The sequence below is a fragment of the Ceratotherium simum genome, chromosome 12 (genome assembly GCF_057802395.1).
Source record: "Ceratotherium simum simum isolate JZ-2026a chromosome 12, ASM5780239v1, whole genome shotgun sequence".
Taxonomy (NCBI): Eukaryota; Metazoa; Chordata; class Mammalia; order Perissodactyla; family Rhinocerotidae; genus Ceratotherium; species Ceratotherium simum.
The window spans coordinates 26,519,624-26,663,802 of record NC_141911.1 but is presented as its reverse complement, the minus strand read 5'-3'; the positions used below and the strand labels follow the sequence as shown (position 1 = coordinate 26,663,802).

At 35.1% G+C, this 144,179-nt stretch overlaps 1 long non-coding RNA gene across 1 annotated transcript; it reads left to right on the top strand.

Annotated features, from left to right (window-relative positions):
- Positions 1 to 48,991: 48,991 nt before the first annotated feature.
- LOC147915801 (uncharacterized) lies at positions 48,992 to 108,535 on the top strand. Its single transcript, XR_015553733.1, has 3 exons — positions 48,992 to 49,076; positions 49,379 to 49,465; positions 107,798 to 108,535. It is a non-coding gene; the product is annotated as an uncharacterized LOC147915801 (long non-coding RNA).
- The last annotated feature ends 35,644 nt before the right edge of the window (positions 108,536 to 144,179 follow it).

Sequence of the window (144,179 nt, the reverse complement as noted above, 5' to 3'; positions counted from 1 at the left end):
TAAGCATTACTTACTTATTTACTTAAGTATCTGTCTTATTCAAAGTGCTCCTTAATGCTCAATAGTTACAACTTTTCTATAGATGAATAAACAGATATCTAGCACTGCTTTTGAGCTAAAGAAATGTCATTTGAATGAAGATATCACTCAGTAAGAGTGTCCATTTTCTTTAATTTTATACTCAGAGAAATGGAAATAGAAATTCAAATGTGTAATCCTGTCTTCTGTAAAATGAAGATGAATTAGTCAAGAGATGATTTTTCAAGGCCCACCCAGTTTTGAAATTTAATGTCTGCAGAGAAACTTAAATTTAATGGTCAAATACTCTGTTAAGGTTTCTACAGCCATCATAAAGGTGGAAATTCTTAGAACAAATCAAGAAAATGCCAATTTTTCACTTTATGCTAGCCATAGGGACGTGGGCTATATCACAATCTCCTTTGCAAAGTCTAAACATGTTTTAGGAGTGTGATCTTACTGATTTCAGAATTCAAACTTACTGATTGATTTGTTGACTCCCCTTGCTCTTTAGTGGCTAAAAATTTGAGAATCAGCAAAATCTCAAACAGGCAGAACAAACCACGAACTATTATAATAAAATAGTGATGTGGTTGGTACAAGAGTAATTTTTCTTGTTACTTTTATTACCATTTCCCAATGCTCCTTAGTCCTATTCTCAGCTGTTTTAGAGTCTAGGCACTGTAACCCAGCACTGATTTATAATGGTCCCTCTTGATTTCCTGGTTTTCTAATATATATTTCTAACATAAATGTAGAACTCTGTACCAAAAAACAAAATTTGGCTGAAGGTGTCAACATTGAATACTGACTTTATCTTAACAAAGACCTGAATTTACCCAATTCTGATGATCAATTATTATTTGACAGGAGAGAAATATCTTTATTTGTTCATTCTGATCACGTATTCTTTTATTCAGAAGGCATAAGAAGAATTCAGGAGATGCATATTTTAAATGAAGAACAAAACCTGAAATAAATGAGGGCTGAAAGAAAGGCAGTAATCATTATATCCTTAACATCCCTTCCCAAAATGGAAGATTAGTTTTGAGCTCTCATTTCATGCTGCATATTGTGCAGGGTCAGGGCAAATTTTGGTGTTCAGTTTTACTACAGAGGGGAGGGGTAGGGTGGGGTTGGAAAGAGGGAAAGCACAGGTTTCTAGAACATCCATGAAATCCTCAAAACAGTGTTTTTGCTTTCACAAAAAATAAAACAACAAACACAGCCCATATAATATATCGGTGACATTTCTGTGTCTTATAATGATACCAACAGATATTGTAAAGTTTATCATTATCCACTCCTTGATAGAAATTTTATAGGACATTTATTTATATTTGTAATTTGTAGTTTTATATTACAGCTTCAATGAGTTCTTTGTAAATGTGTTTTACTTTGTTGCAGATTATCTTAGATGTTTAATAAGAGGCTTTTGGGGGTATGATGACTGTTTCTATGTTCAAATATCCAATGCCTTTCTGATGTTTGACCCTTGTGAACTGGTCTCTGAGTAATATGGGCTTTTTCATTGGAAAAATGCTGAATAAACTCTAATCTACTGGTCATAGCTATGCTGGCATTTCTCCTTCATACGCAATGACAGCCTTCATCTTGCTCATGCTAAGTCATGTAAAAGCACATGTCACAAACTGACTTACATGCCTTCCAATGATCTCTTCTAACTTAAATGGAAAAGTAGGCCTAAGGATATTAATTTATATTTCCTTAGTTTTCTTTATGTCTCTCAAGTTTTCTTGAAAAATCTTTTATTCTTGTTCTTTTCTATTTTATTCTACCTTTATATTCTTAAACCAGTATTTCTGCTTTTTCAAATTATGCTCAACCTGAGTATTTGCAAACTGTATATTGATGAATTAGAAAACAATCATCCATTCATATATATTTGAATTTCAAGTAAAAAAAATCATGCTAGGCAAAAATTACTATATAACTCCTTTTACCAAAGGCAGAGGAATCCAAATGTAACCAGTTTATACTTAGCTTAATGCTGAGACTGAAACTTCATGTTTGGTAAACTTGGCATTGAGAAACAGTAAGTTTTCACACATCATTTCTCATCTTTGGGATTCTGATTTCTCAGATGCAAAAGGTGTATGCAAGACTTGATTTTGATCTATTCCAAATTTAATATTTCATGATTTAATATTCCATTAAGAATGGAAAATAATTAACATGAATTTAAATATAGGCTTAGTAAGTCTAATATAAAAATTTTAAGACAATTTAGAAGATAAAAATTATCCACAAACCCCACCGTAGCATGGACAGAAATGTAGAAGATGAACTAAAGGCATGTAATGATGGTAAGAATCATGTGTGTGTTCCTATGATAGTGCCTGCATCAAATTAGTGCTTAATAAATACTTTACTTCCTTTTGCCTTTTTGATTCCTTATTATCTATCCTGAACTTCTATTCTCCTTATTTATTTTACTACCCAGTCCTTCATATCTTTGTTTTTAAATCTATTGAGCTTAAACAAATTGCTTTTTATTAGTTTTTATTTTCTGAAAAATTTAACAATAAAATTTGAATTAATTTATGTTTAAATAAATGTATTGAGAAAGTATGCCTAGTTTTATTGCCTAGATATGCATGATTTATTCTGTCTAATTTCACTCTACATTTTGACCTTCCTTTACTCTTTACTTTGATTTATTTATCTTTTACAATCTTATTGAAGTGTATATATTTCTCTAAGCCATTAGAAAACCTTTTGGGATATAAGACAGAGTGTAAATAAATAATTGATACATTCCTCCTCCACTCTAATGTTCTACAGATTCTCAAATTTAATTCATATTCTTAGGTTACTATGAATGTCTCTTTCTAAAATAACTTCACCTGACACCATCATTAGACTCATTCCATTGAGTGAAGCATCATTCTCATCCTGAAAAAATGGTGTCTGGAGGACATCTTAACTAGTTCATATGGCATAACACCACAAGGTTACCAATTCCATTTTTTTTTTTTTTTTTGGTGAGGGAGATGGGCCATGGGCTAACATCTGTTGCCAGTCTTCCTCTTTTTGCTGAGGAAGATTGACCCTGAGCTAACATCTATGCCCATCTTCCTCCGTTTTGTATACAGGACGCCACCACAGCATGGCTTGAGGAGTGGTGCATAGCTCCATGCCAGTATCCAAACCTGCGAACCCCGAGCCGCTGCCAAAGTGGAGTGCGCGAACTTAACCACTACGCGACCCAGCTGGCCCCCCAATTCCAATTTAATCAGGCCATTTTCATTCATAAATTCCTTATTACCAGCATAATAAAATTTACGAGCTTTAACACGGCATAAAACTTCCTTAATAATTTGTTTCCTTAGTTCTTAGAGAGTTTATTTCCTTCCATACTCTTCTGTCTACTTTATATTCCACCCATATAGATCAATCTGTAGTTTTCTTAGGAGTTGTGTCCTTGAATGATTCAGGTCATTTTGAAGTATAAAGGCATTCTAGCACCACATTTGAGACAGGGAAAGCAGCCTATGAAATCTTTATCTCTCAAAATTCAACTTATATTACCACATGGATAGCTTTCCTTAATTTCCCTAGGCAGAATTATTTCATTCCTTTGTGTTCACATGGCACCCACTCATACTTTTCTTATGGCATTTATCTCAATGCATTTTATTTATGTGTTACTCTTTGTCACTAAACTATAAACTTGAAGCTAATGCTTCACGTAGGCACTCAATAAATGTCCAAAGAAAGAATGAATGCATACAATGAATGAATTAACAAGGAAAGAAATAGCTCATTTTAGATTTCAAGGTAAATAAGAAAATTTTAATAGGTTGGAAACACAAGATAACATTTTTGGTTTTTTGTCCTCATCGTGAAAAATGGAGGAAACCTCAAACAGAAACAATCACGCTGTGGAAACACAAACCTTTGTTCAGAGAACTTAAAGAAAAATGCTTTCACTGGCACTAACTGTAAACGAAAATATTTTGTTTAATCTCAGCTGACTTTTAATGAAAGAGAATGAGAAAAGATAGAAAAGTATATATTGTTCCTAGTTTACTGCCGTGTTTGGTGAACGTTTGTCAGAATACAGGCTCAAAAATGAATAAGAGGGCTGGTACTGACACATCTTAGTTAAAATAATTAATGTTTATAAAACCTAAAGTATTTAAAATTGATAGCCCATGTGAACACACATTCACACACACACATTCACACACATGTGCATGCACCATACACACACAGAGATATATCTATGTATATGAGAATAGACAAATGCATAACATGCTCATGAGGCTTTCAAGTTTCTTTGCGGGATAAATGAATCTGTTAGTAACTCACTTTGTTCTGTTACAGACAATTTAACACTTTTAACATTCAGCTGGAATGCTGTGTTAGTATAAGTCTAGTCCAATAAACAGTGCAGCCTTCTTCTTTATGGCTTATTTGTTGCAGGTTTTATCGATCCTTCCTTTTTGACCTCAGTGAAAACAACAACAAAAAAATATTAAGAAACAAGTCAAAAAGAAGATATAAAAGTCAAAAAGTAGCATACTTACTAGCTTGGTGAATTATGCTTCTAATAGAAAGCAGAGAGTTGAGTCAGAGTAAAAACAATTAGAGAGAAAGTGAAGGTTTTGTTCCCCTAATTTTGACACTAGAGAAGGCAGAATGGATAGAAAATAATTTGGACTTTCCAGGAAATAAGAGGAAATTACTTTCGAGACCTACGTGTACCTGAGAGCCCCACTTTTCACACTCTGCAGGAAAGAAAGTCAGACAAAGAAGCAACTGATTAGGCTTCCTCTAGCTTCGTTATTTTATATGTGCGATGTTTTCTTAACTGCTGTGACTGGAGGACTGCAGCATTTATACATTATGTACACAAAAAGTGCAAAGAGAACCTCTGCTACCACAGGCCTAATTATAAGACTACAAAGACGCACTTTATAAAAACTTTAACAATGAACTGGTAAATATGGAAGCAATTATTATCTCCAGGTTATTTGACAGCCTTTAAAATAGTTGAATAAATTAATTTAAAGTCCAGGAGCCAGACATCCCTTTTGAGTATACATTTCAAAGATGGTGAGCCATAAAAGGACGGGTGTTTACATCTTATTGTGCTGTTATTTAGCCTTCATTTAGGTAATACATAGTAATGATATCCTGGTCTAAATGCAAAAAAAAAATGACTGATGATGCTTTTAACCCTCAAGAATTAAAAATTAATCATGTCACAATAGTAATTCTGTTTAAAATATGCCACAGCCCTTTGAGGATCACTTGAAATTTTTCTCAGGGAAAATATGCTTGTGTAACATCGTAGTAAATATGACTGGAAATATCATAAGTGGCCGTTTCGTAATTGGTAATAAAATTCTATGAAATACTACACATTCTCTGAATGCATTCTAGAACTCCTATTAATGTCAATAGGAATAACTAAGCTAGCACAAACGAGAACACGATGTTTTAACATCTAACACTTTGGAAACTTAATAATCATGAGCAGGACTTGGGCCATATGTTATATGTGAATCTATCCTTGTAAATGGCTATAATTTGGCATGAAAATAGATTCTTCTCTTGGCCTAGCTATCGGTTTCTTTCTGGCTGTGAGTAACAGTATAGAAGCAATAATATCAAAAACCTTATGCCATTATTCTTTAGGGAAAATACCATATGACTACAAAATGCTATATATTTTTTAAATCTATTTGTCTTATGAAGTAGCATTTAGTGATTTCAAATAGTGTCTAGGAATGTGGAAGCCACAATTTATTTTTATGGCTCAATCATTGACTTGTTTGAGATTCTGGATAAGATATTTAGTCTTTCTGTGTTTCAGCTTATGAAGCTGTAAAATTCGTACAATGCAGGCATCATGCCCTGTATTAACCTGATGATAAAATGAATTTAAATGCAATTAGGTTATCCAAATGTAATTTTCCAAAATGAACATTTTACTTAAAATATTTCTATTATCCAGATATGGGGTGAACTACCAGATGATTTGAGGCTTCCTCTTCTCTACTACTGCTTTGGCATAGTAAAACTCCTTTTCACCCTTTCTTTTCCCTATTACTACTCCTTGTCTCTAGTAATCAGCCTGATAATATTTTATCAGACAAAAATACGCATTATTTATCTATTTAATGACTATTTATTAAACGCCTTCCAAGTATTAGAAATGGATCTTTGCGCTGTAGATTCAACAGTGAATAACAACAACAATCACTGGCCCTCAGTAAGGTGGCATTCTGGTGGATGGTCAGAGAAAATGTATGAGACCAATAAATTATATTGTACATTAGAAGAAAATTATTATGGATAAAACTTCCCAAGGAGAAACTATTGAGATATTTAGGGGAAGAGAATTCTAGGCAGAGGTTGAAGCAAGGGTAATTCCTCGAGTTGGGAGAGTACCTGGTGTGTTTGTGGAACAGCAAGGAGGGCAGTAGGTTTTGCAGAATGAGTGAGGAGCTGGTAGTAGGAGATGTGGCCATATAAGTGGCTGGTGAGAGGCTTTTGGTTTTTACTCTGAGTTAAATGAGGAGCCTTGGGAAGGTTATGAGCTGAGAATGATACAGTCTGAATTAAGTTTTAAGATAATAACTCTGCCTGTTGTTTGAGAACCGATGCCAGAGGGACATAGATGAAAATAGGAAGACAAGTTTGGAGGCTGTTGCAATAGTCCATAGGAGAGATGATGGTGGTTTGACTAGGGTGGTATCAGTAAAAATGCTAAGAAATTGTCAGACTCTGGGTATATTTTGCATATAAAGCCTTAGTATTTGCTTTTGGATTGAAATTTTGTGTAGGAGAGAGGATGTCTCCAAGGTTTTTGGCCTGAGCATCCAGAAGAATGAAATCAACATTAATTGAGATGTAAAAGACTGTAGAGATAGGGGAAATCAGGAGATTAGTTTTATACATTGGGTTTGCAATATGTGTTATCTTCAGAATAAAAATGGTAAATAGACAGTTGTATATTCTAATGTAGGGTTAGGGAGAGGTCCAGTCTGGGGATATAGATATGGCAATCATAAGCAGAGAGATGCTATTTAAAACCAAGAAACTTGATCAGATCACCAGAGGAGTAAGTATAGACAGAAAATAAAATAAGATCAAGCCTTAAGTCCTGAGAGCTTCAACAGGAAGAGACCAGGCAGATGAGGAGGAGTCAGCAAGAGTCTGAGAAGCATTAACCAGTGAGGCAGAGGAAAATCAACAAGACTAGTTCCTCGAAGCCAAGAGAAGCAAGAGTTTCAAGGAGGAGGGAGTGATCTATTGTGTCACTGAAGGCCAAGTTGCTGACAGGCCAAGCAGGATGGGGACTGAGCACTGACCTTTGGGGTTAGTAATGCAGGGTCCATTGCATCTGTGACAATAGCAGTTTTGGAGTAGTGGTGGGGAAGAAAGTCTGGCTCAAGTGGATTCGAGAGAGAAAAGGAGGAGAGGAATTGGTGACAATAAGTACAGACAACTCCTCTGAGAAGATTTTGTTCTGTAATGAGGAGTGAAAAAATGGGGGAACAGCTATAAGGAGATGTGGGGTCAAGAGAAACCTCTTTAAATGCGAGTTAATAGAACATGTCTAGGTGCTTGAGTAGTTGCTAGTCTTCATTTTTCTCAGTGAAATAGGAAGCGAAGTTATCATCTCAAAGCAAATACGGCGAAGACATGTTGGAGGTTTGAGTGGAGAGTAGGAAAGTGAATAAACTAGGAAAATGTGTGGATCAGCTAGAATGATGTTGAATATGCTGGAAACTACTGTGCTACAGCTATGAGAGGATGGAAGTGTGTGACTGTGAGATTTGAGAATCACTTTTAGATCTCCATGTACTTTTCATTCAGTTTCTTTTTTCTTTTCTTCTTCTTTTCCTGCCATTACAGGATACTTATGACATCTTATTAGATCATCTCACGCTAGCTTGATAGATATAAGGGATATTTCAGATTATAAAATAACAGTATTTACATAAGTAATATTCGAAGTGACTGGGAATGATATACTCTGACAGCCTTCTAAGTCTTAAACAAAATTCAATTGCCATTTCTGGGGACTTTTTTCTCCTGTTGTTTCTGTTGCTGCTGTATGACACACACAGGCTTTATTTCTGACTCCTTTTGTCAGAATTCCTTCTGCCTTTGTCTCAGCCCAGGCCCATGACACCTGCTCCAGGTTGTACATTTTATATTCTGTTTTTAGATGATTCTTTTCTCTATATCCTCATCACCTGAACCTTACTTTGTGTTCCATTATCTTTCACATGAACTGTTGTATTTTCCTCCTGACGATGCTCACTACTCATTTTCACATTCTGAAATTCAATCTACATGATATTTTAAACCAGAACTGATCATATTTCTTTCTGGCTTAAAAACATGCAATGGGCTGTAAATTATGATATATCTAAAATTTCATAATGTGGCTAACATTTCTGGTTTCTTTTTACATACTTCCTTCCTGTATGGCACACTCATCACAAACCATTTGCTCTTTTACAAATGTATCATGCTTTTTTAGCCTTCTATCCACGCACATATGGATCTATGTGGCCTTTCCACTTAGAGAAGGACCATCCAGTAGGCCTAACTCAAGCATCTCTTCCAGGGTGAAGTCTCCCTCAATTTTTTTTGTATGCAGTTACCAGTTCCCTCATTTGTGTTTCCTTCTCCTCCCTAGAACATCAAGTCTCATGAGAGCAGAACTTTTGGTTTACTTCTGTATCTCTCATGTCTAGAACTATTCTTGGCTTAATGAAGATGCACAAAAACTACTTGCTGGATGAACAGAGGGTACCTTAACCCATATAGCAGAATCTGGGACATAGCAAATACTTAAAAGTGGCTACTTAATGCTTCTCACTACTTTACATCTAAATATTTTGCTAACTTTAGCTGCCTCATTATAATTGCTCATAAGGATCCTGCACAAAGTCTAGCTGTGTTGAGATAACTCACATAACCTTGAGGATTACAATATCTTGTTCATGGATATCCAATAATTTTTATCTGATACTCTAGATGCAGAGTTGGACCTACTCGTATGTTCTGGTTTGACAGGCCGTCACTTATTTCACAAATTGATGATGATTGAAGATTTATCTGGTGATAAAGTAGCTACAATTTATAAAAGAAGCACAATTTATAAATAAGTAGGTGAGTTACAGATGGCCAAAACAGACTAGAATAATTGAAAATTTCCTATCCCATCCATTCTATTCCATCTGCATCAAGTAGGTGCATGCATCAGGCATGAAAAAGCAAAACACAACAAAAATAACAAAAAGTTAATTATCCCATTTTTTGGATGGCATGCACAAAGAGGTAATGGACACTAACATCCCATCTCTGTAGTCTTACATCCAAGATTCTAGAGAATGACCATCTCACAAGCTCTGCTTTTTCTCTCTTAGGATGGCCATAGGCAGCTACACATGTGTTTGAAAGTTAAGTGCTCTTTGATGGCTGAACAAGGTTTTATTGAAGAAAGATTTTAAGCTTTTCTCAGTTCAGCTCTCTTCTAATGATCTATCTTAATTGATAGGCAATGACATTGTTTACTAATAAAGTGTTATTCTTACAATGTGAGGGGCCATAAAAGTATTTGTAGGAATGTTTTGTTGTATGAACCTTAAAATAATGAGATCAAGCATTCACTGTCTCTATAGGCCATCTTTCCAAGGCTGACAGCTTTGTCAAGATTGAATTTTTCTAGGAATAGAAATGGAATACCACATTCTTAAGTCTAAATCTGTGCAAGAAGTCAATATGGTTAACCTGTCAAAGTTATTCTTCATTTACATTTAGTATTTTTATTTCTTTATATTCTTACTTCAAGTAGTTGGGGCTCACTGTTACCTGACAAAATACAGTTACTATGATGTTAGCAAAAAATGAAAAGATTGTAATGACTTCGATTTGTTTTTAATTAATAGCCTATTTTTTAGAGCAGTTTCAGGTTTACAAAAAAATGAATGGATTATACAGAGTTCCCTTATACTCCCACCTTCTCCTAAGTTTTTATTATTAACATCTTGTATTAGTGTGGAACATTCGTTACAAGTGATGAGCCAATATTGATGCATTATTATTAACTAAAGTCCACAGTTTACATTAGGGTTCACTCTTTGTGTTGTACTTTCTATGGGTTTTCACAAATGTATAATGACATGTATCTACCATTACAGTATCATACAGAATATTTTCAATGCCCTAAAAATCCCCTGTACTCCAACTATTCATCCCTCCTTCTCCTCAAACTTCTGGCAACCACTGATCTTTTTACTGTCTCCATAGTTTTGCCTTTTCCAGAGTGACTTTGGTTTTTACCAGAGTATGTGAGGGAGTTGCCTGGAAATGGACCAAGTTCATTCTTGCTTGATTGCAAGTATCATTTTTATGACAATTAAAATCTGCTTATTCAACATTGATTGTTTAAATGATACATTTCTCATTGGAATAGTCGAAGGTGATCTGTTTGTTACTGCTGTCTACCAAAAATCATCCAATAGTTGCTTGGTATCTTATTGTCAATTATGGTTTATACAATGTCCTTTCAGCAAAAGTATTTAGTCTATCAATGTTGATAGAATACTACATGCATGCCAATCTTAAAGATTTAATTTTGTCAGTAGTGAAAATAAGAGACATCTTAAAATCACATGTAATATCTATAGGTGTACATTTCATAAATATTTAGGGGATTCTGGTCCTGTAAGTTTTAAATTTGATCTGAAATTTAATGCTCCCTATTTCATCAATTTTCTGCCAGATTGCCAAGATGTTTCCTCTCTTTTCCCTCCCTCCATCCAAACTTCCTTCCTTCCATCATTCTTTCCTCCAAATATTTATTAAGAAATTACTATGTCCTAATTTCCCTCTCTGCCTCCTTCCTTTTGTACTTGCCATTGTTTTAACAGGTATTTATTTAGCACCTACTTCTACCAAATAAGTTATATGAGTATGGTGATTGCTATCGACTAAATGTTTGTGTCCCTCTAAAATTCGTACATTGAAATCCTAACTCCCAATGTGATGATATTAGGAGGTAAGGCCCTTGGGAGGTGATTAGGTCATAAGAGTGGAGCTTTCATGAATGGGATTAGTCTCCTTATAGAAGAGACTCCAGAGAGTTCTATCACCTCTCTCTGCCATGTGAGGATATGAGAAAACAGCCATCTATGAACCAGACCTATATTTGTTTATAAGGTTTGAATTTGAGTTCAAAACCAAAGTGGGCCCTTATTAGACATTCATTTTGACCATGCTTTGATCTTGGATTTTCTAACCTCCAGAACTATGAGAAATAAATGTTTATTGTTTAAACGACCCATTCTATGGTATTTTTCTTACGTGCGCCTGAATGGACTAATGAGATTTCAAAAAGAAAAGAGGAGAGCTATAGAGAAGGCTTCCACATTCTTAGAGAATACCTAAGCAATTGTGAACAGAATGTTGGTAGAAATATAGATGGTAAAGGCCATACTAATGAGGTCTCAAATGGAAATGAGGAACATATTATTGGACAATGGAGAAAAAGTGATCCTTGTTATCAAGCAGCAAAGAGCCTGGGTGAATTATGTTTGTGTTCTAGTGCTTTGTGGAAAACAGAACTTGCAAGTGATGAAACTGGATATTTAGCTCAGGAGATTTCTCAGCAAAGTGTTGAAGTTTCTTGGATCCTCCTGACTGCCTCTAGTAGAATGTGAGAAGAGAGAAATGACTTTTAGATGGAATTATTAAGCACAAAGGAACCAGAATTTGAAGATTTGGAAAATGCTCAATCTACCCACACTATAAAAAATGAGAAAGCACATTCAGAAGAGAACATTAAGAGTGTGGCCAATCAAACATTGGATAAGGAGATTAGTATGGACATGAACCAAGGACCTCATCAGCCATCTCAACAGAAGCCAGACACTATTCTTCAAGATAAGGGGTAAATAACTCCCCCAAGGCGATTCAGAGATCATCACAATTGCCACTGCCACCACAAGCCCAGAGTGCAAGGATCCAGGGCAGAGCAATTTCAAAGGTGGAGCCACCTCTCTGGTTCACGCAGGTCAGGATGCCCCTCCCTCGTGTCTTGGGGTGAGGTCCCTGCAGATAGCTGCAGTGTGGGCTGTGCCCAGGGAAGCTGTGGAGGTGGGATCATGCAGAGCCTAGGGGCCACAACGCCATCCTGAGAGATCCTTGGGTGTGCAACTCTAAACCAGGAGAGCCACAGAGGTGAGTCCACTGCCCCAATGAATCCAGAGGGCAGAACCTTGAGCCACAGAGGGTTATTCTCAAGTCTTAAGGTTTGGACTTACTTGGGACCCATTATCCCTTTCTTCTTTTCTATTTTTCCCTTTTATTTATTTATTTATTTACTTATTTATTTAGTGAGGAAGATCAGCCCTGAGCTAACATATGATGCCAATCCTCCTCTTTTTCGCTGAGGAAGGTTGGCCCTGAGCTACAGGGCCTGGGCTACACCTGTGCCCATCTTTCTCCGCTTTATATGGGACGCCGCCACAGCATGGCTTTGACAAGCGGTGTGTTGGTGTGCGCCCAGGATCTGAACCTGCAAACCCCGGGCCACTAAAGCGGAGCGCACGAACTTAACCGCCTGCGCCACCGGGCCAGCCCCTATTTTTCCCTTTAGAAATGGCAATTATGCTATGTCTGTCTGACCATTGTGTTTTGGAAGTACATAACTTGTTTGGTTTCAGGTTCATAGCTGGAATATCAGTCACTATGCTCCTTCAAGGCACCATCATCTTGCGCTTGTTTTACTGAAATAGCCTTTAAACTGGACTCTTTACAAACACGCTTGTCCCCTCTTCAGTCTTTTCCATGTTCTAGTGTCCTTTAGAAATATAAATTGGGCAGTGACACTTCCCATCCCCTAAAACCTTTTAATGGCTCCCCATTAATATTAGGATAAAATCTTAGCCTGATGTTCACTATTCTATCTAACCTGACTCCCACCTGCTCCTCCAGCCTCATCTGGCTCCATTGTTGTGTGCTTCAGCCACACAGCCCTTCTTTCAGTTGGTTAAAGTGTTATGCTTCTTTCTTCTGCAGGATTTTTATGTGTGCTGCTCCCTAAGTGTACAAAGCTCTTCCCCTCTCATATCCTGACTCCCCTCATCCGGATAGCACAATGTAGATTTTTCAAATATTAATTCAAAAGTCATATCTTCAGGAAAAACATATCAGAATCAATGACACTCCCCTGTTATAGAATTTAATAGTATCTTGTTTTTATTTAAATGCACTGTTTTTAAAATTATATATTTATTTGTGTGATTATTTGATTAAGTTTTTTTCTATACTTAAGCATAAATTCCATGCAGGCTGGACCTATATTTGTTCGTAAGGTCTGAACTTGAGTTCAAAATCAAACTTAGCAGGGTACTTAGAAAAAAGTAAGCAATATGTATTTATTGAGTGAATGAATGAATGAATGAATGAATGAATATATCTCCAAGGTATTGGGCTAGATATTTTATATTTTCTCTATCAGTTAATCTATTATTTCAGTTTTCTGCTAGAATTTGGTAGTTTTTATAATTAGTATTATTAAAGGTTAGGAAGTGGATGGTGACTAACATAACTTTTTTTGTTAGTAAATGAATACCAAGGAATGTTTGTAGAAGTGAGTTCCTAGTCCATGGACTATTGTCACCTTAAAAATGCAGTAGTCTTTTACTGATTATGCTGAATTTTTTCCTCTCATTTTAGAGATTCATAAACAGTGTTGGTCTAGTTTCTAAATGTTTTGGCTGTGCAATTAAGAATATACTTTAAGTATTAACACTGTCCAAATGAAATCTTCCAAACCACTGATGGAAATATGCTCACATTTTTAGATCAAACTCTTACAAACACATCTTTTGCAGCTGCATGGGTGTTGTAGTGGGCACTTCATCCACTCCCCCCTGCTTTACAGACTGCTTGAGTCCCGTTGTTTTTCCGGTATTTCATTTCTTTATTTTATGTGTTCCGGTAGTTACACTGAAAACTCTACTTTGGATAAAGGAAATAGAATAAAAACACAGTTTAGTTCACTCATGTCTGTTTCTTTCTCCTACCTCCATACCGCGTTGAAAAGTTCCCCGGAGCTCTTCTCCTTTCCTGTAGATCAATACTTCTTGTCTTAGTTTAATGAACACTCCGGCATTGATCTCTCTCAGGTGCTGCGTTACTTTATGACAAGTTTCTTGGTTACAACTGGCTCTTAGCTGAGTCAATGGAGCACCCTGCCATTCGCTACACAAAGCAGACTGCAACAATAGGAACTTTATTTATTACAGCTTAATGTGTGATATTCTCCCTCCCTTTGGAAAGGAACAAATAGATCTCTTTTTTCATGTAATTCTTTAACTTCATCTTTTGGTTATATGCCTGGAAGAATTGTAAAAATAGTTTAAGCATGGTATGAGAAAACAGCAAACAGAAGCTATGAATCTTTAAAGGCCTCTGAAAGACTTTGCTAAAAACTGAAAGTTACAATAGCCGTGTTGGTTATTTTTATTTGCTTTATATCTTGTTACCATAGTAGCAAGTCACTGAATAATTCTTGTGCCCAGGAAGATAAACCAGAGGTACCTCTCCCTGACAAATAACTCCTGTTTCCAAAGACAGGGCTCCCATTTGAGTTGTCCTGTGCTGATGGCACGAGAGAAATGAAGAGCCTGAGTGGAGGCACAATAAACCCATGGATGGTAGCTCTTGATCTCTATACTGAAAAAGTGTTAATAAGTTCTCATGCTCTCGTGACTTTTCTTTCTCCTGTTCCACTGTACACAGTTGATTGACAAAGCAACTGTCTACTCCTGAGAAATACTAGATCAATCTCATCTTCTGCCTCATTTACATAGTTCTCCTCTCCTTGCCTTGTGTACTTCCAAATTACGGTTGGGATCCCAAGTAAACTTTTTCCCCTTACTGCTTGCTTAAGTTAATTGTTAATTCAGCTGTCTATTTTTTTTTTAAACTGGTTTCTTACAGGTAGATCATTTTTTTGTTGTTAATTTTTTTCAAAAAATGCATGCCAAGTAACCATAATCTGGGATACCACCAAAGTATGACACACTCAGAACAGGGAGAATGTTCACCTCTCTGGATTTGCAGCAAAAATAAGGATCAACTCCAGGGTTTGGATTAAATACTGATCAGTACCAGAGAGGCACAAAACTCGACAATAACATTGATTCCTCATTTTTTTCAGCAAATCCTTTGTATCCACTTTCAAAAAATATTCATCATCCTACCATTTCTCAGAGCTCCCACTACTATCACCATCAGTTCTTCTCTAGAATAGTGCACGCGATTCTAAATCTGATTTCACTCTTGCCCTTGGAAAGAGTAATTTCTGCACAGCAGCCAGATGATCCTTTGAAACTGAAGTTGGATCATATCACTCCTCTCCTCAGAACAATCTATTGAATCCCCATGTCACTGATGGTTAATGTCAATGCTTGTACAAGGGTCAATAAATTCATACATGGTCTAGACTGTTTGTTTTAGTCCATTCGGGCTGCTATAGCAAAATACCACAGACAGGGTAGCTTATAAACAACAGAAATTTATTTCTTACAGTTCTGGAGGCTGGAAATTTGAAATCAGGGTGTCAACATGGTTGGATGAGAGCTCTCTTCTGGGCTGCAGACTGTTGACTTCTCATGCATCCTCACGTGGTGGAAGGGGTGAGAGATCTCAGTGGGTCTCTTTTATAATGACAAGGCTCCACTCTCATGGCCTAATTGCCTCCCAAAGGCCCCACCTTCCAACACTATCATCTTGGGCATTAGGTTTTCAGCATGTGAATTTGGGAGACACAAACATTCAGACTATAGCACTGTTCTGACTGAACAGTCAGAAAAATGCCATGATTAATGGCATTTTTTTTTAATGGGAAAATTCACTTTGTACAGCATACAGACAAATCCTAATTCTGCCATCTGCTGGGCAAAAGAAGCGTTCTTAAGACTTCTAAGAGCACTCCAGAGAGAGGGGTATCCATATGTTGGTGGTTGCAAGTTCAAGGTCATAAACCCTGTGTTGAAGTTTGGGAGAAAGTAAGAGTAAGGATCCAAGGGTACTGGATTGTACTGCTGATATCAACTCTTGAAACATACCTGACTTAGATCAATTCCCTAGTCATATCTTTTTTTTTTGTCAGTCCTAGTAGTTGCCCTCTGTCACTGCATATTTTTTTTGGCAATGGACATCTCTTTTCATTAGCCTCCTGTGAAATGGAATACTATTTCATAGCTGTTTTACTAAATGTTGAAATCAGTTGAATACATAATTTCCACAGAGGATGGGTAGAGGAGATGGAAAGAAATATTCGCAATGAAAATGTCAAGTTATCTCTTCCTTAATTTTACCCTGACCTCCGATTAAAGAAAAGCATTAAACTTCTGATTGTATATTTAGTACTAATTTCCCATTTCCTTTTATCTGATGATATCACCAAAGAAACTGGTCTACTTGGAGATATAGGGAATGCCTGCTCTGAAACATTTTCTTGTATCTCTTGTCAAATTGCAATGAGTTTTACAGTAATTTAATGACAGAGAGAAAGAGAGAATACAATTTGAAGCCACTTAGAAAATAGAGGATATGTTCTTACCAAGTTCTGCCACCTACAAGCTCTGTTGACTTTGGGAAGCTACTATAATCTTCCTCTGCCTCACTTTTCTCTTTTGAAGATGGGCATAATAATACTTACTTTGTAGGGTTGGTATGAAGATTAAAGTAAATGAGAAATATAAATGTAACTGTAAGTGTGAAAATCCTTGGCACACAACTTTGCTTAAAAAGCCTTATATTTTTTAGAATTGTGATTAGTCCTCATTCATTTATTCAAGCACATGTTGAGTATTTACTCTGTGCTCTGCTAGGCGTTCAAAATGCAAAGATGCCTTGGACGTAGTTCTGATATCCAAGTTCTACCCCCGGATATTTCAGAGTTAGTTCTCATTTTGCCTATAACTGAAATTCTCCCCTGTCTTTTTTTATTAGTGAATTGAAAATCTTTTTTCTTGCCATGTTGTAATGCGATCATCAGACTGCATTCATGTATTCAGATCCAACACAAGTCACTTTGGAAAATAGCTAATTTCTGTAAAATAACTGACTATTTAAAAAAAAACGTTTTGTACACTCACAAACGTCTTTGTTTTTTTCTTAGGTGAATTGAAATACATCTTCTTATAATTTAGTTTCCTCCTCCACTTCTCATAAATGATTATACACATACTGGAGGTTTTTTCTCCCTGACAATTCATTACTTTGAATGGCACAGGAAATATCCCATCTGTCTTTCTAAAGGCACATCAATATTGGCCTGCTTTGATTGAACTATCTAGACCAGCAATTCATTAACCTGTAACACACTAGGCCTGTTATTTCATTATTGCTCCCTTAACGCTGCTCTGTTATTCAGAGATAACATGAAGTTTCTCGTTTTCCACTGGAATATTTAGGTTTATAAAATACAATTATTTGCCCACTTATTGAAGTGCTAGACTATGGCTTCTAGGTACAAGGCTATAAGTAACAAAATATGCCAGTCATTATATGATGCTAATAAATGCAAACCTTTGTATCTTACTACATCTTCCACTGTCTTCCTCTACATTTTTAATCATTTTCCTTCTTTTTATCTCTCATATCTAGTTAGGTTGTGGGTTGAAATGGAAACCAAGAGATTACTTTCTTTTTCATGTTCTTGGTAATAAATTGCCTTTTTATTTTTGGTGATTGAAAGTGATGACAGAATAAATCATCAGATGCTTCTCAGTACGGAGGTAGATGTGTAAGTTGTAACATCAGCTGATATTCCCAAATACAATTGGGTATCCTCTACCACTTTATTCTTATTGTATAGCACTCCTCTCTTCCTCTCTGCTATATAAAAATTATTTTTGAAAGAAATATCCGTTGAGAATCATATCATTATTCCTTGAGAATTGATATTCTAATGCGCAGGAGGAAAAAAATAAGCAGACAGCTATTATGTCAAGTGATAAATTTGATTTCTTCATACAAGCCATGGAAACATCCCCAACTCAGCATGACATGTTGAGTTTGAACTATCTGTGAGAAATGCAACATAAGAGGGAAATGTATGAGGGAAGTTCAGGAGACAGATTTAGAATAGAGATGTAGATTTAAATTCAGTAGCATGTTGGTTGTAGGTGAAGCTATGAGGCTGGTCTGTCATTCAAGGAATGTACGTCCAGAAAGAAGAGATAAGGGTTTAAGGCAGACCATGGGAAACAAAAGCATGTTTAAGGGAAAATGTATAAAGCAAATCTACAGAGTCCCCTGAGAAAGAGTAATCAGATAGAGAGAGACACAAGTGATGTCTTAAAAGTCAAAACAAGAGAGAGTTTCAGAAAGCAACAGGTCAATTATAAATATTTTATAAAGGTCGAGTTATGAATCAAAGGAGTTCTGCTTGATTGACTGAGATGATTATTTGCCTTTAGAAAGAGAGATATGATATTAAAAAAAGTGATATGATATTAGCTTCATAAATTCTTTTTCCCTTTATTCAGAAGGAAAGTGAAAAAGTTTCCTGCAACTTAATTATGATTATCTGTGGAGTACTCATTTATATTCTGACATACTAACCAGTATTGATCTAGTGTGAAGTAAAGATACTTATTAAGAAAAAAATAAGGCAATTTATTGCAAATAGAAATAACATAGAGTTTTTTTTTGTTTGTGAGGAAGATCGGCCCTGAGCTGACATTTGCCAATCCTCCTCTTTTTTTTTTTTTATTGTGCTGAGGAAGACTGGCCCTGGGCTAATACCCATGCCCATCTTCCTCCACTTTATACGGGATGCCGCCACAGCATGGCTTGCCAAGCCGTGCGTTGGTGCACGCCCGGGATCCGAACCCAGGCCACCGCAGCGGAGCATGTGCTCTTAACTGCTCGTGCCAGCAGGCTGGCCCCAGAAATAACATAGAGTTGAATCTTAATTGGCAACTCCTTTGAAAATAAGAATTCTTTTAACCAAATCTATTTGGGCAAGAAGTGGGTAGAGGTAAGATCTAGTTATCTTGAGGATGAGTTGTTGCCAATAGAAAATGGAGAAGAGGTTGTTGCAACACATGACTTTGTGGACCATGCTCTTTTCTCACCTAAGAAGTGGAAGACCCTAGTGAGCGCTGGCACTGTGTGACTCCAAATTCTCAGGTCAGGGGTTATCCTTAGAGTGCCATGATCCCTGCTGGCCTGTGTGGAGTTAAGAAGAACTTTGCCTGCTATCATGATATAAATTGGGGAAAATCATTTGCGTTTTAGAATACATCTCTTTACATTTTATATTATATTTCTTGCTTCTAATCTCTATTTCTGAATATACTCTTTAAGCAAGTGCTAACATGGAGATAATAAAATCAAAGTAGAATTGTCTGGTCTCTTAATTTAGAAGAAACCCATGGAGAAAATCTCAAAGTTCATGAACTGATAAAATGCCTATATAACCAGGGCATCTGAGTACAGTTCAGGATATTATTTTTTCCATTTGTCTAAGCAGATGGTTAAGTTAAGAAAAATTATCATTCTTAATCAATCCTGTGAAATCTCTGAGGATATTGGCCATTATGTTAAATACTTTTTTGAGAAAGGTTTTCTAAAGCCTCTATCAGACATGCGGAATTGGAACAGATTTTGTTTTTTGATTTAATGCATTTTTTCCCTAATATCTGTTGCTAGTTTAGGAAAATGAAACATGCTATATGCTGATACGACAGTACACTTGGATAAACTGTCATTTATATCATTACATGATATATCTACTATCTCACACTCACAAAAATCCTTCCTTACCTGCAGGTTACAGTGAAAGGTAGCATGCCATAGCAGAAAGGGCATAGGATGTGTTTAGTTAGAACTTAACTCACATCTGTCACATCTGTTTATTTTGTTCACACTGTGGCTTAGGCATGCTAGGTAATTTCTTTTAATTTTTAAAATTTGTAGTATGGATGAAAGTATCTATGGTGATCATGTGCATTATATGAAAGTACTTATCATAGTGCTTGACACATAACGGGACTATCTCTTGTCTCTTTTCTTCCTCATTATCTCTTCCTTTTGTTGTCTCCTTCCTCCCTCCCTCCCTTCCTTCCTTTGATCCTTTCTTCTTTCCCTCTTTCTCTTTCTTTTTCTTCTGAATAATCATGAAGTTCTTACTTTACAAAGTACTACTAAGTCCAATCTCTTTTTTCCGGTCTTTCCAACCATGTCACTCCCTGTTAATCAACATGAACGTTTCATTCCAAGAAGGATGATTTTTCCACTGCTCCCAAGTATGTTTTTCTCTTTTCTGATCTTACATTTGTGCTCATGTAATTCCCCATAATAGGAAAGTCCTCTTGATTCAAATCTTTTGTAATAAGCTAGGATCTCACCTTTTTTAGTAAGCCTTCTAAGGCTATCTTGACAAAACCAACAAAAAGACCTCTGCTCTTTGTGAATTTCTATGATTATACACCCTAAAATTCTAACAATCTCACTTGCATCATTACTTGATTCATCAAATGTAATTTATGTATAAAGCAATTTTATATCACTTTATTTTTTCAAACCAGTCAGTATAGAAATCAAACATGATAGATATTAATGTGCTCACTTTATAGATGATCAAGCTTAAAGAGAAAAACTGTTTTGATCAAGGTCACATAGCTTATAGGGGCACAGCTGAAACACCAACCAGATTTCCTGACTTCAAGTACAATTCTTTAAACTATGCAATTTCATTTTGTATGTATTATAGGAGTAATATTATAGTATCACAAACCAGTAAGTTATAAAAACCTTGAGGGGAAAATATCTATAATTTAATATATGTATATACATTTTGTGTATTTTAATCCCATCCATTCATTCATGCACATATCATATATAAGGACAGTAGAACAAATAGGGCCACCCCTATACATATCAAAAATAAATGGATTTTTTAGAAGAAATAAAATCATATACATTGTATGATTTGTACATTTTTTTTCTGAGAAATAAAAATCACTGTGGATAAGAGAAAAGGAGAGAACTACTATTGTAATCATTTCTGAAGTTCCAGCTGACATAATAGTTAGGTGTGAAATTGATCACTACAGTTGTGGGGGTACGTCTAGAACATGCCTTCAGATGATAGTAATAGGGCATCTGATTTTAGAGCAGCAGCTGAAATATCTTACGGATATCCTCTTACTAAAATCAATACCTCATTTTTCGCCAAATTCTGAACTTGAAGTGGATTTACCCCTATTCCTCTGAAGTAAATTGTTGCTTATTTCAATAATGCTGAACATTAACTATATATTTCTACTTCCTTCATTAGCAAATTGGTATTTTGAGTTGGTGATAATATTTACCAGTTTATTTGGTTTATCTTTTGCTAAAATAAAGATGCTTTATTTTATAGAAAAGATACTTTTGTAGTGTATTGAGTTTCTCAGGGTTGGATGATAACACCAAATACCACTATTCCCATTGTCATCTTCTATCTTTGTATAGACAAACACACATTTAAAGGTTATGGTGGTGTATCACTCATAGTCAAACAGAGCACTCTTCCTTCATGCAACCAAGGTATCATTAAATGTACACACGAATAAGATCAGAATTTGAGTAAGACTGAATACTTCTTTTTTGTATGTGCATAGTTTGAGTGCAGCTAGAATATAAAAGAATATTATTTTATAAAAAGTCATTTTCAGTTACTCTTTGAAGGATTGTTGCATAGCAACTAATTGCTTATGGAGCACTACCTAATAATACCTGACCCATGTATCATTATATCTTTTTTTTTAATTTAAATTTTATCTTCAAAAGAATCAGGGTAGGTAATTACAGTGACCTGAACATTTTAAAGATAAAAGTGCATCTTTTAAAATTGATTTGATAGAAGTTCTATTCAGGAAACCTATTTTTTCTTAGATATGGATGACAGTTTAAAAATGTTTTAATCTGGAATGAGACTAAAATAAATATGTTTTTCAGCTGAGATACTTAGGTCAATCTAAGAAATAAAGACTTGATTGATAGCTCACCAGTTGACCAACAATTTGTTAATGAAATCATCCTTATAAAATTTAGGCAATGGTTGATTTTTCTAATTTACTCTGCAGGTGTTTTAGTGTTTCGAGAAACATTTTCTTTTCTATTGCATATTCCAAATTAAAAATCCTGGAATTTATTTGGAACAAATAAATCAATTTTATTACTAGAAAAATATGGATATTAATATATTGCAAGTCTTTTTATTCAAAAGACTATGGTAATAATAATAAAACATAAAACATCAAAGGGGTTTGATTCTCATCTCCAACATTTATAGCTAGCTATGTGATTGTTAGGCAAATTGTTGTCTGATCAGAGGTTAGTAATTTCATATATGAAGATAATACCTACTAAATAGAGTGGAGGTTGTGGGGATTAAACATGATAATGCATGGAAAAATGCCTCTTTCAGTGCCTGATATGTGGCATATGATTAATTCATGTTGTACATCAATCCTTATATTTCATTTCAGATATATTAAGTTCTTTTATTTATAGAACATTTCCCTGTTAGCCATCATATTTTGCAGTTGGAATTTCGGTAAATTAGGTGGTGACCTTCTATTTTTGATGTGATTCTGGATTCTGAGATGCCTAATGGAAAACAGTCAACACTTCTTTGTTTCTTCTTATTTTTCCTGATATTGTTAGAATGAGAGGAGCTAGAACTCATCTTCTCTACCCTATGGCAAGAGGCAGGCGAGTGTAGCAGTAGCTCATAACTATATCCTTCCTCAAAGGCAGAGACCAACTAATGCAGCTGGTAGATTACATGAAGTAAACATTCCTTCCAGTATCACAGTTATATAACAAAAGGTATGCTTACCAAGTTTTTTGGAGAAATGAAAATGACAAGTCTAGTAATTGAAGTCAAAATCAGCATTTAAAATGTATTAAAAGAATGGAGAGAGAGACAAATCCAATGATCTAAAATTTAAAAAGGAGGCGGAGTCAAGATGGCGGCGTAGGCAGACTCTGAACTCACCTCCTCCCATGGACACAGCCAATTTACAACTACTCGTGGAAAAATTACCCCTGAGACAGAACTGAAAACTGGATAAGAGGAACTCCTGCAATAACAGACAATCCTAACTGGGGTAGAAGAGGCAGAGACTCCCTTCTGGAGAGAAAAGACGCCGCCTTCACAAGCCTCCAGCTTCACGGCCGCCGGGAGCAGCTCACAGGTACGCAGCCTCCCTGGAGGCGCGGGGCCCTGAGCCGGGGAGCGCCCCCGCTGTGGGCATTTTGTGGACCCAGCACAATCGACATCAGTGGCATAATATCTGACTTTGCCTGCTACTAAAGCATTGGGGAGCACCCCCAGAAAACCCGGTTCACAAAGAAACTAAAACTGGCTCTTAAAGGGCCCGCGCACAAACTCACCCGTTCCAGAAAGCATCCTAAAATCACCAGAAAGAAAGGTGCACACTGCTTTGGTGACAAGAGACTCACCTAATAGGCCCTGAGTGCATCTCGGTGAGGGGTGAGACCTCTCCAGGGACTGGGACCTTGGCGGCGGCCATTGTTGTGGCCTGGTGTGAGCGTGCTGACACAGACGCCATTGGAGTTCTCCCTGAGGCCTGCTAGCCCAGGGTCTGCTCCACCCGCTAGAGCACCAATTTAATCCAGCTCAGCCAGGGCAGGCAGCCCACCCTAGAGACTGGCCCCACCTAACAACAAGCCCTCAGGCAACGTGTGGGCCTGCATAGATTGGTGACTGGATTTTCTGCAGCCTGGCAACTGAGCTGACTTGAGCGGGGCAGGGTGTGCACAAGGAGCGGGTGGAGAGTGTGGGGTGGTGGCGGAGTGTGTGGGGCTCCCGCCGTGGAGAGACTGGGTCCGCTTGGGGAGGTCGGGGCGCTCACACGGGGCAGGACTGTGTTGACTGTGTGTGTGGACCTCTGGGCGGCAGGGCTTGTCAGCTGCAGAAGGCTTGTGCTTCTCAAAGACCCACATAGGAGGTTTGCCCCACCTTCCAAAGCCTGAAACAATTGGGTGCTCCTGTGCCTGAGGCCAGCCCCACCCAGCTGCAATCCTCAGAGAGCTGACAAGAGACCTAATAGGCTAGAGGTTTACAGCAATTCTAAGGCCCTGAGCCTAACAACCTGCCACACTGGGGGCCTACTCACTTAAAAGAAATACTGCAACACAAATGTGGTATTAGAACTTACAGCCAACTGTGCTGGGGCTCCCCACACCTGATAAAGAGACTGAAGGGCCCACAACAACTACAAGCAGCTGAGCATTACAACAGCTGGCCAGGAGCATAACTCAGCCTCCCTGGGCGCCTATAGGGAGAGCTAACAGGCCACAATAGAAGGACACACGTAGCCCACATAGGGGCCACCCCTGGAACATTGAGAACTGAGGGAAGCACACTGGAAGCCTCCTAAGGCATCACTTACATAAGGTCACCTATCCAAGAGCAGGAGATGTAGCTGACCTACCTAATACGTAGACACAAGCACAGGGAAAGAGGCAAAATGAGGAGGCAAAAGAATACATTCCAAGTAAGGGAACAGGACAAAACCCCAGAAAAGGAACTAAGTGAAACAGAAATGAGCAACCTACCTGACAGAGAGTTCAAACTAAGAGTGTTAAGGATGCTCACTGATCTGGGGAGAAGAATAGATGAACTCAGTGAGAATGTCAACAAAGAAATGGAAGATATAAAAAAAAACCAATCAGAAATGAAGAATACAATACTGGAAATGAAAAACTCATTAGAGGGACTCAAAAGCAGAGTAGAGGATACAGAAGAACGGATCTGTGAGCTGGAAGAAAGACTAGAAGAAATTACCCAAGGTGAACAGGTAAAAGAGAAAAGAATTAAAAAGAGTGAGGACAGTCTAAGGGACCTCTGGGACAACATCAAGCGCACTAACATCTGTGTTATAGGTGTCCCGGAAGGAGAAGAGCGAGACAAGGGGGCAGAGAATCTATTTCAAGAAATAATAGATGAAAACTTCCCTAACCTAAGGAAGGAAACAGACCTCCAGGTACAGGATGCACAGAGAGCCCCAAACAAGATAAACCCAAAGAGGCCCACACCAAGACACATCATAATCAAAATGTCCAGAATTAAAGATAAAGAGAGAATCCTAAAAGCCGCAAGAGAATGTCAAGTTACATACAAAGGAAACCCCCTAAGGCTATCAGCTGACTTCTCAGCAGAAACCTTACAGGCTAGAAGAGAATGGCACAATATATTTAAAGTGCTAAAAGGAAAAACTTACAGCCAAGAATACTCTACCCAGCAAGGTTATCGTTCAAAATGGAAGGAGAGATCAAAATTTTCCCAGATAAGCAAAAATTAAAGGAGTTTGTCACCAAGAAACCAGTGCTACAAGAAATGTTAAAGGGACTGATTTAAGGGGAAAAGAGAAGACCACAAATAGGAAAAATTATCTATTTCCATGATAAGAGGGAAATGGATACAAATGCACAAAAAAGAGGTTAGATATGATATCAAAAACATAAAAGGAGGGAGGAGGGGAGTTAAAGAGTACAGCTTTCAGACAGAGGTCAAACTAAAGTGACCATCAATTCTGTATAGAAGAAGTAAGGAACAGAGAAGGACTACTAAAACACTGAGAAAAAAAAAAAAGTTAAAAAATGGCAGTAAGTACACACTTATCAATAGTTACTTTAAACGTCAATGGACTAAATGCCCCAATTAAAAGGCATAGGGTGGCTGACTGGATAAAAAAACAAGACCCATATATATGCTGCATACAAGAGACACACTTCAGACCTAAAGACACTCACAAACTGAAAGTGAAGGGATGGAAAAAGATACTCCACGCAAATGGCAATGAAAAGAAAGCTGGAGTAGCAGTACTCATATCAGACAAAATAGACTTTAAAACAAAAACTGTAAAAAGAGACAAAGAAGGGCATTACATAATGATCAAGGGAACAATCCAACAAGAGGATATAACACTTGTAAATATCTACGCACCCAATGTAGGTGCACCTAAATATATAAAGCAATTATTAACAGACATAAAAAGAGAAATAGACAGTAACACAATAATAGTAGGGGACTTTAACTCTCCACTTACACCAACAGATAGATCATCCAAACAGAAGATCAATAAGGAAACATTGGCCTTAAACGACACCTTAGAACAGATGGACCTAGTAGATATATACAGAGCATTCCATCCAAAAACCGAAGAATACACGTTCTTTTCAAATGCACATGGAACATTCTCCAAGATTGATCACATATTAGGCCACAAAACAAGTCTCCATAAATTTAAGAAGATTGAAATAATACCAAGCATCTTTTCTGACCACAACGGTATGAAACTAGAAATCAACTATAGGAAGAAAATCAGAAAAGCCACAAATATGTGGAGACTAAACAAAATGCTACTGAACAACGACTGGGTTAACGAAGAAATCAAAGAAGAAATCAAAAAATACCTGGAGACAAATGAAAATGAAAATACGACATGCCAGAATTTATGGGATACAGCAAAAGCGGTTCTAAGAGGGAAGTTTATAGTGATACAGGCCTATCTCAACAAACAAGAAAAATCTCAAATAAACAATCTAACAATGCACCTGAAGGAACTGGAAAAAGAAGAACAAACAAAGCCCAAAATCAGTAGAAGAAGGGAAATAATAAAAATCAGAGCAGAAATAAATGAAATAGAGACCAAAAAAACAATAGAAAAAATTAATAAAACCCAGAGCTGGTTCTTTGAAAAGATCAACAAAATTGACAAACCTTTAGCTAGACTCACCAAGAAAAAAAGAGAGAAGGCACAAATAAGTAAAATCAGAAATGAAAGAGGAGAAATTACAACAGACACCTCAGAAATACAAAAGATTAACAGAGAATACTATGAAAAGCTATATGCCAACGAATTCGACAATCTGGAAGAAATGGATAAATTCTTAGAATCATACAACCTTCCAAAACTGGATCAAGAAGAAGTGGAGAATTTGAATAGACCAATCACCAGTAAGGAGATCGAAACAGTAATCAAAAACCTCCCCAAAAATAAAAGTCCAGGACCAGACGGCTTCCCTGGTGAATTCTACCAAACATTCCAAGAAGACTTAATACCTATCCTTCTCAAACTCTTCCAAAAATTGAGGAGGGGAAGCTCCTAACTCATTCTACAAGCTGACATTACCCTGATACCAAAACCAGACAAGGACAACACAAAAAAAGAAAATTACAGGCCAATATCACTGATGAACATCGATGCAAAAATCCTCAATAAAATACTAGCAAATCGCATACAACAATATGTTAAAATGATTATACACCATGATCAAGTGGGATTTATTCCAGGGATGCAGGGATGGTTTAACATTCGCAAATCAATCAACGTAATACACCACATTAATAAAATGAAGAACAAAAATCACATGATCATCCCAATAGATGCAGAGAAAGCATTTGACAAGATCCAGCATCCATTTATGAGAAAAACTCTGAATAAAATGGGTATAGAAGGAAAGTATCTCAACATAATAAAGACCATATATGAGAAACCCACAGCTAATGTCATCCTCAATGGCGAAAAACTGAAAGCTATCCCTCTAAGAACAGGAACCAGACAAGGATGCCCACTGTCACCACTCCTATTTAACATAGTATTGGAAGTCCTAGCCAGAGCAATCAGGCAAGAGAAAGAAATAAAAGGGATCCAAATTGGAAAGGAAGAAGTGAAACTGTCACTATTTGCAGATGACATGATTTTATATATAGAAAACCCTAAAGAATCCACCAGAAAACTTTTAGAAGTAATAAACGAATATGGTAAAGTTGCAGGATACAAAATCAACATACAAAAATCAGTTGCATTTCTGTACACTAACAACGAAGTAGCAGAAAGAGAAATTAAGAATACCATCCCATTTACAATTGCAACAAAAAGAATAAAATACCTAGGAATAAACTTAACCAAAGAGGTGAAAGATCTGTACACCGAAAACTATAAAACATTTCTGAAAGAAATTGAAGAAGACACAAAGAAATGGAAAGATATTCCGTGCTCTTGGATTGGAAGAATTAACATAGTTAAGATGTCCATGCTTCCTAAAGCCATCTATAGATTCAATGCAATCCCTATCAAAGTTCCAACAACATTTTTCACAGAAATAGAACAAAGAATCCTAAAATTCATATGGAACAACAAAAGACCCCAAACAGCTAAGGAATCCTGAGAAAAAAGAACAAAGCTGGAGGTATCACACTCCCTGATATCAAAATATACTACAAAGCTATAGTAACCAAAACAGCATGGTACTGGCACAAAAACAGACACACAGATCAATGGAATAGAATCAAAAGCCCAGAAATAAACCCACACATCTATGGACAGCTAATCTTTGACAAAGGAGCCAAGAACATACAATGGGGAAAAGAAAGTCTCTTCAACAAATGGTGTTGGGAAAACTGGATAGCCATATGCAAAAAAATGAAAGTAGATCCTTACCTTACACCATACACAAAAATTAACTCCAAATGGATTAAAGACTTGAATGTAAGACCTGAAACTGTGAAAGTTCTAGAAGAAAACATAGGCAGTACGCTCTTCGACATCGGTCTTAGCAACATCTTTTCAAACACCACATCTGACCAGGCAAGAGAAACAATAGAAAAAATAAACAAATGGGACTACATCAAACTAAAAAGCTTCTGCACAGCAAAGGAAACCATCAACAAAACGAAAAGACAACTTAACAATTGGGAGAAGATATTTGCAAACCATACATCTGATAAGGGCTTAATCTCCAAAATATATAAAGAACTCATGCATCTCAACAACAAAAAAACTACCAACCCAATTAAAAAATGGGCAAAAGACCTGAACAGACATTTCTCCAAAGAAGATATACAGATGGCCAACAGACACATGAAAAGATGTTCAAAATCACTAACTATCAGGGAAATGCAAATCAGAACTACAATGAGATATCACCTCACGCCCATCAGAATGGCTATAATTAACAAGACAGGAAACAACATGTGTTGGAGAGGATGTGGAGAGAAGGGAACTCTCATACACTGCTGGTGGGAGTGCAAACTGGTGCAGCCACTATGGAAAACAGTATGGAGATTCCTCAAAAAATCAACGATAGAACTACCATATGATCCAGCTATTCCACTGTTGGGTATTTATCCAAAGAACTTGAAAACACCAATTTGCAAAGGTACATGCACCCCTGTGTTCATTGCAGCCTTATTCACAATAGCCAAGACTTGGAAGCAACCTAAGTGCCCATCAAGGGACGAATGGATAAAGAAGCTGTGGTATATATACACAATGGAATACTACTCAGCCATAAGAAACGACGAAATCCAGCCATTTGTGACAACATGGATGGACATTGAGGGTATAATGCAAAGTGAAATAAGTCAGAGGGAGAAGGCCAAATACCGTATGATTTCCTTCATTAAGTAGTAGATAATAACAACAATAAACAAACACATAGGGACAGAGATTGGATTGGTGGTTACCAGAGGGGAAGGGGGGAGGGTGGAGGGTGAAAGGGATAATTCGGAGCATGTGTGTGGTGATGGGTTGTAATTAGTATTTTGGTGGTGAACATGTTGTAGTCCATGCAGAAATAGAAGTACAATGATGTACACCTGAAATTTTTGCAATGTTATAAACCAATGTTACTGCAATAAACAAATAAGCTAAAAAAAAAATAAAAATAAATAAAAAAAATAATAATAAAATAAAATTTAAAAAGAATGACTATAATTTACTTTATGGAGTTCTTAAGAATAAATTACATAAGGACTACATGACTTAGAAGCAATATGGAAGAAGGTGATTCAGGAAATGTATTCATTTCCTATTACTGCTATAACAAATTGCCATAAACTAAGTAGCTTAAAACAACACAGATTTATCTTATAGTTCTGAAGGTTAGAAGTCCAAAAATTGGTCTTACCAAGGATAAAATCAGGCTACCAGCAGAGCCGCATTCCTTCCAGAGAGTCTGGGGGAGAATCCTTTCTTCCCTTTTCCAGCTGCTAGAGACTGCCTATGTTTCTTGTCTGTTGGCTCCTTTCCAGCAACAACATCACTCCGACTTCTGTTTCTGTTGCCACATCTCCTTCTCTGACTCTGATTCTACTGCCTCCTGCTAATGAGAATGAAAATACATTGGGCCCACCCAGATAATCCAAGATAATCTCCCTATCTCAAATTCCTTAGTTTAATCACACTGTGAAGTCTCTGTGCCATGTAAAGTAACAAATTCACAGGTTCCAAGGATTAGGATGTGACATCTTTAGGGAAGGAGCATTATTCTGCTTACCACAAGGGTTTTAGGTGGAAAAAGTGCAATACAAAACAGCAATGTAATTGAGTATGAGTAAAGTTAATATGACATCAGGCTTCAGTGACAGAAAAACAAAAATTCCTAATGGAAGCAATAGTCCAGCTCAGCTCTCCTTGTCACAGAGTTTCCATTACAGAAGACTGGGACTAGAATGATGAATGGACTTAAAAACATGTATGGTTGTCCAAATTTGAAAAGGTTTGTGTAAGAAAGAAGACACCTTCCTCAATACCTTTACTCAAATATTTATTATGGTGTCTGTCATAAGAAGAATGAATTAGTATTGTTCTGTTAGGCTCAAAGAGCTGGAAATAGTGCCGGTAAGCAGATTGTAGTGCAGCAAATCTTTTGAGTCAGCATGAAAGGAAACAACATGTTTCCTTCCCTGGGTATTTTCCTTCTCTAGATATCTTCAATCTTGGAGCTTACCAAACTCTTTATGGGCATGTGGTCATGGACATTAAAGCATCAGATAAGAAGTTGGATTAAACTACATTACTTTCGAAGTTACTTAAAAAACTTTGACTTTATTATTTTTTGGTATACTATCCTCTGGCTTATATTGAAGACAGAATCATTCTAGAGTTTATTATTAAATTTTTTTCCATCTGTCAGGTAAGAAGTTGTTTATAAAAATGAATAGTGATCTTAAGTAAGAGATTGTCAATCAGGTGGTGAGTGAATCAGAAATAGAACCAAAGGATCTGTATAAAAATCTCAGATGCTGTATCATGAATACGGAATTTATATTTAAATGACAATGTAGGGTAAAGATTCACACTTTGAAAAGCTCACACAAATAGAGCAGGAGAGCTTTAATGCAGTTGTAACAGAGAAGAAAATTTGAAGCACTTCATTTCCAAGCACATCAGAGGGCCACACGGTGAATGAGAACTGTATCTGTTCACCTTTGTAAAACTGTTGCAAATACTGTGTAAAAAACATTATTAATCCACTGAGAGAAGGAAGTACAGATGACATCACCTAAATTTATATACAAAGTAATGTATTGAAGCATTATTTTCTTTGATGGAAATAAATAAAATAATTGCGTGCCTTCAATGATATCACTGAATTTTGAGAAACAAGATGGATTCTCTGCCCAAACTACAGAATCTAAAATGCTGAGGAAATATCTCTGTCTCTCAGTCTCTTCCTTATCTTAATTCTTCAAAGCAGAATTTTAAAATCAACTGTAAACCTCAAACCTTGAACATAGTAAAAAAAAAAGAAAGAAAAGAAAAAGGAAAAATAAGTTTTGAAGTTTTTTTATGTAAAATTATCTTGATGGGTAAGTAAGGAGAAAGTCAATAACCAAGAATCATTAAGCAGTTAGGAAAGTAAAGACAACTTCTGAGTACCCTGAAAAAGAAATAGAGTTAAACTAACATGATGAGAAAACTTGCAGAATAAGATAAATTAACTTTTTTCATAAAACATATTTTGTTTGTGATGCAGAATTACCTTATGGTGTTTTAAAGCATGAAGAGTTTGACAGAACTGGGTATACAAATAGAGAAGAGGGAGATTATCCAAAAGACACAATTAAATAAAAAGATAAAAATAGGATAAATTGATAAATCAAATGGGTAAAATAGTCAAATAAAGGACAAGGAGCATAGTTTAAATATTATATTTTATTCATATCTAAAAGTCATATTTATCCAATAGCAAATTAAAATTTCATTTCAAAGTTTGTTTAGAAATAAGTAAAATTCACTGTGCTTCTTAGCAAACAAGAAAGGCCTGATTGACAGACAGTCTAGCAAGGTTAGGGATATAAAAACATCTGCTTTTCAAGAACTTACATAGAGGTTCAACATTGACATGAAAGAAGGATGCATCCTTACAGAGGAAAGGGTCCAAAAGATATTTTTAATGGAAAATGCAAAATTAAACTAGCTTCAAAACTACAAGCCAATCATCATTCTCTCAAAAACATACAAAATCTCTTCTAAAGTTATATACTATTTCATCAAGGAAAACTTCAAACTACAAACCAAGAGAGAAGCCAGATTCCACCCAGGTCATAAATCTATCAATCACATTCATTCTATCCATTAACTAGGAGAAAAAAGACCAAGACTGTTAAGTATTCATCTGATTTGCATTTGTTGAAGTTAAGAAACAATTGACTACTGAATATAATATTTTAACATGTTTTTATATAAAGTCCAAAATTTGATAGGTAAACAACATGGTTTGACCACATGTCCTATGGTTGGAATATACCAAAGTACCCTACAAATGATCCCTTTTGTTTGAAAAGAGGTGTCATAAACTTTCTTCAGAATAATTTATGCAAATTATTTTTAAACTATGAAATAAATCTTGAAAATGCTATAGGGACAAGAATTTAAACTAACCTTTTGGAAGAATAGTATTTTACACCACTTAAAAAAGAAAACCTATGGGGCCAGCCCTGTGGTGCAAGCGGTTAAATGCACGCACTCCGCTGCAGCAGTCTGGGGTTCGCCGGTTCGGAACCCCGGGCGCACACCGACGCACCGCTTGTCAAGCCATGCTGTGGCGGCGTCCCATATAAAGTGGAGGAAGATGGGCATGGATGTTAGCCCAGGGCCAGTCTTTCCCAGCAAAAAGAGGAGGGTTGGCTGATGTTAGCTCAGGGCCGATCTTCCTCACATACACACACGAAAAACATATGGTTGATCATAAACTTCCTTTGCAGACATAAACAATATTTTTCAATTTGATTCTTTGTCATCAGTGATTCAGGAATCAGTTGTGCATGTGTAACCTGTCCAGTATGAGGCTATTTTTAAAAAAAAGCATCAAATACTGGAGTAGGAACAAGGGGGTTGAAGACTTAATATCGCATAAGAAGTAGCATTAAATTCCTGTGCAATGTGCAATCTATTTAGCTTTCAAGTCAGTCGTGGAGTAATACTTTTTGGCAGGAGTAATTTAACACAACCGATACCTCTAACCTCCAAAACACACACACAAAGATAAGGTCCACAACAAAGAAGCTAGAAATGAAACAGAGTACTTTCTCTTAACCACGTGGGTAGAGTTATCGTTCATTCTTTAGTGAGAAGACACGAGGGATTTGTATTAGGTATCATTGTATAACCTTGAGTAGTAACCTGTATAAAGTTCTATTAGAATGTGACTCCAATCATTTTAAGTAAACTATTTTTATGAAGTTTGAGTTTGGAACTCTTTCGTTACACACAGACTTGTGCGTGGAAAGCAAATACAATGTGTTTGGAACTTATCTCGGTAATTATAATCATATCGTTGGATAAATATGATAAAAATGCCCAAGTGGACAAACTAGGAGATAAACCCTTCAGCTGGTTATACTTCAATTTAAGAGTGAATAGGGATGACCTAGAGTGCTTATTAAACCTGCATATTACAGGCTTATGCTCAGAAATTCTGACTATGTATTGTGAAGGAGATGTCAAAAGAATGGAACCTTAACAGGTCTTATTTCTCTCTGGTTGTTGTTATATATCACCTAAACTCAAGAATTGAAGTTATTTCACCATAAGCAAAGGACTGACATGGATGTAAATATGTTGTGAAGATATTTTACAGGAAGGAATTTGGAAACACAGATGTTTTTAACATGTGGTACTAGCAGTTATATATTGCCTCCGAATAGACAGATCGTGGGCATGTTAGGACAACAGATGGTCTTTTCACCTAAAGACATTAATCTTAAGGAAAGGAAATCATCCATCAGTTAGACTGAGCAGGTGGTACTTTCCAGATCTCTCTGCCCCCTAGTCCTCACCTGCAGAGCAAAGACTAATTGAATTTTCCTTAAAATGCTCTCATGAAGGCAAAATGTAAACTGGTCCAGTAAAACCAAATAGTTAAAAAAATGTAAATTCAGTGCATTGCCAACTTAGCAAATTGGGTTGGGCAAACCATCTTGTTTCCTAGGCCTAATTGGGTTCTTTCAGATTTTATTTTGAAAATAAACTCATAGTTCTTATCATTGGCTTTACAGATAAGGATACTAAAACCAGGGGTAATTGTGAGTTAACTAAGGTCATAGAGAAAGTTGATAAGAATCCAAGATTTCCAATATTTGGCCTTAATTTTTAATTTTGTTAGAGGGTTATAATTTTAAAGGTCCTTTCCTATAACAGCTAAACTTTATACTCCTTTGGTGTCCATACCACACTGTCTGCCTAATCACTTTTCTCATCAACTTTGTTGTCAAGATACCGTGGAAAGACCATTGGTCATAAGTAAGAAAATTTCTATGTTGTTCGGATTCTGTTGTGAACTAGCAGTTTCTACAGGTTAGTGTGATGGTTATTTACCTGTTGACCTTGCTGGAGCAGGAGTCTGCATACTAAATTTCACAGACTCTTGGCAGTAAAGCATGAGAGAGAAAAGCCTAAGGGAGGCATTAGAGGAAAATGAGAAGGTGAGAAGATGAGAGAAGAGGCTTCCTATTTTCAGTTTTTAATACTGTTGTTCTAGCAAGAGAAGACGGTTACAGCTTCATGCTCTGCCTCGTTTGGCACTTCCAGCGCCCGCTTTGCTGCGGTCCCTCAGAGAGACAAAGACCGGGCAATTAAATCTCCTTCAATGGCTCCAAGCTCCAGCTTCACATCCCCTCTTCCCCCTACCAAGCTGGCTAAGCCCCAGCTGTGTAAAGGATGAGTCTCCAAGTTCTTACTCTTTCTTCTACCAGCGCTAGAGGTAGGAGTTGCCACCTCCTGTCATCAATATATCTGGGTTACCTCATGTGCAGAAAAGGATTAACTTAGCAGGACTGAGTTGCTCAAACCCTGCACATTTCCAAGAAAAGCCTATGTTTAGGACTAGCCCTTGACTGCTTCCTGGGAGATAAGTTCTGAACTCTTGGAATATTCTGCCTGATAAGAGTATTATTGTATGTCTGAGGCTTTGGGGCATGAGTTTCCTGTTTGATCAGATAGTTTATGCTAATAATGTGATTTATGGTATACATCTATTTTGTATGTTTTCATCTATGGGGCTTGAGGTACCAGTGTGATTAGATAGTCTATGCTAACAATGTGATCTATAAAGAATGCCTATGTTTTCTCTGGGGAGCTGGAGTCTGAGCAGCTGAGGTCAGTCACTGCCTGCATGACTGACTCCCTAAAAATCCTTGTACACCAAGGCTTGTCTGATCTTCCTTGGTTGACAACCTTTTGCACATGTTGTCACACTTCATTACTGGGAGGATGAAATGTGTTTGTGTGATTCCAGTGGGAGAAGACACTTGGAAATCTGTGCCTAGTTTCTCCTGGACTTCACTCAAGGCGTCTCTTCTGTTTGCTGATTTTAATCTGTATTCTTTTACTGTAATAAACTGTAACCATGAGAATAATAGCTTTTCTGAGTCCTATGAATTGTTCTAGTGAATCTTCAGGCCTTAGTGTGGTCTAAGTGACCCCTGACACCCCTCAGCTTTCTCTTGTTTGTGTTTTCAGCCCCATAACATCTATGTTACAAAACCCTGAATTAAATATCCACTGTTTGCGATACTTTGAATGTTTTCTATTTTCCTAATTAGACTTTGACTGATATGCTGTGTTAATTAACATCTTCAGGGCATAATTACTCATAGGTGTATGATTTGTAAGAGATAATTTCTATGATTCTGTGGATCTTCCCCCAGAAATAATTTTCTGTCTCTCTCTCTCACTGTCTGTGGCATGGGCCATTTATGTCTCAAAGAAAGATCACTATTAATATTTTCTTATTCTACCTTTTAAGAGACTAGGATACATTATATCCTAGATTGATATAACAGACCCCAGCTCTTCAGTCCAGAAGTTCAGAATTATTATTTCATACCCTTCCTCTTTTTATTTTTTCCAGCTTTAATGAGGTATAATTGACAAATAAAACTGTATATATTTAAAGTGTATGTGATGATTTGATGTAAGTATACTTTGTGAAATGCTTACCACAATTAGGTTAATCAACACATCCATCACCTCACATAATTACCATTTATTTTTCTTGTGGTAAGGATGCTTAAGATCTACCTTCTTTGCAAATTTCAAGGTAACAATACAGTTTTATTATTAACTATAGTCACCATGCTATATGTTGTAACCTCAACACTTATTCATCTTATAACTGAAGCCTTGTACCCTTTGACCAGCATCTCCTCATTTCCACCACCCTCCATCCCCTGGTCTTCACCATTCTGCTCTTTGTTTCTATGAGTTTAACTTTTCTTTTTCAGATTCCACATGTAAGTGAGGTCATATAGCGTTTGTCTTTCTCTGTCTAGCTTATTTCACTTATAATAATGTCCTCTAGGTTTATCCATGTTGTTGCAAATGGCAGGACTTCCTTCTTTTTCATGGATGAATAATATTCCATTGTATATACATACCACATTTTCTTTACCTATTAATCTGTTGACAGACTCTTACGTTGTTTCCATATTTTGGCTATTGTGGATAATGCTGCAATGGACATGGGAATACAGATACCTCTTCAAGATACTGATTTTGTTTTCTTCAGATACACACCCAGAAGTGGAACTGCTGGATCATATGGTAGTTCTATTTTCAGTTTTTTGAGAAACCTTCACGCTATTTTCCGTAACAGCTATACCAGTTTATATTCCCACCAATAGTGTACAAGGATTTCCTTTTTTCCACATTCTCCCCAGCATTTATCTCTTTTCTTTTTAATGATAGCTATCTTAACATGTGTGAGGTGATATCTCATTGTGGTTTCGATTTGCATTTCCCTAACAATTAGTGATTTTGAGCACCTATTCATGTACCTGTTGGCCATTTGTATGTCTTCTTTGGAAAAATATCTTTTCAGGTCCTTTGCCTACATTTTAATTAGATTGTTTTTTTGCTATTGAGTTATATAAGTTTCTTATACATCTTTCTTATTGTGGATAGTAACTCAGGATAGGGGTCCAATTTCATTCTTTTGCATGTGGATATCCAGTCTTCCCAATATTATTTATTGAAGAGAATTTTCTTTCCCCATTGTGTGTTCTTGGCATCCTTGTCAAACGTTAGTAAACTATATAGGCATGAGTTTATTTCTGGGGTCTCTATTCTATTGGTCTATGTGCCTGTTTTGACATCAAAACTATCCTGCTTCGTTTACTGTAGCTTTGTAATATAGGTCGAAATCAGAAAATGTAATGTCTCTATCTTTCTTCTACTTTCTCAAGATTGCTTTGGCTCTTCGGGGTCTCTTGTGTTTCTATATGAATTTTGGAATTGTTTTTTCTATTTCTGTGAAAAATGCCACTGGAATTTTGATAGGGATTGCACTGAATCTATAGATGGCTTTGGGTGGTATGGACATTTTAACAATAGTAATTTTTCTGATCCATGAACATGAAATGTCTTTCCATTTATTTGTGTCTTCTTCAATTTCTTGTCTCAAAGTTTTGTAATTTTCAGTGTACAGATCTTTCACTTCCTTGGTTTAGTTTAGTCCTAAGGATTTTATTGTTTTTGATGCTATTGTATATATGATTATATTCTTAATTTCTCTTTCAGATAGCTCATTCTTAATGTGTAAAAAAACAATTGATTTTTGTATATTAATTTTATATCCTGCAACTTTACTGAATTTGTTTATTAGTTCTAATGGGTTTCTTTTGGTGGAATCTTTAGGGTTTTCTATACACAAGCACATGTTACCTGCAAACAGAGACAATTTTACTTCTTCCTTTCTGATTTGGATAGATTTTATTTCTTTTTCTCGCCTAATAGCTCTGGCTATGACTTCCAATACTATGTTGAATAGAAGTGGTGAGAGTGGGCATTCTTGTTTTCTTCCTGAAACTGGAAAAAAAGCTTTCAGCTTTTTATGATGGAATATGAAGTTATTTGTGGGCTTGTCATAGGTGGCCTTCATTATGTTGAGGTACATTCCATCTATACCTAATTTATAGAGAGTTTTTATTATGAAAAGATGTTGAATTTAGTCAAGATGCTTTTTTCTGCTTCTGTTGAGATAATTATACAATTTTCATCCTTCATTCTGTTAATGTGGTGTATCACCTTTTTTCCAGCTTTAGTGAGATGCAATTGAAATAAAATATTGTGTATATTTTAAGGTCTAAAATGTGTTGATTTGATACACTTATATATTGCAAAATGATTACCACCATAGAATTAGCTACCACCTCCAATTGCCACATAATTACCATTTCTTTTTTGTGATGAGAACATTTCAGATTTACTCTCTTAGCGACCTTCAAGTACGTGATACAGTATTATTAGCTGTAATCACCATGCTGTACATTAGGTCCCCAGAACTTGTTAATCTTATATCTGGAAATTTGTACCCTGTGATCAATATCTCCCCATTTCCCCCACCTGCCGACCCCTGGTAACCACAACTTTACTCTCTGTTTCCCTGAGTTCGGCTTTTTTAGATCCACATATAAGTGATGTCATACAGTATTTGTCTTACTCTGTCTGACTTATATCACTTAGCATAATGCCCTCAAGTTTCATCTAAGTTGTTGCAAATGGCAGGATTTCCTGGCTGAGTAATATTCCATTGTGTGTGTTGTTTCCATATCTTGACTATTGTGAATAATGCTGCAAAGTACATAGGAGTACAGATATCTCTTTGAGATCCTATTTTCATTTCCTTTGGAATATACTCAGAAGTGGGATAGCTGGATCATATGGTAGTTCTATTATTATTTTTGGAGGAACCTCCATACTGTTTTTCATAGTGGCTGCCCAATTTACAGTCTCGTTAACAGCACAGTAGGGTTCTCTTTTCTCCACATCCTCAGCAACACTTTTTATCTCCTGTCTTTTTGATGATAACCTATCTAACACGTCTGAGGTGATATCTCATTGAGGTATTGATTTGCATTTCACTGATAGTGATATTCAGTACCCTTTCATGTACCTGTTGGCCATTTGTATGTCTTTGAAAAAATGTCTGTTCAGATCCTCTGCCCATATTTTAATTGGATTTTTTTTTTTGCTCTTGAGTTGCATAAGTTCTTTGTATATTTTGGATATTTATCCCTTGGATATATGATTTACAAATATTTGCTTCCATTGTGTAGATTGCCTTTTCATTTTGTTGATGATTTCCTTTGCTATGAAGAAGCTTTTTAATTAGATGTGGTCCTACTTGTTTATTTTTGTTTTTGTGGTCTTTCCTTTTGCTGTCAATCCAAAAAAAAACATTGCAAGATTAATGTCAAGGAACTTATGAACTATACTTTCTTCTAGAAGTTTTATGTTTTCAGATCTTATGTTCATGTCTTTAATCAACATTGTGTTGACTCTTACGGAGTAAGATAGTGGCGCAGTTTCATTCGTTGGCATGTGGCTTTTTCCACCCTTTTACTTTTAGTTTATGTGTGTCTTTAAATCTGAAGTAAGTTTCTTGTAGGCATCATATAGTTGGGGCTTTTTTTAATCTATCCTGACACTCTCTGTCTTTTGATTGGATAATCTCTTCTGTTTACATTTAATGTAATTATTGATAGATAAGAACTTATTAATGCCATCTAATTAATTATTTTCTGGATGTTTTATAGTTCCTCTGTTTCCTTCTTCCTCTGTTGCTATCTTCTCTTGTGAGTTAATGATTTCCATAATGTTATACTTTGATTTCCTTCTCTTTATCTTTCCTGTATCTACTTTTGGTTTTTGCTTTGTGGTTAACAGGAGGCTTACATAAAATATTTTTTAGTTTTGACAATATATTTTAAGCTGATAACTTAACTTCGATCAGATACAAAATTTTACCCTTTTACTCCTCTCACAGGAGTAGGTTTTTGTATTTTTGATGTCACAATTAACATTTTTTCTTATCGTGTATCCATTAACAAAATATCGTAGATATAGTTACTTTAATACTCTTGTCCTTTAACCTTTATACTGCAGTTAAGTGATTAATACACCACCATATTACGGTATTAGAATATTCTGAATTTAACTATACTTACTTTCCTCAGTATGTTTTATAGTTTCATATTACTAATTAGTGTCCTTTCTTTTCAGTTCAAAGAAGTCTTTTCAGCATTTCTTGTCCTTGCAGGACATTTGGTCCTATCCAAAATGTTCACAGAGACCATTAGTCCATGCCAAAAAAGTCCTAGGTCTTTGATATTTAGTCATGTCCAAAATGTCCATTGAGACATTTGGTCCATGATTTGTTAAATAATACAAACATTTAGCTTCATTAAAATTTTATTTACATTATTTTTATTGTAATTCATAATGAATTTTGGATTTCACATTTATTCCTGTTCTTCCTCATCATAAAGTTTCCCAGAGTTTCTCTTAAGTCAATGAGAAATTACTGTCAAATAAATATCAACCTGATTATTGGCTTTTTATTTATTATATCTGTTAACAATTTCGGTTATACAGATTTGATTTTCTTGGTATAGTTATGAAGTTGGTGGCTGTATCTGAGTGTGACCACCAAGAACCTGGATGATAACTTGTTCATTGCTTTGCTGTTCGTCTTTTAACACTTCAATAAATCTCCAAATTGAAGGATGATGCACTACCATCAGCTTTTGAAATTAGCTATGCCAGCCTTCCACTGCATTATTTGTCCTGTGATCTCTGTTTAGTACTGATGTATAAACATTCCAAGTTTCTGGTGGGAATCTTGGAGCTTCTGGTCTTCTGCCTCTGTCACACCTTCCATGAACATACACTCTCTCAACATAATCCATTAGGTCATCTAAATTTTCTTTTCTGTTCTCCACAATGTACTCAAAAGATGCATTTACATCTTTCAAAGGCACAAATGGAAGTCCAAACAACATGAATGCACATTTATGTGTGTTACTTTCCATTGTCATATACTCGCACATTAGACTTAAAGAAGATATTTTTTTGTTACAGTGATTGTGAAAAGTGAAACAAGCATCTTTTTACTTGTGCATTTGCTAGGAGTAATCAATCACATTTATTTCTGCAATCTCAAAATCCATCATGCTCAATGAAGGGTTAACATCAAGATTTCTTTCCCACGCAAATGCAAGTACTTTCTCATATATATATCTGTAAGTGTCTTCTTGCCTTTTCATTGTTAGGGCATAAATCAATGGCATAGTATAAACCAGTACTACACTGTGCACAGTAAAAAACTGAGTAAACTATATTAATGCCGTCTTGAAGGTGCCATCACTAAATAACGTCGTACTGGCACTTAAATATCGAATATTGTTACACGTTGTGTAAATAAGAATTCTTTCATCATTTTGAGCACCAGAATCACACATAATAAATGGTCCTCCGTATCTGGTTACTTTATACTCCTCTGACATTTTAATTCCATGCAATGAAGTTGGGTTTGGAGTCAATGTCTGTTTCGAATTCTATTTACTTTCCTCTTTGATGAGTTTCTTTCTGGTAGCAATAACAGGACCTCATCATCATGAATATGACAGTTTTTTGAAGTACCTGCAATTATGTTACATTTGGTTCTTCTGCATGTCATTTTAACCTATTCAGGGTTTTCCTTACTTCCCCTTTAATATCAATGTTGTGCTGATGTTTTCCTGTTCCATCTTGAATAATTGTGATGTCATCCAAATCCTGACTAGTTGAAATCAGACATTGCAGATTCTCCTCTCTTCACAGTGCCAAGACCTTTTGCTTCTATTTATGTTAAAGGAATGGAAATGGTAACAAAACCATTACAATATAGCATTGACTTTTCTTTTTATGAGTATGCTACTTCTGCCATATTCCATCGAGAATTTTCAAATACAGATGTCATATTGTCAAGCAACAGAAGAGGGTTATTTATTTATTTTTTCTTTTGTGGCCATGTGGCCAATGGTCACTGGTTTACTGGTGGGGGAAACTAATGTCTTATAAATTCAACACCCGGTTCGGCCAGGTCAGTAGGAAGACAACAGCTGAGAACATGGTGGTCCACCCTGATTGGCAGGTAAGTGTGGGAGTCACACCCACTAAAACCTCTGTGGTAGTCCAAGACACTTGCAGTCTACCACAGTTGTGCTTTATAGGACATTGATTCAAGGGAAACATCACCCATTAACTCTGGGCAATAGGATAGTTGTAGGGGGGCTAATTAGATGCCCAATATCCCCCTCATGATGGCTATTACACCTGACTGCTATGTGGTAGGAGAGCCACATCCATTCTTACTCCTCCCTAACACGCGAGATGCTCTGTAAACTGTTTCTGCCAACGTGTTTCCTGCCCATTTTATATAGTAGCTTGATGAAGCTCCTCCTTTCAAACTCTGCCCTTATTGAATGACTCAGCCACATCCAACCAAATGCCCGGTGACATATTAACCTTATCATGCATCACAAAATCCCATCCTCAACTTGTCATCCTCTGTGCATTTCTCTAACTATAGGACTCTTCCTTGGTAGGCATAGTTACTACAAATCCCTCTCTTCTGCAGGATTTGAACCCCGACCCACCTACCTAGCTCCAGGTGCCATTACCAGCTAGGCTACAGAGGCAAGAAGGGTTATTACTGGCAATACAGCCAGAACACAATTATTGAATGAATAAAACATGATAATATTTTTTATGTATTAAGCCTGTAAACCAAAATTATACATAAATGTTATGGCCTATTTGAACCCAGGGATGTTTTCTACACATGGACATTTTTGACAAGGCCAAATATCAAGGACCATTTTTCATGGACCAAATATGTACATGGATGTTTTTAATAAAACCAAATTTAAAGGACCTTCTGGTGTGAACCAAATGCCTAAGGGGTATTTTGGACAGGACCAAATATCAAGGAACTTTTGGCATGGACCAAATTTCTCCATGGACATTTTGAACAGGACAAAATGTCTGCTAATCTTTCTTGCGAGTCAGGTCTAGTGGGATGTACCCCCTTGGCTTTTGTTTGTCTGGGAAAGTCTTTATCTCTCTGAAATTTCTGAAGTACAGCTTTGCCAGGTAAAGTATTCTTGTTTGGCATTTGTTTTAAATTTCAGCACTTTGAGAATATCATTCCATTATTTCCTGGCCTGCAGGGTTTCTGCTGAGAAATTTGCTGATAGCCTTATGGGGATTCCCTTCTATTTGAAGAACATTTTTTCTCTTGGTGCTTTTACAATTCTCTGTCTTTGGTTTTAGAGTTGTATTATATTGTATCTGGGAGAAGATCCTCTTGGGCTAAACCTGTTTGAGGACCTATAAGCATCATGAACTTGAATGTCGCAATCTCTCCCCAAATTTCAGAAGTTCTCAGTCATATTTCTTTAAATAAGATTTCTGCTCCTTTCTCCCTCTCCTCTCCTTTTGGGACTCTAATAATGTGTAAATTGTTTTGTTTGATGGTATCCCATATCTCGTGTAGGCTTTATTCACTCTTTTCATTCTTTTTTTTTAACTCTCTTCTGACAGGATAATTTCAAATGACCTGTCTTTGAGTTCATAGATTGTTTCTTTTGCTTGATCAACTCTGCTTTTTGTGCTGTCTATTGCATTTTTCATTTTGTTATTTGTATTATTCAGCTCCAGAATTTTTGTTTGGTTCTTTTTTGTGATTTCTATCTCTCTGATAAACTTCTCATTTTGTTCATGTATTGTTTTCCTGATTTCATTGAATTGTTTTTCTGTGTTTTATTGTAGCTCACTGACCTTCCTTAAAACAACTATTTTTTTTTTTTTGGTGAGGAAGATTGGCCCTGAGCTAACATCTGTGCCGATCTTCCTCTCTTTTGTATATGGGACGCTGCCAGAGCATGGCCTCATGAATGGTATGTAGGTCCACCCCTGAGATCCAAACCTGCGAACCCCTGGCCGTCAAAGCAGAGCACGTGAACCCAATCACTATGCCACCAGACTGGCCCTAAAACAACTATTTTTAATTTTTACTGGACAAATCACATATCTCCATTTCTTTGGAGTTGGTTACTGGAAAATTATTGTGTTCCCTTGGCTGTGTCGTGTTTTCTTTATTTATCACGTTTTTGGAAGTCTTGTGTTACTGTCTTAGCATTTGAAAAACCAGTCACCTTCTCTAGTTTTTACTGATCAGCTTTGGGAGAGAAAAACCTTCTGTCAGCCCTGTAAGGATTCTGAGGCTTTCTCAGTCCTTTTCTAAGAATACGCCTGCTCCACACTTTTTCTTCCCTCTCAAGGGGATATTCTTAAGCTTGTATGCATTCCTTAAATCCTCCGAAACCATGTCAGATGCTGACAGCCTCCCATTTGCTTTCCCTTGGATGGTGCTGAATGCTTAAGTTTGTGTGCTCTCTCTTAACCCCACAGAGTGGGGCTGACTTTCTGTGCATACTCACTAGCTGTCTGCAAAGGCTTGTACTTGAAGCTCCCGGGGGCATGCACAAGGAGCTGGCCACAGGGTAGGAGTTGGGGGTGGGAGGAGGTGAGTCACATGGCGCATTGGGGGTGCCCATGGGCTAGTTTTGGGGAATCTGCAAGCAAGGCATCCCCAGTGGCTTGTGGGCAGGCTTCCTGATGGACTCCATGAAGTGGTGAGTAGGATACAAGTCCCTTTGATGCCCTCTGAGAACCCTGGTTGCTGTTCTCCCAGCCCCTCCTCACCTCCCAGTCATGTGGCTCACCTCAGGATTCTGGATGGGGCAAGAAAGAAGTGGGACCCCTTAGCTAGGGAAGCCAGGTACTCACTTTACCACATGGGAGAAACTGCAGGCTGAGATGTTCTCTCTTGGCATGGCTATTTTAAGTAAATAGGTTTTATCTTTAAAATAAAAATTTGCATTTCAGATTGTTTAATGTGAACCTTTTAGAACTCAATGGTGTTAATATTGGAGTTAAGAAGGAAATCCTCAATTTGTCTAACGGAGTAGATGATCTTCTATTGGCAGAGATGGGGCCCTGCTGTGGGGGAGGAGTGATGTGGGTAGTGAAACTACCCTCTATTCCTCTTACCCTCTACAATCTCGAATTTTTTTGGTCCAACAGTGTGTTGGAACTTCTCTGTTGGACTCTTGGACTTCCACAAAGGTACTCTCATCCATAAGTGATTGTAAGAATTGGTGTTGTTTGTGGAGAAGTAAGTAGAAAACTTCTATTCTGCCATCTTGCTGATGTCTGATCCTCTTAGATACCTCCTCTTTTTGAAATTTTGGTAAAATGAAATCCAAGCAGGGTCTTTGGAGTTAGAGAGCTCTGTCATTTACATTGTGAAATTGGAATATTTATTTATTCCCTGTAGGTCTCAGTTTTCTTATGTTCAAAATGGTTAAATACTTTGCAGAGTTATTGAGAGAATTAAATAAAATAATAACTGAAAAAAATCTTTTTATGAAAAAGGTGTTCATAAACTAAAAAATTACCATTATTTTTAGCGTAAATATAGCCAAGTTCTTAAGAATACTGGTTATGAAGTTAAATAGAGGTGTGTTCAAATCCTGTTGTAAGAATTGGGTGACATCATCATAATAACTTGTCAAGCATTAAGGCCTGGTATGGAGTTGCTGTTCAATAAATGGTGAATTATCATTGTTATATCCTTTGTCAGTTGCTCTAGGTTTTGCATCTTTCTGTATAGAATTGTTGTTTCCTATGTTCCCTTTACAAATGAAAATTCAGCTGCCTCATTCTGCCACTAGAAGATCATCTATCCCATTAGACTAATTGAGGATTTCCTTCTTTAGCTTCAATATCAACTCTCTTGAGTTCTAAAAAGCTCACATTAAACAATCTGAGATGCAAATTTTTATTTGAAAGATAAAATGTATTGACTTAAAATAATTTCCTCCTTAGATAAAGTTCAAAATTCTTGATAATTTGGGGGAGAGGGATTTTTTTTTTTTCCTGACAGTGAAAGATTTACAATCTATATTTGGGCACATCAGAAATGTCAATTTGCCAAGTTGTCCAGGTAGTTAAAGTGAAAATAATGATTTCTACTGTTAGTTTCGTTGATTTTTCAGGTAGACTTGAAATATTATTTTTATTTTGCAGATGGTTCTATTAATCCACAAAGAGCACAATTTGTTTGTCAATGATTTAGCAGCAGGCTTGTTTATAATCTATGAAAAACACAATCGGGTGTTTTCTAACATTTCCTTTTGTCAGAAAACACGTATGATGTAATCTATAGTGAGGCAGATGTCCAAAACATAATTTTAGCACTGTCAACACACTTCTTTTAGTATTAGTGTGCTGCTATGAAATCAGTGATGTGTAAAACTACCATACGGCCTTGGTTCTAATTAAAAGGATCAGTGGTCTATGAAGATTAAGGTGAGAGAGTCCAAAGAACTAAGGGCCCAAAGGTAAAATAAATGGAGAAAATAGAAATAACAAACAAGAAGCTATAGATAATACGTAGGAAAAGTGTACTTACTATACACCAGGCACGGTGTTGGCTGTGCACATTAGGGGACATTTGCAGTCATTTAGATTAGAATAAGAATATGGATGGCTTAGACTAGGGTAATAGCATTGGTGATCATGAGAACAAGTCAGATTCTGGATCTATTTTGAAAGTTGAAATTGTATTGGATGCAGATTGTCAGGAAAAGAGAAGAATATAGTATGATTCCAAGTTTTGTTTTGCATTTTAAACTGGACAGATTGGGTTGCCATTTACTGAAAAGTAGCAGACAGGGAAGAACAATTTGGGAGCAGAGTGGAAATCAGAATTGCAGTTTTGAACACATTAAATGTGACATGATTTTGGTTATTGAAGTAGTTATCTGGTAAGCCATTAGATATTTGGGTCCAGAATGAAGAGAAGAGGTTGTGGCAGGAGATACAAATTTGAGAGTTATCATATAGATTGCTTTTAAAGCCATGAAACAGGAGAAAATATAGGTTGGAAATGAGTAAATGGAAAAAAAGAAAAGATTCAAGGATTGAGCTTGAGAGTCACTCAAAAGTTTAGAGTTAAGTTATAGGAGAAATCCAAAAGGAGATGTGAAAGGGTAGCTACATGTGAAAGGTGCAGAAAATCCAGGAGAAAGTAACATATACTAAATCTATGAGAAAATAACCTTGCTAAGATAGCATTCTGCAAAGATTGCTGTGCATCTCATTTTCCATCTCTTATTGCCTAAGATTATTTAAGCAATGTTAAGGTGAGGCATCTGTTTATAACAATACCTGATTGAGTTCTTCAAATTTGGATCTGATGAATATGAATACTAACAGACAGGCATTTGTTGAGAAAGACTGAATCTATATTATATATAATTGTATACATTACACTTAGCTGACCTCAGTAGCTCTCACTCTGGCAAACTATACAACAGGGCTCTGCATCAATATTCAGTTCCTTTTTATTGGTAACTGGTGAAAACTAGTCTGCGTTTTTCTATGATGAGGTTGATTATTTTTTTTATTTTGAGGGCCTCTTCCTCTCCCTTAACATATGCGTTAATCTGTAGTTTCTTTAAATTGTCTCTACTAATTGATTATAGAGATTTTTTTTTCCCCTCTAATGTGCTCTACTATATACTAGCTGTCTGATTTATATTCAGTTGGTATTATTTTGCTTTCTTGCTATTGTACCACAACTGGATAGCATTGGTTTTTTGTATCTGTTTCTACATTCTTATGATCAGTGCCAAAGGGAGGAATTTTAACCCTCTTTGAGCTAAAAACTAAATTTCTGATTGGAATGTGAGCTAAATTATGATTTCCTTCATTGGGCAGAAACTTGCTAATATATTTCCTATGTCGCAATGTTAAATTCAGTCCATTTATAAATTCAGTGATTTTATAGTTTTTAAACACATCCATCTCAATATTACATAGGAAATACCAGGTTATCAACCTGGTAAATGGAACACTATAATTCAAATAAAAACTTGCCTTATATCAAACTCCTTGTTATTTCTATTGCCTCAACATGTCTCCAGCATGCATCTACCAGGCCTACACATAGACCAGAAGGAAGTTAGGAGAGAGACAAAAAAATGGCCTAAATATACTCAAGTGGTGGTGATTTCAGTTGAAATTCATCAGGTTACACTTTTGTAAAAGCATAAGTCTTAAAAGATGATTTTTTCCTAATCTTATGATTATGAGTCTATGCTCTACTTATTATGTAATTCATATGGGATGATGCTCAATTAAATAATCTTCTTACCATTGTCTTTGTATTGCTAACCTGAGGTGATGTAATCATTCCTCAAATACTGCTGATCCTGCTCTTATAATATCTGGTGCTAGTCAAGCTTTCTAAAGGCTAACGATTATAGTAAAAGACAAAATGAGAGTTTCTTTCCTAGGAATAGGTCATTATGAAAGTTTAATTGTAAAAAAGCCAAAGATCATTTAGTCCAATATCTTGATTTAGCATGTGGGGAAATTGAAATAGAGTCAAGCTGCTAATGTCACTTAACCCAGACATTCTGACTCTTGTTTTTACTACACTACACTGGCGTTTATAGAAAAGAAGTGCTTGCAGTAGTGTGACAGAGACAATGATGTGTGTTCATCTGATCCTGTTTTGTATTGCTTCTGCTTAGGCACGTGGAAAACCACACTTCCTAGCTTATGAAGCAGATCATACGACTATTTTTGACGTGTGAGTTGTGAGCATAAAGGACATTTGTTACTCTTGGCCTGAAGAAGTGGGAACTCCCTGTGCAATTATTCAACCTTTCTCTTCCTTTGCAACAGGTGCCTTGGAAGAGTCCTGCTGTTGACTTGGCAGAGCCAAAAGCAGTCTGCATTTCTGCTGCTGGAGGACACCTTTTTTGGGCTTTGGTGAGTGAGAAATAAACTTTGGTTGCCTTAAGCCACTGAGGTTTGGGGATGTTGGCTACCCAAGCAAAAGCCTATTCTATCCCTACTAATTCAACTATTAAAGGTGCTAAGGGAGGGTTATATCCTTGCGAACACTAGAATCAAAAACAAACAGGGATTTATAAACTATCAAAGCACTGACTTGAAGCTGGATGCAAACAGACAACCTTGCATACTGGGCAACAGCTATTATAAATTAAAGGCACGCGATGTGGGGCCTGGAACTTCTGATTTGACGTGAAATACTTTTTATTCCCTTTTAGGATTTACTTTATCTTCTACTGCAACTCCAGTGACACATTTGGGAAAGGAGAAATGCATATTAGAGGCATAAAAATAGAATTCTCTCCGTGAGTAGACACCACCTGCTCTGTGCACAGTCTCTCATTCTCTTTTTAATTTTAGCAAAGTGCATTTGACAAGATTTTTCTATCTGTGGGATGCTGTCAATGAGAGAAGTGGATCTGCTTTATTCTGGGGAAATGCTATTAGTAATGATAGTCACAGATCAGCAACACTGTAACAAAGTATTGCAGGATAATCAAATGATGCCTGTGGACTAGCAGAGTGATTAAAGAATCAATCACTGGCTCTCGGAAAATTTTATTGGCCTGTTTAATATAACTTAAATGTACTGAAGTACAGATCCTTATTTTGAAAGCTCTTATATGTATAACAGACTGAGCATTATTTTTAAAAAATGAATTAATATTTAAGTAATAGCTTGATACCACAGAAAACAATTAGCATGTTGTGTACTTGGTCAAAAAAATATTGGCTTTAATTTGCCTTGTCAATAGGAACACAGATTATTAAAGAGCTACTTTTCTTCGTATGGTGACTCTGGCAGAAGATGACTATTTACTGTAAAGTTAGAAAAACTAAATAACTGAGATTTGCATTTAAAAAAATATTTAAGAATTTTGTAAGATTTCTCGCTCAATATAATCAGAATCTATCTGTGGTAATATTTACTAAGCATTCATGCCTCTTGAATCATTTTGGAGTCACTATCATGCCAGGCATCTCAAGTAGCTTTACTTTTAACTGATTGTTTTTCACTGAGGAAAAGAATATAATTAAAAGTGGCACTACGTGTGGTTGAAAAGATAGAGGAGATGACTTGGGAGTATGTAATTTTAATCAGTGAATGTATTTTTGTATGTTCCTACAGTGTTAATACACATGTGTGTTATGGATAGATAGATGAATGAATGGACACTTGGAACACTTTGAATGTACTTATAAAATTGGTGGATATTATCTAAATTGAGACATATCGCTGAAAATAATTGCTATGATCTGAATGTTTGTGTCTTCCCAAAATTCATATGTTGAAATCCTAAACCCCTAAGATAATGGTATTAAGAGATGAGGCCTGTTGGAAGTGCATAGGTGTGAAGGTGGAACACTCTTGAATGAATTAGTGTTCTTATACAAGAGACCCCAGAGCCACCTAGTCCCTTCCACCATGAGAGGACACAGCAAGATGTTGCCAGCTATGAACAAGGAAGAGGATTTTCACCAGAATGCGACCATCATGGCACCTTGATCTTGGACTTCCAGCCACCAGAACTGAGAAATATATTGTTAATAAGCTACTCAGTCCATGGTGTTTTGTTATAGTAGTCCAAATGGAATAGGAAAATAATATTTTTCAAAACTCTGAATGTCTTTCTTCACAAAATAAGATCTGGACACAGGTCTTGTGTAAAGTTCATCTTCTGCCTTTTAATGATGTCCTAGAGGTTACATCTTAATCTTGGAAACACCTTGGCTTGATGATCCAAAAAGAATTTAAAACTAGCCTTACCGTACTCTCCACCAAATAAATGCTCACTTCTAAGATGGAACCACTGTTGTATATTGAATTATTGGCCTCAATTTTTTACTCTTCTCTGTATTCGTTTCCTTTACTATGCCAATTTGCAGTTCACCCCACAAACAGTGGACTATATTTCTCTATACTTTGAATTAGAATTCTGCCATATAACTTGCTTTGGTCAATGGCAAGCTAGTGGATGGGACACAAGTAAGGACTTTAAATGTGTCATCGTGATTGGGTACTTCCTTTTGTGCCTCTGCAGTCACTTGGGGTAGAACATGCCTTTCCTAAGCCACTAGTCTAAGGAGGGAGGGACATGCAGGACAGATGCAGACTTGCAGATCTGCAGTGTTCAGTGTGCAGCCATGACAAGTTGGCACAGAGCCGCCTCAGTATACCCATGAGAATAAGTGTTGCATTGTTTTAAACCACTGAGTGTTAGGGTTGTTTTATCATGCAGAGTTATTACAATGATAGCTGAGCGATAAGGTCAGGAATGGCACAGTGTTCAAGAAATTAGAGCCAGCCCATCTATCTGGAATAAGTTGGCTATTCATAAGATGTCAGAGAATTTGCTATCATTCCCTAGTATTCTATTTCCATGTATGAACTCAGAGGGAAATATTAAAAAGGGCCGTGTTCATTTTATTATTTTTGCTCATGGGTACCAACATCTACTTTTTGTTTTTTTAGACATGAATTGTTTTCTACCTTTATACTTGAGACCTGCAAATTCTCTCCAACTTTTTAAAGTGCCTGATGGGACTTTTAAAAACTCCCAGATTCTTCTGAAATATCTAGTTTTAATTACTTGTCCTTGGACTTAAGATATCTGTCTGATTCCTTTAGTCTTATATGCTAGATCCTAGCTACACTTGAAGCCACCCATTGTCCCGCTATGACATAAAGTCACCAAATAGAAATCTGTATTATATGTAGTACTATCATTTCTTACTTTTCTTGAAATTTAAACACCTCAAATTAGCATGCAGAGACCTGGCAATATCACATGGTGATTTTTAAAGATCTATATTTCCCTTCGTTTTATCCAGATCTCATTATATAAACTGCAGCAGGTAGCGTATTACTTATAAGGCATCTATGGTCCAAGTTGTCTACAATTTAAGATTTTAAATGGTTAAAGTGTTTATAAGTCCTAAGGCTGACTCTAGGAAGATAAAGATAAAAGTGTTAAAAAATCTAATAATTTTAACATTAGAAGAAGTATAGATAAAGCAGTTCCAAGAAGAGAAAAAAAGAGGAAGTAAAGTGATCACGGCAGAAGAGCAATGCATGCCATCTGCCTTCCAGATTTACTATGGGCACACCTTGTGACTAACTGGTGGGTTTATGCGGGAGGTTATTGTGAGAATCACTATAAGATATATAGCATGAGCAAATGGAAAAGCAGAAGGCTATCCAAACACATTTGAGCTATAGTCCTTTAGCGAAATCTGGCTCATTTTAAAATTTTTGATTCTCTTTGGGGGAAGTCTTGGCAGCAAAAGTTCAAAAACAGTATAAATTTCTTTCACTTTACAAAAGCTTTTCTTTAACAAAACATGATTTATGTCTATACGATTTTATTTTGTGGTACAACTTTAAATTATTTCAATAAAATATAAGTACATTTGAGTAACTCCAGTATATAAATTTTGTGTGTTTGCACATTTTTAATCCTCAGAGGTAGTTTCTAAAATAATTATATATCATATTTTAAAAAAGTAAATTGAACATGGGTAGTGACTTTCGGAATGGAGAGAAATATGGATCATCTTAAGGCCAAGCCTGTTACAGAACCACTCATCATTTTAAGCTCTAAGTAAACACAATTATGATTTTGTTTATTTGGGATTTTCTTTTTCTCCAAGAAATTAACAGTTAATTAGTAGTAGTGAATGTTCATAGGAAAGTAAGATATATTTACATGCTCTTTTTTAAAATGTTTTTCCCTCCACTTTTTTTTAAAGACAATTTTTTAGAGCAGTTATAAGTTCACAGTGAAATGAAGTGGAAGGAACAGAAATTTCCCATATACCTCCTGCCTTCACACATGCACAGCCTGCCCCATTGTTAACATCCTCACCAGGGTGCTACATTTGTCACAACTGATAAGCCTACATTGACACATCATAATTATCCCAAGTCCAGAGTTTACCTTAGGGTTCATTCTTGGTGTCGTACATGCTATGGGTTTGGACAAATGTATGACGACATGTATCTACAATTATAGCGTCATACAGAGTGTTTTCACTGTCTTAAAAATGCTCTGTGCTCCCCTATTCATCTTTTTCCCTACCCCTAACCCCTACAAACCACTGATCTGTTTATTGTCTCAATAGTTTTGCCTTTTCCAGAATGCCATATAGTCAGAATCATAAATTATGTAGTCTTTTCAGATTGGCTTCTTTCACTCAGCAATATGCATTTGGGCTCATCCATATCATTTCAAGACTTGAGAGGTCATTTCTTTTTAGCAGTGAATAATATTCCATTGTCTGGATGTACCATAGTTTACTTGTCTATTCACCTACCAAAGGATGTCTTCATTGCCTTCAAGTTTTGGCAATTACAAATAAAGCTGCTATAAACATTTGTGTGCAGGTTTTTGTGTAGACATAAGTTTTCAACTCTTTTGGGTAAATACCAAGGAGCATGACAGTGGGATTACATGGTAAGAGAATGTTTAGTTTTGTAAGAAATTGCCAAACTGTCTTCCAAGGTGGCTGTACCATTTTGCATTCCCACCAGCAATATGAAAGTTCCTGTTGTTCCACATCTTTGCCAGCATTTGGTGTTGTCAGTGTTCCAGATTTTGGCCATTCTGAGAGATGTATATTGATATGGTATCATTTTAATTTGTATTTCCCTAATGACATGCAATGTAGAACATCTTTCCATATGCTCATTCACCATCTGTGTATCTTTTGTTGAAGTGCCTATTAAGGTTTTTGGCCCACTTTAATGAGGTGGTTTGTTTTCTTATCATTCAGTTATAAGAGTTCTTTGTATATTTCGTATAACAGTCTTTTATCATACGTCTTTTGCAAATATCTTCCAATCTGTGGCTTCTCTTTTCATCCTCTTGACATTGTCTTTCACAGGGCAGAAGTTTTTAATTTTAATGAAGCCCAGTTCACCAATAATTTCTTTCATAGATCATGCCATTGGTGTTGTACTAAAAAATCATCACTACGCTCAAAGTCATCTAGGTTTTCTCCTATATTACCTTCTAGGACTTTCATAGTTTTGAGTTTTATATTTAAGTGTGTGATCCATTTTGAGTTATTTTTGTGAAGACTGTAAAATGTTTGTCTAGATTTATTCTTTTGCATGTGGATGTCCAGTTTTTCCAGCAACATTTATTGAAAAGACTATTTTTGCTTCATTGCATTGTCTTTATTCCTTTGTCAAAGATCAGTTAACTAATTTTATGTGGGTCTATTTCTGGGCTCTATGTTCTGCTCTATTGACCTATTTGTCTAGTATTTTGCCAATACCACTCTCTTGATTGCTATGATTTTGTGGTAAGTCTTGAAGTCAGATAATGTCAGTCCTCCAACTCTGTTCTACTTCTTCAATACTGCGTTGGCTACTATAGGTGTTTTTACTTCTCCATATTAACTTGCAAATCAGTTTGAGAATATCCACAGAATAACTTGCTGAGATTTTGTTTGAGATTGTATTGAATATATAGATCAAGGTGGTAAGAACTGAAATCTTAATAATAATGAGTCTGTTAATCCATGAACATGAAATATATTAGCATTTATTTAGATCTTCTGTGATTTCTTTCATCACAGATTTGTACTTTTCCTTATATAGATCTTAAACATTTTTTTTATTTATATCTAGGTATTTTGGGAGGCTACTATGGTAAATGAGATTGTATTTTTAATTTCAAATTCCATTTGTTTATCATTGATATATAGGAAAGTGATTGACTTCTGTATATTAACCTTGTATCCTGCAACCTTACTATAATTGCTTTTTAGTTCCAGGAGGTTTTTGTGGATTCTTTTGGATTTTCCACATAGATGATCATGTAATGTCAACAAAGACAGTTTCATTTCTTCCTTCTCAATCTGTCACCTTTTATTTCCTTTTTTTGTCATCTCTCATGAGCAAGTACAACCAGTATGAAGTTGAAAAGGAGTGCTGAGATGGGACATCCTTGCCTTGTTTCTAATCTGAGTGGGAAAGCTTCAAGCTTCTCATCATTAACTATGATGTTAGCTTGTATCCTTTTGTTAGATAGTCTTTATAAAGTTGAGGAAGTTCCCTTTTAGTGCTAGTTTATTGAGAGATTTTATCATGAATGTGTGGCGGATTTTGTCAAATGCTTTTTCCTCATCTATTGATATGAGAGTGTGATTTTTCTTCTTTAGCCTATTTATGTAACAGATAACATTAATTGATTTTTGAATGTTGAAGCTCTTGGCCATGGTATATAATTCTTTTTATACAACATTGGATTCAATTTGCTAATATTTTGTTGAGAATTTTTGCATCTATGTTCATGAAAGATACTGGTTTGCAGTTTTCCTTTCTTGTAATGTCTTTGTCCTCTTTTGGTATTAGAGTAATACTGGTATCATAAAATGAGTTAGGAAGTATTCCTTCTACATCTATTTTCTGAAAGAGATGGTAGAGAATTGGTACAATCTCTTCTTTAAATGTTTGATGGTATTCACCAGTGAAGCTGTCTGGGTCTGATACTTTCTGTTTTGGGAGAATATTAATTATTGATTAAATTTCTTTAATAGATATATGCCTATTCATATTGTCTATTTCTTCTTGTGTGAGTTTTGGCAAGTTACATCTTTCAAAGAATTAGCCCATTTTATCTAGATTATCAAATTTGTGGGCATAAAATTGTTCATTGTATTCTTTTATTATCTTTTAATGTCCATGGGATCTATAGTGATATTTCCTCTTTCTTTTCTGATATTAGTAATTTGTGTCCTATCTTTTTTTTCTTAGCTTGACTAGAGGTTTATCAATTTTATTGTTTTTTTCAAAGAACCAACTTTTCATTTTATTCATTTTTTCTATTGATTTCCTGTTTTCAATTTCATTGATTTCTGCTCTCTTATTATTTCTTTCCTTCTGCTTCTTTTATATTTAATTTGAGCTTCATTTTCTAAATGACTAATATTAAAACTTAGATTATTGATTTTAGATCTTTTCTCTTTTCTAATATATGCATTCAATGTTATAAATTTCCCTCCAATCTGCTTTCAGTGCATCTCACAAACATTGATAAGTTGTGTTTTCATTTTCATTTAGCTAAAAATATTTTTAAATTTCTCTCGAGTTTTGTATTTGACAATGTGTTATTTAGAAGTCTGCTGGGCCGGCCCCCTGGCTTAGCAGTTAAGTGCACGCACTCTGCTACTGGCGGCCCGGGTTCGGATCCCAGGCGCGCACCGACGCACCGCTGCTCCGGCCATGCTGAGGCCGCGTCCCACATACAGCAACTAGAAGGATGTGCAACTATGACATACAACTATCTACTGGAGCTTTGGGAAAAAAAAAAAAGGAGGAGGATTGGCAATAGATGTTAGCTCAGAGCCGGTCTTCCTCAGCAAAAAGAGGAGGATTGGCATGGATGTTAGCTCAGGGCTGATCTTCCTCACAAAAAAATAAATAAATAAATAAATAGAAGTTAGCTGTTTAATCTCCACATATTTTAGAATTTTCCAGTTATCTTTCTGTTATTGATTTCTAGTTTAATCCCAATGTAGTCTGAGAGTAGATTTTTTATGATTTCTATTCTTTTAAATTTGTTAAGGTGTGTTTTATGACCCAGAATGTGGTCTGTCTTGGTTAACGTTCCAAGTGAGCTTGAGAAGAATGTGCATTCTGCTGCTGTTGGATGAAGCAGTCTATAGATGTCAATTATATTCAGTTGACTGATGGTGGAGTTGAGTTCAACTATGTTCTTACTAATCTGCCTATTGGATCTGTCTATTTCTGATATGGGAGTGTTGAAATCTCCAACTTTGATTGTGGATTCATCTATTTCTCCTTGTGGTTATGTTAGTTTTTGCCTTACATAATTTAACACTCTGTTGTTAGATGCATACACTTTAAAGATTGTTATGTCTTATTGTAGAATTAACCCCTTTTCTTATTATGTAATGCTCTTCTTTATCCTTAATAACTTTCCTTTCTTTGATGTCTGCTTAGTCTGAAATTAATATAACTATGCCTTCTTTCTTTTGATTAGTGTTAGCATAGTATATTTTTCTCCATCCATTCATTTTTAATTTATATGTGTCTTTATATTTAAAGTGGGTCTTTTGTAGACAATGTATAGTTGGGTATTGTTTTTTGATCTAGTCTGATAATATCTGTCCTGTTTTTTCCTTCAGGGAAGGATTCACCCTGAGCTAACATCTGTTGCCCATCTTCCTCCTTTTTTTTTTTTTTTTTTGGTTCCCCAAAGCCCCCCAGTACATGGTTGTATATTCTATTTGTAAGTCCTTCTAGTTCTTCTATGTGAGCCGCCACCACAGCATGGCAACTGACAGACAGGTGGTATGGTTCCACGACAGGGAAATGAACTCAGGCCACGGAAGTGGTGAGAGTGCTGAACTTTAACCACTAGACCATCAGGGCTGGCCTGATCTCTGTCTTTTAATTGGCACATTTAGATCATTGACATTCAAAATAACCATTGAAATAGTTGGATTAATATCTACCATATTTGTTACTGTTTTCTGTTTGTTGCCATTGTTATTTGTTCCTATTTTTACCTTCCACTGTTTTTGTGCCTTTGTGTTTTTAATTGAGCATTTTATATGATTCCATTTTCTTTCTTTTCTTAGCATATCAGTTATACTTATTTTTTACTCTTCTTAGTGGTTGCCCTAGAGTTTGCAATATACATTTACAACTAATCCAAGTCTACTTTCAAATAGCCCTATACCACATCATGGGTAGTGCTAGTACCAAATAATAACAAAATAATCCTAATTTTTCCCTCCCATCCTTTGATTCATTGCTATTATTCATTTCACTCGTATAGAAGGATGTGTAAGCATACGTACATGCATAAGATATGTATATAAGTAGACATCATCAAATGCATTGTAACTTAATATTTTAACAAGTTGTCATCCATTAGATCAACTAAGAATATGAAAAAAGTAATTTATTTTACCTTCACTTATTCCTTCTTTGATGCTCTTCCTTGTTTTATTTAGAGCTGAGTTTCTGATGTATATTATTTTCCTTCTCTCTAAAGAACTTCTTTTAACATTGCAAGACAGGTCTACTGGCAACAAATTTCCTTGATTTTTATTTGTCTGAGAGAGTTTTTATTTCTCCTTCACTTTTGCAGGTTGGTGGTTTTTTTTTCTTTCAACACTTTAAATACTTCATTACACTCTCTTCTTGCTTGCATGGTTTCTGAGTATAGTCAGATGTAATTCTTATCTTTATTTCACCACAGGTGAAATGTTTTCTTCCTCTGGTTTATTTAAGGATTTTTTCTTTATTTTTGATATCCTATAATTTGAAAATGATATGCCTAGGGGTAGTTTTTAGCATTTATCCTGCTTTATGTTTTCTGAGATTTCTGGATCTGTGGTTTGGTATCTGACATTAATTTGGGGAAATTCTCAGTCATTATTGTTTCAAATATTTCTTCTGTTCCTTTCTCTCTTTCTTCTCCTTCTGGTATTCCCACTATAAGTACTTTACAACTAATTTCAGTTGTCTCACAGTACCTGGATATTCTATTCTGTTTTGTTTTGTTTGTTTTCAGTCTTTTTTTCTTTCCTTTTCACTTGTGGAAGTTTCTATTGCTATATCCTCAAGCTCAGATATTCTTTGCTCAGCTATGTCCAGCCGACTCATAAATCTACTCAAAGGCATTCTTTATTTTTGTTACAATCTTTTCAATTTCTAACATTTCTTTTTGGTTTTTTATTTAGGATCTCCATCTCCCTACCTACATTGCCCATATGTTCTTGCATGCTGTCTGCTTTATCCCTTAGAGACCTTAGCATATTAATCATAGTTGTTTTAAATTCCTGATCTGATGATTCCAAAATCTCTACCATGTCTGGTTCCCATGCTTGCTCTGCCTCTTTAAATTATGATTTTGCCTTTTGTATGTTTTATAATTCTATCTTGGTAGCTATACATGGTATACTGGGTAAAACGAACTGTTGTAAATAGGCCTTTGGTAATGTAGTAGTAAGATCTAGCAGGAGGGAGGTGTTTGTTTTATAGTTCTATAGTCTTCATCTTTTATTGAGCCTAGGCTTTGGACTGTGAACCTTACAAGTGCTTCTCAGTCCCTTCCTTCCATCATGTGGGAAGATAAGATGGCTAGAATGACCTGGAGTTGGGTATTTCCCTCCCCCTAGGTCAGTTATGCTCTGATAATACCTCAGCAGGTTCGGGTCTGGTTAGCCAGTTTCTCCTGAAAGGAGACTTATTAAGAAAAACAGAGTGCTCTGGCATATTTCAAAATAGTTTCTTTATACCTCCCCCTGATGGAAGCATGAGGGCCTTTTCTCTTATATTTACTGTGAGAACCTGGTCAAGCTCCTTGAGGTAAGTCTCATAATATTGTGGGGATCTCACTGTAAGTGTGTATCCCTGGAGTTTTTAACTCTCAGACTTGTCTGCACTGTGCTTCCAACAATGGGTTAATTACAAATCAGATTTTCCTACCCCGGCACTGGTTGCCAGGGCAATTTCTGCTTGTGACTCTCTGCTCTGGTAAGCTGTGATTCCCTATCTTGGCTTGTCTGTCTCTCCAATATCGCAGTAAGTGGTTTTCCCTGCATCCTCTTGCCTCTAACAGATCCAAGAAAAGTTGTTGATTTTTCGGTCTGTTCAGATTTTTACTTGTTATTAGGGTGGAGTGGTGACTTCCAAGCTCTTTACTTGGAAAGAGTAAAGTAAACTAATTTACTTTAGTAAATTACTAATTTAGTAAATTTACTAATTTAGTAAATTAGTAAATTTAGTAAATTTACTAATTTAGTAAATTAGTTTACATATTCTTTGAATGCAATATTTTATTGAAATATTATGTCTATATGTACATATGCATAAATCCTAAAGGTAAAGCTTGGTGCATTTTCATAAAGTGAATGTACTTGTTTAACCAACACCCAGATCAAGAAACAAAACATTACTAGCATCCCAGAAACTCTTCTCATGTACCTTTCCAATAACTCAGTAATTATAGCAGTACTAGGCCCTATACAAAAACCTGGCAACGTATGCCTAGCGAGGATTCAGAATTGCTGCACATCAGTGACTGGTCCTTGCATTCCAGCTCCCCCTTTTGGAACAGCAGCCTTTATTTCTATAAAGCCTTAATACTTGTGTATTGGGTTTATGTAGGGCAGATAACTTGTCTTTTTTAATTCATAGACCATCAAGTAGATAGATATCTTATCAGAGAAGTTGTTCCCAATAAACCCAACACCCTCATTTCAACTTGGATTTGACTTAGACGGCAAGATTTTGGACCTCAAGTTCTATCTGATGAGACTTTTAAGAGGTCTTATAAAGGGATTCATAATTAAAATTGATTTTGAGTTTTATGGGATAGTACAGTCTGTGAGTATCAAAGGAATTTAATTGACTAAATGCCTCCCTTTTCTCAGAAGGCCAAAATACTGCCTTTGGAAAGAAGGATCATCAAACATATGAGTTGACTTTGCATTACATAAGATGACAATTAAGTTTTATATCATCTGGCTTCCGAAATTTTTTATATGGGCGGAATGTAAATAATTTGTTGCCAGTATGTAAACTGTGACTTATTTATAACATAGCCCTTAATTCTTTGATATTCCTCCCAGCAAGAGGTGGGGATCTTTGTTCTTTCCCCCAGAATATGGGTAGATTTGTGACTATGACAGGAGGGGTATTATTTAGTTTCTTTCTGGTTCTCTTGGTGCACACACATTGGCCATGCTATAAGGAAGCCAAGCAACCTACATGAAGCGGTTACATGTAGAAGTTCTAGCTGATGACGAAAGAGAAGGTCCCAGCTGACAGCCAGTCTCAACCACTAGACATAAGGGAGGAAGCCTCTGTAGTGACACCAGAGCCACCACCTACTGTAGTTGCATGAGACTCTAAGTCAAAAACCACCTAGCTGAGCCCAGCCAACCATCAGAACTATGAGAAATAATAATGAAATAACTGTTGTTGTTTAAACCACTAAGTTTTTGAGTTGTTATGCAGCGATAGTAACCAGAACATTAGATGACATATAAGACTTGAGCTGAATTTAAGTATATTTTAACAGCAAACATGCTAATCGTTCTTTACCAACAGTTCACTTTTAACAATTTATTTTATTTTCTGATAGAATATTATTCTGCTTTGTATCAGGGAGCCTTTGATGATAGAATATCAGGTAATTACAGAAGTTAATAAAAATGGTTTTGGCATGGTTGTTGATCACATTTGGGAATCCAGGCCAGGTAGAACTTGTCACCCTACATGTTGAAAAATCAGTTCATGTATTGAATGCTCCTTCCTTCCTAAGCAAGTACTTTGGAGGGGAAAGCAAGGGATCGGGGGTTACTTGGGGTGTTCTTATGCTGCCAGGTTAACCTATTCTAGAACCTTTGAAATTCCTTATATATTTTGAATCTCTTTATATACTATAGCATACTGCATTTAAAAATGTTGCTTAGTATTATTATTTTAACCATTATTCTCACTAAGAAATTATTTTCAGAAGTTGTTTAACTTGTCTCATGTTTCTGATATGTCAGTTCTTTGTTTTTTTTCAGTTATTGTTTGATCTCTGCCAATTAAGATGCTTAACTTCACTTTGCTAGTGTGCTAGAAGGTCACCACTGCTTTGTGTCCCAATAGCTTATTCTGTATTCCCTGAAAATCTTTCCTTTCTTCTGTAAATCGACTGTTAACATGGAGTTTATAAACCATTTTAATTAATAAATCCACTGTTTTCCTTGTGAATTAAACACACTTTCATGTGGGTAGAAAGGATAGTAAGCTCCAGTTCAAAGAGGCTCAGGATTTCACCTACAAAAAGTAGTGTGATTTTAAAACCTCATTTAAGCTTTATCTGGCAATACAAGAACTCAAAATCCTATACATTGTTTCAAGTAGAAAGTAATGGAATTTCAATTTTGCTACATAGATTTCTTAGTGATGCTTGAAGAGTTTGATTTAACTAGATAAATGAATTAAAGGGTTGAAAAAGCAAGTGCAAGGAATGAATTTTGTATGTGTATTTTGGGTTATTTAATAGAAAAGTTTTGATAGTGGTTATACATCTTTACTAGAGGTAGAAGAAGGATTTGATTTAAATTCTAACAAATCATTAGATACAGGAGATAATTTGCTGACAAGTATTAAATATGTTGGGAATAAATGTTGTGCAACAGCTTTCCCTGGAAGTTAGCATTTTCTATGGAGTTACATAGATAAAATCCTGAATGGGAAGAAATGTATATGCTCAGATATCACTTAAGGATTGTGATCATTTTTGCTTATATTCCATTTGAAATAATTTTGAAATCTATGCTGTCTTTAACTGCAGTCATGCCCACATGATGACATTTTGGTCAATGACGGACTGCGTATACGACATTGGTCCCATAAAATTAGTACCATATAGGCTAGATGTGTATTAGGCTATACCATCTAGGTTTGTGTAAGTACACTCTGATGTTCACACAATGATGAAATCGCCAAACCGCATTTCTCAGAATGTATTCCTATCCTTAAGAGATGCATGACTGTGTTTTCATCTAAAATGTTTCATCAAGTTTAAATAGTTACAAGGGATGTAGTTTTTCACATATTGTAAATGTTGACACTTGAAAACACAACTGTTATATCACTTTTTAAAATACAACCAAAGGAATCTAAATGCCAGATTGATTTGATATCTACCACTATTCAGGTTAAAAAAGTGACAGCTTATTACTAACATTCAGAATTTTACATTTTTCTTTCACCCTTGAACTTTAGTTCTAGTCGTCTTCCTCTACAGACTTATATCCTAATAATTTAAATAATTTTGAATTAATTTATCTCCATGGAATCTCTTCATATAATAAAATATAATGAGTGTAAAATGTTAGCGTAATTATTTTAACCCTACATATCTAATACTAAACATGTAAATTAATATCTTTGTACAATTGAAAGTCTTTGATCATCCTATAATTCTTTCATAGAACTTATATATGTATAAATTAATGTATTTATGTATATATTAATGTATATATGTACTGAAATTTTAAAATAAGTTTATTTCCTTTGACAATGTTATGAAACATTACATCTCTTTTCAAAATTTAGATAACACTACAATTATAATGAATACACAATTAATCAAAGTGCTTTAAAAAGTTTGATAAATAATTGTTCAAGATAAAAAGTAAAATTTTATTGGAAATCAATCTTTAATGAGATGAATCTTGATAACATTCTCCATGTATTTAATAAAGAGGAAACTTCAAATTCATGAAAACCAATTAGTCTGCTGGATAGCATTTACTTTGCTTTTTGTTAATAGAAAGTATAAAATATTAAATATTTTAGAAGATGAAATAAGATTGAGTGACTCTAATTAGACTACTTCATGATATTATTTGATAAGATAAATCTCAACTATGTTCTTGAACAACATAATTGGAAAGAAATTATATAAAAGTTTTATCCTGGGGTTTATTCATTCCATCTTAAAAATTTTTGTTCTCCAATAACAATTTCAGTTACATTTAAAAGAATTAGCATCAATAATCCATACTGTTTCAGCTATTTGAAAGTGTTTTGCTCTTCAGATTTGTCCTAATAGTGGGTATTAAGAAGAGCTAAAAAATAACTGATGATGTGTTAATATATGTATATGTGTGTGTGTTTAACTCTGATGCTTCTCCTTTGCTCTTGCATGAATCTCTCACAAAAAAGACGTATTCTTTTTAAAATAATGGGAAATGGAACAGGAAAATTGCTAAATGAATTAGCTATTATTTGTACCACCACACTTTACCACATACTCCATTATGAGGCAAATACAAGTAGAAATATGTTTTAAAGAGAGAAATACAAGAAGCTCTGTGGATTTATGGTAAATCAATTATTTTTTTTTTTTTTTAAGATTTTTATTTATTCATGTTTTTCCCCCCAAAGCCCCAGTAGATAGTTGTATGTCGTAGGTTCACATCCTTCTAGCTGCTGTACGTGGGACTCGGCCTCGCGTTGGACGGAGAAGTGGTGCCTTGGGGCGCGCCCGGGATCCGAACCCGGGCCGCCAGCATCAGAGCGCACGCACTTAACCGCCAAGCCACGGAGCCGGCCCGTCAATTATTTTTTTTAAAAAGATTTTTGGTTGGGCAACTTAGAAATTTTTGTATCTTGAGAAAATGAGCCGTAATAAGATTTCAAATGGCTGGGAGATACGTTTGTGTATAAAAAGAGCTACTTTGAACTCAGTTGAAGGTCCAATTTGAAACAAAAATATTGGTCTCAATTAGGAGTCTTTTGTAGGCAGGGTAAGAAATGATAGAAACCACAAAGAAGGGAGTGGTTGGTGGCCATGGAAAAAAGCTTTGCATTGAGAGTGACTTACGATGTAAATTCAGCAAGTTGGGTGTGTGTGTGTGGGGGGGGGTGTGTGAAAGAGGGGAAGGGAAAAAGGGAGAAGTTGTGCTTTCTTAGTTTTTCACTTGACTGACTGGAAAAATGATGGTCCCACAAACTGAGATGGAGAAGCCCTGGCATAAACAAGTCTTGGGGAAAGATTTGAACTCTGACACCTTGAGTTAACTGAGGGGTATTGTTTTAATATATTCAGTATTCACTGGTGTCTGAAATTTTGAGGACAAGTCTGAACTGGTGACATACATTTAAGAATCACCATAACATCCACTAAGAAGACATATTAGAAGTAGTCAAGTTTACACACATAAGGAGAATTTGAAAGAGGGCGTGGTAAGGAGTGCGATACAATGGAAGTCAAATATCAACACATTTTCTTTGGGTTTCTGGTTCTATATCACTAATTATTGCCAGACCTCTGCTCAGATTCCCTGCCCCTGAGTGCAGTGTAAAATGTTAAAATTTAATTTGCTATTTTCCCATCAATAAAGTGTTCCTCTTTTGAATTTCTTTGATCAGTTATAGTCTTTTTTTTCAATTATCCTAGCTCAAATCTCTTTCATTAATCCATCCTACTGGCTTCTGTCTCTTGCTAATATCAAATCAGATATTAATTTCAAGTCTGCTTTTCATATGTCTTGCTTTGTTTTCAATTTCTTTACCCCTAATTTTGCATATCTTTCTAAATGAACTGCTGGCCATCTGTTCTCCTTCTTTTCCATATATTATATTACTTCTATATTAATCTTTCTAGGAAACCATTTGGATCATGTCAGTTTCTGATTTAAGAACATTTGAATAAATCTGGTTTTTTTTAAAGATTATTTTTAAAATTTCTCAGTATACTAACAAAAAAATCACTGGGGATTTAATTTTCAAAAGATGTGCAAATTCTTTTTAGTTTGAATTACAACTTACAGACACGAATATTTTAGCTTTTCTTTCTTTTTTTTACAATAAGGAAAAGATAAAACTCACTCTTATCTTTAGACCAAAATCTCTCATAGGCATAAATGAAAAAATCCACAACAAAATATTAGCAAATTAAATATAACAGTGCATAGAAAATATACACATTGTGACCAAGTGGGATTTATTTCAGTCATGTAAGTCTAGTTCAACATTTGAAAATCAAGTAATATAATTCATCATATCAACAGGCTAAAGAATAAAAATCATATGATCATGTTATTAGCTTCAGAAAAAGCATTTGAAAAAATCCAACATCCGTTCATGATAGAAACTCTCAGTAAACTAGGAATAGAGAAAACATTTTCAACTGGTTAAAGAACATCTACAAAATACCTGCAGTTACCATCATACTTAATAGTGAGAAACTAGATACTTCACACTTAGCAGCAGCAAGTCAACGGATGTCTTCTCAGACCACTTCTCTTCAGTGTTATACCAGAAGTCCTAGCTAATGCAATAAGAAAATGGAATAAAAATTATACATATTAGGAAGGAAAGAATAAAACTGTCTTTGTTCACAGATGACATGTTTGTGTATGTAGAAAACCCCAAAGAATCAATAAAAAACCTCCTAAAATTAATAAGCAATTATAGCAAATTGGCAGATTAATTATAAAAACAATCACTTTCCTATATACCAACAATGAACAAACGGAGTTTTAAATTAAAACATAATATAATTTAGTACGTTAACACCTAAAAAAACCAAAATACTTTAATATAACAAAATATGTACAAGGTCTATATAAGGAAAAGTACAAAACTCTGATGAAAGAAATTAAAGATCTAAATAATTGGTAATACATTTCATGTTGATGGATAGGAAGACTCATTATTGTTACGATATCAGTTCTTTCCAACTTGATCTATGTATTCAATACAATCCCAAACAAAATCTCAGAAAGTTGTTTTATGAATATCAACAAACTGATTCTCAAGTTTATCTGAAAAGGCAAAATACCCCAAATAGCCAACACAATATTGAAGGAGAAGAAGAAAATTGGAGGACTGATAGTACCTGATGTCATACTTAGTATAAAGTTACATTAATAAGATAGAGTGGTGTTCACATAAGAATAGACAAATAGATCAATAAAAAATAGAGAGCCCAGATATAGACCCACATAATTCTAGTAAACTAATATTTAACAAAGAAGCAAAGGCAATTTAATGTAGAAAAAATAGTCTTTTTCAACAAATGGTGCTGGAACAACTGGCCATCCCTATGCAAAACAAACAAAAATACTCCAAACAATCTAGACACAGATCTTACACGTAGACACAGGTCTTACACCTTTTACAAAAATTAACCCAAAATGTATCATAGACCTAAATGCAAAATGCAAAACTGTAAAACTAGGAGATAACAGGAGAAAATATAGGTGACGTTGGCTTTGGCGATGAGTTTTTAGATACAACACCAAGAGTACCATTCATGAAAAAAATAAGTTAGACATCGTTAAAATAAAAAATTCATATTCTGTGAAAGACACTGTTAAGAGAATAAAAAGAAAGACTCACCTCTGGGCCCATGGTGACGTAGCTGTAAGTTCGCGTGCTCCAGTTAGGCAGCTCGGGGTTCTCCGGTTTGGATCCTGGGCGCCGACCTATGCACCGCTTATCAAGCCATGCTGAGGCAGCATCCCACATAGAGCAACTAGAAGGATGTACAACTATGACATACAACTATCTACTGGTGCTTTGGGGAGAAAAAAGGAATAAAAGGAGGAATATTGGTAACAGATGTTAGCTCAGGGCCAATCTTCCTAAAAAAAAAAAAAAAAGCAAGCCCCAGATTCAGAGAGAATCTTTGCAAAACACATATCTGATAAAGAACTGTTATCCAAAATATACAAAGAACTCTTAAACTCGAGAATAAGAAAACAAGCTAATTAAAATGGGAAAAAGAAACAGATATTTCACCAAAAAAAATACTCAAATGGTAAGTAAATATATAATAAAATGCTCAACATCATGTGTCATAAGGGAATTCCAAGTTAAAACAACAATTAGATACTACTACACATCTAACTGAATGGCTGAAATCCAAAACGTTGACGACATGAAATGCTGGTGAGGATATAGAGCAAGAGGAACTCTTACTCATCACTGATCGGAATGCAAAATGGTACAGCCACTTTGCAAGACAGTCTGGCCTTTCTTATAAAACCAAATGTACCCTTGCCATAAGATCCAGCAATGATGACTGTTGATTTTTACCCAGATGAGCTGAAAACTTATGTCCACACAAAACTTGCACACACAGTTTATAGCAGCTTTGTTCATAATTGCTAAAATTTGAAAGCAATCGAGATGTCCTTCAATAGGTAAATGGATAAATAATCTCTGTTTCGTCTATACAATCAAATATTAGTCAGTGATTAAAAAGAAATGAATTATCAAGTCCCCAAAAGATATGACAGAAGTGAAAGAAGCCAATCTGACAAGGCTACATATTGTAGGTTTCCGACTATGACATTTTGAAAAAGGCACAACTATGAAGACTGTAAAAAGATCAATGATTTCTAAGGTTTTAGGGATAGAGAAGAAGGATGAATATGTGGAGTACAGGGAATTTTTATGACTATGAAACTATTCTGTATGACACTGTAATGGTGAATGCGTGTCATCTTACATTTGTCAAAATCCATGGAATGTACAACACAAAGAGTGGGCCCTAACATAAACTATGGACTTTAGCTCATAATAATGTATCAATATTGTCTCATCAATTACAACAAAGGTACCACACTATGCTACATGTTAATAATAGAGGAAACTGTCTGTTGGGGGGAGGCAGGAGATGTGGGGGTGAGGGTGATACGGTGGAGAGAGAAATACACAGGAAAGAGGTATATGGGCACCCTCTGTACTTTCTGATCAATTTTTTTTAACCTAAAACTGCTCTAAAAAGTCTATTAATTTAAAAAAAAAATGCAATACCGACGCCCAGCTGGAAGTCTTATTAGCAAAGATTACAGATTCCGTTGCTAGTCTCTCATGGACCCTACTATATCATGCATGGAAATATTCCGAGTTTGTTTTTGGATACATTCCTAGATATCCATCTGTTTTGAGGCTTTGTATCAAGATAATTAACTGTTATAAAGATGAAGATGCATTGCTTTAAATATTTAGGCCAAGATGTTTATGTTGCCAATATGAAAATATGTACAATATTTAGGAATCATAAACACTCAAATCCTCTTTCCTACTGCCTTCTTCTTCTGTGAAAAAAATATAGACTGAAATATTTCTATTTCATACTTTATGGGTGAAAGTACAAATTGGAAAATTCTGTTAAGAATTTAGTGGAAAATTTCACCCAACTCTGTCAATAGTGATTTGGAGAAAGATACACTTTTTCCTAGAATAATTTGTTATTTTTTCCCAACGTTCTGTTATGAAAAATTTCAAGCATACAGAAAAGTTGAAGGAATTGTACAGCTATTTTAGTTTGCTATCGCTACCATAACACAATATCACGGACTGGGTGGCTTAAATGACAGAAACTTATTTCTCACAATTCTGGAGGCTAGAAGTTCAAGATCAAGGTGTTGGCAGGTTTGATTTCTCCTGAGGCCTCTTTCTTTGGCTTGCAGATGGTTGTCTTCTCAGTATGTCCTCACACGGCCTTTCCTCTGGTGCATGCAGTCCTGGTACCTCTCTCTCTTATAAGGACATCAGACATATTGGATTAGGGCTCCACATTTATGATCTCATTTAATTTGAATTACCTCCTAAAGGCCTTTTCTCCAAATACAGTCACATTGGGGGTTACGGCTTCAATATATGAATTTGAGGAGAACACAATTCAGTCCATGATAGCGCAAAATACACGTATACCTATGACCTAAGTTCTACAATAAATATTTTGCATATATTCTTCATTACATATTCGTACATCTGTACATCCTTTAATCTCCCCATCAATCCATCTCACTTACTTTTTTCTCATTTCAGTGTATGTAACAGACATCAGTACACTTCACCCCTAACATCTCGCCGTGCAAATCATTATTCAGAATTTGTTTTGTTTTGGTTTTGTTTTCAAGAGGAGAGAATTCTACTTTTACTATTTGATAAGTTTTGACAAATACATACATCAGCAATACCCAAACCTCTATCAAGGTTTAGAATACTTTTATATCTCCAGAAAGTTATCTCATGCTCCTATTAGAAAGAAACTACTGTTCTGATTTTTTAAAAATAGACTAAATTTGCCTTTGGTAGACTCCATATAAATAAAATCATACAGTATTAACTTCATTGTGTAAGGTTTCTTTCACTCAGTGTAATATTTGCAAATATTGATTGATATTTGTTCCTTTTTATCACTAAGTAGTATACCACATTTTTTTCTCCTTCTCTTGTTGATGGTCACATGGGCTGCTTTCCAATTTGGGACTATTATTTTAAAAAGTTGCTATGTACATTTTTGAACAAGTCTCATGTGAAGAAATTGACAAAAGTGAATTGTTTACCTATAGAGCAAGCATGAACAAATGGAATTTGAAGTCAGGAAAATACTATTTACAATAGCCCGGAACAAAATATGTGCAGGATCTGTATAGACATTCATAAGACATTGATGAAAGAAATCAAAGAAGATCTAAATACATGGAGAGATATTTCACGTTCATGGATCAGAAGACTCAATATTGTTAAGATGTCAATTCTTCCCAATTTAATCTTTAGTTTCAACACAATCCCCATCATAATCACAGCAAGTCATTTTGTGGATATAAACAAACTGATTCTAAGGTTTATATGGAAAGGCACAAAAAAAAAAAAAAAAGCTCAAAATAGCCAACATAAGACTGAGGAAAAAAAATTAAAATCAGAAGACTGATACTGACTTCAATACTTACTATAAAGCTATAATAATCAAGATATACAGAATTTTGCCTATAGGTAACAACATGGTGTTGTGCACTTAAAAACTTGTTAAGAGGGTAGATCTTGTGCTAAGTGTCTTACCACACACACACAAATCACAACAGTATGGTATTGACAAAAGATAGATATAATAGATATAGTTCATTGGAACAGAACAGAGAGCCCAGAAATAGACCCATACAAATATAATCAACTAATCTTTAACAAAAGCACAAAGGCAAATCAATTGATAAAGGATAATCATTTTAAGAAATGATGCTGGAACCACTAGATATCCACACACAAAAATGTGAATCTAGACAAAGACCATATGCTATAGACTGAATGTTTGTGTCCCTCCCAAGTACATATGTTGAAATCCTAATGCCCACTGTGATGGTATTAGGAGGTGGGGCCTTTGGGAGGTGATTAGGTCATGAGAGTAGAGACCTCATGAATGAGATTAGTGCCCTTGTAAAAGAGACCCTAGAGAGATCCCTTGACCTTTCCATCGTGAGGATACAGAGAGAAGGTACTGGTTATGAATCAGGAAGAAGGCCCTCACCAGAAAGCAGCCAAGCTGATAACTTGATCTTGGACTTTCCGGCCTCCAGATCAATGATAAGTAAAAGTTTGTTGTTTATAAGCCATCTGGTCTATGCTATTTTGGCATAGCAACTTAAACAGACTAAAACACCTTACATCTTTCTCAAAAATTAGCTCGGAATGAGTCATAGACATAAATGTAAAACATAAAACTACATAACTTCTAGAAGAAAATGTACAAGAAAATCTACATGACTTTGGGTTTGTCAATGAATATTTATATATAGCACAAAAAGCTCAACGCGTGAAATTTTAAAAAATAGGCAAATTGGATTTAGCAAAATTAAAAATTTTACTCTGTGAAAGACATTTTAAGAATATAAAATTACATTCCATAGACTGGAGAAAAGAGTTGCAAATCACATACCTGATAAAAGACTTGTATCTAGAAGATACAAAGAATTCCTAAAATTCAAAAATAGTAAACCATAAGAAAAGATGCTCAACATCATTTGTCACCAGAGAAATGCAAATTAAAACAACAGTGATGCATTAATAAACTATTATTAAAATGGTTAAAATTCAGAAAGAACCTGACAATACCAAACGCTGGTGAGGATGTGAAAGAATAGGAACTCGCATTCATTGGTGATAGGAATGCAAAATGATAGAGTTCGGCAGTTACTTATAGAATTAAATACAGACTTACCATGTGATCCATCAATTTCCCAACTGCTTTAAAAAACTATTTTCCACACAAAAACCTGCGCATGAAAGTTTAAAGCATTTTTATTCATTATTTCCTCAAGCCCGAAGAAACCAAGATGCCCTTCAATACTTGAATGAATAAACGAAGTGTGATATATCCATACAATTGAATACTATTCAGCAAGAAAAAGGAATGAGCTAATAATGCACATAAAAATATGATGAGTCTTGGATGAATTTTGCCAAGTGAAAGAAGCCAGACTGAAATGCTACATATTGTATGATTCCATTTATATGACATTTTGGAAAATGCAGAAAACAGATTACTGGCTGCCAGAGATTCGGAAGGGAAAATAATTTGATGATAGGAAGCAAAGGGGATATTTTAGGGTGGTGGAACTAATCTGTATGGTGAACCTTAGTACATGCAAGAAAAAAAATAATCCACTAGATGCTGGGGGACCCCATAAAGGAATACAGATTGTGACAATATCATCTAACAGTATTACATATGTATAAAAATAACCTTACTGAAGTAGTGGGATAAAAGGTGTTGATCTAAGGTAACTGTGGAAAACAGTGTTTTCATTGCCAACTGTAAGATGTATAGAGATTGTACGTAAACACTCTGTTCTAGTTGATGTATGAGAAGTTGCTTCTCTTAAGGGTATGGGTTAGCATTCTAAAACTGTTGTACGTGTATGGTGGATTGAACAAATAAGTGAGTGGTTAGCAAATGGTGGGAGTCAGAGGTCTCACTGTTGGAGTGGAAAGTTACAGATAGGTAAAAGGGAAAGGCTAGAATTAACCATGTAGTACTGGAGAAAAGTCATCAGTATTAACTCATGGTTAGCTTAATATAGATACAGTTGCAAAAATGCAGAAATGCTTAGAGATTTGTGTGTACACGTGGATTAGTATACATACATTTATTTTCTAGTTCTTTTCACTGAGGGCACCTAGAAGCAGTTACAACCTAGTGGCGATGAGGACACCTAGTATCCAGATATTGATTTCTAATGCATTCTCTAACATAAGAAACCAGAACTCTTCAGAAAATAGGTGATACTAGGTCTGGGGTAGAGAATATACAAGATGATTCTGGAATATCTCATACTGCCAGATAGTAAAGAAGTACTCAAAAGACTAAAAATTGGGGTCATGTCAAAGGGACACAGGAATCAACCTGAAAGAGCTCCAAATAGCCAAAGTTAGAACAATTGGAGCAACAATACAAATAATACAGTATTAGATTATAACCCAAATTATAAAATAAATATCTATGAGTCCATACAGATATGAATAAATAATTGATGAAGTAAATAAATGGAGGAAAGGAGACAAATCTCCCGTGCAAATGAATTTCAAATAATTTATGTAGATACTTCTCAATAAGGAAGTGGAGCTTAAATTTTCCTGCCCCTTGAGTGTGGGCTGCACTTAGTGACTTGCTTCCAAAAGATACAGTATGGAAAGGAAGAAGGGAATAACTTTACAGTGAAGAAATCTGGAAAACACTACCTTATCCACATGATCAAGGTTCCCATCATCAATGATAAATCATGTTGATAGCATGTACGCTTGGTATGATGTGATAAGAATGGCACTTCACATGTGTGGTCTTCCTCTCCAAAATCTGTGACTCCAGTATAACCATGAGAAAAACATCAGACAAACCCAAACTGAGGAACATTCTACAAAATACCCATTCTACAAAGTACCCCAAACTGTCAAGGCCATCAAAAACAAGGAAAGCCTGAGAAACTCACAAACCAAGGGAAGCTAAAATACAAGACAACTAGATGTAAAGTGGTAATCTGAGTGGGGTCCAGGAAGAGCGAAAAGACATTAGGAAAAAGTAATGAAATCCAAATACAGTATGGAGTTTAGTTTTTTAAAAAAAGAAGACTGAGAGATTTCCAAAAAATGATATTGAATTTCGTTTTTCATTCCAAGAGATAGGCTTAATCTAAGCTTACAGATGTTTTCGTATTATCTTTTTTCTAATCTCTTATTTCCAAAATTTGAAAGATACACTTTTCTCCCCAGTTCTTTAGATTACTTATCAAATAAATGATCAAAATCATATAATTATTTCCTTAAAATCTCCTATTTCATATCTTTCCTATCCATATATACTGTCTCCCTACACACACACACACACACACACACACGAATTACAGTTTCTAAACAGACATTTTTCAGGTCCCTGTCTTGCTCAAAAATCTACATTATTTTGCCACATTCTCTCCTATATTTTATATTAGTTAGGACTTAATTTTTGGCTCCGGAATAAAGAGCGAAAACAAGAGTATCTCAAACAAGCTAGAAATTTATTGTTTCTCTTGTAAATCTGGTTTTAACATTCCAAGCTTGAAGTGGCAGCTCTCTACTGTCAGGGACCAGCTACTCCTATTTTGTTGGTACATGTCAGGAGAGTAACTTTTGTCTCCCTTATCTAAGATAACTAACGTTTTCCACAAGAGAGAAGACAGGAGGAGACAGGACATGATCTAAAAGCTGCACACTTCATTTCCAATCACATCTCATTGGCCTGAACTTTGTGATTTTGCCTTACATTGCTCAAGAGAGATGTTGTCTTTATCTGCTTGGCTATGTGCCCAGCTAAAAATCAGTTGAACAGATATTAGGACAACTGGCTATCTCTAGTTATCTAAATTTTCTAAGCTTTAAAAGTTTTTCAAAATTTAATTATGCTAAAAATTAGTATTTAATTAGTTTAAAATATTTAGTGAGAGTCACATATTGTACTAAACCTTATTTTCCATTAAAATATATAATCTCCCTTAGTTTGGCCAATATTTGCAGTGTTCCTAAATGCAATACGAATATTATTGCCTCTTAATAGATAGATAGACAGACGTTAGATAGATAGATAGATAGATAATAGATAGACAGATAGATAGATAATTCTTATCATTGTAAAAGCCTCTTTTCTTCCTACCCTCAACTCATATATCTCTGTGTTATTTAAGGTCCTCTGAGAAGCAGACATCTAGATGGGTTAGACGTACAAGAGATTGATTGGAAAAAACACTTGTGAGGTAGAAAGAGGAGAGGACCAAAGTAAGTGTGAAAAGGTTCATGCCACAGGAAACAATACAGATCGGACATCTGTGAATGAGAGAGGGAAGAAGGTGAATTGGCTAGGAGGGGTCTCAGATCACAGTGCAGTTTCAAAAAATTTTGGCAATTGGGGTCCTTGAGCTTAAGTTGCCTATTGAAAGAGTCTGGCATCTCATGTAATGGGTTTGCCCATTACCATCCTCACCTGGCCAAGGTATTGACTAGGAGCAGCTCTACAGGAAGTTTGTTCTTGGTGTGAATTTGAGGAGGAATCTAGAATAGCAGCAGAGGTTGTTAGCTATTCTTCCTGTAGCAGGAGAGATGAGGGTCACATTTTCATGGCCACCACAGTCCAGCCCTTGAGCCACATAGATTTACTTCTCCACACGGGTTTAGACAGCCATTACTCTAAGCTTCCTTTAGGTCTCTCCTCCTGAAGTAAGACTTAGATAAAACAAATGTCGATCATTGGTCAGGCTGCAACACCATCACTAGAGTTAGCTGCAGGGACACATCTGGTTCTCATGCTTTTTCTCCTTCATTATTCTAAATTCCCCTCACCTCAGCTATCACGCTATCACCTCAACAGACTTTGGTGACTTACCTGGCAGTATGAACCAAATCTTAATTCTTCAGCATCCTCGGCTCTTGGCAATCATACTCCTTTCAGGACAAGATTGCTGCACGTGTCTATTCACATTCACCATGAGGCAAAAGACTATCAAAAAGTTTCCAGTTGGAGAACCTGGGTTCCACATGTATTCTTCCCCACTTCCATTGTAGAAGAGTCCTATCTCTTCCTTCTGATGAGGTCAATTATTTCTGAAACAGTGACGATTCCTTTTTCACCAGATAGTGCGAAGACACAAGCAGTCGAAGTGCCCTGGCAGCAGCTGTAGTTTGTAGTTCAGTGGGACCTTTGTGGTGTTCCCTAGCAAGACTGTGCCTCTTGGGGGAACCCTAATTCCAAACTTGCAGATCCCAGGGTTGGATATATGGGAAGGACAAAATACCCCTTGATGAATTACACATATTTAAAGTGTGCAATTTGATGAGTTTTGACATAGGTATACACTCACAAAACCACCACTTTAATCAAAACAATGAACATACTCATTGCCCACAGAAGTTTCATCCTGCCTCTTTGTACCACTTCTCTCTTAACTTTCCCTGTTCCTTATCTTGCCCCATTCTCAGGGAACTACTGATCTGCTTTCTCTCACTCTATATTTGTTTACATTTTGCAGAACTTTATGAAAATTATCATAAAGTATGTACTTTTTTGTCTGGCTTCTTTCCTTCAGCATAATTATTGTGTAATTATATGAACATATAATTAATTATATGAATATAATTATATGAACTTAATTAATGAACATATTATTCATCTATGTTATTGCATATATCAATAGTTCATTTTTTGTTACAACTGAATACTATTCCGTTCTATGGCCATTACACGACTGGTTTATCCATTCACCAGTCAGTAAACAGTGAGCTGTTTAGGGTTTTGGAGTATTGCATATAGAACTGCCTCAATTTCCTGAATGAAACTTAGATAAAATAAATGAGGATAGTTGGACTTACTGCAACACCATCACTACGTTCGTGTATAAATCTCTGTATGGAAGATAAACTTTCATTCTCAGGTAAATACCAAAGACTGAAATGAATTTTCCATATGGTAAGAAACTGCTAAATTTTTTTCCAAAGTGATTGTTACTTTTTACATTTCTACCAACACCGTATGAGAATTACAGTGGCTCCACAGCCTCACTAACATTTGGTATGATCCATATTTTTAATTTTAGACATTCAAATTAATATACAGTGGCATTCCATTGTGGTTTAATTTGCATTTCCCTGTAGACTAATGATGTTGAGAATCTTTTAATGCAGTTATTTGCCAACCATATCAATTGTTTAATGAAGTGTCCTTTTAAATCTTTTTTGCATTTCTGAATTGGGTTATCTGTTTTTTATTACTGAGTTTTGAGTTTTTATATATTTTGGGGACAAGTCTTTCATCAGATAAATGATTTTCCTACATTTTTCCCCACTCAGTGATTTGTCTTTTTATCTTTCACAGGCTAGGACTTTTCAACTTTTATGTAAAATTTATTAATTTTCCAATTTTAATAGATTATGCTTTTGCAGTAGTATCTAAGAAATGTGTGCCCAACTCAAGATAACAAAGATTTTTTCTATTTCTCCTTCTAGATATTTTCTAGATTTAGCTTTTATATTTAGGTCTATAATATACTTTGAATTAATTTTTGTAGGTGCTGTGAAGTATGCTTTGAAATTTAGTTTTTGCATATAAATATACAACTTTTCCAGCATCATTTGTTGAAAAGACTATTTTTTTCTCCACTGAATTATCTGTATATTTTATTTAAAAATCAACTGAACATACATGTGTAGGTCTGTTTCTGGAGTCTTTATTCTGTTTCAATATTCTTTTGTCTACCTTTATACCAACACCACACTGTCTTGGTTATTGTGGCGTTATAGTAATTTAGGACATTAAGCAGTAAAATTTCTTCAACTGCATTTTTCCTTTTTTAAAGGTTTTTTTGGGGGCTACTATGAGTTCTTTGCATTTAGAATCAGCGTACTTTAAGAAGAAAAATTCTTGGATTTTTATTGGGATTTCATTGAGTCTGTAGATCAATTTGGAGAAAATTATGTTATTGATACTCAGTCTTCTCCTTCATAACCAAGGCATAGCTCTAAAGTTATATCTATGAGCAATGTTTTGTAGTTTGCGATGTAGAGATTTTGTGTATCTTTTGTCAGATATAACTCTTCAACTCAGGGATAAGACTGGGTTCAATTGAATTCCCCATCTCAGTGTCATTGCTGGGAAACTGTCTCCAGACAGTAAGCCGGGGCAATCACAGGGCTCTTTCATTTGTTTCCTGTGTCTTTGCCATCACCATCTTCTATTGCTTTCTGTCAATGTCATGAAAACCATAGTTTTCTATATTTTGTTCAGATTTTTAAATTAATTTAGGTTGGAAGATCCCTGTTACTCCATCTTGGCTGGAAGCAAGAGTCCTGTGATAGATTGTGAACCAGAAAGATATTAGATTTTTTCAAATGGTGTTTGCCTTTAGTTCAGAAATGTGGAATACTATCAAGCCAAATTGACAGTGCTATCTTCTGTATTCTAAATTCACTAAAGGTATTTACCATCTCCTATAAATTTTTTTCATCCTCAAAAACCAATCATTGTGCTTGGCACATGGACAATTGAAAGACTCCTTGCACTTTTAGGTCTCTTGATTAGTGAGATAATTATATGAATAATGGAATTTGTAGTTTATTAATATTCATAGGACTTATACAAATATTTAAAATATATATAATTTTAAAATTCTATTATTTTCTTACCATAATTTAGATTTATTTGACCTAAATATATAAGTATAACTTTTTTGAAAATTTTTAGTTTCCCACGCTAATGTTAAATGGTAAAACATGAGTTAATCTTTTATAAGTTCTTAAGTGTAGGCTACACACTAATGACTAATAATTTTCTATGAATTTTATAATAATAAAAAAATTACCCTGCTTATAAAAGATTCACATTATCATAGTTGGCCTTCACTAAAGAGAGTTACACAGCTTTTTAATGATCTGTTATTTAAAAATATTAAATAAGGTAAAAATGAATTAGCTTTTTGCCTTTACTTATTGAAAAATGATAAAAAAATATTTCTCACTATGTTTCTTAGTCAAGTCAAAGCAAATAACTCTATTTTGTAAATGATATTTTTTATATTGCTTATGTTTTCTTATTTCCTATTTTGCTAGCTCTTGGTTTTAATAAAATTCTTTTTGAATAGGTCAGTCTGCTTTAGGGAATGGAGGAGAAAAGCCAAGATTGCTGTTGTGGATAGCTGAAGGAAGAATGATAGGTATCAGACTCATTGGCAACAATAGCAGCATCTTAGTGGTACCGAGTCCTGAAGTTCTCATTTGCTTCCTATTCTGCTTTGAAAGCCTAATTCCCAGTACTTCCTCATTCAATTCTTATATTTTCTTGTAAAAAGAGGCTATTATAACCATTCTTTTCTAAGAAATCTAACGCCCTTTATTCATGAAACTTTACCTCCCATCATACATGATTCTGAGACCATACAATTTAAAATTAATATTAAGCTTTCTGCAACTGTTTTGATGTGTATGTCTCTTCTCCAGGTATATTATAGGTTCACTGAAGACAGCAATATATCTTATATCTTTCTGATTTCCTTATACCTTTCACATATTTGCTACTGAAGCAATTAAGCATTAATTTTCTAATAATAGATTAAATATTTGGTGGATGCAGTTGAATTGAATGAAGGGAAAATTGTTGCCTTACTGAGTACGAATGGAAAGTGTATTGCATTTAAATGTTCCAGTGGCCTGTTTCCTGGAATATAAAATACTATACACAATACTCTTAAATATTCTCTTACTTGTGAACTAATCCACCTACCCCTACTTTCTATCACTTTTGAGATCTTTAAATCAGATATTTAACTTAAATCAGAACTTTAAATGCAGAGAAATTGGAGAAATATATGAAGGCAAATAGAACGTCAGTGCTCACTCCTATCAGATTTAACTCCTTTCCTCCACAATTTTGGAAAAAGAAGTGATTTGACTTTTCGATCCAAAAGGTTGAATGAGAATAAATAAAGGGAGGATTTTCTTCTATACATGCTTTCATTAAATGCCTTACTAGATTTGGGACTATACTATAATTTCCAATTTTTAAAATCTCAATTAAAAGAAAATAAAAGCAGTGGCTTTGAAAAGCAAGAGAAAACAAAGTGAAATCAATATTGTTAGATCAAATTTTATAACTTATGTATGCTCATATTCTTACTCTAGTATGATTAGTTATTTGAAAAAGATACATTAGGAAGTATCTCCTAACGTTGTTTCAGCCTCCAATAATATTATGTATTTCTATTGAGGTATTTTGAACATTCATTGTAGTCTTTTGAGAATTCCTGATGAGAAATTTCCTACTATAACTCAAATTAATGGCTATTTTACTCCACCATGGATCCAAATGAAGAAGAAAATGTATCCATTTAAAACTTATTCTAACATAAGTGATGATGACAGAAAGAAATTTATCTAGTATTTATTTACTTTTTTCCCTAATTGTTTTATTGTGGTAAAATACATATAACATAAAATTTACCGACTTACCCATTTTTAGGTGTACAGTTCAGTGGTATTAAATACAGTCCTAGTGCTGTGCAACCACCACCACCATCAATCTCCATAGCTCTTTTCATCTTGTAAAACTGAAGCTCTGTATCCGTTAAACAATAACTCCACATTCCTCCTCCCTTCAGCCCCTGGCAACCATCGTTCTGCTGTCTGTTTCTATGATTTCAACTACTCTTAAGTACCTTATATAAGTGAAATCATACAATTTTGTCTTTTTGTGACTGGCTTATCTCATTTAGAATAATGTCCTCAAGATTCATCCATGTTGTGGCATATGTGAAAATTTCCTTCGTTTCTAAGGCTGAATAATATTCCATTGGATGTAACACATTCTGCTTGCCCATTCATCTATTGAATGGACAATATTGAATATTGAATGGAATACAATCCAATATTGAATGGAAACAACATGGTTCTTTCTAGGTTTTAGCTATTGTGAATAATACTGCTATGAACATAGATGTACAAATATCTCTTGTAGGCCCTGTTTTCAATTATTTTGAGTATATACTCAGAAGCGGAATTGCCAGATCATATGATAACTCTATTTTTAATTTTTTGAGGAATCTCCATACTACTTTCTATGGTGGCTGTACTAATTTACATTCCCACCAAGTGTCCAGGTGTTCTTATTTTTCCGCATCCTTGCTAACATTTATCTTTTTATTTTTATTTTATTTTTTTGGGAACAGCCTTCCTAACAGATGTGAAGTGTTATCTCATTGTGGTTTCGCTTTGCATTTCACTGATGATTAGTGATGTTGAGCATCTTTTCCTATACTTGTAGGACATTTGCATGTCTTCTTTGGGGAAATGTCTAATCAAGTCATTTGCCCATTTTTTAATTGGGTTGTTTTTTGCTATTGAGTTACAGGAGTTCCTTATATATTTTGGATATTAACCCTTCCTCAGGTACATGGTTTGCAAACGTTTTATCTCATTTAGTAGGTTGTCTTTTTACTCTGTTGGTTGTCTCCTTTGCTGTGCAGAAGCTTTTTAGTTTGGTGCAGTTCTACTTATCTATTTTTCCTTTGTTGCCTGTGCTTTTTGTGTCATATCCAAGAAATTTTTGCCAAGACTAATGTCAAGAAGATTTTCGTCTATACTTTCTTCTAAGAGTTTTATGTTTTCAGGTCTTATATGTAAGTTTTTAATCTATTTTAAGTTAATTTTTCTGTATGGCATAAGATAGGGGTCCAATTTCATTCTTTTGCTTGTTGATATCCAGTTTTCCCAATACCTGTGTTGAAGAGACTATCCTTACCCCATTGTGTATTCTTGGAACCCTTGATGAAGATCAGTTGACCATATATACATAGATTTATTTTGTATTCTTTCTTCTGTTCTATTTGTTTTTATGTCTGTTTTTATGCCAGTTCCATATTGTTTTGATTACTATATCTTTGTAACATATTTTGAATTCAGAAAGTGTGATGTCCCTAGCTTTGTTCTTTTTTCTCAGGATTGCTAATATTTTGTTGAGGATTTTTGCATCCACGTCATCAGGGATAATGGACTTTAGTTTTCTGTTCTTGTGGTTTCTTTGTCTAGCTTTAGTATTAATGCTGGCCTCATAAAATGAATTTGGAATTGTTCCTTCTTCTTCCATTTTTTGGAAGAGTTTAAGAAAGATTGGTATTAATTCTTCTTTAAATGTCTGGTAGAATTCACTTACGAAGCCATCTAGTCCTGAGATTTTCTTTGTTGGGAGGTTTCTGAATACTGATTCAATCTCCTTATTTGTTATTGGTCTGTTCAGGCTCTCTATTTCTTCTTGATTGAGTCTTGGTAGGTTATATGTTTCTAGGAATTTATCCATTTCTTCTAGGTTATGCAATTTGCCGGTGTGTAATTGTTCATAATAGTCCTTTATTATCTTTTTATTATTATTTTTTTTCTTTCTGTGGCATTAGTTGTAATGTCTCCTCTTTCATTGCTGATTTTATTTATTTGAGTCTTTTCTTTTTTGTTTTCTTGGTTACTCTAGCTGAGGTTTGCTAAGACTATGTATTTATTTATTTAAAAAGAACTCAGTTTTGTTGATTTTTTCTATTCTCTTTCTACTCTCTATTTCATTTTTTTTCCTGCTCTAATCTTTATTATTTCCTTCTTTCTGCTAACTTTGGACTTAGTTTATTTTTCTTTTCTAGATCCTCGAAGTGTAAAGTTAAGTTGTTTATTGGGGATCTTTCTTCTTTATTAATGAAAACATTTACTGCTGTAAACATTTCTAGATACTGCTTTTGCTGCATCACATAAGTTTTGGTGTGTTGTGTTTTTGTTTTTGTTTTTGTTTGTGTTGAGTTATTTTGTAATTTCCCATTTGATTTTGTCTTTGACCCAATGGTTGTTCAAGAGTGTGTTGTTTAATTTTTATGTTTGTGAGTCTTCCTATTTTACATTTGTTATTGATTTCTAGTTTTATTCCATTGTGGTTAGAAAATTTACTTGGAATGAATTTTTATATTCTTAAATTTGTTCAGATTTGTTTTGTGACCTAACATATGATCTCTCCCAGATAATGTTCCATGTATAGTTGAGAAGAATGTCTATTCTGCTATTATTGGGTAGAATGTTCTGTGTATGTCTGTTAGGTCCATTTGGTCTATACTATTGTTCAATTCTTCTGTTTCCCTAAGTATAGCCACCTCTGGTCTCTTTTGGTTACCATTTTCATGGGACGTCTTTTTCCATCTCCTTCCTCTCTGCCTATATATGCCCTAAAATCTGAAGTGAGTGACTTGTAGATAGAAAATAGTTGGTTCTTGTTTTTTATCTAGTCAGCCACTCTATATCTTTTGACTTGTGAATTTAATCCTTTTACCTTTAAGGTAATTATTGATGGGTAGTGATTTACTATTGCCACTTTGTTCATTGTTTTTTGTCTGTTTTGTAGTTCTCTCAGTCTTCTCTTCCTCTCCTCCTTTCTGTTTTGATTTCTTTGTAGTGATATACTTTGATCCTTTTCTATTTATATTTTTTATCAGTTTCCCCCATTCTACTCTTTATTTCTATGAGTTTACTTTTTAATATTTTTTAGATTCTGCATGTAAGTGATATTATACAGTATTTGTCTTTCTCTGTCTAGCTTATTTCACTTAGCATAATGTCCTCTAGGTTCATCTATGCTGCTGCAAATGGCAGGACTTCCTTCTTTCACATGGCTGCATGATATTCTAATATGTATATGTTTTATACACACACACACAACACACACATACACACATACATACCACATCTTCTTTATCCGTTCATCCATTGATGGACATTTAAGCTGTTTCCGTATCTTGGCTACTGTGAATAATGCTGCAATGAGCGTAAGGGTTCAGATATCTCTTGGAGATCCTGTTTTCATTTCCTTTGGATATATACCCAGAAGTGGGATCACTGGATCATATGGTAGTTCTATTTTTAATTCTTCCAAATTTTTGAGGAATTTCCATACTGTTTTCCATAGTGGCTAAACCAGTTTACATTCCTGCCACCAGCGCACAAGTTTTCCCTTTACTCCACATCCTTGCTAACACTTGTTATCTCTTTTCTTCTTCATCAAATCAGAAAGGAGGAAGTAAAATTGTCTTTTTTTGCAGATTATATAATCTTATATATAGAAAACTCTAAAGACTCAACCAAAAAACTCTTGTAACTAATCAATGAATTCAGTCAAGTTGCAAGATATAAAATCAACATACAGAAACCAGTTGCTTTTCCATACACTAACAACAAAATATTTGAAAAATAATAAAGAAAATGATCTCATTCACAGTAGCATCAAAAACAATAAAGTACTTGGGAATAAATTTAAACAAGGAAGTAAAAGATCTCTACAATAAAAACTACAAGACTTTGAAGAAAGAAATTGAAGAAAACACAAAAAAATAGAAAGATATCCTGTGTTTATAGAGTAAAAGAATTAATAAAATGTCCATGCTACCCAAAGCCATCTATAGATTTGATGTAATCCCTATAAAAATTCCAATGGCATTTTCCACAGAAATAGAAAAAAATCTTAAAATTTATATGGTACCACAAAAGGCCTCAAATAGCTAAGGTAAGCCTGAGAATGAAGAACAAAACTGGAGGCATCACATTTCCTGATTTCAAACTCTATAACAAAGCTATAGTAATCAAAACAGTATGATACTGGCATAAAAACAGACACATAGTCCAACAGAATAGAATAGAAAGCCCAGAAATAAACCAAAGCATATATAGTCAAGTAATATTTGATGAGGGATCCGAGAATACTCAATGGGGAAAGCATAGTCTCTTCAGTACATGGTGCTGGGAAAACTGGATAAAACACATGCAGAAAATTTAAGTTGGACCCCATCTCAAATCACTCACAAAAATTAACTCAAAATGTATTAAAGACTTAAACATAACACCTGAAAGCATAAAACTCCTAGAAGAAAATATAGGGAAAAAGCACCTTGACAATGGTATTTGCAATAATTTTTTGAATAAGACACCAAAAACAGAAACAGTGAAAGGAAAAATCAAGTGGGACTTCATCAAACTGAAAAGCTTCTGCCCACCAAATGAAACAATCAACAAATTTAAAAAGCAATCCATGTAATGGGAGAAAATATTTTCAAGTCATACATCTGATAAGGGATTAATATCCAAAATATATTAATAATTCATAACAAAAAATAAAATAACTAGAAACAGACAATCTGATTAAAAAATGGGCAGTGGAACTGAATAGACATTTCTCCAAAGAAAACATACAAATGCCCAGTAGGTCCATGAAAAGATGCTCAACATGAGTAATCATTAGCGAAATGCAAATCAAAACCACAATGAGTAATCACTTCACACTTGATTGATTTTAGATATTTCTTCTTTACTTATATATGTATTCGGTGCTATATATTCCCTCTAAGTTCTACTTTTGCTGCATCCCACAAATTTTGGTAAGTTGTGTTTCATTGCATTTAGTTAAACATGTTTTAAAATTTCTTTTGGGATTTCTACTTTGACCCATGTGTTATTTAGAACTGTACTGTTTAATCTCTAATGTTTTTGGATTTTCCAGCTATCCTTCTACTATTGACTTCTAGTTTAATCCCATTGTGGTCTGAGAGTATGCATCGTATAATTTCTTTTTTTAAAAAATTTTAAAGTGTGTTTTATGTACCAGAATGTGGTCTATCTTGGTTAATAGTCCATGCGACCTTGAGAAGAATGTGTATTCTGCTGAAAATAGATAAAGTAATCTATAGGTGCCAATTATATCCAGTTAATTGATGGTGCTTTGATGAGTTCAACTATGTCCTTACTGATTTTCTGCCTGCTGGATCTGTCCATTTCTAATAGAGGAGTGTGAAAGTCTCCAATATAATAGTGGAATCATCTATTTCTTTTTGAAGTTATGTCTGTTTCTGCCTAATGTATTTTGACACTCTGTTGTTATGTATTACACATTGAAGATTGCTATGTCTTATTGTAGAATTGAACTCTTTTTTATGTAATACCCCTCTTTGTCTCTGATAACCTTCCTTTCTCTGAAGTACTCTGTCTGAAATTAGTATAGCTACTACCTCTTTCCTTTGATTAGTGTTAGCATAGTATAGCTTTTCTATATCTTTACTTTTAATCCGTGTCTTTATATTTAAAGTGAGTTTCTTATAGACAACATACAGTTTTATGTTATTTTTTGATCCATCTGCAAACCTCTGTGTTTTAATTAGCATATTTGGACCACTGATAATTAATGTGTTTATTGATATAGTGGATTAATATCTACCATATTTGTTACTGTTTGTTGTTTTTTGCCCTTGTTCTTTGCAACTATTTTTGTTTTCCACTCTTTCTGCCTTTTGTCATTCCAACTGAGTATTTTATATCATCCTATTTTCTCTCCTTTTTTAGCTTCTTTGTTATACTTTCTTTTTTACCTTTTCTATTGGTTGCCCTAGTGTTTGCAACACTAATTAACATTAAACATAATTTACAACAAATCCAAATCCACTTTCAAATGACACTATGTACCCTTTCACGGATAGTGTGAGTACCTTATAATAACAAAATAATCCTATTCCTCTTTTTCTCTCATTCATTTCGCTTATACATGAGCGTATATACATATATTTATATATGCATATATATTCAAATACATTGTTACTATTATTATTTTGAACAAATTATGTTAGATTAATTACAATAATAAAAGTTTTTTCTTTATCTTCGTTTATTCTTTCTCCAATGTTCTCTCTTTTTTTGCTGAAGATTCACTCTGAGCTAACATCTGTTGACAATCTTCCTCTTTTTGCTTGAGGAAGATTTGCCTGGAGCTAACATCTATGCCAATCTTCCTCTATTTTGTATGTGGGTGGCCACCACAGCATGGCCACTGAGGAGTGGTGTAGGTCCACACCTAGGAACCAAACCCGGGCCACTGAAGTAGAGCGTGCCAAACTTAACCACTAGGCCATGGGGCAAGCCCCCAGTGTTCTTCCTTTATTTGAGTAGATCTTAGTTTCTGATCTATATTAGTTTCCTTCTCTCTAAAGAATTCTTTTAACATTTCTTGCAAGACAGGTCTAGGGCAACAAATCTCTTCAATATTTTCTCATCTGAAAAAGTATTTTTCCCTCACTTGTTAAGGACTATATTTCAGGATACTGAATTCTAGGTTAGTAGGGTTTTTTCTCTTAAAACTTTGAGTATTTCACTCCACTGTCTTCTTTCTTGCATTGTTTCTGAGTAGAAGTAAGATGTAATTCTCATCTTTGCTTCTCTATAGGTACAGTGGTTTCTTCCTCTAGCTTCTCTCAGGATGTTTGTCTTTATCTTTGATTTTCTGCAATTTGAAAATGATATGCTTAGGTGTAGATTTTTGGCATTTATCCTCCTTGGTGTTCTCTGAGTTTCCTGGATCTGTTCTTGGTATCTGACATTAATTTGGGGAAATTCTTGGTCATTATTATTGCAAATATTGTTTCTATTCCTTTTGCCCTTTCTTGTCATTCTTGTGTTCCCATTATGCCCATATTACTCCTTTTATACTTTTGCCACGGTTCTTGGATATTCTGTTGTTTTATTTTTTAACTCTTTTTCCCCTTTGCTTTTCAGCTGTTGAAGTTTCTATTGAGATATCCTCAAGCTCAGAGATTCTTCCCTCAGCTGTGTCCAGTCTACTAATAAGCCCATCAAAGGCATTCTTCATTTCCATTACAGTGTTTTTGATTTCTATTTGATTTTTTCTCTTTGATTTTTTTTTTAATTTCCATCTCTCTTTTTACATTGCCCTTCCCTTTCTGCCAGTTGTCAGCTTTATTCATTAGAGTCCTTAGTCTACTAATCATAGTTGTTTTAAACTTCCAGTCTGATAATTCCAACATCCTTGCCTTATCTGAGTCTGATTTTGATGCTTGCCATGTCTCTTCAAACTGTGTTTTTTGTCTTTTAGTATGTCTTATAATTTTTTCTTGATAGCTGGACATTATGTACTGGATTAAAGGAACTGTTATAAATTGACATTTAGTAATGTGGTGGTAAGGTATAGGGGGATAAGAAGCATTTTATAGTGCTATGATTAGGTCTCATTCTTTTAGTGTGCCTTTGCCTTGAGAATGTGAATTTCACATGTGCCTTTCAGTTTTTCTCCCCTTAGGTGGGACAGGATGGCTTATTGAGCTGGATTTGGGTATTTCCCTTCTCTCATTTGGAAGGGTAGAGAGTATTTTCCTTCCCCAAGATCAGTTAAGCTGTGATAAAACCCCAGCAGGTTAGGCTTCAGTTAAATAGTTTCTCCCGAGGGCAGACCTTGTTAAGAAGTATAGATACTCTGGTACATTTAAAAACGTTCCTTTTCTTCTCCTCCTGCTGAAAGCATGAGGGGATTTTTCTCTGATATTCACTGTGAGAACTAGGTCAATCTCTTGAAGGTGAAACTCACAAAAGTGTGAGGGCCTCTCTATGACTGTGTCTGCCTGTAGTTTTTGACTCTCTTGTCCACACTGAGCCTCATCAATTACAGTTCAAGTTTTCCCACGCTAGCACTGGTTCCCACATAGATTTAAGCTAGTTGATTACTGCTCCAGTGAGTTATGATTTTCTGTATTTGCATGTTGATGTCTCCAATTTTAAGTGCAGCTGTTTGCCTTGTGACCTCACTTCTTTGACAAACCTAAGAAAAGTTATTCCTTTTTCAATTGTTCAGCTTTTTACTTGTTGTTAGGATGGAGTAGCAACTTCATGCATCTTACATGCCAGACCAGAAACTGGTATTCTGGCTTGAGTATACGTATTGCAGATACTTGAAAAGAATTTGCATTTTGTGGTTGTTGAGTGACGTGTTCTATGAATGCCAATTAGATTCTGTTGGTTGATGGTGGTGTTGACTTCTTCCATATCCTTGCTGATATTCTGTCTAGTTGTTCCATCCATCGTTAATAGAGGGCTATTGAAGTGTCCAACTATAATTGTGAATTTCTCTACTTGTCTTTATGGTTCTACCAGGTTGCATTAAATCTTTAGCTTCCCATGAGATAGATGAAATTATCTTCACTTGCAGTTTCAATACATATTTCAAATTGTAGAGAGTGATAGAATAAAAATTACTTAAAATGAGAAGCAAAACATTGTATAATGTTAGAGTTTCCAAGTTTGTATGTTCATAACTTATTGTAACATAAGTAAATGCATGTTATAATTAGAAAGAAAAAAGAATAAAATATCATTAGCCTCACAAAAGAAAGTTGTCTGCATAGAAATTTGAAAGACTCTATAATACTCTATAGAATTTACAAATAAATTTAACAAATTTGAAAGATTCATGGTAAATATACAGAAATCAATTTATGTCTTTATACTGGCAAATACCCATGGAAAATTTAAAATATATAATTTATAATATTTTAAAATCATCAAAAGATTACAAGTAAATATAAGGAAAGATATGAAGGACTCCCTACACTTAAAACTATGAGACATTGATAAGAAAAATTTTAAAAAGACCTAAATAATTGGCAGGTTCAATTTCACTAAGATATCAGTTCTCACTTAATCTATAAATTTAAAGCAATCTGAGCAAAACCGTCACATTTATTTTTTGTGTTTTTAAAATTGACAAGCTTACTCTAAATTCATTTTTAAAAACCATGGACAAAGGATAGCCAAGAGAACCTGAAGAATAACAAGATTAGAGGATTTATCCTTCAATATTTCAAGGTTTACTATAAATTTTCAGTAATCAAGAGAGATTCTTACTGATGTAAAGATTGACAAAATGATTAAAAAACCACTGAGAGAGTCTAGGAATGACCCTCACAAATATGGTCAATTGATTTAAAACAAAGATGTCATAGAAAGTCAATCTTTTCAATAAACGGTACTGGAGCAATTGGATATTTATATGGAAAAGTGAATTATTACCCTTACATGTTTAAATTAAAAAAAGTAAATCTGCTGGAAGAAAGCTTATAAGCATAGCTTCATGTCCTTGGAGTAAGCAAGAAGTTCTTTAAAAAGATACAAAAAGAAAGCATTAATCATAAAATTCAAAAATCAATGTATTAAACTTCATTAAGTTTAAGAACTTTTGCTTATAAAAATATACCTTATGAGAGAAAAGATAAGTGACAGATAAGGAGAGGCTAATTCTTCATACTCTTAGTTGAGAAAGGACCCATGTCCAGAATATATAAAGAATTCTCATACTTAGATAAAAACCAGAGAAATGATCCAATAAAAATGGGCCTAAAATACCAGGTCCTTCACAAAAGAGGATAGCCAATTTGAATATGAAAAGATGGTTGATATCAATTATCCTTCAGGAAAATGTAAATTAAATCCACAATGAGCTATCATGCACACCCACCAGAATGGCAAACATTATAAAGACTGGTGATACCAAGGCTTGAAGAGACTATGGAGCAACTGGAATCCTCGTATAATGCTTGTTGGAGTATGGATTGCTTAAACCACTTTGGACAACTGGCAGTACCTACTAATGCTAAAGATATACCTACCTTATGACCTAGCAATCCAAAACCTGGAGAAATGAATACATAACTCTATCAGAAGAAAAGAATATTCATAGCAGATTGATAATAACCCAAAACTGGAAACTGCTCAAATGTTCATCAATGATGGAATGGATACGTTAACTGTAGTATATTCATACAATGGAATACTACATAAAAATAAAAAAGAACAAACTATTGATACCACAATAACATGGATATTTCTCACCCATGTTATAGTGAAAGACACCAGGTCCAAATAACTACATTTTGTATTATTTTATTTCAAAGAAGGTAAAGAATAGGCAATCCAATTGATAGACATAAAAGTCAGGATAGTGGTTACCTCTGTGTGTGTGTGTGTGTGTGTGTGTATGTGTGTGTGCGTCTGTGTCTGTGTCTTGGTGTTAAACTGAGAAAGGGCATGGAGGAATTTTCTAGAGTAGGTGTTACATAGAGGTGCAGATATGTGCTATTTCATGGGCTCTGTATTTAAGACTAGTGTACTTTATATGCCACTTTAATATACATATGACATACTTCAAGAATTGTATATAATGTATATACTTTTTCTAAAATTTCTTATGATAATTTTGTTTATAGCTTTGTGGTATTAATTTAGATAAGAATACTTCAATGCTAATTAATCACACTTAAAGTTTAGATTAGTTTGTACACACAACATGCTGAATTTACTGAAGTACCTAGTTTTCACTTCTCCCAAGGGCAATGTAACATAATATCATATATATGTAATTATCTGTTTTCATCAGTGTGCACTATAGGTAAATATCTTTACTATTGGGGACAGGTTTGTTTTATCAAACTTTTGTATGTGGAAGTTGTTTTTAATAGGTATAAGGTATAATTCCAAAATCAGATTATTTCGGGATTAAGAGCTGTTATAGGCTTTTTTCAGTGCCTTTCTCTCTCTTATTCAGAATATTAAATATTTATTGCCCAATTATCTTTTTATAAAGATTACTCGAAATGGTTTTTAAAAGGTTTTTATTCCCTATTCTACTCTAACTGTACTGTCTGTGTTTTTCTGATTATATAAATAACATGCTTTTCATAAACAATTCAAGAGTAAATCTATAGCCAACTTTAAGGGAAAAAACAAGTTGAAGACTAGCGTGTAGAGAATGGTCCTAACTTAGGTTAAACTATATTTATGGCATGTTAAAATATACATGGGCTTTAGAAAAGTGCAGAAATAATATTTTAATTTTTTTCTGAAAGTGAATTAAACTTAGGACATTACCCTATTTTTCACTAGGTAACAAATATTTTTAAAGTAATAAAAATATATAATAAAAAATTAAAATGAAAGAAAACTGTTCTTCCTGTCTTAAATGAGTTTGAATCAGTAAATTCCAAATTGTCCCTCTTTGTTTTTCTTAATCTCAGGGGTTGACTAAACTCTCAAGTTTTTTTTGGAGATCATGTGGTCATTAAGAATGGTGTCTAGCTAGACCCGTACTTCTCAATCTCTGCAAGAGGAATTGAATCATATTCTGTGGACAAAGAATTGATTGACCCTAGCACAGGCATTTTTAAAAGTTCATGCCACCACAGAGATTTTAATACGAACCAAGCTTGAGAATCTCTGTTTGGCAATGGATCCTGATCTTTGCAGTCTCCACTGGTTTGAAGACTCAACTCCACTGATGTGAAGACTCAACAATTTTAATGGGTCATTCCTGGTCTTTTGGTTTTGAAAACCAGCATCTATTTCTGATGTGTACTTTCTGCCATAGTTCTTGTTGCAACACACTCTTTGTGTTACTTAGATGTCTTCTGGACCACTTGCTTTCTCAAGACTTTGGTGCTCAGGACAGTGCTTAGATTTAGATAAGAGGCTACTTACTCTGGGCCCTGCACTTGAGAGCTCTATACATTTTCATGACTAATGCCCATTCAAGCCCCAAGGAAATGCTTCTCCAAGTCTCAGTCTACATCTTAGAAACAGAAGATGACTGTGTCTGAATGTCGAGAAGGTTGCAAATTGTGATGCAGCCTCTACTGCAGGTGGACAATGCTTCTATGTGCTGGAGGACTGGAGCAGCTGAAGAGTTTGTATAAGAAAAATGACCAATTAACTTGTCAAAAGTTCATCTTACGTAGCACAAAGGCAATATGTTCTTGGATAATAAAGTATCTTTACCCATTATTGCTGTCCTTACATTTTCTTGCTTCTCTTCATCTTCTACTTCATAGTTCCAAAGGTTACTCTTGAATCAGCATGGTATTCAGAACAGTTGTGTATGGTGGCTAAAGAGTATTTTCCATACTAAAGAATTTAACATTACTCAAATTTATTGGTCTATATATAACATCCATGAAGCATGGGAAGAGGATGGGACACAATGCTGGGCTTATTGGTGGTATTAAAACAAAAGCAAGAGTAAAACATTGCTCACTGACAATATCATTTTCTTCTGTCTTTTGGTACAGTAGTTGTTTTAGGGAAGCAACTCAAGAAAATTCATCCTATACTTCTTGCGTATCAACTTAAGGTATTGTGTGAGAGAAGAGAATCTAAGAAAAATGTCAAAAAAAGGAAGTTAAATGAGTTCTTAGGTAGAAATGAAGAGGAAGTTTCAGATGCATGGGCAGCAAAAAATAGATTGAGACAGAACAGGGGTCCATAAAAGAAAATCTTTAGGCGCTGGCCTGGTGGCCCAGTGGTTAAGTTGGTGTGCTCTGCTTCAGCGGCCTGGGGTTCACTGGGTCAGATCCCAGGCACAGACCTACACACTGCTCATCAAGCCATGCTTTGGCAGTGTCCTACATACAAAATAGAGGAAGATTGGCACAGACGTTAGCTCAGGGACAATCTTCCTTGAGCAAAAAGAGGAAGATTGGCAACAGATGTTAACTCAGCACCAATCTTCCTCACCACAAAAAAAAAAAAAGATAATCTTTACTGACAAGGTAAGAAAGCATGTTTATGTCCATTTATATTACTAATTTGTGTATTATTTTAAAGTGAAATTTTAGAATTTTTTTACTGTTTCTGTAATGTATACTTCATATGGGAAATTCCTACAAGTTAAGGAGTCCCAAATAACCAAAAAAACCTGTCTCATTGCACTACTTTCCATATTGAAAAAGGACTCAATTATAACATTTATATCGTTCTATTTTAATTATATGCCATAAATAGATCTTTTGGGAACAATAAGCATGGTGTATTTACAGCTGAATTGACAATTTAGAACATATTGGCAAGTAACAGATTAACTAAAATCACATATTCGTGAAAAAAATAGGTTCAAGATAAGAAGCAAGCACAAAACTTTACATTATTTGTAAGGATATAGAGACATGAGAAAACTCTCCTTTGAACTTTCAATATTCAGATAAATAATAAAAGATGATATTGTAAGTAACCTCCTATTATATGAAATTTATCCTTTAACATTTAAACTGAAAACTTGCTCATTAGGCTTCAACATCTTTGGATCTCGAAAGAATCAGAGAAAGAGGAAATCAATTCCTTTCTTCAGACAATTCTCAAAAACAATTCCCTGAAATATTTATTGATATTATACTGTTAACTACCTCCAAAATTCAAGATATTAGCCTCCCTTTTCTCATTATTTTATTTGTTTACACAGACTCTACAAGGGTACCTTTATGGAATCTCCTAAGCCATAAAAAGATTTAGGAAAAAACAAAACAGTTCCTGTTTTCATATATTTTCTGTATTAGAGCTAATCATATATAGTTACATATAGTTGTATATATTTGCCACTCTATCATTATAATAATTATAGTTATTACTGGAAATAATAAAGTAATATCTTTAAAGGCAGGCATAATTTCAGCAAATATATTTGTATATCTACATAGAACAGCCACCAAAATACATGTTAGTTGAATTTTAAAAAACTGGATAGAATAATAATTACAGGTAAGAAAAATATTTTAAAGGAGATATGAAAGAAAATGGTGTTTTTATGATTGTAAATTTTAATATTCTTGTAATAAAAGCTTTCTGCTTATAAAAAGGATGACGTCGAGCTGACTTATGGTTGAGTTTCTCATCAATTCTCCTTTCAGATTTGTTCTCCAATATAATAGTGAGAAAGACAATACTCATTTATTGAGGGCTTGCTTTTTGCAAAGACTCTGGTACTTGACATATACACATGTATTTTTTATATTGATTCTTAAATAGAAATTTTTATGCCCTTTAAGAGGAGGAAAATCTGGGTACCGGGGATGTCACTCGTGGAATTGGTTAGGAGATTCTGCAGAGTGGTCATTGGCCATATGGCTTGTCTTAGCAAAGGAGAGCTGAGCTGACTGGGACATGAAGTTGTGGAAAGCTTGTCAGGAACTCAGGGTAATCAGTCTCAAATCAAAGAGGAGGCAGTGGAGAGATAATGGACTGGATTGGAGGGGGACTATTGGAGAGAGTGGAGTGGTTCTGCTCCTTCTTCCTCTACCTCCATTCATGTGCCAGTGCCTTGGCAATAATAGGGGATCCCTGAGAATTGCTGAAGTTTGGACTTAGGGAAAATAGAGAGGTGAGCTGGACTCCGTGGAGGTGGTATTTTTGTGGTGCGTAGTCTGGGGTTATAGGAGGGAAAGCTGCTAGCTGATGGTATTGCAAATGTGCCTAGAAAAATATGTCCTTTCAGACAAGTCTTGTTTCCTGGGTTTAAGGCTCATTGGTCAGGAGTGGGGCAGGGGATCTCAGAGGATTAAGTGGTAAGAGGAAAAGCTGAATCAGTTTCATTTGGGAAAGGCTGTATGAAATTTATTCTAAGACTACTCAAGGAGAAAACATGTGCGACTAAAAGTTACTTAGCAGTCCATTCTAAAGGTAGAATTTTTAAAAACCTGTATGAATATTTTAATCACTTGCTTAAAATTTGGGGAAATGCTAAACTTTGGGAAAACAAGAATTGCTTAATTAATTTTAATTAGAATCTTGTCTCCACACTCTTGAATTTTCATGTTCTGTCAGTTGGGATTTCCTTGATAGTTAGCCCTTTCTTCTGTTTGAAGTCATACTATTCCTTGTCATATTGAGACAATTGCAAAGTGGAATTCTGCTACATTTTAAGCAGAGTTTTACCTGAAGGAATACTGTGTTTTTACTCTAGCCTCTGTCAAATCTTATCACGCAAGTCTCTATAGTGAGTACTGAATTGCGAGGCCATCTTTGAGGCAATCTGTTCACCAGGTGGGTAGAGGAATCTTAACACTTTTTTTATTTTTCAGTTGAGGAGGCACTGTCACAGTGGCAGGAGACAGATCACTGTACAGAGGAGAGAAAAAAGAAGCAGAGCACACATTTTTATCTTTTACCGTCCAGCTACTTCTCTGTATTTCAACTTATGGAGTACGAGGCAGTTTTTGGTAACCTGTTTCATGGTTAAGGATGAGAAATAGGAAAGACAGGATGAGATGTTCACACACATATTACAATGATCCCTTCTCTCTGGGAAAGAAAACAACAGCAGGCTGGCTCTGTGGCCAAGTGGTTCAAGTTTGGCACTCTCTGCTTCAGCGACTCAGGCTCCCGGGTTCAGATCCCGGGCGCAGACCCACACCACTCGTCAGCCATGCTGTGGCAGCATCCCACATACAAAGTAGAGGAAGATTGGCACAGATGTTACCTCAGGGCTAATCTTCCTCAAGTAAAAAACGAGGAAGATTGGCAACAGATGTTAGCTTACAGAGAATCTTCCTCAGCAAAACCCCCCCCCCAAAATAGCAACGAACTCAAGTTTAAATAAATACTATAGATCTTGAACTCTAGTTACTTAAGAACTCCACATTGAAGATAGAACTGAAAGATTCTTGTTTTCTGGTTTAAAGATATAAGGCATGATTATTCCAATTAATTAGGCTAATTAACTATTTGTGTACTGCTTAGCATTGATAAAGTTTAAAGCCAATTTTCAAAAATGATTTGCCTTAGAAAAGTTTTTTTTTTTTTCCATCTTACTGTCCTAAGGAGAATAACGATTTTAACTAAAGAACTATATAATTTAAATGAGTTTTAAAATTAAGAGTCGGGGAATTTAAAGAAAAGAAATTTTAATGACGTTATAATTAGGGGTGGCTAATATGTTGGGGAAAAAAAGCCTATGAAGTCTAAAAGTTAAGTTGGATTCAAATTGGGGAACTTGAACATTGAATTAGAATCCAGAATTTCAGTTCAATTTGCTTTACAAAATCAGAGATATTGAGTACCAGGAGTATAAAGCAAACACTGATATAATATGAGCACGAAATATATGTGTTAGGCAATCACTTTGAGATAGAAACTTGATGACAGCTCTAATTTAGAGTAAGATAAAAATTAGAAACATATAACGAAAACAGATTAAAAGGCATTATAGGAGGGGGAAAATTTAGACACAAAGCTTACCTTTTCCTTTTATTATATATTTGGAAGACAATTCTCAGCATTAGGATGGTACACTACACTCCTTCACGCTTGACCCCTACAAGAGCCCTACTAATTGATCTCTTTGTATCTGCTCTAGCATTCTTCCAATCCATGGCAGTCAGAAAGATCATTTATAAATAAAAATCCCTGTATTTAATTTTCTGCTAAATTTTCCTGCCTCCATTCCACATCCTTAAAATCCTTAAGCACTTTGCACTGCTGTTAGGACAAATTTCAAAGTACTTATCATGAGCTACAAGGCCTTGGAGAATCTGGTCTTTGCTTCTCCATTCTCACTTCACACTACTCTCTCTCTTGTGCTTTCTATACTCCGATCACTCCAAGGGCCTTCTGATTAGCCTCAGAGCCTTTATATGTTGTTCCCTTTCTTGGAATTATCATCTACACTCTTCCCTAGTTAACTCCTATTCGTCCTCCCTGTCTGCCAAGCTCAGGACAGGGTTCCTGTTATGGATGTACAAACTAAATTATACTTTTTTTCTGGCCTTTATCATGCTTTGAAATTTTGTTTTCATTTTTGTGATTATTTAATATCTCACCTCATTAGGATGTCAGAATAAGGATGTACAATACATTATTATATAATTAATGACATTAACGATAGTGTAGTAAACTGAGTGAGTAGCATACATTTTATGGACATGCTCATTAAATACACTGTACTTCTAAGAAACAGAAAAGATTGGCAGGTTGACTTTCTCTTATATACATTTTGGAATAAAAATGCTTTTCCAAAAGACCTGTTTCAGACTATATCTGATAAAATTTGTAAAAAAAAAAAATCTATTAACATCTACCATGGACTCAGTAAGATTGGAAAACATTTTTACCCCTAAATATAGACATATTATATGGCGATATAGACAAGGTATAGAACATATTATACATTTTGTTCTTACTTTTCTAATTCTGAAAAGAATAGCATGAATATTTGGATACTTCACAGAATAATTATGATGGAATATAGTTTCTTTACTATTCAACCAAAATTTCATAAGTTAACAATGTGATTTCTAAAAATTTCCACCAAAGCAACATTTCATATTATTCTTTGATGATCATTTTCTTGTTTTTCTTTTTATTGATATTCTTACTAGCAAACTAAAAACCTGGTAAAATAAGGTAGGATGTTTTGGATACTATTGCTAAGAGAATTATAATCAATCTGAGATTGTAGTCAGTATCTCTGCTGAGATTTCTTATTAGACCTTCTAGAATATGAACTTCCCCCTCCAAACTCCAAGGCTGGACTAATCCTACATATAGACTCATCTGGCTGCTCATGACATTCTTACTTGAGCCAGTTTACTTCATCAATAATCTCAGGGCTTTATGACATATAACACAATTCTAGAAAAGAGTATAGTAAACTCAGTCACGAACACAGTCCTCATTTCTTTCTCATATTTCCAGGCTAAAACAGCTTGGGCAAAGTATTTTCTTGAACTCAAGGCTAAAAAACTATAAAAAGTTTTCTTTTTATCCAAAGCTCCTTGGAAATTCTGCTAAGAGCTTGTATACCAAGTATAGGGTCTATTCCACATTTACAAGTAAGGATTTAAGGAATGCTAATTCAGAAGAATGTTTAAAATTAGTACCATATGCTCAAGTATATGCTTAGTATTTGTAATACTTGTTTCAATTATTATAAATAATGCGGAAATATTGAAAGAAATGTTCATGTACTAACAATCTCACATTGTCAACAGAGAAAGATTTAACATCTTCCTACTTCAAAAATTAGTTCTAAAATTGCTCTGTTTTTTTCTAACTGAGCATCTACCTTCATTTAGTCAAAATGCCAGGGATGGTCTTCCCCCAGCCCAGCTCCTAATTTAAATTGAAAAATGTACCTAAAAACCAATTTCTAGAGACATCTTCATCTCATCGACTCCTGAGTTCCACTGTGGGCTCACCAAAGTCCTGTCTTTTACTCCTTAATTGGCAATCTTGTGCTAGAAAACAGCATTACTCATCTTTTCTCTATATGACCTTGGGGTCCAATTACTAAGATTTCAGGTAACTTACTAAGGAATTGCCCCAGCATCTGTTTGTTACATAAGAAAAGAAAGGTTTGTCCTGGAAATTGGCCTTGAAGTTAAAAAGCTTCTTGGTAGAGTATAAACACCAACTGAGCTGCTCTGTCTTTGCACACCATCCCTGAGGCCAACTTACTCTTTGTCTTGTTCTTGGTGAAATTTCTCATTTTACAAACTGTAGTCAACTTTTCCTGTTACACAGTGTATTTAAGATATCAATGATTACATCTCCCTCATATGAAAAAATATAACAGAAAGTGTTTATAATTCTCTACCACCCTCCGTGAACATACACTGAATGTTTATAAAGTCCTTTTTGCTAAGCTTTCAAAAACTTAAACACAATAATAAAGGATGCCTTCGAGAATGCAACAATTGCGTAACTCGGAGGGAGTTAAATTTCTCTGCATACGAAAGAGATACAAATAAAGACCAAGATGAAATATTCAGGGAACTTCAGTCAGCAACCTGAGAGTTTAGAGGCCATATGCAAGAACGAAACAACTCAGATAATAACTGAGAAGAGAAATTAAGAAACATGTGGTACTGATTTAATATGTTACGTGTTGTGTGATAAATGCCATCACCTTCATTTCTCCTCTGTAATCTTCAGTAAAACATCTATTTCTGATTTCTGCCTGATGAAGTGAGTTTTCTTTGGGGGAAATGATAAGCTCCATGGATTGCTAGGCTGACTATTGACCGGACACAGATGGGTTTCATTGTGTGCTCTTTTTGTGTGTTCAGGATCTCCCAGCATGGCTTCTACACGGTTGTTTATTGCTGAAATTTGCTGATTTAGATTATCCTCCCTCTTTATATCTACCTAAGCGATATGGACTGAATGTTTGTGTTACCTTAAAATTCATATGTTGAAATCCTAACTTCCAAGGGAGGTTATTAGTTCATGAGGGAGGAGCCTTCACAAATGGGATTTGTGCTCTTATAAAAGAGGCCCCAGAGAGACCCTCGCACCTTCTGTCATGTAAGGTTATAGTTAGAAGGCACCATCTATGAATCAGAAAGTAGGCTCTCACCAGACATCAAATCTGCCAGTGTCTTGATCTTGGACCTCCCAGCCTCCACAACTGTGAGCAATAGATGTTTGTTGTTATTAAGCCACCCAGTTTATGGTATTTTGTGATAGCAGCCTGAGTGGACTAAGACACTAATGTTTCTCAACGCTATTTGTTGAACACTGACGGATCTGAAGACCAGGGCCAAGAGAACAGCATACATACACCTGAAATGCTTGTCAAAATCCATTTCCCCGTGCATCTGTCTCCAGCATTGGAGACAGGTTCAATAGTTCAGGATTGGCACCAACAATTTTGTTTTTACAAGATCTCAGGAGATTTTGAAGCTGATTCAGGGCAAGAAATCACTCCTTTATGACTATCTGGCCATAGGCTTGACCTGGATCACTGTCAGTTTTGTTGCTGAATTGGAATCCTTGTTCTCCACTGGAACTGTTCTGTCAGTGGGAATTATCAAAAAAAGGGGACATCAAGGAAACTAGGAGCTGTCAGATAGCTGAACCTCCAACAAACTTATCCATTTCTTTCCCTCTGTTTCTTAAGTAGGCAAAACTACAACCAGTTTATAAGTTATAGTAGTCTTTTCCTCATATAATGCAAAAATCCAATATTTCTGCCACTGTATATAAAATAAAATGGTCGATTCTTTTCTACGCGAATGGCTAAAATACATAAAATATATATATATATATTGGTGAGGAAGAGTGGCCCTGAGCTAACATCTGTGCCCATTTTCCTCTATTTTGATTGTGGGTTGCCGCCACAGCATGGCTTGGCTAGTAGTGTAGGTCCGTGCATGGGATCTGAACCTGTGAACCCCAGGCTACCAAAGCATAGCGTGCTGAACTTAACCACTACGCCACCGGGCTGGCCCCTAAAAAATATTTTTATACCCTATCATCACTGCCATTATAAATACTGGACAGGCAATATTCTCTTTTTACTGCATTAGAAATATATCCCTTTCTATTAGCTTGTTCCTACATTGAGGGTGGGGAGGCATGGAATATGTATCTCACAACTTAAAATAAAAACAAACGAACTGCCTTCATTCTAAAACCCTTCAGCTATGACCCTGTCTAACTGATCTTTTTTGAAACCAAACTACTTTAGTGTTGCTATCTTCACTTCCTTACCTCTCATTAATTTCCCATCACAACAAATGGGTCCTGTGTTCCCAGTCAACTGAAACTTCCAAATTGCCATATCTAAAGGATACCTCTATGTTCTAATTTGCTTTCTCAGTAGCACCTAATCCAGATGCTCACTTATTCCTTTATGAAACACTCTCTTGTCTCGGCTTTCATGACAACAGACTCTCCTTGTTTTCTTCCAATTATTCTGGTCTCACTTTCTCAGTGTCCTTTGCTGGCTTTTCCTTATCTATGTTACATCAAATGTCCCAAACCTGGGCTCTCTTCCCTTCATTATCTACTCTCTCCCTCAGAGTGATTTCATTGGGTTCAATGACAGAAAATTGTTACCACTTGCTAGTTTCTAATCAAATTGCATTTGAAGATCTGACTCCTTCTCTGAACTCCAGATCTTTGTAGCCAACTCTATGCTTTACCTGTCCACTTGCATGTCAGTTAGGCATTTCAACTTAATATGTATACCCCTCTTACTTTCATTTCTCTCCAAACTTGTTTCTTTCTCAGTTTTCTATATGTCATTAACTGTTAGAACCAGTTGCTCAAAGCTGGAAAAAAAACCAAAACCCCCTCCTATGCCCCCTCAAAACACTATGAGATTCACTTATTTTTTTCTCTTTCATTCATCCCTCCCCACTACCACACACACACAATCAGGAAGATGTGTTGACTTTTGTTCTAAAATATATTTCAATTTGTTTACTTCTCTCCATGTCCTGCCATCTTAGTTTAAGCTAATATCACCTTTTTTTCACATGGACTTTTGCAATACATTCCTAATGTCTATTTCTGTCTTTCTTTAAGCCATTATCCATAACCAGAGAGACTATATTTCAAAAGCAAAAATCATATCACATCATTTCCTTGATTAAAAACTCTCCTATGTATTCCTATTGCACTTAAGATAAAATAAAACCCATTACAATGTTCTGCAAGGCCTTTCGTGATCAGAGACCTGAGTAACTCTGCAACTTCTTCTAATACCACCCTTCTTCTATACTCAGTTACACCACTTTCCTTTCTGATTTTGAATATGCATAGCTGCTTCTTGCTTTAGGAACTTTACTCTTTTCTTTCTATGGAATTTTTTCTATTGGGTTTTGGCATGGCTCAAATTATTACTCCTTAATGAGGGCTTTCTTTGTTTGTTTTTGATGAGAAAGATTGGCCCTGAGCTAACACCTGTTGCCAATCTTCCTCTTTTTGCTTGAGGAAGATTGGCCTTGAGCTAACATCTGCGCCCATCTTCCTCTATGTTGTATGTGGGTCACTGCCACAGCATGGCTTGATGAGTGGTGTAGGTCCGTGCCAGGGATCTGAACCCTCAAACCCGGGCTGCAGAAGCAGAGCACACTGAACTTAACCACTACGCCAACAGGCCAGCCCCAATGAGGTCTTCTTTTAACATCTTACCTAGAGAACTACTCCCCAACTCCATTCCCATGTTGTTTATTTTCTTTCTTGTACTTAACACAGTTTGTAACTATCTTCAATATCTACTAATTTACTTGTTTATTCTCTCTTGTCATCACTACTGCTTCTTGAGGGAGGGTATCTCATGCATCATGCTCACTGCTGAATGTCCAATGTGTAGCATGTTACCTTGTTGTTAGTGGAACTAAATAAATATTCACTGAATAAAAAAGGAATGGATGAAGGAATGGACCAAAGAGCCCTCTAATGCCTCTACAACTTTTCATCAGTGTATCTGTACTTTTAAAACCTAAAAATAAATCAATGTATGGTTTAAATATAAGTCTAAAGGTTTTAAGGCTTCTTGAGGTATGTTATCATACAATTTCAAGAAACAAGTTGGTAGAAATGGCCTTCTGATAAATATATTTTAATTCTCATCATCTTTCTATTTATATAATTTAATGAAACTCTATTTCTCCTTCTTTGTAGTTTATTTCCAAGCAGATTTCAGATAAATGACGTAAACACTTTCATATCCTAGTAAACAGAAAGACAAGCATTCTTGTCTGCATTGATGATGTTGTCTTAGTATCCCATTCCCAAGAGTACCCTAAAAAGTAAATGGGATTGTTTGTCAATTTCCATTAAGCGTAGTTCAAACAAAACCAGAATAATTGTTTTGGAAGACAGGCATTGGAACTCAAATGGATAATTGTGAAAATACTCTGTTTACTCGGTTTTACTCATTTATCTATTTGAAATGATTGTTGCAACTAACTTAACCCAAATTCTGATTGGGATGTAATTCAATTTGTTATTGTCAGCGGCATATGGAGGATAGGAGGACAGTAGGAGAAGTCCATTCTGGGAGGAAGGAACATTTTATCACTGACACTATTTAGAATTCCTGCACATTAAAATAACAAGCAGGGAGATTTCTAGTCAGTTTTACTGTTGGCTAAAATTCCTCACAGAAAATGCACCCCATTATTGCCTCCTGTCAGAGGGAGACTGCTCCCAACGTACTTGCCTCCCATTTGTTTGCCACTGGTTGCTAAGGTAGTTGTTGTTTGAATAGGAGATTATAGATATATATATAGAAATATAGATATATATATCACTAATTTTATATAGAGATATAGATATAGAAATATATCTCTCTACATGACTAACTAGTGAAAAACTAAAATAAATAGAAAGATATCTACTGTCTAGCTCTAGATAGGTAGATCTCTCTCTAGTTTTATTATTTTTATGTGTATCCATCTGAAGTTTTTCATATGATGCAAGCAAAAGCTAATATGTCAGAACTAATGAACTTTCTAAGACTACATTTTGTACAGAATTAGTAAGTCAAGACAGGGGCTTGCCTTCCTGACTATGAAGGACAGGTGCACTGAGTTTACCTATATTAGACACATATTTCATATTGTATAATGTATATATCTTCCCTCTTCTTACACAAAAGTCATCATATTATACACACTAATTTATTCATCACTTTTTTTTTGAACTGAATATGTTTTGGGATATTTCCATAGTACATAGCTTCCCCATTTTTTATTAATTACATGGTATTTTATTGTATGTATGTTGTGTGATTTCATTTATATAGTTAGTTACCTGTTGATGAAATATGGATAGTTACCAGTCTTTTTTATTATAAAAATGCTTCAATGAATAGCCCTTTACATAAGTCATTTTAAGCATACTAGGATAATTCTAGGTTAAGTTCCCAGAAAAGAGATTAGATCTAAGATTATATGTTCTTCTTGATATTCAAGATCAAGATATAATTTTATAGTGTAGGTAAAAATTTTCAAATTTTTCCCCTAAAAATTTACATCCCAATATATTTTTTTCATATTTCATGGTAGAGAATTCTGGATAGTTAGTGTAGTATTTTAAGTTGTACATTTAAGTTCTAGAAGTATGTTTCAAATTTTCTGTTCTTTTTTGCAGTTATTCACAATCCCCAACTGACATTAGGAATAATTATTTCTTTCCCTATTATGGCAAGAAGATAAGTCAAAAACACACACCAGATCCTTTAATTTTAAAATAAAATGTTATATTTTATTCCAACAGCCTTTGTACGAAAAGCGATAGGTTTCAGTTTTAATTGCACATCAGAGTCACCTGTTAGGTTTTTAAACCGTATACATTTTTGAGTCTCTATCTTAGATGATTCTTGGGTGGGCCTCATACATTGTCTTTTTCCGTGTTCCACAGGTTATTCTGACACATATTTGTATTTGAGAAGAATTAATCTTAAGTGTATAAGAATTTCTCAAGTACTCTTATTTAAAACCTGCTTTTCAATTACTATGTAATGATCTCACTTTTAATTTTATCTACCATCTTCTATGCATTATCATAATGAGATCGTTGAAAGTCTAGTTGGAATAACTTAGAACAAGTGATAACCACAGAATATATGAGCTAGGCCACTACAGACCTAATTAACATTGGAAATATTTACCGTTATCACATACCATTTACCATTATCACAACATGCAGGGTATTATGCAAAAGTTTGAATTTCAGAAGTTATATAAACTCTATTTTTTCTAATAAATCATCTCACATCTCTTACATTGCAATGCCCAGCCATATTGGATTGCTAGTGACCAGAATTACTTAATGTTGTTTCCTAATATTCTATTTTACACAGAATTAATGTCAAGACATGGGCTTACCTTCCTTACTAAGAAGGACAGATTAGACAACATAATGTGAAAAGGGAGTGAGAGATTCCTAAAGTGGGTGTCAGTGAGGTCGACAATAGACAATAAAGACCCAGGCCAGAGATACAGTAATAATTTCTAACAAAGATCAGCAGCAAACTGAAAGTTAAAACAATTTACAATACAAATGTCTATAAACAAGCCATTAAGCAAAGAAAAAATCGTCATAAATTTCCAGCTAACCTAATGAAACATTAAATAATGACCTGCTTCATAAGAATATACTGTGACTTTTGAAAATCGACTTGTACTTAAATGATTATTTTATATCAGCAATATACACAAAAAGTATTTTCCAAAGTAGAATTAACACTGATAAAATATCTCCCGTATAACAAATAAAATGCTAACACTAGAAAACAAAGAGCAACTTCCAAAGCTACTTTATCATTCTCTGAAAAGAACAGTTCAATACCCTCTTCCTTAATCTCTAACTCACGTTGCCAGAGGGATGGACCTAATAGTTTGTTTTGAGTGAGGTATCTTAACAGGAAGTCAAGATACTTAAATCACTCTCAGTGCTTATGGGCGAGAATGTCGACTATCTCTCCCCTTAGGTTAGCCTTCTTATGCATGAAGTGATGGGAATAATGCTCAAGATACTTTCCTCCATCTCTTTCTGTCATCTTTTTCTCTGTTCCACTCTTCATTTGGTCAATTTGAATGTTGCTAACATTTACAGAAAATTCGTTTTTGAGGTTTAACATCAGAATTCAGTGTTGACAATATCTTCTTGGCTTTGAATTAGCCAATACATTTCAACAGTTTCAAAATATTAATTAAGCTCTCTATGTTTCAGATATCATTTTACTTAATTTGCACTTTGCTGAGCACAAAATCTATATTTAGAAAAATGCAATAGAAAATATTTATATAAATGGGATGTATGTGTTGAAAAGGAGGTTGTATCAATCAAATACTGTTGATCATGTTCAAGAAATTTGGCTTTGGGAACAAATTTTAAATCACAGTAAATCCAATTTTAATCTGTATTTATGTTTTCTTGCATGTCTTTGTCTTGTCAGATTAGTAGGCTTCTTACTTTTTAATTTTTATTATTTTTATTGTGGTAAGAACACAGCATGAGATCTACCTTAATAGTTTTTAAGTGTATAATACAGCATTGTTACCTAGGGACATAGTGTAGTACAGCAAATCTCTAGAACTTAATCATCTTTCGTAACTTAAACTTTATACTCATTGAGAATAGCAAATCCCTATTTCTCCCTCTCTCAACCCCTTGCAACCACCACTGTACTCTCTGTTTCTTTGCGTTTGACTATGTTAGAAACCTCATATAAGTGGAATAGTGCAGTAATTGTTCTTCTGTGACTGGCTTATTTCACTTAGTACAATGTCCTCAAGGTTAATACATGTAGTCACATATGATAAGCTTTCCTTCTTTTTTAAGACTGAATAATATTTTATTGCATATATATATATATGTACATATGTATATATATCCACCACGTTTTCTTTATCCATTCATCAAATATCTCTTCAAGATCCTGATTTTAATTCTTTTGGATAAATACCTGTAAGTAGGATTGCTGGATCTTATTGTATTTCTATTTTTAATTTTTTGAGGAATCTTCATACTGTTTTCCATGGCAGCTGCATTGTTTTACATTCCCATCAACAATGTACAAATGTTCTCATTTCTCTACATCCTTGCCAACATTTATATTTTGGTTTTTTTGATAATAGAAATCCTGAAAGGTGTGAGATAATATTTTCTTGAAATTTTTACTTGCATTTTCCCAGTGATTAGGTATGTCGAGCATCTTTTCATATATCTTTTGGTCATTTGTATATCTTCTTTGGACAAATATTTATTCAGTTCCTTTGTCCATTATTGATTAGGTTATTTGCTTTATGGCTATTGAGTTGAATGAATTCCTCATATATTTTGGATATTAACACCTTACCAGATACATGGTTCATAAATATTTTTGTCCATTCTATAAGTTGCTTTTTCACTCTGTTAATTGTTTCCATTGCTATGTAGAAGGTTTTTAGTTTGATGTAGTCCCACTTGTCTATTTTTGCTTTTGTTGCCTGTGCTTTTGGTGTCAGATCCAAGCATTCATTGCCAAGAACAATGTCATGGAGCGTTCCCCTATGTTTTCTTTGAGAAGTTTTATGGTTTCAGGTCTTACATTCCATATTGTCTTCATTTCTGTGTAGGTGTATGATAAGGGTCCACTTTTATTCTTTGCCCATGGATATCTAGTTTTCCCGACCCCATTTATTAAAGAGACTATCCTTTCCTCATTGTGTATTCTTGGCACCTGTGTTGGAGATCAGTTGACCATATATGGTTGGGTTTGCTTTCGGGCTGTCTTCTGTTCCATTGGTCTATATGTCTGTTTTTATACCAGTACCATACCATTTTAATTACTGCAGCTTTATAATATATTTTGAATCAGGAAGTGTGATGCCTCCAGCCTGGTTCTTCTTTCTCAAGATTGTTTTGGCTATTCAGAATCCTTTGTAATTCCATATGAATTTGAGGATTGTTTTTCCTCTTTGTGTAAAAAAAGGCATTGGGATTTTGATAGAGATTGCATTGAATCCTTATTGCTTTGGGTGGTATGAACATTTTAACAATATTAAATCTTCCAATCCATGGATATGGGATTTCTTTCCACTTATTTGTGTCATTTTAAATGTCTTTCATCAATGTTTTGTAGTTTTCATTGTACAAATAGTCCTTAATAAAGTATATTCCTAAGTATTTTATTCTTTTTGATGATATTTAAATGTGATTATTTTATTAATTTTCTTTTTGTATTGTCTGTTGTTAGTCTATATAAATGCAACTGATATTTGTATGTTTATTTCGTATTCTGTAACTTTACTGAGTTCATTTATTAGTTCAAATAGGATTTTTTGTGGAGTCTGTCTTATAAGACCATGTCATCTGCAAATATAGATAATTTTTCTTCTTTTCTGATTTGGGTGACTTTTATTTCTTTTTCTTGTCTAATTGCCCTCTTTAGGAATTCCAGTACTATTTTTAATAGAAGCGGCAAGAGTGGACATCCTGAAAAGGCCGGGATCAGATGGCATCACTGCTGAATTCTACCAAACAGTTAAAGAGGAATTAACCACAATCATTTTCAATCTCGTCCAAAAAATTGAAGAGCAGAGAGCATTTCCAAAATTATTTTACAAGACCAGCATTACCCTGATACCAAAGGTGAACGAAGACACTATACGAAAAGGAAACTACAGACCAATATCCCTGATGAACTTAGAAGCAAAAATCCTCAACACAATACTAGCAAACTGCATACAGCAGCTCATTAAAAGAATCATATACTTCAACCAAGCGGGATTTACCTCTGGGATGCAAGAATGTTTCAACATACGAAAGTCAATTAATATGATACACCACAGTAAGAGAACAAAGAAAAAAAAAAAAGTGATCATCTCAATCGGTGAAGAAAAAGTATTTAACAAAATTCAACACATTTTCATAATAAAGACTCTCAACATACTAAGAATAGAAGGAAATTACCTCAGCATAATAAAAGCTAGCTAAATCATACTCAGCAGTGGAAAATTGAAAGCTTTTCCTTTGAAATTAGTGGGATTTTAATTTCTATTAGTATGACCATAAAACATAACAACTGAGTGAGACCTTAGATAGCATACAATGAAATCTTCTGATTTGGTAGCTTTTGATACTTGATCTAAACACAAATGTAGCTCATAAATAAAATATACTCTTGATGTCTCACAAAAATAATTTGTCTCTTTTCTTCATCATCTATTTATCTTTTTATCTACTTTAAGTTAAAGAATACAACTAGTTTCTATACTCACAAATAATTAATTTTATATATTGCTATGTAGAATAGTATGCAATTCATTTGTTATGTCTAAGTCAATACTACGGACGTTTTGAAATCATTGTGAATAAAAGCTATATGCATGCTGTATATTTTGTAAACTTTATAAACTGAGTTTTGTCTAAACACCTTGGAAATATGTAATAAATAACATCCCCCAGTGTTCACTTCTAAGGCTAGTGTAGTACCAGAAGTGAAAAAAGTGAAGGAAAATCACACTTCTTTGACAAATTTACCCAATGAACAGTTACCCATTGAGTATTCAAGCAAAACTACGGTATAATAATTGATGGCAATAAAACGCCTAAGACTCTTCTTAGCAAAGATAATAATAACAAGGAGAATTTTTAGTGTTTTACAATTTATAAAGTACATTCATCTGTATTACTCATTTTGAATTGCTACATGTCTTGAAAATTGCCTTTTTCTGTTCCTCTTGGCCTCTAGTTCAGCTGGTGACAGGGAAGGAGCATGTAGTCAGAGTTGGCAGACTTTTCTTTCGTTCCTGGCTCTGCCACTTGGTGGTGGAATCAGGCAGAGTTTACCCCTTCTATGAGCCTCAATTAATTTGACCCCTAAAATAAATTACTTATATATATATATAATATATATTACATTAATAGATTATTTCTCCCATCCTTTCTAGTAAAATGCCTTGATTTGTTAAAAAGTAAACATAGTTTTAAGATAAAAGGCTATTTATCTCTTGGTGACATCCTTTAGTAATCTAAATTGCTGATTTGAACTTTTATGTCTTATGAAGCAGAGATTTACAAATTTTTCTGAAAGGGGCCAGATAGTAAATATTTTCTGCCTTTTGGGCCATACAGTCTCTCTTGTAACTACCAATTCTGTTATACCGGGAAAGCAGCCATAGACAATACAAAAACAAATGAGTATGGATTTGTTCCAATAAAATACTATTTACAAAAACAGGCAGTGAACCATAGGTTGCCCTCCATGTTCTGGAGGGAGAAGTCAAAAATAATAAAATCTGATTTTAAAGACTATTGTTCAGAAGTGAAGTTTGGATGAAGGAGAGGGAGGAGACAACTACTGATAAATAAAACCAGACTTTGAATAATATTGCACACTCTGTCACTGAATTTTGTGAAATTAGTAAAATTATTTACTAAATTTGCAAAATGTAAAGAGAAATGATAGGTTTCCAGTTTTCTTATCGAATATCATGATATAAGTTGTATATTAATTTCATATTACATACGTTAAATTTGATTTAGGCTACCTCATTTTTCTTCAAACATTATACATATATATATATATACATGTATAAATGACAAGAGAGAGAAAGGGAGAGAGAGAGAAGAAGTCCAATATGCATAGCTTTGTGCCAAATTTGTACTAAGTCACTTAATTAAAATTATTACTTTCACAAATACACATTTTTCAGGGTTTTTTTTTTTGCTTTGTATTTCACTAATAGGAAAAATTCTGTTCATAAGTATAACTAAAATATTTATGATCTTCTGAATCAAATTAAAATAGAAATATTTTAGAATTAAACATATTTATTTTTAAGGACTGTTGATACACCTTAACATCAACAATTCAAATTACTTTTTCTTCATATAAAGTATTTATTTATTTATTTTTTTGTGAGGAAGATCAGCCCTGAGCTAACATCCATGCTAATCTTCCTCTTTTTGCTGAGGAAGACTGGCTCTCAGCCAACATCTATTGCCAATCCTCCTCCATTCTTTTCCCTAAAGCCCCAGTAGATAGCTGTATGTCATAGTTGCACATCCTTCTAGTTTCTGTATGTGGGACACCGCCTCAGCATGGCTGGAGAAGTGGTGCATCAGTGCGCCCCCGGGATCTGAACCCGGGCCACCAGTAGTGGAGCACGCGCACTTAACTGCTAAGCCACTGGGCCAGCCCTTTATTTTTTTTTTTTGTGAGGAAGATCAGCCCTGAGCTAACATCCGTGCTAATCCTCCTCTTTTTGCTGAGGAAGACCGGCTCTGAGCTAACATCCATTGCCTAATCCTCCTCCTTTTTTTCCCCCAAAGACCCAGTAGATAGTTGTATATCATAGTTGCACATCCTTCTAGTTGCTGTATGTGGGACAGGACCTCAGCATGGCTGGAGAAGCGCTGCGTCAGTGCGTGCCCGGGATCCGAACCCGGGCCGCCAGGAGCGGAGCGCAGGCGCTTGATCGCCAAGCCAAGGGGCCGGCCTCCAGCCCTTTATTTTTTTATGAATAACTTTTTCTTATATTTGCTATTAGGCTTTTTATCTGCTTACTCCTTTCAAAACGTATTTTCCAAATCTGTTCAGGTTGCAACTAACAAGACTTTGTTCTACTAGACTTATTCTGTGTTCATTAAAAAATGATTCTTCTAAAATTTAGGTGATAGTTTTGTACTTGAACCCTGTGTTTAAAAAGAAAACAAATTAAAAATCTCTTGTGATGTGTTTTCTCCTGTTAAAATGTATTGCTTATTTCAGTGGAAAACTTTTGAGGGGTGTCTGGAATAAAGAAGAAAAATCCTCACATAATAATGGAAATTATTTTGGGAGTCTTGATAAAATCACATTAAATATAAAGGTGTATTTTATCAGATTTTGTGTTTTTTAATACAGAAATCAAACCAAACTGGGCAGCAGCAAAGATTGTTGGGAAGAACCCATAATGCCCTCTATTTATTAAAAGGTAATTACTATTGTTATACGTTTTTAACAACTATTTTAAAATAATGTTTTATGAAATGAACATGAATTTAAAACTTGATGACTACTGTGTTGTCATTTCCAATACAATAATTTTCGTAGCTTGAGTTTTTTTTTTTAATAGACTGTATTTTTTAGAGCAGTTTTATGTTCATAGGAAAATTGAGCAGCAGGTACAGAGATTTCCCATGTACCCCCCTGCCTCAACACATGTATAGCATCCCTTATTGTCAACATTCCCCACCAAAGTGGTACATTTTTTATAAGTGATAAACCTATATTGACACATCGTTTTTACCCAGAGATGGTAGTTTAAATTAGGGTTAATTCTTAGTGTTGTACATTCTGTGAGTTTGAACAAATTTATAATGACGTACCCACCATTATAGCATCATAGAGTAGTTTCACTGAACTAAAAATCCTCTGTGCTTCTCTTATCCATGTCTCCCCCGCCCCACCCAAATACTGGCAGCTGAAGCCTGACTGCTGATCTTTTTACTGTCTCCATAGTTTTGCCTTTTCTTAAATGTCATGTAGTTGAAATCATACAGTATATAGTTTTTTCAGATTGGCTTCTTTCACTTAGCTATATGCATTGGAGTTTCCTCCATGTCTTTTTCATGACTTGATAGCTCATTTCATTTTATCACCAAATAATATTCCATTGTCTGGCTATACCACAGTTTATTTATTCATTCACTTACTGAAAGGACATCTTGATTTCTTCCAAGTTTTGGCAATTATGAATAAAGCTGCTCTAAACATCCTTGTTCAGGTTTTTGTGTGGACATGTGTTCAACTCTTTTGGGTACATACCAAGGAGTGCGATTGCTGGGTCATATGATAAGAATATTTTTAGCTTTGTAAGAAACTGCCAAAATGTCTTCCAAAGTGGCTGTACCATTTGGCATTCCCATTCACAATGAATCAGAGTTCCTGTTGCTCCACATCCTCATCAGCATTTGGTGTTGTCAGTGTTCTGGATGATGGCCATTCTCATAGGTGTGTAGTCATATCTCATTGTTTTAATTTTCATTTCCCTGATGACATATGCTGTAGAGCATATTTTCATATGCCTATTTGTCACGTGTATATCTTTTTCGATGAGGTGTCTGTTAAAGTCTTTTGCTGATTTCTTTCATCGGATTGTTTTCTTACTATTGAGTTTTAAGGGTTTTTTGCATATTTTGAATAACACTCCTTTATCAGATATGTCTCTTGCAAATATTTTCTCCCAGTCTGTGACTTATCTTTTCATTCTCTTGACAGTATCTTTCACGAAACAGAAAATTTAATTTTACTGAAGTCCAGTTTTTCAGTACTTTTTTTCATGGATTGTGCCTTTGGTGTTGTATCTAAAAAAGTTATCACCAAACCCAAAGTGATCTAGATTTTCTCCTATGTTATCTTGAAGTTTGACAGTTTGTGTTTTACATTTAGATATGTAATTCAAGTTGAGTTAATTTTTGTACAGTAGATAAGATCTGTGTCTAGATTCTTCTTTTTTTGGCATGTGATTCTGCCTTTTATTATGCCGTGTAATCTTTTCTTGATAGCCAGAAAAGATGTACTGGATAAAAGAAACTGCTTAAATAGGCCTTTACTAATATGTTGGTAAGATATAGGGTCATGGAAATTATCTTATAGTCCTATGATTAGATCACAGTCTGCTAAGCCTCTGCCTTTGCACTGTGAACGTCAGATGGAATGGGATGGCTAAGGTACGCTGGAATAGGGTATTTCTTTTCTCCCAAGAGGAAGGCTAGAACTGGCTAGAGTTGGGTATTTCCCTTCCCCCCGGGCAGTTAGGCTCTGATAAAACCCCAGAATTTTAGGCTTCAGTTAGTTTCTTCTGAAGGCAGAACTTGTTAAGAACAGAATGCTCTGGTGTATTTCAAAATGGCTCCTTTTCTCACATTCACTGTGAGAACCAGGTCAAGCTCCTGGAATAAAACTCTAAAAGTGTGGGGGCCACTATGACTAGGTCCCCCTGGAGTTTTTGACTCTCGGTCTTGTCCACACTGAGCCTCTAGCAATTTGTCAATTACAGTTCAGGTTTCCCTACTAAGGCACTGGGTCTCATGGAGGTTTCAGCTTTTGGGCTTCTACTCAGGCAAATTGTGATTCTCTTTATTGACCTGTTGGGCTCACCAATTTTGCATGCTCTGGTGTTATGGTCTGAATATTTGTGTCCCCCAAAAATTCGTATGTTGAAAATCTAATGTTGAGGATGATAGCATTAGAAAGTGGGGCCTTTGGGAAGTGATTAGGTCATGAGGGTCCTCGTGAATGGGATTAGTGCCCTTATAAAAGAGGCCTAGCAAAGATCCCTGGCCCCTTCTACCATTTTAGGACACAGATAGAAGTCAGCAGTCTGCAACTGGGGGCTTCACCAGAACCCAACCATGCTGGGACCCTGATCTTGGCCTTTCAGACTCCAGAACTGTAAGAAATAAATTTCTGTCATTTACAAGCCATCCAGTCTGTGAATATTTTGCTATAGCAGCCCAAACAGACTAAGATAAGCAGTTTGCCCTGTAACCTTACTTCTCCTAAGACCTAAGAAAAGTCATTACTTTTTTAGTTCAACTTATCACTTGTTGTTAGGACAGAATGGTGACTTCCAAGCTTCTTACCTGTTGGACTGGAAACCAGAAGTCTAGCTTGATTTTTAAGCAGCAAATTTTGTCGTTAAAAATATCTTATTAGAATAGTCATGAACTATAGGTACAATTAGTCTATATTATTTGCCTTCATTTTGCATATAGTCATCTCTATAAACTATAAAGCATTCACTAAATTCCTATCTAGGAAAAAATTGTTTTTAAGTATTCTTTTTAAGTAAGTAAGAAATTCTGTGCTTAATACCAAGAGAATTTTTCTACTTATTTTAATCAAGTATTTCAGTTTTAGGTAATACAATGATGAATTGATATTTCTAATCTGTATAGATGTTTTAAAATTTTAATTCTCGTGGTGTCATTAAATATAAATTGTCTAGACACTTAAACATCAGTCATATAAATCACATTAAACTTGCAACTTAGTCCCTGATCTATTTTAAACAGCACTAAATCTTATTAACATTCTAGTTATATACTTTTAATATTAATTATTATGGATATTTGTGAGATACCTGTCAACATAAGTCATTAGGGGATAAATGGCACATGAATATCCTGCACCAAATATTTCTTTGGTTGTATATATTGCAAGTCTTGTATGAGAAAGGTTAAATATATAAATTGACAGGCAACTACCTAAAAATTAATTGAACATTTAAAGAAAATTTTTTTATTTAGAATTTAGTGTCCAAAGACAAGTATTGTATGGATTCAATGATAATATGGAAAATTGAATCATGTAATTACAGGGACAATTTTATTTTGTACTTTTGAGGATTATCTGTATTATTTATACGATATATTCACTATGATTTATTATGTGATTGTTCAGATTATGTTTAACAAGGCAATAAAACCACAAAATTCAACACCAAGATAACCTTCACATCCACAGTGTTGCTGAATGAGTTGCTTTTATAAAATGAGTGTTTTGGGTACCTTATTTGTACCAATAGAATCACTTATATTTGTATAATAAATTTGATAATGACTCATAATCTTTTTTTCTAAGTTATCATACATTTAAAAAAATTAAAATATTAAAAGCAAACTGTACTCCATTTCAACTATGCTATTCTTTGAACAATTCCTTGATGTTATTGCATTGGATAAGCTAAGAGGATTCTTTCTGAATATACGACTAAAGCTTATTCAATTTTATTTCTCTAGATAACTGCCTTTCTCTACTTCTTTTTCTTCTCTACATATATGTATCAAAAGGAAGAAATGCCATCTTTAATCCATTTTATGAATTTTATGCATTTAATGCCTTTAATGAAATACTTTAATATTTCATTAAAATCCAGACAAAAGCTCAATTATTGTTCCCATTTTAAGCATCTGTTCCTAATATTTCTCCTTCATGGACTGCCCTCTCCACTCCTCTCTTCCTAATTCTAGTTCTCACTTCTTTTACATAGTGTTCTCTCTGGTTACTGCAGCATGCATTAGAATTTCTCTGCAATGCTATAACAATTTTTGTCTCCATTATGAATTTTGACCTTATATTTTTACGCTTTCCAGCACATAGTGGGTTTTCAATAAATATTTATTGAATTAATTGAACTAGTTCACAATGTACAGGCTTCTGAACAGATTATAAGCTTTGTAAAGATGAGTGCAGGTTTAATACTGTTTTTACATCCCTCATAAAACTCCTAATTGCCAATTCCAATGCCTGCTTTTCAGTGTTCCACAGTGAACTTTCTACTTCTCTGCAGTGTTTGACAATTTTAAACAATCTTGTGTTCTCACTTCTCTTTGACCTCTGGATTTGACCATATCACTTTATAGGCTATTCTGTTCATGTTTCTCTGGACATATCATAGGTTTGAGTATTCTCAATTGTTTCCATTTCTGCCTTGTTCTGTTTCCGTTCTCTGTTTTTTTCCTTGGCCAATCTTACCCACTTCCGTTACTTAAACTATTAGCTATCCTCTGACAATAATAATAATGAATAACATTTATTAAATGCTTTCATGGTTCTAGGAAATTAATTTGTATTCTTTCATCTAATTCTCATCAGACCCAATGGTATAGGTTCTGATATTGTTTCCATATCACAAATAAGGAAAATAAGAGTTTAAGTTGCATGCTTATAGTCACACAGTTAATTGTGTTGGAGTCAGGTTACAAATACAAGTTGCCAGACTAGATTCTGAGCTTCCAAGCAGTACCCTATATTACTTTCTAATTATTTCAGATAATATCTTTCCAATTCCCAGGTTTCTCCTGACCCATATTCCAAAAGTTCATTAAGCATATCCATTTGAAATTCTTTACAGACAAATCAAAATCTTCTCTTGAAAAGTGGCCATCTCTTACAGGTTCGTTACTTCTTCTGCTCATTTAATGTCAGGTCATCCATTCAGTTGTGCCACCTAGAAACCTCAGATGTATCTTTATTAAACTTTCTCATCCTCCACAGGAAAATGGTCTTTAAGTCCTCTCAGTTCTACTTCAGAAATATGCTTGACACGGTGTCTCTCCTTATCCCTGATCCAAATCTTCATTGTTCCATTCTTAACTAGACTATCGTAATAGTTTTATCTCCAAATTCATCTTCAATTATGCTGGTAGTTATTTTTGTGGAAACATAGATTTGAATTTATTTTTTAATGTAAATCCTTCATTGCTTCACCTTATTTACCCAATAAACTCCAACCTTTTAATAAAAATATTCAAAGCTCCAACCTCTCTTTTGGACTCGTCTCTTTTAACTTTCTCCCCTACTCCACTTCCAAGAACCTTATAATCTAGACCCTAAAGAATTCTAACAAACACTGTAATGAGTATGTCATGCTCTCTTGTTCCTCTGGGCCTTTGCTCATGTTGTTCTCTCTGCCTGAAATATTATTTCCTTCCTTTCAACCCAGTGGAATTCATCTATCCTTCAAGGCATAGCTCAAATTATATCTTCTCTCTGAGGCCTTTCTACTACCAACTCCCACTTCCCCATCGTGGGCAGAATCCATTACTCCTTCCTTAGGGCTCCAAAGTCTCTTTGTACTCATCCTTACTATAGAACTTATTACAGTATATTTCAGTTGTTTTTTGTGCTTTGAGGCATGGCTGTATTCTCCCTTGACATTTAAAAAGGTTTGCTGTATTCAGTTTTCTGTTGTAATCCTGAACACGAATGCAAAAAGGTCAATATAAAGTAGGAACAAAAATGTTTTCTATATATTACACATAAAAATGTATGAAATGTATATGTTATTGTTTGTATTTTTTCTTTGTCTATGCCTTTAGTTTGGCAAATTTGAGAATATTATTATAAAGGTAATAGAAGACAAACAGAATTAAAGTCACATAAACTTTTATCTAACTTTATATGTACTTGTGAATGTTTGTATTTGGCCACAATAATAATTAAAGACATTAGGTTTCATTCATTACAATTTTATAACCCAATTTATACAAATAAAAATAATTTTATCATTTTCATAGAGTCTACGACATGGACAATTCCACATCCATTCCCTCTTGTAACTTTTCTTTGAGTTGCATACATGTCAATTTGATTAATAATTGTCACTAAAAGTTTCTTTGTTCTAGATTTAAAATTTATTTCTGACTGTTATGAAGAGCTTTACTAAATACAAAGATGAGAGGAAGTTTGACATAGTTTAAGGAATAAGGGCTTTGAAATAAGACAGACGTGGGGTGTAATTTCAGTTCTACTATTTATTAGTTGTTTGATTGAAGACATATATTTAACCCCTCTGATTTGCAATTTTATCTTCTATAATACGGAGTAAGAATGACATTTTGGAAACCTGTTTTGGATATTAAAAATGGTGTTAGGGTCCTAACCCAAGGCAGTTGACACTCCATAATTGGTAGTTGTTATTATTGTTTCTCATATTACAATAGTGAATAGATCGTTCTCATAGTGTTTCTAATTTTTTTTTCATTTTGCAATGTCCCCATGAATTCTCTAGCATCATTGTGTAGGGGAGGGTTGTCTTTAGCATTTGATTGAATTATGGCTGATGTGTCAGAATGAAGTCACATGATGAATGTATGAGTAGAAATCTCTGCCACACTATTGATTTATATGTGTTCTCTGAATCATGAGAGCAGACTTACTAGCAGACTTGTTGGAGTCTGAGTTACCTCCCTCTTCTGATTTTCAGTTGACAAGAGATTGAATCTTGAAATGACAACATCTAATTTATTTTCTGAATATCTATAGAATTTAGTAACCATTGCTTACTTCTATTCTTCTACATTAAATGTTTCTTTTAAAATGGGCTTCAGAATATCCTTAAAACACTTGTGTAAAACATTTTTACATATTACTGCATTTCACCTTCATTGTGTGTGTTTAGAAAAACTGTATGAAGTGGCTATTCTTTATAAGATCTAATGCCTGTAAAGAGAATATGCTTATAGTTCTTAATGTTTGGGATAATAATAATACCAAAGTGGGTATAGCCGTATATGATAGTGCATTAGAACAAAAAGAAACAGTTAAAGCTCACATTTAAGTTGTTCAAGTTACATATAAAGAAGTGAAAGATGGGGCTAGAGGGAACTATTTGAGATGGGATTAGCTTTGGAGCAAAGAATCACAGTTGTGGGAAAATATGGGATGCAGTAATGAGAATAATCTGGCAGGTTTACTCATATTTGGATTATTGTTTCCATATGTGCATCTGTCTGTTCCAGCAGTTCTACTTACATTTTAGAGGTGTAGAAGTTGAGCAACACTTTAGGGATCCTGGGTGTATTGCTTTAATTATACATGGGAATAACGCAGCAAATATTAACCAAACAAATATCCGACAGTGGCATTGTTATGGGAAAAAAAAATACAGCAAAGCAGGAGGATAAAAATTCCTTGGTCAGGCTTGATGCAACTTGTAATAAAATAATCAGAGAAGACTTAATAATAAGGTGACATTAAAGAAAGGCTAAAGGAAATGACGGAGAAATCCACATGGATATTGGGAAAACTTTTTAAGTAGGGAGGAAGCACGGGCAAAGACCCTGAGGTGGTGTGTTCAAGGAAAATCAGGAAAACAGATGAGAGACCAGATCACAAGGTGTTTGTAAATATTAAAAAGATGTTAGATTTTGCTCCATGTGAACCAGAAAACATTAGAGGAATTTGAGCAGAGTAATGTCATACCCTGGCTGCTGTGTTGAGGATATATAGTAGGAGAGGTGAGGACAGAAGCAGGGAGACTGATTAGGTAGAAAGTTATTGCAATAAGTCAACAGAGAAATAATAATGGATTTCCAGTGTCATTGGGGAGGTGAAAAGAGGTAGTCAGATGCTGAATACATTTGATGATTCAAGAGAGAATGTATGAAACCTTGAGATGCAGTATATACGTGGAATGTTAGTTTATCTATCAACAAAGACAATTGGTCTATGAGCAGAGATATGGGTGAGTTGATGAATGTGCTGGTGGAAGCCTATGAAAGTGCTCTTCCAAATACTTCTATTTCTTTCAGTGAAATAGGAAAAAAGAGACATCTGCTGAAAATAAGAGAGAGAATAGAGATTTTAGAGACTAGAAGTTGTGAAATAGTCTGGAAGAGTATGAGGGTAAATGGACTTTGGAAATTAGTATAATTACCAGGCAGTAATTAGGAACCACTTGAGATTACTAGCTTTGATTTTAAAGTCAGATCTTTTTTGCATAGTTGTGTGTCTTTCTCTATCCATATTCTTTTGAGTGGATGGGGTACAAAATATGAAATGCATAGGATTTCATCAGGATTAGAATTTTGTCCTGTGAATGGAACAAGCAGGTACACTAAAGAGGGCAGGAGAATTGAGGGTCTATTCAGGGAATGATTTTAGTGATGGGCCATGTAATCTACACTGAGTAAGGAAGTAATTGAGGACGTGAAGATCAGTTGAGGGGTAGTGAAAAGATATCTTGGTGTAATTAAAGCATTTTAGTGTAAGGGTACCAGAGAGCATGAGCTTTGGAGAGAAAAAGTAGTGATTGGAGAGTGAGATATTTGAAATTGAAATTGTGTAAGGTATAGTCATTTGTAAGGACTGGGTTAGGCATATGATTGAAGGAATGAGAGGAAGAGGTTAAATTGGGGTAGAAGATCATTGAAAGAGAGGAGATTTAAGTACTAACTAGGTGGATATTGAAATCAATAAAGATAATAAAAAGACTAGAATAGGAGAGAATTTTATTAATTCAGAAACAAACATCATTGAGAAATGAGTTTGGCTAAGATATGTGTAGACAACCACAACAAGAATGGGTTAACACCATGATCTGACCAAATGGATTTAAAGATGGAGCTCTTAATCTCTTCCTTATCACCAAACCATTTTATTCTGGGAAAACGTAATATTTTGCTGTCTTTATAATATGTCTTTTACTCTATTTTTTTCCATAGACAGGGTCTTCAGGATGCTAATGATTTTATTTTTAGCTCCTCTTCTATTTCCAGAATGAGGCTGTCCCTCGATGCTGCCCCACATACGATGTGGAAATTCTTATTGCCATTCCAGTCTTGCTTTAAGTCTTGTTCTGCTCCCTTCCCTTGGATCTAGTGGGGAAATATTATTTCCAGGATATTGACAGTTTTTTATTCAAATCTTATAAACAAAGAGACAAAATTGGGCTATATAATCTTATAAGTTTGGAGAAACCAGTTAAAATAGGTATTAACTTCTCAGAGCCTTTAATAAGCTGACGGGCTTTGTGACTCTAAGAGAGCTATAATAAACTTTATTTCTCCAACACTTTGTATCATCTTGAGGAATCAACGTTCCTCAGAACCAATTTTGGTATATCCTGAACTGAAACTGTGTGAAACTTCATTTACTCTGTGCCTTAGTTTATGAAGAAATGAATAATTATAATATTCAAAACTTAAAAACACCTTGTTGGGTCAGGCAAACACTATTCTAGGTACTTTGGTATGTACTAGCTTATTTAATCCTCAAAACAACCCCATATTGTGAGTATTGTTTTTGATCACTATTTTGCAGTTGAGTAAACTGAGGCACAGAGAAATTGTCACTTACCCATGGTCACACAGCTGGTAGGTGATAGTACCAGGATTCTGACCCTGGCAGGTTAGCTCCAGAGCCTATACTCAACCCACCAAAAATGAAAGGATATTTAGGAAATTCCAACTATTGATGAATGAGAATAGAAAATGATGACCAGAAAACCATAATATTAGTTGTAGCCACAGTACACACTTGCCACATATTTCTTAAAATATTGTAAAACAACCATTATAGAACCAGTTGTTTTTGTTTTGTTTTGTTTTGTGAGGAAGATCAGCCCCGAGCTAACATCCATGCCAATCGTCCTCTTTTTGCTAAGGAAGACTGGCCCTAAGCTAACATCTATTGCCAATCCTCCTCCTTTTTTTCCCCTTTTTCTCCCCAAAGCCCCAGTAGATAGTTGTATGTCATAGTTGCACATCCTTCTAGTTGCTGTATGTGGGATGCCACCTCAGCGTGGCTGGACAAGCGGTACGTCCGTGCATGCCCAGGATCCGAACCTGGGCCGCCAGTAGCAGAGCACGTGCACTTAACCGCTAAGCAAGGGGGCCGGCCCCTAGAACCAGTTTGATAGCAACTTTTGTTTGGGCTGATAAAATACAGACAGATCACATGATAATCTCTGCCTAATATAGTTTGGTATGCAGGGCTAAAAGCCCAAACACTTGATTGAAAAAGATTTCTGTAATGGTTTAGTCCATCTATGTGGAAATAGCCCAGAAATAGTAGTGACAGTGTAGAGCAGTGTGTAGGATTTTATTTATCTTTCAATGTTAAATTCCATGTAGATTGCAAATCCTTCACAGTTAGAATGAACCTACTATGTGTATGTGCACGCTTGTAGGTGTGTATGCACTTATCTCGTTGTGTTTTTTTTTTTTTAATAACATTTTTTTTTTCCCCCAAAGCCCCCGTAGATAGTTGTTTGTCATAGTTGCACATCCTTCTAGTTGCTGTATGTGGGACGTGGCCTCAGCATAGCCGGAGAAGCAGTGCGTCAGTGCGCGCCCGGGATCCAAACTCGGGCTGCCAGCAGCGGAGCGCACGCACTTAACCGCTAAGCCAGGGGGCCGGCCCTATTTCGTTGTGTTTTTAATACCTCGTGGCTTATTGCATATTCTCATGTTGGCAGGTTTTGAAAAAGCAGCTCTTAGTATTGAATCTTTTGGGAGCTGATCCATTTTATTTAATTATAATTGGTCTTAGACAAGAGATGTCGTCCTGTTTTAGAACAAGGCTTAAAGTAAATCTAAACTTGTACCTGTTAAACTGAAGGTTCATAGACTCTTCCACAAACACTAAAGCTAAATGTAAAGTTGTTTGTAAATTTTGCTAAATTGTTTGCACATATGGACATTTTTCTATGGAAGATTCTATATCATTTATTAGGTAACAGATAATTTACTTCTCAATCCTCCCAAGATAGTAAAATTGTCTCTTTTCAAAGGTGCGAGCGTGTGTGCATGCATACACATGTGTGTGTAATATGTGGCTTTGACACATCATGGCCACTTAAGATTTTGATATACAGCACTATGGATGAAAGCAGACATTTTGATTGAGTGTATCCTTGTCTTCTGACACATTCTGCTGTCTCCAGTTCATCCTGGATTGTGTAATTTGAGGGAGTTAGAAATTGACTTGGCTATGTAAATTACAGACCTTGGCGTTTTTGTTGTACTGGTCCAAATAGAATTTGAAGAGGGATTGGCTACAGTTAAAATCTGTCTGCTCACCAGCTTCTTATTGGATCTTAAGCATAAACTTTCTTTTTTATTGGTAATTAAAATTAATAGAGAGAGGAGGTGCCGAAACCAAAAGTGATCTGAGGAAGCTGACTTCTTCCCATCTTTCATCGGCAAACTCTCTAAAGAAAAGATACAAAAAAAGACTTTTTTAAATAATAAATTATTTGGTTTTAAAAGAAAATATAATAGACAAGTGGATCTTGTGTTTAACATTAGGTTTCCGTTGAGCAACCATTGGTATCAATTACACTTCTATTCTGCACACCGATGATTTTTTTCTTCTTTTGCTCAAAGTTTCCTCTGGAAAGTGCATTTGGTATTGATGAAATGCTACCATGAGAGGTTTTTTCATTGTTTTTAATATAATTTAGTGCTTTTTGGCTATGAACACAGCAATGTTAAAACTACTTGATAACTACTCTTTTCAGAAATAGAAAAAAGTCTTTTTGTCTATAATTATTTGGCAACTAATTTTAAAAGTATGTTGACTAATGTATTAAGATCTCAAAGTCTTAATTCAAATCATATTTCTCACTCTTTCCTCAATCCATTTATTTGTAAAGTGAAAAATGTACTACATTATTTATTTTATAGGTTTTATAATTTATAAGGGTAAAACAATTCTACTGCTAGAACTTTTTAACTGAATTATTACACAAAGGTTAAATGCAAGTATTGACTAAATTTGCACCAGTTTTATATTGGAATATACTGAAAATATTATTTACTAGGATTTTTCATTGTTTATCAGTGCAATATCAGTAAGATTTATTTAGTTTTCTTTTAAAAAGCTTCATAAACCTCATCTGTTTGCATATTCTATTTCCTGCCACTCTATATCTGATCTATTATCGCTTCTTTATAAGTGTCCTTTGCTATATCTAGTTATAGGAATTTAGGACACTTTTGTCTAATTTGCATAGTACTTGTGTAGGCAATTCTCTTCCCATTTATTTGGTAACTTTGAAAACGATTTCTTTCTTGGTCTATATTTAATGTCACTATTTATTTAAATTTTTTGTTCCAGAGTTTTTGTGCATTATCACTCAACACCTTATTTGATTATTTTAAAATATTGATAAAATTTAAATCTTTCAAAGGCTCTATCTTTGATTTAGAAATGGTCTGTTTGGGAGAAGTTAACATAATACGGATTTATTTTATATATACACAGAATTTGGAAAATGTTTGGAAATACATATATATATGTGTAACAAAATCTACATTTTCGGAATCGAATAGTACAAAAGAACAAAAATTCATCATTTGTCCAAAGTAAGCAATAAAATTGCACACTAAGTACGATCAATTGGCTAATGATACTGCGTGGATAGAGAGTTTATTATAGGAAAAACAAACCAACTAAAGGGATGAGTAACAACATGACCTATTTGACATTATAAAGCTCAGGAGTGTTCCTGAATGACCCCTGTGTTCATGGATCCCTGGGAGTGTGTGGATGGAAGCATATTTCAAAATAATTGGCTTCCTTTATAGTCATATTTATTTTATTTGAAGCACTTAAAGAAAATATTAATATGATAAATGTTTCACTAGACTTCCAAAGGAGTCCATGGCATATAAAAAGTGAAAAACCTGATTTGATATAATGAAATAGCTAATATTTTATCACTGTTTATACTATACCACCCATTATTATAAGGACTTTACTTGTATTCATTTATGAATTTCTCCCACCAATCCTAGGAGATAGGTATCATTATTAGGTTTCACTTTATACAGATAAGGAAACTGGGTCACGGAGAGGTTCAGTAACTTGCTAAGAGTCACACAGCCATAATGGGAATTCTGGCTACAGAGATTATGTCTTAATACTTTATTGTCTCTAGATATAATAGCAGCTTTTAAGAAACAATAAAAAACTATAGTGGATTTTAAAAGATCTCACAACATTTATTATAGACATTTGTATTTGTATTTTAATATAAATTTTAAATATAGTTTTAAAATAACATATTTTGTTTACTTATATTTGTACAGCTATATATTTTGATTCACATTTTTTAACTTGTTATAAAAGTTTCCACTCAGTTCAAAATCTGGGTCAGTTACAACTTTCAGATTTTCAGTGAACGGTGGTATGAGAAGAAACACTCGAGCAAAATCCATTATACAAAACTGCATTGTTTGTGAGCATTATACCACATGTCCTTACCTGATTACCTTCTAGAAATCCTCAGGAATTGGTTTGCAATACTTTTACTTAATCCCTAACAAGTCTGACATAATAGTCTGCAAACTGTTGCAGGTTTACATGGCTCTTTTAGTTAATGAGGTATCATGGGCTTACTAAATGAATGCATCAATAAAACAACTTCTATTTCTTTATATTTTGGCAGAGATATGATTCACGTACCTTAACTGCTGAACTTAGGGAGTAAGTTTTAAATCACATAACTTCTACCCAAGAGAGAAGTCTAGTGCTTACTAACATGATATATGTTTCATGTACAACACAGGTGGATACATTCATCTTTTGAAAGTCTATTTTGCTAAAAGAATGGTAAACATTTGTATTTCTGCTTCTATTAGATTTAAAAGGAATAAAACAATGGAGCTCAATTGTTTCTTTCTTTTTTTTTTTCTGATTTAATTCAATGTGGCTACCATGGCAATCAACCAGGCATGCTATTGTGCAGTTTTACTACGTAGACTAGTTCTTGATTTATTAGCTTTCAGACTCAAGCTTTGCTGTGTTGTTACATTCTTTGGCTTACACAGCACCTGTGTAGACCTCTGGTGATATAGTTTTATTTATTATTCATGCAACTTTCAGGGACAAATAAGAGACAAACTGGTTCAGAGGTCATCACCATGATTTAAGGTCAAGTTATTTGGCTTCTGAAGTCCCTTTGGTAATGTTCTTTCTGATTTCCTTTTAAACAGGAGTCGTCCAATCAGCTAAAATGTAAGATGTCGCAGCCTTTGGGAAGTGAGTAACCTAAATGAAAAGAACTTTGTTGAAGATATGGCACTCTTGTTCCTTTTAACTCATCATTTTACATGTTGTTATATCTTTTGTAGAGCAAGTAGGCGCATGTAAGCTATTGTGTCATCAATCTCCAGAAAGAATATTCTGAGAAAAGGGGTTTTGCCAAGTTGAATTTGACCATTTGTTATCATTAGAGAACTGTTTGTAAAAAACAGAATTTTCTTCTTAGCTGACAGTGCAGAAACATCAAAGACCTAAATAATCAAGACTCAAGAAAGAATTCTAGACTTATTCATCATTCTTGGACACAAAGCTCCCCTTCTAACTTGGCAACACACGGGTTTTTTATATCATATTTCAACCATTCCTTGTACATCTAGAATCATAGTGACATACAATTTGAGCAGAAAATGGCTTTAGAAACAATCACAACATTTTTATTTTGAGAGATGAGAAAATTGGGAGAACTACTATGAAACGATGAATTATATTACACTTATGAGGAAATTAACAGTTTAAAATACCTAAAAACTTCTTGAGATAATTTGCAGGTTTACAAATTTGGTTCCTTAATATTTACATAAATGTCTGCACTGACATTTAGAGAATCTCTCTCTGTACAAATATTTAATTTCCCTTTTCATTTCAACAATTATTTATTTGAGCAATATCCCTGATTTTTTTGCAGAACAGTTACTACTTTGAAACCTTCATCTCTATAAATTGTGCAACCATGAACCCTGTTGCTATAGTCAAAAATAGAAGGTTCTTTCACGTCCCATTCTTTCTCTCACCTCCCACCTCTATCCTTCCACAGGTCCTCTAGGTTCTAACTACAAACATGTATCTCTAGTTTTCTCCCTATCTCTGGTGTCACCAGTCAGGTGCAAGCCACTGTCTCCTCTTATCTGTACTACTGCAGTCCTAACTGCCTCCCTGATTTTACCATGGCATCTGGAGAACCTATTTTATACCAAGCAGCCAAAGGCATTTGTAAAAAATGTAAATCACGTTATGTCATTTCTGTGCTTAAAACTATTTTATATCCTCTTATTCCAGTTATGGGTAATTTCAAACCCCTTCCTATGGCCTCCAAGGGCCTCCATGATCTGGCCCCTACTGACATCATATCCCACAGCTGCCTCATATCCTGCCACATCATATCCTCCTGCCTTACTTCAAGAATAATTTATATTTGTGTAATAAAGAGTGTGACTCCATTATTTTTCTGATGTTTGTATGCTGATAGCTTTTAAGCCTCACCTCCTCCTCTTCCCCCTAGTCCTCACATCTGAGAAAGCTGAATATAATGTCAGGATGATCTTCTCTTTAGTGCTGGTGAGACGTTCAAAGCACTGCTCAGATGTGGGAATCCTCACCGCTGCACCACCATAAAAACCCCAAGCCTCTCTCCTCTCCATTTTTGAATGTGCTTGGGAGCCACTGTACTCTACCCAGAAAGCCTCACTATGTAAGTAATAAACCTTCTCATACACTCTTGGTGAGTATGCAATGAATGCCATCAGTTTCAACATAGGAACGACATTTTGAGTGTGGGGGGTGTTCATCCTGGTTCTGTGGAATGGTACAATAATTTGTTAATCTATTATGTTGCTATGGGAAGATAATTCTCTTAGAAAATATATTCTAAAAAGTCAACAGTAAAGTGTACAGAGAAATTAAATTCTTTATTCTGTATCTTCAGGAGGAATCTAATAGCCAGAAGATAGTTAAAATTCAATTAATTTGTTTAAATGTAATGTTTATTCTCTATTAGTTGAAAAACGAGTCTTTTTGTACAGCAATACATGAACATAGATTAATATAAAATATCTATATCTATAAATATAAATATCTATAATTATCTATAGTTATATAACAAATAAATATAAATTATACATAGATATCTATAATTATATAATGATATCAACCACTGAAACATTTATTTGACATTTAATTTTCCTTTTATGAATGAAAAAGATCAAAAAGATTTTGACCTAAGTACCCTAATATGACTTTTTATCATTTTTCTATCACTATCCTGCAATCGCTAATTTTTTTGTTACTTTTTATCCTCTGAATAACAACTGGCTTAAACATAATAAGTACTGCCATTTTACAGATAATAAAATCCAGGCACTGCTATTACTGCCCAAATTATAAATATTTAGTGGGTACATATTCTGTACTTTTGATTCTATATTATAGAATATGTATGAGGTTATACTGAGCAAAATAACATTTTAAAAGTCTAACATAAGCAGTACTTTGAATCCTCAAGCAAATTTCATATGAAAATGAATGTTGAAATGTGGCTGGAGTCTAGTAGAGGTTTTTTTTTTTTGTGAGGAAGATCAGCCCTGAGCTAACATCTGTGCTAAACCTCCTGTTTTTGCTGAGGAAGACCGGCTCTGAGCTAACATCTATTGCCAATCCTCCTCCTCCTTTTTTTCCCCAAAGCCCCAGTAGATAGTTGTATGTCATAGTTGCACATCCTTCTAGTTGCTGTATGTGGGACGCGGCCTCAGCATGGCCAGAGAAGCAGTGCCTCGGTGCGCGCCCAGGATCCAAACCCAGGCCGCCAGCAGCGGAGTGCATGCACTAAACCGCTAAGCCATGGGTCCAGCCCTGATAGAGTTTTTAAATGCAGCTTTTAGTTAAACAAATACTCTTGATGCTAACCAGATTATTATTGGAAAACTAGGTGAATTTATAAAGCTGAAAAACCTTGAAGTTTGATTATTTTAGCATCGGTGTTAGAGAGAAGTCTGTAGAACACAATTACGAGCAGGAAAATTTTTGGTTTTTTCTCCTTTGATGGGGAATCATCATGCTGATACCATGTGATATGCAGGTATCAGGTTGTCTTTCCGATATACATTTAATTTGATCCACATGGAATATTTATATGAAAATATAATTTTGCTACTCTGAGGTAAAGAGATATCTATAAGCTTAATTTGAAGCAAATCTTTGCATTTGCTCATTAACTTCTCAAATTTCTAATGTGGTCATCTTCGTGTCAAGTTCCGACTTTTGTATCTAGGAAAAGGATCATGGTATAAACCAGCATAAACAGGCTTAATAGGTTGGAAGTCTTAGAAATAAGGATAAGATGAATTTGGGGGAGGGATATGTAAGAGAAGGTATGCTTACTTAGATAATTTCCAATGATGGACTGTAAGGAGAGAAAGTAGAACACTTTGCTGATTATCTTTTGAATTCTCCTGAAATGTCACCTCCTTGAAAGCATCTCCAGATTGGTCACTTCTTCTTTGTTACACCCAGCAAACCATAGACCAATCTCTAATAGAGCACATGCTGTATTATTGTTAAGGTTAGAGTGTCAGACTACCTGGGTTCAAATCTTGTCTCTACCACAAACTAGCTGGGGAACAGTGGCAAGCTAGGTTACTTCTTTGTGCCTCAGTTTCCTCTTCTGCAAATTAGATAATCATATTGCATCTTTTTTAGGTTGATGAGAATTTTAACTGTGTTTATACACATAAAACACTTGGAATGGTGCCTGGCATATAGCAATCTCTTGATAAATATTAGTTTAACAGCTTTTAAAAACAATAATAATTTTGATATGTTATTGGACTTGTGTGTATTTCCCCTTGATTCTCTTCTATGAGACTATAAGCTTCTTGACAAGATGCTTTATATATTTTTTTAATTTTTAATTTTTTTATTGTGAAATATTTGTTGTAATTATTGTTCATCATTCACCATATAAATGCATCGCTTCCCCCCTTGTGCCCATCCCCCACCCCCCTTGCGCCCATCCCCCACCCCCCTTGCCCCTGGTAACCACCAAACAGTTTTATCTGTCCATGTGTTGGTTTACTTCCACATACGAGTGAAATCATGCAGTGTTTGTCTTTCTCTTTCTGGCCTATTTTGCTTAACATAATATCCTCTAGCTGCATCCATGTTGTTGCAAAGGGGATGATTTTGTATTTTTTTATGGCTGAGTAGTACTCCATTGTATACATATACCACAGATAAGATGCTTTATAAATAATTATACCTGTAAGTCCTGTCAAGTAGTCTGTGTGCAGTGAATGATATCTTTATTCAAATATTCAACACAAATATTTATGTCTTTTACAGTACAGCTTATTTATTGAAGAAACTGGTTCAATTTGTCTTGAAGAGTTTCCTATGGTCTGGATTTTGTTAATTGCGTTCCTACAATGTTCCTCTGTTTTTAATATTTCCAGTAAATTGGTAGTGACTCTGAAGAATTGGTCAACTTTAGGTTTGATTTTTTTTCTGGAAAGACCACTTTATAATTTATAATATCAAGAGGCACATGGTGTTTATTTGTCAATTCTTTTGATGTTGGCAATCATTAGTGGAATGTAATGTAAGGCATCAAGTGCCTACATCCATTAATTGATTAGCAGTTGCAAAATGGTGATATTATTTTTTTTCTGTTTTATCGCAGTAACATTGGTTTATAACATTGTATAAATTTCAGGTGTACATCACAATGGTGATATTCTGATTCTATCATTCCTTGTTCATTAGCTGGAATTCTTTAATGAGAAACTCCTCATCATCTATTTAGCTACACAGAGGTACACTTTGTATAGGAAATGCAGGATAATTGCTTGTTTTTCCCTTTATTTACCTTTATTTTGAATATTTTCAAAATATTGAATTGGCTCCTTATTATCCTCTAAAAGTGATCATTTAGGTTTTTTTGTTTTTAAATTATTATGGATTTAAACAATTTGGTGTGTTTCAATACATTGCATTTATTCTCCTTACTGATGATCAAATTGTCCCACTTTTGGCCAGTGGGGTGCTCTTTAGATTGGCTCCTGAGTCCTTCTGACATATCCTCAGTAGGCTTTAATAGCTTCCTTGCTATCTGGTATGACAAGATGTTTGAGGCTCATATTGAACATTTTAAGCCAAGACTTGGAATCACCCATTTCTCTAAGAAGCTCTGGTTTCTATTAGAGGAAAGTGATATTTCAAGTCCATAATCTGGGCATCCGTTAAGGATGCTCATTCACTATTTCTAAGTTTTCAGTGGATGAAGCAAGGAAATTACATACATACAGAAGTAGTTAGATGAAGAGAGCAAGAAATAGCTAGATAGACAGATGATGGATGGACTTTTTTAAAAGATAAAATAGCTTATGAGTTCATATTGATACTTGAAATTCAAATTCAAGAATACTAGGTTTTTACATAACCTCACCTAACATCTGTGTGTTCTTTTTTCCACACTGAGAATCTTCCTTTTCAAGGACACAGAGGATGATGCAGTTAGAATATGATGTAATTACTCATCTGTTTTGTGCCAGATTACATCCATAATAGTTTCAGTTAACAACACAAATACTACCATCCTTAATATAATTACCAATAAAAAATTTTAAACATTTTTTTACATATCATTTTCCAATCATAGTATATCTACATGTCAGAGCATATACCATTACATACTCTGGCCTGTCCCTCCCAACCGACACTTAGTTCTGCAAGTAAATATTTATTTATTGCTTTCAAGTCATTATATTACTCCTTCTCTCTGATCATTTTGCTTGTCTGATACTTGTTGTCTAGTACATTCGTTAGGAAGGATCAACACAAATGTTTATTGATCAGCTTACGTTTCTGACTCTATTCTAAGCATTTACAAATAATCAAAAATATAAATTTATCTAAGAGAATGTCTTAAGATTTACTAACCTAGGAAACACCAATGACCTGTTAGTCATAATACTATGATACATTGGGGCCTGGTATGAAGAGGACAGGAGTTGCCAGCACTAATCAGTCTTTATGGAGACTTTCTCATAAATCTAAATGTGCCCTGTAACGATTCCAGTAGCCATGCTCTTCAACTACTTTTTGTTCGCTAAGACACTTCACGTTTTTCTAACTGAGATCCCTTCTTGACTATTAGAATTTTCCCTGGATTGGCATTTGTCTGAACCAGCCAGAGATCACTGGGGAATCTTGGAGAATGCTTTTCTCTCCTTCCTACCAGTATGGTGCTGAGTTAGAACCAGGTTATGTTAGCCAGTGCCCACACCTCCAATAAGTTTACAGACAACCTAGCTCACTTTACAAGACTGCTGTTATGTTCATTTACTCAACAAATGCCAACCAAGCCTCTTAGACACCATGTTTAATACTGAAAGGGTTGTGAAGGCCATGTCCTCAAAAACAATAAACTGGAATGTACTCACTTCTTTTTGGTCTTAAAAACTCAATTTTGCTATACTGCAATTGTCAAGAGAATGGCTAACAGCCAGATAAACAAACTACTTCAGGTTAACTTAAGAGAGATGAGCTTGTGCAAGTCACCTAGATGAAGCTCTTCAAGGGTACACAAAAATATGTAACCCTATTGCTCTGCTTTAGGAAAACCACACCAATACAACATCGCGAAACTGGGAAATAGTTTTTCTGTGACTAACAGAGCTTGGATTTGAGCTACTACTGTATATGGGTTGACTCAATTTTCAGGTCTGTAATTTGTTCTCAGGAAGTTGAAAAGACAGATTGGATAGCAGTGTAATGTTCTCCTAGAGGGGATACAGGAGGGTGATATAAAGCCAGTCCTTGTGGACAAACATTGTAGAGAGGGATGTGTATCACATATTGCTGGGTGGATCGCAGCATCAAGGGCACAGTCTTTGGGCAGGAGCAACTCCTGCTCCTGATCATCACATTACTCATCCATGTGTTCCTGTAGGGAAACCAGATCACATCTATTTTCTGAAATTGGTAACTAGACCTACTACTGCATTGACAAGGAAACTGGAAACTGCATAAAACCAGAATTGTCTAAATACTGTTAAACTTCTTTTACCAATTCAAATGTAAACAGAGGAGATAAAAAGAAAATAACATAAAAACAAATAGTTTAGGAATGTGTTGAATTCCTGTGGCGATCTACACGATTACCAGAAAATGGCATAGTATAAAACCTCAACAGTGATTAAATGCCTGAATGGTAAATACAAAGCAGGTATGCAATTCAGTCCTCAGGGACTATCATTGTTGCACAACAACATAATCAAATCTCCCAGCCAGGGCTGCTATTATGGAGTAGAGTTAGTTGGCAGGCCTGTTAGACACCACTTTCCTTTTTCATAGATATCTCATTATTTATCATCCCTTCAGTCCTTTTAATTGCTCTGAGCAAAGACTTCTTTTTCCATTAAACAATGGGGACTGAACCCATCAAGACCCAATTTAAGCAGGACACTCATAAAGACAGAAGTGAAATTACTGCTCTGCTGCTTTTCTAAATAGCAAGATAGTTTGGCTTTTAAAACTAAGCCTTTTCCTTAATTGTTGAATGACTCTTCTGATACCTAGTGTTTCTAATTAGCTAAATAAAAATCTGGAAAGATACATTTTGCATTTGTTTTAATGTACTTGTTAAACTGTCATTCACTTTTATTAGCGTACAGCACACAGATAATTTGGGTCCATTTTTTCATTAATAGTTGTAAAATCATGAACAATTGTATTGTTTACTAAATACTACATTTACTTAAATTTTACACGAAATAAACACCAATTGTTTATTAAAAATTAAATTATAAAACAAAAAGATTAGATTTTTTGACTCAAATCTTTATCAGATATTCAAAATAAGATCAAAATAATAATCTAATAAATTTAATTAAAAATACAAAAAATATTCGATTTTCAATTTGGTAAATGCCATTATGACAATAATTTTTACATAATAGTATGTATTAAGCACTGCATATTTTAATTTCTATTAGTTATAATTCGTAATTTCTTTTTTTTTTTAAATATTTATTTATTTATTTTTCCCCCCCAAAGCCCCAGTAGATAGTTGTATGTCATAGCTGCACAGCCTTCTAGTTGCTGTATGTGGGATGCGGCCTCAGCATGGCCAGAGTGGCGGTGCGTCGGTGCATGCCCGGGATCCGAACCCGGGCCACCAGCAGCGGAGCGCGCGCACTTAACCGCTAAGCCACGGGGCCGGTCCATAATTTCTTAACCTATATTGAAACTAACCATTATTTCTACAAAACAGTGAGAAATAAAACATAATTTTCCAAACTATCCTGTACATTTTTTATTATGTGAGATAAAGTTTTGAATATTATTCAAATTAACTATAATATTCAATCAACATTGAATATTGAACTATTTATTTTGGTTCATTCTCAAAAGCTTTATAAACCACATTCTCACTTAAAGTATCCTTGACTAAACTGGGGTCACGTGGTGGAAATAGTAAGAACTTAATCACACAGGTCTAAATATTGCTAGGTTATTTTATTTATGGTTGATAAAATTCCCAATATATTTATTCTTTTCTCTAATTCTCATTTTGGGATAGAGGAAGGAAGGGTAAAATAGTGTGAAGAAACATATACTTTCTCACAACTTTACAATGGATTTTACCTACAAAAAAGGTTAATTAAATATCTCCTCATGTGAATTTGAGGAGAATTAGTGGAATGGACAATATTGGGACCTAGATCATGTAGTAAAAGGAAGAGCCGTAGGCCCGAGAGCACGGATAAAGACTGGCGATCGAGAGTGGAATATTTAGAGAAGTCATACCACTACCTCAGCGAAAAACTCAAGGTGGGTTAAGTTGTTGCAACAGGTAGAATAAATCTGAAATAGAGGCACAGCTGAAGGAAGCTAACTCTTACCAGTCCGCTTATAACAAGCTTAGATATAGCTCTTTGTGGTTCCACTGGATACGTTTTTACATCATGTCCTTAAGTTTAGCTACACCTAATTTTCATCAATTTTTTTTAAAAAATTCTGCTAGGCTTGACTTGTACTTGATCAATCCAGCTAGTTAATTTTTAAGCATCTAACAATAATAATATAAATTTGGCATATTAAAAATAATACCAGCTACCTTTTATTATGTGCTTTGCCTGTTTCAGGCTCTGTGCTAAGGGATTTATTAGTTAGATGTCATGTAACTCACAATAAACCTGAGATAGGTATTTTTATCACCATTTTAAAGATGAGAGAACTAAGACTTGGAGCGCTGAAGTGACTTGCCCAAGGACTGCTAGTAAGGAGTAAACAAGAGCATCAAACCCTAGATATCTGACTCTGGAATTCAAGTTTTTGGTTTGTTTTTAAACAGCTAGATATAGGATTTCATAGCAGGCCTTACTGACAAAGGTAAGAAGGTGGATTAGAGGAATATCAGGACTGCTCTGTGAGTAGCGATCTGTGGGAGAGAGAAAATACAGACAGGTCATGCAGTAGACAAAGAAGACCCATACTGCTCATGGTGGATTCTTCCCCACGACCATTCCTACCCTATACTTGTAAGTTATCTCTTGATCGTTGGGAATAACCAGGGGAGGACAGAGCAAAAGTATAGGACTCAACCACGGAGTTTGGGATGAGACTGAATTTTCGCAATGAAAGAACATTGCTTGTATGTTGGGAATCAAAATTTCAAACAGAAAGCCTTCTTAAGATAAATTGGCCATTTCAGAGAATCTGGCCACTCCAGGCCCATTGATCAGTTCATATTTAAGAAATACTCTTGAAATATTGACTGCCTGGACAGGAAGCTAAGTTGAATTTTTTCCCCTGAAAAATTCCTTACGTATTGTAAAGATAAATGTAATTGAAACTTTCTTTGTTCAATTTCACAATAATGATGATACAATTTACCTTTTCTTTTTCTTCAGAAAAGAAGGAAAATAAAAGTCAACCTCTTAGTAAAGTTAATACAATAAATATAATTCTATGTTGCTGAATGATTTCCAGAAATGGCTGGAAAACACAGTGTTCTGGAGTAATTACTCCTTTCCCCAAAACGTTTAGTCTGGCCCAGCAGTGCCGATGCCTCAGGGCTTCTGAAAATGGTCACTTGTGGTAATAATTTACTTAGAGTCATTGGAGCTAAATACTTGTTCCTGTGTAGAAGTTATTATTTCTTCAAACAAAATATTATAACACATATTAATAAAAACTCACATCCATCTTACATTAAATATAAAAACAAATAACAACAACAAAAACCTGTGGAGTTAGCTCTGTGACTGTTGTGAAAGATTACATGACTTCACTAAGCCACCCTTCATTTAACCATTTACTGAATCAATCATTCAACAAATGTTTATTGAACTTCTAACATTTGTGTAATATTGCTCTTGCTAGTTGACGAGGGGAGGGTGTTGAGAAGAGACTTAGCGTTCCTCAGTTTTATGGTGTAATTTTGGGAAGAAAATAAGCACATATACATTTAATTAACTCAAAAAATGGAATGAAATAAAAAAATGAACAGAATGGCAATGTGTTAATGACATTATATTCAACAAATTCTCATTGAGAGCCTCCTGTGTGCCAGACACTGTTCTATTCTAGCTACTTGGGGCATATCAGTTACTCAAGCAGACTAATCCATGCCCTGTGGAACTTATATTCTAGGGAGGCAGACAATAAACAATAGAAATATGAATGGAGTACATTATTATAGTATATTAAAAGCTCTTCATGAAAAAAATATAAAGAAGTGGAACAAAAGAAAACATTGAGAGTGCTGGGAGAAAGACTATTTTAATTAGAGCAGTCAGGGTACAGGAAGTTACCTTTAGAGGATGGAGTTGACCCTGAACTTCAGTAGCAATGCAGGGGAGGAGGTAGAAGGGAAAGTGGGTAGGGAAATATCAGGAAACTGAGAGTGATGGGCAGGTGGCTTTTAGTGAGCACTTATTTTGCGTCCTGCACTGTTACAATTGTTTTATATGTACTATCTCATTTGACCATCAGCATAACCTTATGTAGAAGGAGTTATTATAATCCCCATTTTGGAAATTATGGCACAGAAAAACTGAAAGTTATATACATAAGAATTGTCAGAGCCAGAAGAGACATAGAGGAATAGACATAGATTCTGAACCAAACTTCTTAATCAACTTGCTATCGTGCTTTCAGAGGAGGCCACATTTGAGCCAAGATTTGACTAATGTAGGAGTCAGCAAATTATTGCCCATAGTCCAAATACAGCCAACTGTTCTTGTAAATAAAGCTTTATAGGAACACAGAAATTCATTCACATATTGTCTATTGCTGCTTTTGGGTTACAGTAGCACAATTGAGTAGTTGTGGCAAAAACCATATGACCCACAATCTTAAAATATTTACAATCTAGCTCTTTACAGGAAAATAATTGCCACTCCCTGAATTAAAGTAAGGGACCAAGCCATGTGACATATGGGAAAAACAAGTGGAAAAGTCCTGAAGTTGGCCTATGATTGACATATCCAAGAGCAATAGCCCAGTGGGGCTGAAACAAAATGAATGAGGCAGGTATTATTGAGAGAGAATATAAAAACAGTTTGTATCAAGATCCCTAGGGCTCTTAACAGTCTTGAAAAGGATGTTGAACTTGAATCCTGAGTAACATGGGAAGCCACTGAAAGATTTTGAGCATAGAAGTGACAAGACTTGTTGTAGTAGACACTATGATGTCCCCCTTCAGGACTGAACGTCTTACTCCTTCAGGCGATGAAAATTTTGGCAGCAGAAAACCACCATCAGTCCCCTTCTAGAATTTTCTTAACTGAAGAGAGTTGTCTTGCCAAGGCATGCCTCATTCCTGGGGCAGGCTGCAAAAATAAAGCCTCGGTTTTACTGCCCAAACTTAGAACAACTATGCAAGGCCACAGCAATTTCAGAGCTCCCAGGGGATAAGGTGAAGCCTTCATTGAGACTGCATTGCAGCTCATCCTCTCCCTCTGCCCAGTCTTGCTTCCTTCTGCACAGGTGATGATGCCTAGGGCATCACTTTATAATAAATCCTCTTCACACTCATCTCTGTAGCAGAGTCTGCTTCACTGGGAACCTGACCAGCAACATCTGACCTGCTTATGAAAAACATCACTAAATATAAAGGCTATTATATGTGCACAAGTGTGGAAGCAACAAGAATGAACAGAAAAATGTTACAGTAGTTGATACAAGGTATGATGATGCATAGATTAAAGGATGTGATGAGATTCTTAGAGTCTGGATTTATTTTGATGGTTGTGCCAATAAAACTTGTAGGTAAATTGCATGTGAGATATGAGAGAGAGAGCAGTTCAGGATGGCTACGAAATTTTTAATCTAAGCAACTGACAGGTAATCAGAGTTTCTGTTTTTTGAGGTGGGTTGGATGAGAAAGTAAATCAGGAATTTGCTTTTTGTATGTGCATTAGACTGTAATGATTAGGGTATTATTGTTAAAGCTGTAACAAATTTCTCAACAATCTCATGACTTAGTGCAATAAAAATTTCTTTCTCACTCACATGTAATCCAACATAGATGTCTAAGTTGGAAATTCTTCTGGACACTCTTTCCTTAAGATTGGCTAAGATTTGAGCTGTCTCTATCTCAAGATTCTACCGTCCTTTGGCTTTAAGATTACCTTGTTGCCCTCTACCAGCAGAGTAGGAAATCACATTCTATACCTACTTCCAGCCTGTAGGAGACCCACTTCCACCTACATTCTAACGCCAAGACTTAGTGACATAAGTCCACCTAGAAATTAGGTTAGGAGGAGCTACAGGGAAATGTAGTTTCTGAGACTGAGTGGTTTCAGACTGAGCACATCTTTCTCATCAGCTCTATACTATGAGTAAAAGCACAAACCTTTGGCAAGTCACCAAGTCATCTCTGCTGCATCCATGTTAAATCTGAGGTTCTTATTATATGTCCTAGTGAAGACGTAAAAAACCAATTGACTATATATAGGTCTGGAATTCAGGGAAGATGACTTGGATGAAGAAATAAATTGATGAATCTTTAGTGAATAGATGGCATTTAAAGCCATGAGAGGGTATCAAGTTTCCTAGGGGTTGGATGTAGGTTGAGAAGAGAAGACATTCAAGTCCTGAACCTGGGTCATTTTAGTGTTTACTAGTTGAGTGGATGAAGTGAAACAGCAAAGAAGACTGAAAGGAGATATCAATGAAGGGGAAGGAAAACAAAGAGAGTGTGGATTCCCTGAGGTTAAGAGAAGAAGGCATTTTGAGGCTGAAGTAATCAACTATATCAAATATTGCTGCTAAGTGGAGCAAGGTGAATTCAGAGAATTTATCATTCAGTGTGCAATGCAACCTTAATAAGGGTAGATTTGTGGCGTAATGCACCACACAGCTGTTTAGAGCAAGTTTAAGAGAGAATGAGCAGATGTGAAGTGGAAGCAGCAAAGATAGCAAGTCTTTTGAGAAGTTGTATACAAGCGCACAGCAATCCTCTCCTGAGTCAAGTCCTATAGTCAGTCTCTGAAATACTTAGAAAAAAATACCCACTGAAATATCTGACACTATTTCAGTGGCCTAACTCATTAAGGTACGGGTGATACGTTATTTTAGCAATATCACTACACTGGCCTTCAAGAGAAAAAAATAAAGATATGGGGGAAACTGCATCTTTATTTATTTTTACCTCCCCATCTCCTATTTCTATCTGCTTTAGCACCATCCAGACTTGGATAAACAAGAGTCTCTTTTCTACACAGTTTAACATTGAATTATTTTGACAGGAATTTTTACTGGAATAGTAAGAGAACAACAACACAAAAATACAAAAATATATAGAAACAACTCTATTTCTAGAGTTCAGATCCCTAGCTGAAATGTAGTCCAATTCTGATCTGGCTGGCACAGAGCTTGGCGGAAAAAACACTATTCTTATTTTCTTCTCAATCCCATGTGGTCTGAACTCAGGGAAAAAGCAATTGGCTTTCCTTTCAAAATGTCCAGAATACCTGTGATCCGAGCTGGGTGACCCAGAAAGACAGAAAAGAGACAAGAGAGAAACTTCTGCAGACTGACAAAATGCTGATCTCTTTACTTGGGAGTGCTACCCTAACAACTGGCAATAAAATTCAGGAGAGAATGGGCAGATGTGAAGTGGAAACAGCAAATATAGCAAGTCTTTCGAGAAGTTGTATATAAGGGTACAGCAATTCTCCTATGAGTTAAGTTCTATATGACTTGACTACATTTATATGACTATGTTGTTATTTCTTGGAAGGGCAGGGAGTAGTGATGACGCAACTTAATGATTTCCTCTTTATTTGAATTTCTATCATGTAAACAGTGAAAATATCCTAATAGAGAATAACAGGCGTCTTCATCACGGCTTCATCTAAAAGGCTGCTATCTCCATTAGGATTAAATCCCAGCTTCAGAGCTCTAAAGAGACTCATGAAAAAAAGAGAAATAAAAATTGTATGACAGCAATGATTCTTATAAAGTCGGGGAAAAGAAAAAGACATCAGGAAGATACAGCTAAGAAAGTACCATTAATGTGAAATAGATTTACTCAGTACCTTCTAGACGTTTGAGGCTCTTTTGTTCTTTTTTTCACTAGAAGTTCTTTAATTTGTCTCCCTTTCATCAAAATATTTTTCTCTCCTCTATCTAAGAAATTTCCCATAATTTATTTTAAGATCAGGAAAATACATGGCTGTTGGAGAATTCCTCCTAAAGGGCTTGGTCTAAATGAAAATCATCAGATTTGGAAAGGATAAAGAAAGATACAAATTGCCAGTGAAGGGAACATTTTTATTCTTGCTCCATTTCATTACAAGTCATGTAGACAATTGAAATAGAGTAAGGAAAAAGATTTTCAGGAACAAATAACGCCCTACACTTGAGAACAGAAGCTTGTGAAAGAGGCAAGTGTTTTTAGATTGAAAATGTGCCTGGCACTGTTCCTTTGATGGGCTGTGACAGTGTGAGCTCTTGGGTAAAAATTATGGCAGAAAAATCTTGGCTCATTAGCACTTAGTCTAGATGAAGTGTCAACGTGATGATTACTGGAGATTTTTCTGAAACAGAGTTTATTGGAACTAAATGCAGAAGGAATTACAACAAATTGAAAATGGGATAGATTTTTACGTAGTAAATCCTTGTGCTAGAATGGAAGGATAATATTCTTGTGACACTTCATTATTGCCCTTCATTCTTTCTTTCATTTGCTAACTTTTGAGGCTGCCTTCTCCGTGTTCTGAGTGATTACAACACAGATTTATACTTACTTGCTTCATTTCTTTCAATACTGTTACAAGTGCTTACAGATAGAATTATTTACGATAGGATGTGGATATTGTGATTAGAATTCCAAAGATGCATGACCCTGTGTGTGCTGACTATACCATATGTCCTTTCAGCATAAAAGTTTTAAAAATGGATAATTTTTAGAATTAGTTTTTTGCACGTGATTTTCATTTTATTGTTTTGCCTTTTTGGACGACTCCCAGCATCAAGAACAGTAGGGGCTGGGTTTCAAAATGGCCTGATAATTCAAAGGGACAGAGTTGAATCGGGTTTTTTGGATTTTAAAATGAACTTATTGAAATTTCCTAATTGAAAGCATATTCAGAAGGCAGTCCTGTGAATGGAAGGTAGCTAGTGACAGCAAGTGCTCTTCTCAAAAGCCTCATTCACATGGCAGCATTCTGAAGAAAACGGAATTTGTGACTAGAGATTTTCTGAAATAAAATCACATCCAAACAGCAGGATTTCTAAACAGAAGGTGCCTTATAACTATGTTCTAAAATTAAACCTCATTTAAACTACATTCATTCTAAATGGAAAATGTACTGTAGTTGTTTTCTACATTCAAGTCAAATTCAAATCATTGTTATCCTAAGAGCTAAATAGCTTAAATAACTTCTGCCACGTAATGAAGATTAGTGAGTTCTTCATATTAGATTTGCAGAGTTATTTTAGGGAAAATGTTTTTCTCTTGCACTTGTTTCACATAGAATATGATAGAAAACTTCATTATTTGAAGAAGATTGCTCATTGGTAAGATGTGATACTTGTTTCAAGTTTCAGTCTAGTAGAAGACTAAACAATACGTGGCATGTTATTGATCAACCTACTTTTCAGAGAAAGAAACCGTTTTAGGGAATTGCTGTCTTTAAGTTATATAGGGCACTCATAATATAGAAATAATATTGAGTAAACACTTTGTGGAAAAAAAGAGACAAAGCCTTCTAATATAGGCCCACAAAAATGCTGACTTATTAGTGAATTACTCAACAGAATTAGGAATCAGAAGGAATATTAAAGCTATTGTGGCATTACAACTCTTCCTTTCAGAGATATGAAGCTGATTTTACAAAATTCACCAGCTCGGCCCTTATCATAGACCCTAATATATCTCTTAATGGGAAATCAAATACTAGTTGATTAAGTAGAAATGAAGTCTTTTACTCACTTGTCTGTGCTTACAAACAAAAAATAAAGCCAATAACATATTTGAATACTAATGTTAATATACTACATATATAAAAAACATTTAGCTTTTTCAAACACTTTCACATTACCTCAAAATTCAAACAAGATGTCCTAATCACCAACCTTAATTTTCTCTCTTTCAAAGTGTCTTTAATCCAGGTGTCTGAATAAAAAGGATAAACAAGATTTTTCCAAAGCTATGTTGTATATATTTCGTACTTTTTTTCCTAGAGCTGATGCTACTCAACATGCTCATTATCCATCTGCAAAATGTGTACTGAGGATTCTAATTGACGACAGGTAGCTCTTTCACATTTTTCCTGCATAGAATTACTGGCCTCTGACTTTGTCACTGCAGCTGCTATGAGTAGCACCTGGAGTGTCTTCAGATGTGGCTATTTATGCTTGTGTTCTGTCTAAAATGAGAGTGGAAAAGAAAAAGAAACAAAAACAAATTATCTCTATCTCCCCTGAGCTCTTCCTATCAGGCTAGTGTGGCCACCATAATTAATCACCAGAGAACTATAACTAAGCTTAAGTGTAAACCTCTTCAAAGGATGCTTCTGACTCTTTATTTACAATCTTTAGCACTTGAAAACATCAGAGAAGTGCTGCTTAGGCATTTTACTATACATTATTAAGTATATCCTCTTTCACTGAAATTGAACAATGCGTTGCGATGAGCATTGTATTGATGCTATTACTAGTATTAAGATGTGTATTTTGCTTTTTCTAAAAGGAATCAAAGCACATTTTACATCAAAATGCCAAATTCAATTGAGGGAAGCTGAAGTGGAAGGTATTTGAAGCACTCAAGTAATATATTTCAAAATATGTAGTCCATATATTTATACCAGTTTTTAGGGAATAAGGTAAAAAGAAATCATGAAATATTATTCTTTTCTGAAAGGTGAATACAAAGCATACACATTTACTTAATGGAAAATATTTTCTGTAACTAAATTAAAGCTGGCATTTATGAAGTGAATAGTAATATAAATGGCACTGACTTATAGACTAAATTTTGAAGAAAGAGATTGAAACTATATTTCATTGGACAGTATTCTCAGCCATTATGTCCTTAGACCACAAGGTTAAAAGGAATCTCTCCAAAGTTAATTCTACTTTGTAAATACCTATTTCAGTAAATTATTGTGCCGTTCTTATTGTCTTCTAGTCTTGATATTATGAATTAATTATTTTTTGTCAGCTTTATTTAGGTGTGTTTACATGCAAGAAGATGCACATGTTGTAATTGTGCAGTTTGATGAGTTTTGTCTAATGTATATTTCAATGTTAACTGTTACCTCACCAGGTCTGTTTTTGCCTGCCGCCCAGAAGGCCAATCAGCAAGATGACGAGATTGCAGAGAGAGAGGGTTTAATCACAAGGCAGCCAAGTGAGGAAAACGGGAGAATAAGTCTCAAATCCGCCTCCCCGAAAATAGGGACTCAGGTATTTATGGAGAAGGGGGCAAGGTGGTCTGAAATGATTGGAGGTGAGGAGAGATGAGGTAATTGATGATCTGCACAAGTGTAGTCAGGCTTCATGCCTCTTGGCATAGGACACATCTTCACAGAATGGCGGCAGTAGCATGCCATGAGGGTGGGGTTCCAACCTCTTGCCGTCAAAACGGCCCCGTTGATGGATTGGTGGTCTGAATCTGGTCTGATGTGGGCAAGGGATTCAGTTCCTGAAACTAAATAGCTCAAACACCCATTACCATGGTAATCCAGGCTCCAGGGAGATGTCATCTATAGGAACCTAGTGGGAGTCAGATAGCATATTGCCCAAACAGAACAATTAACAATGAGTAAGTTTATCATGCAGATTTAAGTCCTCGCCTTCCATTCTGATAAATTTCTAGGTAAGGCCATTCCCCCTTCTTCCTGGTGCAGGGAAGAAGATACATTTACAAATGGAGATTTTCTTTACAAATGTAAATGAATCTCATAAAGGGTAACTAGAACTAATAATGGGCTTAGCACGACCCACCCAGGTACCCGGAGATATCTATAGTAATGGCCTTTTCTGGGGGCAGGCCTCCCATCCCAAACTCCTTTGGTCAGTTAGCGCGGGTGGGGGTCAGAATGTCATTCAGGCAGAGACATATTTTGAGTTTGCCAATTCCAATTCCCCATAGTTACTAGCTGTTTAACCATCAAGGCTGTCTGCCAGTTTCATAACCACCACCGAAAACAAAACACATTTCAAGCACTCCTCAAAGTTCCAAGTTAATCCCTGTTGCCACACCAGGGAACCATTAACC